This window comes from Lytechinus variegatus, chromosome 10 (genome assembly GCF_018143015.1).
Source record: "Lytechinus variegatus isolate NC3 chromosome 10, Lvar_3.0, whole genome shotgun sequence".
Lineage (NCBI taxonomy): Eukaryota > Metazoa > Echinodermata > Echinoidea > Temnopleuroida > Toxopneustidae > Lytechinus > Lytechinus variegatus.
Genome location: NC_054749.1, coordinates 4,454,673 through 4,571,456, shown reverse-complemented (window position 1 = coordinate 4,571,456; position 116,784 = coordinate 4,454,673). Strand labels below are relative to the sequence as shown.

At 37.7% G+C, this 116,784-nt stretch overlaps 1 protein-coding gene across 3 annotated transcripts; it reads right to left on the bottom strand.

Moving 5' to 3' along the window:
• Window positions 1-31,110: 31,110 nt before the first annotated feature.
• Window positions 31,111-110,203, bottom strand: LOC121422333 (ankyrin repeat and fibronectin type-III domain-containing protein 1-like). Of its 3 annotated transcripts, none has more exons than XM_041617309.1 (24): window positions 110,122-110,203; window positions 95,210-95,541; window positions 79,546-79,667; window positions 78,898-79,037; window positions 77,121-77,222; window positions 75,148-75,374; window positions 70,922-71,104; window positions 69,897-70,030; window positions 68,898-68,976; window positions 67,454-67,567; window positions 66,717-66,814; window positions 58,732-58,822; window positions 55,672-55,785; window positions 49,575-49,677; window positions 45,091-45,223; window positions 44,300-44,512; window positions 43,727-43,846; window positions 42,415-42,621; window positions 41,603-41,752; window positions 41,057-41,177; window positions 39,355-39,521; window positions 38,777-38,945; window positions 37,445-37,608; window positions 31,111-37,065 (listed from the first exon to the last, which is right to left on the bottom strand). In XM_041617309.1, the coding sequence occupies exons 2-24, from the start codon at window positions 95,376-95,378 to the stop codon at window positions 36,784-36,786; spliced, it is 3,402 nt and encodes a 1,133-aa protein (XP_041473243.1). In that variant the 5' UTR covers window positions 95,379-95,541; window positions 110,122-110,203; the 3' UTR covers window positions 31,111-36,783. The 3 variants fall into 3 exon arrangements, with proteins under 3 accessions (XP_041473243.1, XP_041473242.1, XP_041473244.1); XM_041617308.1 differs by lacking the exon at window positions 110,122-110,203 and adding an exon at window positions 104,137-104,626; XM_041617310.1 differs by lacking the exons at window positions 77,121-77,222; window positions 110,122-110,203 and adding an exon at window positions 104,137-104,628.
• Between the last annotated feature and the right edge of the window lie 6,581 nt (window positions 110,204-116,784).

Genomic DNA, 116,784 nt, shown 5'->3' with positions numbered 1-116,784 from the left:
CACCGGTCCAGGGCCAGTAGGTGGGGCCGTTAACTGCATGTGAGTTTCTGTACTAACCATGTACATCAGCAAGGGGCGGCGTAACATGATTAGGCTACGCGTTAACTTATTAAAACTTTCATTGAGCCATGTTAAACAATCAACCAGTGGTAAGTGATGATTCGATTGGTCTGTTTTTGCTTTGGTAGATTAGGGGGCTGACCATAGGGCGGTCTTTAGAAATTATACACCAATGGTAGGTCATTTACATAGATTTGTGAATAAATTCTTATCATCAAATCTACATGTACTCTCTGGTAAGTAGATCAATATCGTTCACTCCCTATTTGGCTTAAAATGAATTAGGCCTATGATTATTTTGAGAGAAAGGCGGCCAAACATGGATACTGATCAATAGCCAACAACTTCAAGGAAGCAAGTCGGATGGTATCACCAGCATACCCCGCCAACTCATAGTCTCAACTGGGAGGATTTCCAGAACCAATGGGTTCTGTCTGACTTCTTTAGGAAAGACAGTTCAGTATGGATTCCATGGCTCATCCACCAAAGAATCCTTCATGGCAGAGGAGGGCTACCATGCCAGAAAGTGATTTACGAGAGTGTGGCAACAGAAAACGCCACATTATACAAGGTAAAATGTGATCGGACACCACAAAAGCAACTGGGTGGTCTGACCTGGCGATGTAGGAAAAATAGCAACCATGAAACATCGGTCAGGATATCATCTTTTTTCAGTAAAATGCATCATACAATTCCAGATGTCTTGATGTTCATCATACATTTTCTTGATAGTCATCTGCTTAAAGTATGTGAACAGAAAGGTGGAATAGCGTATTCCACAGCATGCACTTGGGCGCAGTACTTGCGGGATTTATTTGTTCAATGGAGGAAGTGGTAATGGAAGGTTACCACTACTTTCTCTCATCGAGTCACAATGCACTTATTGGTCTTCAAAGGGGACGAAAGCTCTTCACTGGGCGACTACATAAACAAGCAAAGAATTTGATGGTAAGCAAAGCAATATCGTGTTGTTGTTTTTTCAGAAAATCCCAACCATGTTTACAGATTGGGAATTTATTTTCTTTTATTAATCTCTCTCTCTCTCTTTCACAGGAATGATATCAATTGCACATACAATAATAAAATAAGATCAATCCAACTTTTTTTTTTGTCGATTTTTTTTTAAACAGAATTATATTCACAACCCATGAGGGCACCCATTCAGATAGATTCTTAGAAGAGGTATCAAATGCTCAATTGACCGCCATCGTAGTAGATGAGGTTCATGCAGTTTCGATATAGTAATAGCAACCATGAGACATCAGTCAGGATATCATCTTTCTTCAGTAAAATGCATCATACAATTACAGATGTCTTGATGTTCATCGATAGGTCTTTGCCAATCCCCTACATCCACTGCATGTTGGTTTCGCCCTTTTCTTTTGTCATTATATTGATTTTCAATTGATTGATTGATTTTATCATTATTTATGTAATTATTGTATGTGTTGTACCTTTTAAATGGATGTGAATAAAGTGAATTTGAAATTCATAAATTTCCTTGATGTTCATCTGCTTAAAGCATGTGCCCAGAAAGCTGGAACAGTGTATTCAACAGCATCCACTCGGGCTCAGTACTTGCGCGATTTATTTGTTCAATGGATATGTGAGGAAGTGGTAATGGGAGGATACCAAGTTCCTGGTATCATAGAAATTGATGAAAGCATCTTTAGCTGAAAGATTAGGTATCATCGCCGTAACCCAAGAGGCCAAAAAAGAATTTGGGTTGTCGGACTGGTAGAGAGAAATTCTGGGAAATGCATATCCCGTACAGAACCGGTGCACTGAAACACTAATGATGATCATCTGGCGTAATGTTGCTCCAGGGAGCACGATACATACCGACAGATGGGTAGACTACAGGTTGCTAAATGAAGGATACAAACACTTCTCAGTTATACATACAGAAAGTTTTAAGAAGAAATACCGAAATGTCGAGACCAACGAAATAATTGAAGTGTATACCAACTTCATTGAGGGCAATTGGGCCCATGCCAAGGCCCATTTCCTTCATATTCATGGGACAACTACTGAGAACTTTGAGGCCCATCTACTGGAAGTAATGTGGAGAAACTTTCATAAAGGCCCCAGACTGTCCAACATAATTTACAGAGAGTTCTTCTCTCTGTTGGCCCAAATCTATTCAACTTATCATTTACAATTCGTTATCATTGGTATAAACTTAACTTTTTGTATTATCACCTGGTAATAATTACGATTATCATGTTTTATGTATTTATTCATGTATACTAAGATTGGATGCCTTTTACTTTGTGCATTTTATTAATGGCACGGCCCCAATGTAAATCAGACTCTGTATCTGTTTGGGTCATTTACCGTGTGAAAATAAAATTTATCTATTCAGGGATTGGCCTTCAGATGTTAACAGTACCAAGGTCTCTCTTTGACACTTTTAAACTGGGACCCCGAGTAGATGAAATAAGCATTCATACATGTAGGATTTATGATGTGCGTCACGCCCCTTCAGACGAAGACAAGGCGGTACAGACGATCAACAACGACCACAGTTATGCCCGAAAGGCTCCCACTGATGAACAATCCTCCATACTGTTCCCTTTCATGGATTCAGAGGGAAGACCAAGTACTAGTAGGACAAGGGATAGTGTACATTGACACGTTTGTATGCCAGACAGCTTTGAAGAAGTTCAATCAGAAGATGACTGTGGAGCACCTGCGCGAAAAACCCAAGGGCCAAATTAGCTATTGTGCCCAGGCGCCATTAAATCTGCCAAGCCGACCAAAAATTAATCGCCAAATGCATGCAAGCAAAAATTTACAGAGGCAGTCACGCTTGACAGCACATCCACAAAAGGTTGCTATTTGTGTGGAGACGTTTCGCAATCGATTCTCTCCGAGCTCAGCATGTTATGTGGATAAAAAGACTTCTTGGTGGAAATAAGGAAACGAAATGGAAACAATTTTTCCAACATGTATTCAGATCTATAAGAGGGAGTTTAATATTTCTTTGTAATTACAATCCCAAAGCTTCAATAATTTTGAGATTTTGAGCAGTCAACGATTTTCGCCTATCCGCCACTTTGGATTTCAAGACCACGATACCGTGCTGTTAAATCTTTGAATGTAGAGGGCGGCAGCAACACATGGCCATGTTTTTAAGTCAAACGATGTGTGCATGCGAATGTTTTCGATACGGCCGTCCCCACGGGCCGAGGGCAGGGGTACGATCCAGTGTGATGGAGTGAAGTGCAGTCACGATGTGAGGATTGTCATGATTGTAGCAAAGTGAGATCGTGTTTTGTGGCCATTTAATATTTTCATTTTGTTGAGATTTTGGAGTAATTTCTGTTGCTGTTCTGTGTATTTTGAGGAAAAATTTATTTTCAGTGATTTTCCATTTGAAATGCCACTTTCCATTTCAAAAGGCCGTTTCCATAAATTCCGTCTGTTTTCCGCGATCGCAAAAATCACTGTCCCTATGTCCCATAAGTGCTTACCTTTGTTGGTGATCTTTAGTGTAATCATTTAGTTCAGATCTCTCAATTTCACAAAAACATTTACAATGATAAGATAATCTACATATATTTTAAAGACATTCTAATGAAATCATTGTTTGTTGTAACTACTGGTACTAGGTTCAAAATATCCTAAGAAACTTCCACCCACCTCTGTTTATCCTGCTCTGTGTTGAAAGCTGTAATCATCGCATCCCCTTCATCACTAGACTGGAGTAGCAGCTGGCAGTTCTCATTCTGACCCCGTAGCTCCTGCACTCTGTCCTTCTTGGTCTCCTTATGTGAGGCTAAGGTGGAATGCATATATGCGATTTCTCCAATTTTAACTGCTCCGGGAACTGGACTACCTGAGCTTGCATCTCACTCACTGTATCTTCCCAATTCAGCTAGACAGCTTACGCTTGTCCTAGAGAAAAGAAGAAATCAGAAACTTATGTTCAAATATAATAAGAATTGCAAGAAAGTTGAGTCGTTTCCAGCATGAGCAACACTAGGAAATAGTCTGGTAGGGAGATTAAGGGTTCCCATGCACCCCTTTGATATATTTTTTTAACCTACATTTTTTTAATCCTTGTGATGTTCTAGTAAATGAATTTAGATGTTCCCAAAACCAAATATTGTCCCATGGGGTTCAAATCCAAGATGGCATCCAAAACGGCCGCCATATTCATGGAATTTGGATTTTCGTACATAGATTCCAACACAAACATTCATTTTCCACAAAATTTGTGTCATATGGAAGAAAATTTTCTACAAGTTAATATGATGAGTGATGAAAAAGTCATTTAGCTGAGAGTTTAAGTAGAAAAGTGCATTTTATGACATTTTTTCCCCAAAATTGAAAATTTGCGATATACATAATTTACCATAAATCCTAGGAAAATAAAGCAATCGCCCTGAAACGTTCTAGAAAACTTTCCTAATATACATTCATTAAGTGGACGAAATTGGATATCATCTCTTTGCACAAACTTACGACTCAAACTTGAAAACCCTAATTTTCAGAAATTTAGCTTTTTTACTGCATTTTGCACGCTAAATGTACTAATGTATATTGTCATTATCTTTACCACCCTTTACACCCAATTGATAAGTTTTTTCTGACCAACCTCTTTATAATCCTGGAGCTAAATACTGAATTAATTAATTTTGATGTTCTGAAAACTTATTCATTCTCCCATGGGGTTCCTTTGGCGTTCACCTTGGATTCTGACAAACATCTTTTAACAGAACTTTAAATGTGACAATCATAGGAAAACCAATTACACATTTTTATTTATTTATTTTTTTGGGGGGAGGAGGGGGTAATCTGAGAATGCGAAATTAATTGAGTGGGTTATCTTTACTATTTAAATCGAACAACTCTGGTTATCTCTACTATTTAAATCAAACAACTCTGATACATTAAATTGCCAAAAATTACAAAAACATCTTTCTGTTACCCATGTAAAGAAAGAGAAGGTCTTGTTGGTACATTGAGATGTGCATTGTTATGTTATCAATCTATTTTCTATTTTCACTTTTAGGTGCAAAATTGTAGATTTAGACTGGTGTTGGTGAACTAACAATTAGCATAAATTTAGTGTAGCAGGTAACCATTAACAATTATTGTAGCAGTTAACCATAACAATAACACTCCGTCCCTCGGATAGGACGTTAATGGAGGTCCCGTGTAGAGGAGAGTCACCACCTTTGCACGTTAAGAACCCATTGCACTAGTCGTATAAGAGTAGGGGGAAACCCCGGTGTAGTGGTTCACCTGCATTCCCCCCAATCAGTTATATCGGGAGGAGAGACCTGCGGGTCACAGTGATTCAGTTCGCTTTTCGCCTCCCAGGCACAGGTGACGCCAAAACAAATAATAATAATAATAATAATTCACAATGCCAAAACGCATAAGTAAAAAATGTGGTGATGAATCAGAAGTACCACAGAAAAGGCTTCAAGTTAATTGTATTTTGCATGCCAGTGGTATCGAACATTTAGATTTCATGCCTCTTAGTAAATTTCGGGGATCTGCCACTGACAAGCTGGCTCAGTTACATAGCATTCGAGGCAGAAGACTCAGAGAACCTCGTGATTCACGCTATCGCATGGAAGATGTATGTAATCATATTCCAGAGAGCCTTGATGGTGCTAATCTAGACACAGTAGGCTATCAAAGAGGTTGCTACCAACACCTTACCAAAAACCAAGATCGACTGGAAAGTTGTGAAGCAACTAATCAGGCCTCAACATCAGAATCCTCTCAGAAACCTACATCACAAACATCAACTTCCAAAGGGATGTTTCCTCCAGAGTGTATCTTTTGCGGAAAATCGGAAACCAAGGTCCATGGAAAGACTGAGAGACGCATCCAATCCCATGTACTCAAGGACAAACATGGAGCGTTGAAGAACCCTAGGTGGAAGCAGATTGAGCCTCGTGCACTAGAATTAGGGCTAGATCAACTTCATCGCATGGTACAAGGCGAGGACCTGTTTGCGAGAGACTTCTTTAGGAAAGACAGTTCAGTATGATTCCAAGGCTAATCCATCAAGGAATCCTTCATGGAAGAGGAGGGCTACCATGCCAGAATATGATTTCCGGGAGTGTGCCAGGCCAGCTGGAAATGCCACATTATGCAAGCAAAATGTGACATAGCTCCAGGGAGCACAATACATACCGACAGATGGGTAGGCTACAGGTTGCTAAATGAAGGATACAAACACTTCTCAGTTATACATACAGACATTTTCAAGAATACCGAAATGTCGAGACCAACGAAATAATTGAAGTAGATATCAACTTCATTGAGGGCAATTGGGCCCATGCCAAGGCCCACTTTCTTCATATAAACGGGACAACTACTGAGAACTGTGAGGCCCATCTATTGGAAGTAATGTGTGGAAACTTTCATTAACTCTTTAAGCGCCATTGGCAGCTATTTTTGCCCATAGGCCACTCGTGCCGGTGGCAGCTATTTATGCCCATGTAACTTTTTTTTGTTTAACCAATTTTACAGCCAGAAAATCAACACCATATTCTGTGTTTTTTATGTTGTTATACTGGCAAGGAATTCACAATTCATTTTATCATATAAAAAATAGTGGTTTACATAGACATTTTTTGAGTAAAATTGTATTTTTGCATCATTATTTTGAAGAGTTGATTTTGGATATTGCCGCGATCTGAATCAAGATTTCCCTCTAGAAACATGTGATATAACGGTTGTGTGTAGCAATACACGTACTTCTATGGGCAGAGCAAAGGCGAGTGTGCGAAGGCATTCAGCTCGGAATTGACCAATGACAGAGCGGTACGATGTTCCTCACCCAGCACTACTCGCCCATTCGCTATTGTTACATGAATATTCATGAGCTATCGATCGGGTCTTCTGCAGGCCGGTATGGTAGTATTCTTGTGTCAAGGCTTTTTTGTGCCTGCAAATGTGCACGGTTTGGGGGAGATTTTTATTTTTTTTATTATTTTTTTGGGGGGGAGGTTTTATACTTTGTTTTTTGCATTCTCACAAAATTGTTCTCGTTATGAATATATGAGTAAAGAAGGCTGTCATTTCCAACTCTCGTCGCACTGAAATCATCACACTCATTGTTTATTTATTCATTTATTATTGTTATTATTATCATTATTAGTATGACAATTATCATTATCATTATTATCATTATTGTTATTTAATTATTATTATCATTTTCGATATTTTTCTCCTTCACCTTATTCTTATTATCATTAAAGGGATGGTCCGGGCTGAAAGTATTTATAGTTTTATAAATAGGGCAGGATTCACTGAGCAAAATACCGAAAAATTCATCAAAACCGGATAACAAATAACAAAGTTATTGAATTTTAAAAGTCAAGGCGGCAAGGGCGAAATAAAAAGTATGATGTGTGTGACCTTTTATTTACAAAATTCTGTGAATGTCATGCATTTTCCGCAATGCGTTTTTTTTTTCATTCTTCCTCATTTGTTTTATTAGCGAGAAATAATTCATATTAATCAATGTATCATTTCTTCCGATGATCCGCTTTCTTTTGATTTTCCCTTTTTGCCAGCAAAAAGATGATGGGTAAATACCCCTACACGCTGAGCTCATATGTCAAATCTGATATCATATACTACTAAATGAAAAAAATGAATCAAGCAAATTTGATAACACCAAATTACGAACCAAGTTTGGTGGAAAAAATAAACATCAAATTTGCATCGGTTACGGAAAGAAACCTAAATATTATTTTGATCATCAACAAAATATATGTTGTCAATGTGGCAAGGGCGAAATAAAAAAAAGATGGGTGTAAGGAAGATAAAAAAACAAAAAAGATAAATGTGAGTGAGCGAATCAAACGAGTAAACGCACTTTTCATGACCTTTTATATACAAAATTCTGTGAATGTCATGTATTTTCCGTAATGCGTTTTTTATTCTTCCTCATTTGTTTTATTAGCAAGAAATAATTTATATCAATCAATGTATCATTTCTTCCGATGATACGCTTTCTTTTGTTTCTCCTTTTTGCCAGCAAAAAGATAATGGGTATATATCCCTACACGCTGAGCTCATATGGCAAATCTGGTAGCATAAACTGGATTACTACTAAATGAAAAAAAAATATATCAAGCAAATTTGATAATTGAAAATGTTAAATGTACTAACATATCGAGTATGTTTATTGTGCATAAGTCCTACCGCATGAATAAAATATTGACAATGCACGTTATAAAGAAGTTTAGTGGTGTCATTTATATATAATTTGAACAGCAAATGATGTCTATTTCATTTTTTTTTCAGGAAAGGGGAAGTAAAATTAATCCTTAGCAGATTAATATTTTCAATGATGGGGTAATTATCGATATCACAAATAAGAGGTGTAGTAAATACAATTTATGATATTGTCGAAAGCAATATCTTACTTTTCCGATAGATGATCCATTACAAACATATTATTTGAATAAACAAAGGTTCAACAAATTATAAAGATCAAAATTTCTACAAATTGTTAGTAATATCTACCTTCACACCCCATCGCTTCGTTATTTCTTTTTCCTCTTTTATCTTTCAATTTTCTGTATGTTTGATTTGTCAAGAATTATATAGCCTATACATTTCTTCAATCTTAAATTTCATCTTTATCCTTTATTTCTAAATATGCAAAGTAGGCTTCAGCTACAAGTTGATTTATTTATATTAAACTATTTGTTTTTCTTTATGCTTTTGATAAGTGGAAGTAACGATGCCAGTGTTTGTGCTGGTGGTCGTGGTGGTGGAGGTGTGCTGTTTCCCCCTTGATTTCTTGTTATCATTCTCGACATTATCCATGGCATCTTTACCATCATCCCTATCATCATCATCATCATCATTTAGATTACAGGAAATTTGACGCATATTGTTGATGCTAAATGTCTTAAAATCGAAACAAATATTTGAATAAAAATTATGTATTTTAATGGCAATAAGTCAATGGAAGGTGTTGGGGAAAGAGACAGAGGAATTTTAATCTTGATCTTAATGGAGAGAAAAGCTATTGTTCGTATCGGAACCTTTGAAAGTATTCAATTGTCAATTCAAATACGCGCGCGTGGCCCGATTTCTATAAACATCCTGTGCAAAATTGCTTTCCTCGATAATAGGTCAGGAGGGAGCGCGGATTAGACATTCCTCATGAAAGGGAGTCTGGGCATCTATTGCTTATGACTTGGTGGCATGAACAATAAGATGAAGTCGCTATCAGACAGGTGGCTACTTTGGTGGAACATTATTCTTCTTAATGCCGAAACAGATATAATGAATATTTCACCCCCATCATGAAATGTCCACAGAGTGAATTTTACCTGTTATATTTATCGTTCTTTCACTGTTCAGCTACGATTTTATATCAAATAGTGATCCCATTGGGCTTCCTGGCATGTCGACGAAGACCGTTGCCTTTTTTTCAAACCGCTTGCTATGTATGCTCGCTCGCTGAATGAAATGAAGCCTATAGTTTGATAATAATCAATTATTCAAAGGCAAAATATGCAATGAGGCCCTTTTCTTGTCTCAGATTGTCATTATATTTTCATATTTATATTGCATTATTTTTTCCACAAGAAAAAGAATATCCAGCATCTATTGTCCATTTCTTGGCATATACGAGATGCATAGTTGGCTCAGATTAATATCCTTTCATAGATGAGGCTACAAAGATCAGATATGATCATATTTAAAAATATTTTTTCTAAAGATCTTTATATCCTCAATACAAATCATCTTTATTTCATAACAAAATATACAATTTACCCAGGTCCTTTGCCGGAAATAGTGGGGCAAAGTCTGCTTCACTGGCAATATGCAGGATTATGGAGTGTATATATATATATATATATATATCTATATATATATATAAACATATAGGTATATTGATATAAAACAAACGCATAATGAGCTACGTGCAGTACATAAGAAATCGTAGTATGGGGAGATGTGTAACTATAAAAGGAATGAATTATGTGGACAGATGTCACGGGAAGAGAAAGTAAAATAAAAGTGAAAAAAAAAACACGAGATGAAAAAGAAAGGAGAGAGAGTCCAGAGATTACGAGAGATGGATGGATAGATAGATAGAGAGCGATGTGAGATCAGTTACGTAATAATGATAATGTATGAATATTATGCTAGAATTATGTTTTGTAATAAATACATTTAATTTTGTATTCAACCTGGGTCATCACAAAAAAGGGCTAAAAATCAACATAAACACTTCCACCTGACCTCACATTTTTTTTAGGCGGGGGGAGGGGTCAGACCAGAAATACAGAACAAATAGGCTTATTTTCATTTTGAAAATTTGTATTGATTTTTAGTTTGTAACTGATCTGCATTTCCTCTTCTTGATTCACAAAAAAAAATTCTAGTTCTGTGTACTTTGCCAAGAACGCTCACATTATTTTGTGGGATTTTACACCCCAAACCTGTTATACCCCTTTCATAAACCCAATTATGCGGCTAATAGCAGCATAATTTGGTCGTAAAATCGGAAGAGGACCAGAGTTATCCGCATTATTTTGATGCTGCAATTATCGGCATAATAGCAGCATCGGGACCAGATTTTGACTTTATGAACGCATTTCGAAAGTAATGCGGGTAATTGCCATGGAGCGGTCACAAGGTCACCCTTTTCAAACGCAACCGCATCGGAGGGGGTGTGTGCGGTTTCCATGACGATTATCCTCCTTTTTCAGGACGGGCGCTCGTAAAAATAATGCGGATTATTTTCGGAGTTTATGAACGCATTTTTTATTGAATTATCCGCATAGGTTTATGAAAGGGGTATTAGTATTGAATCTGTCCGATCCCTCTTTATCTTTATTTCAATACATCATCTTTAGTTTTCTATATTTTGTCTCCTTGTGACTGGCAATAACTTTGTTACAGTACGAAAGCCCGTATGTACGACGAATAGACCCTGACAAAATATGACCAAACTTTACACTGATTCATGATAGAACGATAGTTGACTGGGTCGCAAATGTTTGTTGCCGACACTGGATAGAAATCGCCTACATTATCCAAAACAGTATATAGTTGAGTGCATCGCACACCACAAATCGTATCCAGGTTACGATTTTTCCAAAGCATGTTTTGCATTACGACAATATTGACAAGAATTGAAATGACATAAAATTTACTCTGCACTAATAATTTTGTTGCGGAATACCGCGCATTCTAAAAAATTACAGGGTCTTGTTTTGAAGACTACACGAATGTAAGGGTACGGTTGGCTGCACTGTGAAGATACATGGCTCTAATATATTATTGTGTGTGTTTACGTGGGGATCGCAGCTGTGCTGTGATTGGTCACTTGATCGACGACAATGCCCTTTTTTGGAAAAGGACGGTTTCAATTGTGTGTGTATAAACCCTCTCGTATTTCAGAGGAAATAACTTGAAGAGCAAAATAGTATTTCATTCAAAAGAACATTATTTTTCACATTTTTGTTTGTTCAGTTACATCAATATGAAGGTGCATACGAGAATGTAGTTTATTCACCGTGAGCTGATATCAATTGGAAGGCTCGATTTGTCATTTTATTTTATCTTGTTTTTGGCGCCTCAAGTGAAAAATTAGACTAAATCGATAAACATAGGGACGGGAAAACAAATGTTTTATGTAATCAACTTCCTGATTGCTGCAATTCACTATATGAGTGAGTTTAGGGATACCTCATTGCTTTGTTTCCGGGAAATATCAACTGTGCCTATGGCGGTTTACTGGACCGTACCTTTATACATGTTTCTTGCTATCTCGGTGGCCATGTGACGTGACGGGGTGTTCCATTGTTATTAATCGGTGAATAAACTCATCACGTTGTCCATGCATTACCCGTTGCCAGGTCAGGGTAGTTTTTATAATCATTTGATCGTCCAGACATTTATTGACAAGTGAAATTTTCCCTTCCTTGCATCCACCAGCTTTTGCTGAATCAACCTGTATGCAGCAGCCATTATGTGTATAGGCCCTATGCAACCATGCATTATGTGACTATACCACGTATATCCATTGTGGCACCACCCTTTGGTTGTACATGACATTATGTGGTAATTTATCATCATTTTCACGAACTATCCTTCTTTCAGAGGTCATGAACCAATTTTGAGAAACTTGTGTTTAATTTCTAGCTTTTAGAATTTACTTTATTATTTTGAATACCAACACAAGTGATCGATCATGAAAAATAAAAGACTCTGAAATTTAACGAGATATTTAACAATTTGCATCTCATTAGAAATTAACAAATTAAAATTTTTCTTTGATTCTGGATTGACTCAGACCTCTGAGACACTTCGTGATGCCGATGACCAATTATATCAATATATATAAATGTATATTTTTTCGATAGGATCGAAACCTTTATTTTGTATCCTTATTATTACAGTGCCACTGATATTTCGTGTTTAAAAGGTTCCTTCATATACAAATCATGGCTGAGACACTCAGAAATAAGAGTGTTCGTTACATTTCGATTATGAATATTCATCAGATTCCGGTTGTAGGATTTGAATTCTCCAATCATCAACTCCATCATCATTGTCATCATTGTCATCATTTTCATCATCCTCATCATTATCACCATCATCATCATCATCATCACCAACAGCAAATTCTATTTCACATTCATTCATTTTTAGTTTTTTTAAACTTCATCCTCTCTTCATCTCATCACCATCTTGCTGTCACGACACAGAAAATTTACACACAAATCACATGTCATACCAATAATCTTAAGTTTTTGGTAATATTAAATATTCCTCCTGAGTAATGACATGGAAATTTTTTCTATTTTCAATACAAACAATATATCATCTGATAATAACTATTACTCAACTGAAGATTTTACTTCTAGATTTAGAGACATGGAACATAAATTCAGTTTGCTTCATATTAATACTCGAAGTTTGAACAAAAATTTTGAGTCATTGGAATCATTACTTTTCACTTTAAACAATTTCAAATTTTCCATTATTGGTGTCACGGAAACATGGCTTCACAATACTTCACCTAACATATTCAGTTTGCAAAACTATAATCTCATTAGGCGTGACCGGGAAGAACAAAGAGGAGGAGGTGTAGCATTTTACATCAGTGAACATTTACAATTCAAAGTAAGGAAAGAAATATCATTAAAACAGAGTGAAACTTTATTCATAGAAATCACGAAGCCAAAAAGCAAAAATATAATTATTGGATTGATTTATAGACCCCCTCATGATAAAGTAAATTTATTTTGTGAAGACCTTGAAACATGCCTTCATACTATTAGAAAAGAACAGAAACAAATATATTTAATGGGAGATTTTAACATCAACCTGTTATCCCAAAATAATGAACACGATTTATTCCTACACACAATGCATTCATTTGGCTATTATCCCCATATAAATAAACCGACCAGAATTGATAACCATTCATCAACACTTATCGACAACATTTTTTCAAATATATTAAACAGAGATATTACCAGCGGATTGTTAATATCTGATATATCGGATCATTTGCCGGTTTTTTCATTTTGCGATAATGTTATTCCAAAAGAAAATATACTCAAATCGACAATGTATAGAAATGAATCTCAAAATAACATTGAATCGTTTAAAAGGGATCTTGCAATTGAAGAATGGTTGGATGTATTTCATGAGTCTAATCCAAACATTGCTTACACAAATTTTAACAATAAATTGCAGACATTTTACGAGAAAAATTTTCCCCTGATATCACAGGTCAAAAGAAAGAAGGCAAAAATGCCATGGATTTCTAAAGCAATTTTAAGATCCATACGTACCCGAAATAAACTTTACAAGGCATTTTTAAAGAACCCTTCTATTCAAAACAAAAATAAATACAAAACTTATAGAAATAGACTAACCAATACAATTCGAGCTTCTCGCAAACTATATTATTCCGAGAAGCTTTACAAAGTCAAATCAAACATGAAAGCAACATGGGAGAGTATAAATGATTTGATTGGCAAGAAACCCAAAACATTACCCAAAGATAATTTCACAGCTCATAATCTTGCAATAAATTCAGAAGATGTAGCTGACACCTTTAATTCTTTTTTTGTTAACTTAGGACCCTCCTTGGCAAACAAACTTGACAGAACTGATGAAAATTTTGGAAAATTTCTTCCTACACCCATTAACTCTTCTTTATTCTTTAACCCAACAAATGTTCAGGAATTAATTGAAATAACAAAAAATCTAAAATCAAGCAAATCACAGGGAATTGATAGAATTAGTACTTCCCTTCTTAAGCAGATCATACACTATATTGCCTCTCCTTTGTGTCATATTTTCAATCTCTCAATTAGCACTGGAATATGTCCTGATTTCCTAAAAATTGCAAAGGTAAATCCTGTTTTTAAAAAAGACAATCCGCATGAAATAACAAATTACAGACCTATTTCTATTCTTCCCAGCATTTCCAAAATATTAGAGAAATATCTACAATAGACTTTATAAGTTTCTAGATACTTTTCATTTTCTAAATTCTAACCAATATGGATTCAGGAAAGGACATTCGACTGATCAGGCGTTAATACAAATATATGATAAAATTACAAATGCAATGGCAAATAAAGAACATATAATAGGTGTATTCATGGACTTAAGCAAAGCCTTTGACACTCTTGACCACCAGATATTACTTAAAAAACTTGAAAATTATGGAATTCGCGGAATTACACTATCTTGGTTTAAGAGTTATTTGTCCAATAGAAAACAATATGTAATTCACAATAATATTTGTTCTGATTTTCAGTTAATACAATGCGGAGTTCCACAAGGATCAATCCCAGGCCCCTTGCTCTTTTTAATATATATTAATGATTTGACTTCTGTAACACCTTTATTATCATATGTATTATTTGCAGATGACACCAACATTTTTTGTTCACATAATAGCTTAGAAACTTTAGTAGATATAATTAACCGTGAGTTACCAAAACTATCTTTGTGGTTTAAGTGTAATAAGCTTTCACTCAATATAGACAAAACAAACTTTATATATTTCAAGCATACACACTTACATGGTAACGAATTTCCTTATAATATAAACATAGACAATATTCCTCTCAAAAGGAAAAGAGAAACAAAGTTTTTAGGTGTCACAATAGATGAAAATTTAAATTGGAATGAACATGTACGTTGTATAACTACTAGTATTTCTAGAAACGTTGGTATACTTTACAAAATGAAGAATATAATTCCACATACAACTCTTGTCATACTATACAATTCATTAATATTGCCTTATATATCGTATTGCAACATAGTTTGGGCAACATGTGCAAAAACTAAAATTAATACAATATACTTATTACAGAAAAAAGCAATTCGAATCTGTACTGATTCCCAATATTTATCACACACAAATCCATTATTCCATTAACTAAAGACTCTAACAGTATTTGACATAAATACTCTTCAAAGCTTACTACTTATGTTTAAGTACGTAAATAACATGCTCCCACCTTCATTCCACAATTTTTATACTCTGAATACGTCTATTCATTCATACCCTACCCGTAACTCTTCAAATTTCCAGTTAATTAACCCCAAATTGCTTATTGCGCAGAGATCCATAAGACACCATGGTCCAGATTTATGGAACTCTCTACCAGAGCCTGTTAAACAATGTTCGTCTCTTCACTCATTTAAGGCAAACGTTAAATCTATGTTATTATCAGAATACTTGAAGTAAAATTTCTGTGTCGTATCCTTTTTATCGTGAATTTATTCCTCCTTCGTTTTAGTCATTACCAATATCTTCATCTTGACCATCATCATCTCCATGGCCTTCATCATCATCATCATCATCATCAACATCATCATCATATCACCATCACCCTCAGCTATTTGAAAGAATATGCCCATTCTGCTTTATCAATGTTAAAAATGTATTAATTCAATTAGTATAAGTTTGGGATTGTCATTTTTTTCAAGCAATCTGCTTATGATGACAATCCTTCTCCTGCAAATTGTGAACATCATATAGTTAATCATTTTTGTCTGGAATTAAATTTAGTAATCTTTATTTACAATTTATGCCAAATATGCTAACATATGTTTATTATGTTATGAAAAATGTATTATACAAATGTTATGGATGCAGAAGAAAACAATAAATCAAATCAAATATATACGTCATTTGAAAGGGTAAACATTGAACTTTCATTTCATCTTATTAATTTCTTGGTATCTGTATAATTCCTTGGGTTATTTACTCTTTGAAATGTTCATGAATCATAATTTTCTAGGTTTTACTTATTGAAAAAACGATGTAAAATATTTCATCTTTTCTCAATTTTTCCAAACGCAGATTTGAAAGGTCATAACATGATCATAAAGTCCATGAACCATGCATCATTTAATGTGTAGAAGTTTTCATTATACAACATACGGGTAGAGTTATTACCGTTTTAAAATCAGTCTTTGCTTACGTTTCAGTCAATTTAGGATTCCTCGAATATCCCTGGCACTAGAGGGGTATTGGAGCTGGCATAGTAAGAGTTAAGGCCCCAGACTGTCCAACATAATTTACAGAGAGTTCTTCTCTCTGTTGGCCAAAATCAATTCAGGGATTGACCTTACGAGATTAACAGTACCAAGACCGCTCTTTGACACCTTTAAACACCATAACAAAAATATTGCATAATCAAATGAACAAAGATCATTTTCTGGTGATAACAAATATAATCATGTCAAAATGCATTGTTTATCAATAGTTTTCCAAAATATCGTACAAATGTAATGCATTGGTGGCGATAAACCGTACCGATAGCGTGCTCAACAGAATGTAGTACCAACATGCAACCCATGGAGCTAGCTAGTACTACTTGTAGTAGCTCAAGCTCCATGCGCAACCTCAGAATAAGATGCATGTGCACATAATTTGAGGGAAAGACGTCTAGCCGAGGTCATCTGCCGACCATGAGAAATTATATTGGAATATCATCTAGGCCTTGGTACGTCAACATGCCTCATGTACCCTTTTTCTAGATTCTGCACAACATAATTAAGTTTTGATATTTTTCCATGGATAAATTTTGCCTACCTTTAGTTGGGAAATCATGATAGTCCGAACTCAACTGGTTACCAAAGAGCTATGTAAGTGCATCAGTTGATCGACGTGACTGACAGTCTTCGCTTTGTTCTGTGTGAGCTAGTTACCAGGCCGGGGCAATGGAACGATCATGTCCGGTGCAGCTTCGAATCTGCTGGCTGAATCAAAAATAAATTGATCAACTGATTAAGTATATCTCATGGCCTGGCCCCCGAACTAAAATGTAAAAACCCAATTCATAAGATAAACCAATAAGGAATGAGATGAGATGACAAAGATGTCTCGTGATTATGTAATAATGGAAGTAGAAACTAAGGAGTCAGGTGAGGGATGGAATGAGTGGAACACCTGAAGAGAGAATAGAGAAGGAACGAAGATGACAAAAGAAAATCAGAGGAAAGGCATTCAGAGTAGAATGGATGAATGACAACTGAATATCATTAAACTCAAATAACCTAAGTTCAGACTGCAAGGGCAGTACTGAAAAGAAATTCAAATGAACTCAAGTCTAGACAGAACAGAAATGTAAAGCAGCTGAAGAAAAGTCAAAAGAAATAAACAAAATCTGAAAATGACAAAATAAGCATCCTACATAAACTTTCTCCTTCCAAAAAAATTGTCCTGAATTTTTAAAAAGTAAATAACTAAAATAAATATAAGTTTCTGCAAAACCAGATTTTAACACTTTAAACATCTAACATTATTTACATAATATTCAAACAAAATTCAAGTAATGACATAATTCAATATTTACAATATATAAATGCAAAGACCAGAAGAGAATGGAAGAATTTGAAGAGAGAAAAAACAACAAAGTAGAGATGCAAATAAACAGAACTGGAACTGAAGAAGTCTGGTAGTGCACTTTTTTAATCTCTGGGCTACTTTGCCTCAGCTTAACTCAGAATCATAGTATTATTTACATAAAAATTTAAATCAAGTAGAGTCAACTAATCAAAATGAAAATAATGGAAGGATTGAACTAAAATGTAAGAACCCAATTCATAAGATAAACCAATAAGGAATGAGATGACAAAGATGTCTGGTGATTATGTAATAATGGAAGTAGAAACTAAGGAGTCAGGTGAGGGATGGAATGAGTGGAACACCTGAAGAGAGAATAGAGAAGGAATGAAGATGACAAAAGAAAATCAGAGGGAAAGGCATTCAGAGTAGATTGAATGAATGACAACTGAATATCATTAAACTCAAATAACCTAAGTTCAGACGGCAAGGGCAGTACTGAAAAGAAATGCAAATGCACTCAAGTCAAGACAGAACAGAATTATGCAAAGCAGCTGAAGAAAAGTCAAAAGAAATAAACAAAATCTGAAAATGACAAAATAAGCATCCTACATTTCTTTTCCATCTTTATTTCCTATCTTTCTTTCTCTCTCTTTCTTTCTCTTTATTTTTCTTTCTTTCCTTCTTTCTCTTACCTGCCTTCTTGATTAAATTTCCTTTTTTTATGTCCTTCATTCTTTCTTTCCTTTACCTTTTCTTTGCTTCCTTATCCCTTCCTCTCCTTTCTTTTTGCTCTTTCTCTCCTTCCATTATTTTTTCATCCTCCCCTCCCTTCATTCTTTCCTCCTTCAATTTATTTTTCCTTCTCTTTTCCCTCATTCTCTTTCCCTTCCTTCCCTCATTCTCTTTCCCTTCCTTCCCTCTTTCATCACTTCCTGTTTTTCTTCTTTAAAAAAAATGAAGGAAGCTGTGACATCTTGGTCCTTATCTCAAGTTAGGGAGTCCTGAATAACAACTTAGTTGCTGATCCGCTGATACCCTTTTCATAAACCTATTTCTAGTTCTTTCTATATTCAATTCAAAGAATGACAGAAACCTTTTTCTCTCTCTTAATATTCTTTCACCCTCCTATCAATATCATTCTGACTTTTTTCATTCTTTGATTTATCCATAATTTTTCTTTCCTCTCAATTCATCTCTTTTCTTCCGTCTTTTCTTTCTCTCCTCCATTTTTTCGTTCACCCTCGCCCTCCCTTCGAATTCTTCTCTTTTCACAAGTCTAACAGTGTCTGTGTAGCCTTCTTTGTTGATCTTTTTTTGTTAATCATGTTAATTGTCCCGTCTTTAACTTTTTTGGTTAAATCTGGTCACCCTGCCGTTAAGTCACTAATACACAGCCTACACAGCGAAGGGCGAGAGCTAGAGCTCCCTGGCGGCCTGGGTATCCTCCTCGCAATACGAGCTCGAGCTAGCTAGCCGAGCCCTAGGCTAGAGCATAGCCATAGTTAGACAGGAATAACCGTCGTTTCTGGGGATTTATTCAACAATTTCTGACATTTTACTGTAATCCCCATTTACCGACGGCAATGTGTCAGTACGAGCCTTCATTTGTAATCTGGTCCGACAATTCGGCGGACGGGTTTTGTCCAGATATTTTACTTAGAACTTTTAGATTCTAAATGACATTATATTATCTTGGACGGAGGTCCACTATTTTCTTTAGACTCTAATCTTTCTATTGATACTATATATGATGGGTTGTCCAAACTTCGCACACTTTTCAAAAATATTCATCAGGCTTAATTTTGTCCACAAATTATTGATAATTTATACAAAACCAATTCAAGAAATAGTTACCACATTGACGGCAAGATCGTAAAATATAAAATCATGGACGAAAATGTAAAGTAGGTCACCGGGTTTCGCCGGTATCGCGATCTCAAAATTCTATTCCGATCGGCGAATGCGGGCTGTGCTGGAAAACCGTTCAGAAAAAGTGTGACCTAACTTCGCGCACCAAAGCTTTTGTGGAGATTTAAACTAAGACTCAAGCTCAAAAAGTGAAATATTTATATCAGATTAATGGCAAAATGCTATGGAATCGGTTAGTACCACATTTAACTCACATTTTTTATGATTTCTGCTTGTAAAATGGTGATATCGTGATGCTTGTTGCTTTCTTCAAAACGGGCGCTAACGGTGAAAATTTTGCCGATCTTTTGCCAATATTTTCATGAATACTGGACTAATCCTAAAGAAACTTTCAGCGAAGGGTAATTTTAGGTCGCTTTTCACATTGATGATGTCAGATTTTAAGGATATTGGCTAGTTTTGGAGATAATGACCGTCCGCGAAGTTTGGACACGCGCGAAGTTTGGACTCACTGCCATACATTATTTATTATTTCAAAAATATACGTTACCGATGAGTTATTCCCCGGGTTATTCCTTATTTTTTGACTTTCTACCGGAGAGGAAAATTATGGCAGCCGTCAACGAGTTGTGCTTGTATCAAGGCTTTCCGATTAAATTTTCGATATCTTGGCCAATCAATGCGAGCGACAAGTTCCGAACGCACGCACATCAATATGTCCAAGCGCAAAGCAGCGGCACAAATCGCGATAGGTAGCGACTGGTAAATACGTCTGTAATGATGATGACGTCATCCAAGATGGCAACTTACGTTAACCAACGAAAGGATCGAAGATGACGATGTTTCGATCATCATTTCAAGAGAATTAGCGGTAACTGAGGTCTAAGGTACGATATTTCTGAATTTTAAACATTTTTTCGTAAATATGGACGTGATTTATTTTTCATAATATGACATTTTATGTACAAAAAAACGATCGGAAAATCGGGTTTCCGCTGTTAGATCTAACGTTACTGCTAAAATACGTTGTCTGTACGTACGGGCCTCCAAGCTTTTCAGTCTATGTATTGGTGAGTGAGCCAACGCAGCTCGCAGTTCAGCGGAACAACCAAAATACAGAGACTGAAGCTTTTGGTCTAAGCCATAGTGATACTATAGTCTTAGACTCGACAGTCAATACTTCCCCGCCCCCGGCACACTTCCCAACCCAATGCCAAGTTCCAAAACACACACAGGCAAATGAACAAATGAATGTGACATTACTGACATAACAGAAAAGTCATTTGGCTATACTCACCTGTAAATTACCCTCGTTAGAAGAAACACAATTTTTACAATACGGTAGCAACAGCCTTTATCCCTTGAATATGGCGCTTTGAGAAAAACGTATAATGTCGTCGAAACGTCAAATGGCAAATAGAAAAATGCTGATAGTGGTCGATATAAAAAAAGAGATGTATAGGCCCTACTAATAACGCCTAATTAGTATACATCTCTATGATATAAGCCCACTATATACCGCCGTTTTTCCATAGAATGAAAGGAGACAAAGGGGTCACTTTTCATAAAATACTGAAGTCATACATTCACAATGCAAGATGAGGGTCGTTATTCATATTAACCACAAGGGTCAGGTGATATACTAAAAGTAAAATCGATCTCTAGAATTCCTAGAAAATCAACATTTCAAAATCCCTTAAGTACTTCAACTAACTTCACTAACTAAACCACATAACTTAGCTAACTAAACTACTTAAGATAAATTAAACTACTGGTAGAATATACTGTATGTAACTTGCTCATATTCATTAAACCATTGCTAAACTTTTGAAGAGGAGTTTACAAACTATACCTAAACCTAGCTAAGCCTAGCAATTAAGTCCCAAACATGTCTACTTTCTCCCATCACTTCTATTCACTTCTTATATGGCTGCAAAAGAGGTTTCAGTCAGGCACTATGAGAATATGAATGACAGGTCATACATAAGTTCCTCTCAGCCAATCTAGATCAGAGATTTTTTTGATGACGGTTGAAATGTCAGTGATCAGTTACCCCTTACTTCGTCTGGTTGCTCCCGGTTTCAACAAAATTGGACTGAATTTTCTATCCTGATCCTTTTCCCAACTAAAACTTATCATCAAGCTGTATGTTTTAAAAAAAACTAAATCTACAAAAACTTACAGAATTCAAGGCAGGGCATAAAATAACTGACACTCTGATATTTCTTTAAGCAACTTGTGAGAGAAGTTTAGTATTTTACTTTGAGGATTATATCAGTATAGTCAGTGAAAATAATTGAATGTTTATGTTTCTGCAAAGTAATCTTACACTTAGGCAAATGTGATACAGGCCTATTACTCTAAATTCCAAGGATTTGAAATAAATCAAGATCGTCTGTGAATAGTGACCGGCCGAATATCAGCTTTAGATTTAAACCTTGTGTATTTAAATTCAAAGCTTAAAATATTTTAGTTTATGCATTGATTTTGTGATTCGAAGGTCAATCCCTAAGATTACAAATAGATACAATTTTTGTAGCCACAGTCGACCTGGATTTATTTTATATCTTTGAAATTTAGAGTAAAGGTAAATGATCTTAGTGACAATTAAGGCTCCATTTTCACAAGCACCTACGTACCTGCCCCCCCCCCCCCATCTCCCTTCTCACCCAACCGTTTCTCCTTACTTTAATAGTTCCCGATTGCTCTCCCTCTCTCACTCATTCTCTCTCTTAAATGTCTCATCAAATTTCTCTACCTGCCAGTTCTTATTCTTCCTCTCTCATCCTATCTTCCTCATTCTCACTCCTCTTTCATTTCTTCTCCATGCCTGTCTCCTAGCTCCTTCCTCTCTCTATCTTCTTATCATTTCTTCTTTCTGATATTCATTCTTCACCTTCCCCCTAGTTCTCCCACTCTCTCTTCCGCCATCTCCATCTCCTATCTTTCTCTCATTTTTACTTCCTCCTGTCTCCCCCACTCTCTCTTCCGCCATCTCCTATCTCTCTCTCATTTTTACTTCCTCCTGTCTCCCCCACTCTCTCTTCCGCCATCTCCATCTCCTATCTCTCTCTCATTTTTACTTCCTCCTGTCTCCCCCTCTCTCTCTCATTATTTTTCCTCACTCCTGTCCATTCATGGTACATTCCAAATTAGTCCACTCACCACATGGTCTACCTCCATCAAAGTTAGTCTAATACGTCCATCAACATTTTGATTAACAACCGATATTAGTCAAATAACCATTTGGTCCAATCATCACTTCATCTAATCACCAGTACATCTTTAACCATATGGTCTAATAACCAGTTTGTCTAATACCCATTTATTTTTTATTAATTTCTCCCAATTAACACTTTTCCAATTAGACCAAATGCTTTATGGACTGAATGGCTATTGGACCAACTGATTATTAGATGAAATGACAATTAGACCATGTGGATAGTGGACGAATTGGTGATAGACCAATTAAATGATAGTAAATGAGTTGGTAATCGGATGAATTGGCATTAGACTAAATAAAAATAACCCCCCTCTTTTGCTTCCCATCTTTGCAATCCTCATGCCCCCTCTGGGTGATTTCAAGTCCTGTGTTGGCCTTGGTGTTGAAATTTAGATTGCTTCTCTTAGGTCCAAAACTTATTCTGAATTTTTAATACTGATCCGATTCACATTATTGACATCTCAACCACTAGTGAGTGACTTTTCAGGACAATCTTCATTCTATTTTTGGCGTTATAAGCGTGTAAAGATTGACCCAACACCAAAGGGTCAACACTGAACTTTAAATCACCCTTTTTCTCCTCTTTAATTTCTTCCCCATGCCTGTCTCCTTCCTCTACCCCCTCTCTCTATCTTCTTATCATTTCTTCTTCCCGATATTCCTTCTTCACCTTCCCCCTATTTCTCCCACTCTCTCTTCCACCATCTCCTATCTCTCTCTCATTTTTAATTCTTCCTGTCTCCCCCTCTCTCTCCGTATTATTAATAGTAAATTGCCAATTCGTCCACTCACCACAATCTATCTTCATTTAGTCTAACAACCATTTGGTCCAATAATCACCAGTTCGTCTATGACCATTTTGTATCATAACCATTTCATCTAATATCTATTTCATTTTCTTTCATTTTGCCAAATAAACACCTATTCCAATTAGACCAAATGGTGTATGGACTAAATGGCTATTGGACCAACTGGTTATTAGATGAAAGGTGAGTAGACGAAATGGCAATTAGACCATGTCGATAGTGCACAAATTGATGATAGGCCACATGATAGTAGACAAGTTTGTAATTGGACGAAATGACATTAGACTAATTGGAAATAACCCCCGCCCCCTCTTTCTCTTCCCATCTTCCCCATCCTCATGCCACCTCTCTCTCCTCTTTTCATTTCTTCTCCATGCCTGTCTCCTAGCTCCTTCCTCTCTCTATCTTCTTATCATTTCTTCTTCCCGATATTCATTCTTCACCTTACCCCTATTTCTCCCTCTCTCTCTTCAGCCATCTCCATCTCCTATCTCTCTCTCATTTTTACTTCATCCTTCATCTTTACCCCTCCCCTCCTTTCTTACTGTCTCCCATTTGTCCCTCCTCCTGCAAATTTTTCACCCCTTACTATTTCACTCCTATGTTTATCTCTCCCTCCTACCCTTTCTCTCTCTCTATATATATTTATCTCCAGTCTCTATCTTTCCTCATCCTCTCTCTTATGTCCTTTCACTTTAAATTCTCACACATCTATCTATCTATCTATCTATCCATCTTGCCCTCTCAATCTCTCTCTTTCACTACTTTCATCTTTATTTCTCTCTCTTACCCCTCTCTCTTTTTCTCTTTCTATCTTTGTCTCTCTTCTCATCCTCTCTCTTATGTCCTATCACTTTAAATTCTCACACATACATTCTTCCATCTTCTCTTTTTCCCCCTTATCTATCTATCTATCTATCTATCTATCTTACCCTCTCCGTCTCTCTCTTTCACTACTCTCATCTTTATTTTTCTCTTTGTCTCTCTCCTCATCCTCTCTCTTATGTCCTATCACTTTAAATTCTCACACATACATTCTTCCATCTTCTCTTTCCCCCCTTATCTATCTATCTGTCTATCTATCTATCTATCTATCTATCTATCTTACCCTCTCCGTCTCTCTCTTTCACTACTCTCATCTTTATTTTTCTCTTTGTCTCTCTCCTCATCCTCTCTCTTATGTCCTATCACTTTAAATTCTCACACATACATTCTTCCATCTTCTCTTTCCCCCCTTATCTATCTATCTGTCTATCTATCTATCTATCTATCTATCTATCTTACCCTCTCCGTCTCTCTCTTTCACTACTCTCATCTTTATTTTTCTCTTTGTCTCTCTCCTCATCCTCTCTCTTATGTCCTATCACTTTAAATTCTCACACATACATTCTTCCATCTTCTCTTTCCCCCCTTATCTATCTATCTTACCCTCTCCGTCTCTCTCTTTCACTACTCTCATCTTTATTTTTCTCTTTGTCTCTCTCCTCATCCTCTCTCTTATGTCCTATCACTTTAAATTCTCACACATACATTCTTCCATCTTCTCTTTTTCCCCCTTATCTATCTATCTATCTTACCCTCTCCGTCTCTCTCTTTCACTACTCTCATCTTTATTTTTCTCTTTGTCTCTCTCCTCATCCTCTCTCTTATGTCCTATCACTTTAAATTCTCACACATACATTCTTCCATCTTCTCTTTTTCCCCCTTATCTATCTATCTGTCTATCTATCTATCTATCTATCTATCTATCTATCTATCTTACCCTCTCCGTCTCTCTCTTTCACTACTCTTATCTTTATTTTTCTCTTTGTCTCTCTCCTCATCCTCTCTCTTATGTCCTATCACTTTAAATTCTCACACATACATTCTTCCATCTTCTCTTTTTCCCCCCTTATCTATCTATCTTACCCTCTCCGTCTCTCTCTTTCACTACTCTCATCTTTATTTTTCTCTTTGTCTCTCTCCTCATCCTCTCTCTTATGTCCTATCACTTTAAATTCTCACACATACATTCTTCCATCTTCTCTTTTTCCCCCCTTATCTATCTATCTATCTATCTTACCCTCTCCGTCTCTCTCCTTCACTACTCTCATCTTTATTTTTCTCTTTGTCTCTCTCCTCATCCTCTCTCTTATGTCCTATCACTTTAAATTCTCACACATACATTCTTCCATCTTCTCTTTCCCCCCCCCCTTATCTATCTATCTATCTATCTATCTATCTTACCCTCTCCGTCTCTCTCTTTCACTACTCTTATCTTTATTTTTCTCTTTGTCTCTCTCCTCATCCTCTCTCTTATGTCCTATCACATTAAATTCTCACACATACATTCTTCCATCTTCTCTTTTTCCCCCTTATCTATCTATCTGTCTATCTATCTATCTATCTATCTATCTTACCCTCTCCGTCTCTCTCTTTCACTACTCTCATCTTTATTTTTCTCTTTGTCTCTCTCCTCATCCTCTCTCTTATGTCCTATCACTTTAAATTCTCACACATACATTCTTCCATCTTCTCTTTTTCCCCCCTTATCTATCTATCTGTCTATCTATCTATCTATCTATCTATCTTACCCTCTCCGTCTCTCTCTTTCACTACTCTCATCTTTATTTTTCTCTTTGTCTCTCTCCTCATCCTCTCTCTTATGTCCTATCACTTTAAATTCTCACACATACATTCTTCCATCTTCTCTTTTTCCCCCCTTATCTATCTATCTATCTGTCTATCTATCTATCTATCTATCTATCTATCTATCTATCTTACCCTCTCCGTCTCTCTCTTTCACTACTCTCATCTTTATTTTTCTCTTTGTCTCTCTCCTCATCCTCTCTCTTATGTCCTATCACTTTAAATTCTCACACATACATTCTTCCATCTTCTCTTTCCCCCCTTATCTATCTATCTATCTATCTATCTATCTTACCCTCTCCGTCTCTCTCTTTCACTACTCTCATCTTTATTTTTCTCTTTGTCTCTCTCCTCATCCTCTCTCTTATGTCCTATCACTTTAAATTCTCACACATACATTCTTCCATCTTCTCTTTCCCCCCCTTATCTATCTATCTGTCTATCTATCTATCTATCTATCTATCTTACCCTCTCCGTCTCTCTCTTTCACTACTCTCATCTTTATTTTTCTCTTTGTCTCTCTCCTCATCCTCTCTCTTATGTCCTATCACTTTAAATTCTCACACATACATTCTTCCATCTTCTCTTTCCCCCCCCCCTTATCTATCTATCTATCTATCTTACCCTCTCCGTCTCTCTCTTTCACTACTCTTATCTTTATTTTTCTCTTTGTCTCTCTCCTCATCCTCTCTCTTATGTCCTATCACATTAAATTCTCACACATACATTCTTCCATCTTCTCTTCCCCCCCCCTTATCTATCTATCTTACCCTCTCCGTCTCTCTCTTTCACTACTCTCATCTTTATTTTTCTCTTTGTCTCTCTCCTCATCCTCTCTCTTATGTCCTATCGGTTACAGCCCGATAGACCGCGGGTCCGATAGACCGCGGGTCCGATAGACCGCGGGCCCGATAGACCGCGGGTCCGATAGTCCTCGGTGTGTGTAAAATTATGATCAGGACAACATAGTGAAATCCATATCATCAAGAGGTCAAAAGGTCATTGATACGAGTCTATGGGGTTCTATAACGATGACCCACAGGACAAATCGCCCCCTGACATCTACTTCCAAGGAAAATATTATCTCCATATTTTATCGTCGGGGACCGCTACACCCCCCCCCGCCGGAAATATGCCCTCTAGACGCCATACGGAGCCTCTAAAATGCCATCGACTTGACGACATGGCGAGATACTTTATCTTGCCATGTCGACTAAATAATATTTTGAAAATAATAGTATATTTCATCTTAATCCCTTTCCTTTTCTCTCTATTTTTTTTAGCCTTGATTCTCTCTTTTTTGTTGGGGGGGGGGGCAAATGCCCATGTCCTAACAGTCATTTCCTAGATTTACTTTATAAGCAACATAAATGTGTTATAATCTCATAAGCCATATGCAAGCTAAAAATTAAATTTCATGTATATTGTCCTGAAAATTTAACATTCTGGGCAATGTCTGAGAACCTGAACAGGACGCGTATGTAACTAGATAATTACCATGAGCGCGAAGCGCGAGCAGAAATGTTAAATATTATGGACTGGTCGAAAAGTTAGTCATCAAGACGATACATATTCAACGATTAAAATGAAAATTTTTGATATTCCAACCTAAAAAGATGAGATTTCAAATCCCCCAATGGGACATTCGACATTCATTTCCATCTCTCCTTTTCTTATCTTTCTTCCCATCTTTCTCTCTATTTAAATATTCTTCTCTTCCTTCCTCTTTTTTTTCTTCTTCTTTTTCCTCCTTTTCCTTTCTCCTAGCTTTCTTTTCTTCTCTTCCTTTTCCCTCCTCTCTTTTTTCTCTTCTTCCCCCCTGTTCTTCTCCCTTTTTCTTTGTCTTTCCTTTCCCCCTCTTACTCTCTTTTCTATTATCTTCTTTTCCCATCTTCCTCTCTCTTTTTATTCTCTTCTTTTCCCCTCTCCCCCTCTTTTTTTTTGAGCGGGGGGGGGGGGGTGGGTGAGGCAGTTCGGACCCGCGGTCTATCGGACCCGCGGACTATCGGACCCGTGGTCTATCGGACCTGCGGTCTATCGGACCCGCGGTCTATCGGACCCGCGGACTATCGGACCCGCGGTCTATCGGACCCGCGGTCTATCGGGATGCCCCCGTCCTATCACTTTAAATTCTCACACATACATTCTTCCATCTTCTCTTTTTCCCCCCTTATCTATCTATCTGTCTATCTATCTATCTATCTATCTTACCCTCTCCGTCTCTCTCTTTCACTACTCTCATCTTTATTTTTCTCTTTGTCTCTCTCCTCATCCTCTCTCTTATGTCCTATCACTTTAAATTCTCACACATACATTCTTCCATCTTCTCTTTTCCCCCCTTATCTATCTATCTGTCTATCTATCTATCTATCTATCTATCTATCTATCTATCTATCTATCTTACCCTCTCCGTCTCTCTCTTTCACTACTCTCATCTTTATTTTTCTCTTTGTCTCTCTCCTCATCCTCTCTCTTATGTCCTATCACTTTAAATTCTCACACATACATTCTTCCATCTTCTCTTTCCCCCCTTATCTATCTATCTATCTATCTTACCCTCTCCGTCTCTCTCTTTCACTACTCTCATCTTTATTTTTCTCTTTGTCTCTCTCCTCATCCTCTCTCTTATGTCCTATCACTTTAAATTCTCACACATACATTCTTCCATCTTCTCTTTCCCCCCCTTATCTATCTATCTGTCTATCTATCTATCTATCTATCTTACCCTCTCCGTCTCTCTCTTTCACTACTCTCATCTTTATTTTTCTCTTTGTCTCTCTCCTCATCCTCTCTCTTATGTCCTATCACTTTAAATTCTCACACATACATTCTTCCATCTTCTCTTTTCCCCCCTTATCTATCTATCTATCTATCTTACCCTCTCCGTCTCTCTCCTTCACTACTCTCATCTTTATTTTTCTCTTTGTCTCTCTCCTCATCCTCTCTCTTATGTCCTATCACTTTAAATTCTCACACATACATTCTTCCATCTTCTCTTTTCCCCCCCCCTTATCTATCTATCTTACCCTCTCCGTCTCTCTCTTTCACTACTCTCATCTTTATTTTTCTCTTTGTCTCTCTCCTCATCCTCTCTCTTATGTCCTATCACTTTAAATTCTCACACATACATTCTTCCATCTTCTCTTTTCCCCCCTTATCTATCTATCTGTCTATCTATCTATCTATCTATCTTACCCTCTCCGTCTCTCTCTTTCACTACTCTTATCTTTATTTTTCTCTTTGTCTCTCTCCTCATCCTCTCTCTTATGTCCTATCACTTTAAATTCTCACACATACATTCTTCCATCTTCTCTTTCCCCCCCTTATCTATCTATCTATCTATCTATCTATCTATCTATCTATCTATCTATCTATCTTACCCTCTCCGTCTCTCTCCTTCACTACTCTCATCTTTATTTTTCTCTTTGTCTCTCTCCTCATCCTCTCTCTTATGTCCTATCACTTTAAATTCTCACACATACATTCTTCCATCTTCTCTTTTTCCCCCTTATCTATCTATCTTACCCTCTCCGTCTCTCTCTTTCACTACTCTCATCTTTATTTTTCTCTTTGTCTCTCTCCTCATCCTCTCTCTTATGTCCTATCACTTTAAATTCTCACACATACATTCTTCCATCTTCTCTTTTTCCCCCTTATCTATCTATCTTACCCTCTCCGTCTCTCTATTTCACTACTCTCATCTTTATTTTTCTCTTTGTCTCTCTCCTCATCCTCTCTCTTATGTCCTATCACTTTAAATTCTCACGCATACATTCTTCCATCTTCTCTTTTTCCCCCCTTATCTATCTATCTTACCCTCTCCGTCTCTCTATTTCACTACTCTCATCTTTATTTTTCTCTTTGTCTCTCTCCTCATCCTCTCTCTTATGTCCTATCACTTTAAAATCTCACATTCTTCCATCTTCCCCCTCTCTGGTTTCTCTCTCTTTCACTACTTTCATTGTTATCTCCTCTCTCTCTCTCATCTCCCCCTCCCTCTGTACATTCTCTCCCCCCCCCCTCTCTGTCTGCCTCTCTTAAAGGAGAATGAAACCATTGGAACAAGATAGCATGTGTAAAAACAGAAAAATCAAAGAAACAGATCAACAAAAGTTTGAGAAAAATCGGACAATAAATGAGAAAGTTATGAGCATTTAAATATTGCAATCACTAATGCTATGGAGATCCTCCCATTGGCAATGCGACAAGGATGTGTGATGTCACTGATGAACAACTCTCCCCATTACTTTAGTATATATTTCACTTGAATTGCCTCTTCTATCACATCTATCCAGAGATCATGTGTTCTTTCTACATGAGGGCATGTAATACATATTTTTTAAAAATACATCATGGATAAAAAGTTTGTATCATAAGAAAAAGCAAAAAGAGGCATTTTGAGGGTATTTTATAGTCCACCAAAAGGAAAGTTGTTCATCAGTGACATCACACATCCTTGTCGCATTGCCAATGGGAGGATCTCCATAGCATTAGTGATTGCAATATTTAAATGCTCATAACTTTCTCATTTATTGTCCGATTTTTCTCAAACTTTCTTTATTCTTATTCTTTGATTTTTCTTTTTCTACACAAGCCTATTTGTTCCAAAGGTTTCATTCCCCTTTAAGTAAACCCTCAAACAGCAATTGCTAACAAATCTTCCAACATGTACCTTTTATTAATGGTTTATCAGTGATTTATTCCAATGTAGTATTATAAATAGTAACTCTTCATTCCTTTATACAATGTAATCATATACACAAGATATACAAGATATTTACAACCAGTCAGACCAAAACTCATGTAAATAGCACAATTTACATAATTCCCTCAATATTCTAACATATAATGAATATGCACTCTTGGCAGTTCCTATATAGCTGGATTCATTTTTGCAGTAAAGTCTAAAATAATTTAAATATAAAACGTAATTTCATGATCTTATTCTCGACAAAACTAGAAGATAATTTATATATTGAACTCCGTGAAGCTGAACGTATAGTGATTTTCACACACTGAGGTACATAGAACAAAGACTCGTGTTTAGACTGTACACATATTTCAAGTTGGTCTCGTGTTTACTGACCTTAATGTGAACACACATATGCAGGTCGTGAGGTTGTGAAATAATAACCAAATTAAATACATACATCTTTATTTAAACATACTTTTCAGATTCATGTCTTTAAATTTCACAAAATAAAACCAGAGTCATCATCGCAATTATACCATAATTTGTATTTAAGACCACCTGAAAAATTGTGTGTACAGCACATCTATATAATTGTAAATTACTGTAATGGTTTCATTGAAGCTGGCCTCTATATTATTTTTTTAATGTTGATTCTATGTTTGATTTGAAAGTTTAAAGGAAAATTAGTATATAGAAATTGTCCAAAAGCTTGACTAATCCTTTTGTTTAAAAAACATATATTTTGAAGTAAAACTACTTATGAGAACAAAAGGATTAGTCAAGCTATTTGACAATTTCCCTGAACTAATTCTTCAACCATTCTTATCAGACACAGAACCAACACCAATAAATAATATAGAGGCCAGTTTCTAAAGAAACATACTGTAACAGTTTATTACATGTACTATACTATACACAACACTCTGGCGGTCTTTAACTTTTGCAAATGATCGTCTATTCTGAACAAACGTAGTTGTTTCTGGTCAGGAATGATTTATGTTGAAATCCTATTGAACACCCCCCATGAAAAGAAAAATGAATAAAAGACATGGGACCAAATTTTGCAAGTCCAGGTCCCGATGAATCATATTTTGTCAGCATGACCACCAAAGTTGAAAGATATGGTTTAAATATAAATATGACAAGAATCATAAATAGAAATAAATAGTATTGCAAATCTCAATCTAAGGTTTCAATGAATGCAGAGATTGCACATATGTCAAAGTAAATACCGTGTCACAACTTTGATCAGCCATACCTTTTCTGGGATATACCCGTCTAACTAAAAAAGTGATCAAAATATCTTTCGACTTAGAATGAGCAGTGGTGTCGAAATAAAATAAAATAAACACGAAATAAACTAATAAGAGGATAAATAGCTATCAACTATCAGCAAACAGGACAGATCCCAAATAAATTTTGTAGCAGTAAAATACATCCATTATGAGATCCAAGAGATCCAGTTCCGGCAGACTCATGCTGTCATGATTGTCTATTGGTAAATGAGTTTCATAATTCTAAAACATTTGAATTCTTGAGGTAGATTTTTTTCATTCAAAGTCGATTGCTATTAAACACACAACTGTGGTGCATTGTTCAAGACAGACACTTTGCCAGTGAGAAGCTTTCGTGAGACCGATCTTTGTCTATTTGCATCTAGGTAGAAATTAGGCCCCGCACTGCCATTTGTTGGTAATTTTGCATCCTGAAAAAAAAAACTTTGGAAACCTGAGCCAGAATGATTATTTCATTATTTAAACTGATCACTCGGCCGTACTAGTCATTTGAGTCTTCTAAATTTTATTTTTTGCAAAACAAGTTTCACAATCATTTTTGACGTAACTGGAGAAGGGAGGAAATATCATTTTAAAGGATAACATAAATGAAAGTAAAAAAAAGCATGAAAAAAAGCAAAATACCAGCCCCATTAACAATCATGAAGCTCTTTATGTTATGAAACCAGATCAGTGATAATAATAATATTCCGCATTTATATAGCGCTTAATACATCGGAACGACGTCACTAAGCGCTTTAAAGACATATTACCCCGGTCATCGGATCCTTGCATGCCCGCATACAATGTATGCACCTTCTCCACTCCCTGGGGAGCATTCCAACAAGAGTTCCAAGACTCAATTGCTAGGCATACTACATATAGGCTTTCACATCCTACCGGGTACCCATTTAACACCTGGGTGGAGAGTGGCAAAGTGTGGATTAACGCCTTGCCAAAGGACGCTAGGCCATGGTGGGATTCGAACACACGACCCTCTGATTACAAGGCGAGAGTCAGAACCGCTACACCACGACGCTTGATGAATTTGAAACCCAAATATAATTCTAAACTGAAATTATATGAAAGTAGGACACAAATAATTTTGTCATGTTTTGATTCAATCAACTAGTTTTACATTGTTTTCCTGTTATAAAATCATATCTAGCTCAAAATCAATGAAAATATCAAATGGCAACTAAGAATGATAATTGAATTTCTCTATCTTAACCGAAATCCCATCAGAACCAATAACCATCGGACAATATAGATTAATGAATCTCAACACCCTCTTGCAAAGAAAGTTTAGAAAATGAAATAAAGGGAAATAAGCCAACTGTTATTGTATACATCAATTTATGGCATAGAGTTTCCAAGTCCCCAAACATAAGATGCATGTATATGTGTACATGCATGTTAATGATCAGTGGCTTATTTAAAAAAAAAATACCAATGTAAAAGTATAAAGTTTATGGTTCTCAATTTGTTTTTATAATATCAACTGTGGAGACACTGACCATGGAAGTTGGGGGTCTACGGTTCTGCCAGTCGTTTCTATAAGTCTGTTTGCTTGCATAGCCGCACACACTGGTGAAATTAGGATCTTCCTCCTACACGTACCATATCTGATTATTCTATATACACTGTACACATAAGGGCACTTAACTAATCGAAGTCTCAAATTTGATCAACGTACAATACAAACTGTGGAAAACAAAGTGGAACGCTCGAGAAAAAAGACCAGAGTCTCCGTTCACATGGTACGGCATGGCACAGTGAGATCACACTGCACTATTTCACAATGTGAACACAGGCATTCCAAGAATCTTATGTATTTCAAACTGTTGCTATGACGGGTAGCCCTGCTGCAAGGCTACAACCACAGACTCATAACGCATCACCAGAGAAGACATAACTCCTACACCATGCACAGGTAATACTGACTCAAACGAGCGCATGATCATTGCGGATATACATACCAAATATTATTGCACGTAAAAAAATCACATATGTCAGGTGACATGTGTATTTCATGAAGTGAGCTCTCTTTGAACACAGCCTCTATGGTACGGACTGTCACCCACAGACGTTCATATCAGATAATTAATAAAAATAAACTCGAAACACAAAATATCATGTCCCAAGTAGGCACCCTAATATATATCCATCTCTCTGGACATTAATTGCAAGTGAAATATAAAATGTCCACTACGATCTGAATTTCAGAAACAATCTACTCTAAAAGACAATCAGAGGTACATTGCATCTAGGTGACCACTGTCAACATTTAGCTCTTAAAGTGCAACAACTTTCTCTGGGGCAATCAATGAAATAATCAACCTTTTTCTTATACCTAACCTAGTCTATTTTTCATCCATTTTTCATATGTCTTATGGACTAGAAAACAGAGATTCACTTGAAGGATGTCCCCCATAGCAGAGATGGGATTACATGATTTATGAAATTGCCCTTTATGAATAAAAGATATTCAAAGCAAAATAACCTGATGAAAATGGAATTTAAAAAACTGCATTGCCAGTTGCTTATTGCTCGTGCAAATGACAAATACAATATCGTGGTCAGAGCAATATAATATCATTCAAGACGCGTTTGCAAGGAAATTGTTGCATTTGATTTGTAATCGTCACCATAGAGCAAATATACAGACATGTATGCCGAACTTGGGTTCAAATATGGTCTAACTCTGTGCTAAAATTATGGGAAGCCAACCATGTCAAAATTTCTTCACATAATATGTTTATCATGTTTACTGCGCTCATTCCTAATTCGTTAATGGTGAAGACAATTATCTTATTTATCCTTTCAAGACAGCTAAGAATGATTTGCGAGTCTCATGAGCCGTTGCTATGATCCTCTACTGTAAGAGATTCATGTCACAATTGGCTATCCATAGTTAAACCACAGCTTGAGACCAGAGTTTAAATTAAACCCCACTTCAGGATACAGGCCATGTTGTTTAACCAGATTCCCACTTCTTGGCTACAGTACAAATGCCCTATAACTTGTCCAAATTGGCGATCATGGCATTCAAGGTGGCAGTCATGGCCTTCTTGTTGGCAGTCAATAATGTAAACTATGCACATGGAATGGATAGGGTGTGTTTTGCAGAGCTCCCAGTTATATAATTCTGATATACCAATTGGCATGATTTGAGCAAGGCAATAGTTTTTACTATTACCCTGCTAAAAAAATAATTGGTATATAAAACAAATAATTACTGCTCTTTTATTCGGTCGATAGCAAAAAAACAGTTACACCTCAATCAACCTTGAGGATATAGGCCTTTTTTCCTTGACCTCCAGTCTCAAGAAAAATTTAGGCCTGCAGTCCCAAGGTCAGTTCGGGGCGATAGTAAAACTATTTTCCTTAAGAGCAGCCAATATTTGTATACTTTGAAATTCTTTGGTGATGCACATATACAATAGCAATAACTACATAGTAGTGAAAAACTGTTCTCACTCAGATATTTTGGTGGCTCCCCTTGAGACTTTATCCATTCTTTCCTTAATTTATCGAGTCTGATTAAACAGACATATAATGTTCGATTAAAAACATAAATTTTCCATATATTTTTGGATTCAATGCCGTTACAGGATACCATACCACTCTCGTATCTTAGCACATAAGGAAGCTTCCCCATCTTCAAGGTCTAAGGCGAGTGACAAGAGGTATTACCATTACAAAACAGGAGATCTTGACCCATCACATATGAGAACACCTCATGCTTGCATTTCGATGTTGACCACAACAGGAGGAAATCACTAGTGGGTCCATTTCAACAGAATGTTGGCCAAGATTACATCTGAGTGGATAAATGGGGCCTAATGGCGTCTGATCTGTCCAAAAAGAACCCAGCAGAACTGTTCCAGCAACATGCAGACGTATCCGCAGAATGCCTCAGGCTGTACCAAGACCAGCATATATGATTATTGGTACCCATATATAACTGCAAGAGGAATCATAGAAGTCCTTTTCTTTCAGTGCACTCACAGATGTCTTCTCTAACATCCATGTATCCTCATGCGAAGGTCTTCTGCCTATGTGAGCAGTTGTGGATCTGTTGCAGCTCATATCTTTTCTCCAAACATTGAACTCACAAATGAAATCCACTTCCATCTTTGATATAGTCATATATATATATATTTTTTTTGTAAGAGAGAGCAAACAGTTTGACAGGAATCTTGCTTGGAGTTTTGGTTGAGGCTCTGCAGTAGCTTGGTCCGGTAGTGGAGGCAAATCACTTTCATTCTGAAGTCGGAAGTTTTCTAAATGACATAACTCTCAAATTATCCAATGGCATGAGAGCTATATCCTGGAAATGTCCTTCACTTTGGCAAAGATGGCACACGGATACAACAGAGCTGCCAACGCTATACATCCGTCGAGGGACCTACATTGAGGACGGCTCTCTCGGAGTCTTTAGGTCGGACAAACAACTGTCCTTTAGTCCACGGGTTCTGGAGCTGCAATGGACAGAAGTCCTCCTGCAGGGAGTACTCCTTGTTGGCAATGATGGCAACCAGACAGAACTGGGCACAGTCTTCAGGGGAGAAGGCAGGGGTCTCCATGCCGCTGCTCTCCATGGCCTTGTTAAGCTGCTGCACCACCAGACTCACGATGTCCTCGCAAGATGTCTTTGACGTCACATGGAGCTGTCAAGAGATGAAGAGCATAATGTAGGTAACGATGGTTAGGTGAACTCGAGATATTCTCCAAGATTACAAAAAGGAGATCAAAGATGATCTCTTAAACCTAGATGACGACAACCGAATGATTAATAACATAACACTTTTTTATTGAATCAGCATCTTTTTTGGAATTATCTACATGTAATAAATCCACTCTTTAGACAAGCAAATCTGGATAAAATTGTTTTAATCAAATTATGGGCACATGGCCCTGAATGCACAAAGTACCTTTAAGCAGCTAGATCTAAAGCTGGAGTAATATATATGTAGAGCGCTCCACTGCATAAGCAACTAGAAAATTGGCAAATTTCAAATGCTATATGAAATTACAATTTCTGCATACCTTGACACTTGTTCCTTTGGCAAGACCAGAGTTGTAGGCTGGGAAGACCCTAAGGATCCCCGACTTGAGGGTTTTGTCGGCAGCCTTCTCTACAGGTAGTAACATCGTCTGGCATCCGATGCTACTGCAGGGAGGGGGCGGTAGGAGGGTGTGGTTCTGGGGGTCTGGTGGAAGAAAAGAAAGAGAGAAGACAATGAATAGGGGAATCAAGAAATGCCACTATCGGCCACATCCTCCAATTCGGTGGATTCACAATATGGTGCCCCATCTATCGGTTACAGCGAACTTCAGGGTCGACATGTGCTAGTGTACTGTAATGTGACCGTGATGCTTCAAAAATTACAACCATATGGCAAGTATTCGCCAAAAACTGTCTTAATTCGCAAAGAAATATGCAGGCAAATTTCTCTCCCACCTCGTGGACCCTAGTGAACAGCGTATCTGGACGAACCGCGTCAGCCAGCACTGAATAATCGCATGCATGCATACACTTAAGTACTAGCACACATAGCAGATGTGTGGAGCGTTGTGGCCCAGTGGATTAGTCTTCGGACTTTGAAACAGAGGGTCGTGGGTTCGAATCCCAGCCATGGCGTAATTTCCTTCAGCGAGAAACTGATCCACAATGTGCTGCACTCAACCCAGGTGAGGTAAATGCGTACCGATAGGAATTAATTCCTTAAAAAGCTGTGTGCGCTATGAACGCCTAGCTTAGCCGGGTAATATAGGAGCGCCTTGAGCACCTAACAAGGTGGATATGTGCGCAATATAAATACCCTATATTTTGAATTTTTCCCGCATTGCGAATCTACTAAAAAATAAAAGATGACTCGGTAAATCTAAATGATACATTGACACATTCCTACATTCCACACCTCACTTTAGTATAGGTGTACCTTATCAGGACTAGGGAGGGGCATTGGGACAATCAAGCTTCGGGAATTAATGATTTGAAACAACAAGTCACGTCACAATAGCTATAAAAATTTGCTTATATACAAAATTTGACAATCATCAGAATTCAGAATTGGATCCTCTTTGGGCCTGAATTAGTCAAAATTTGGTTCTGATCACTGACTCACAAAGGAGATTCATGTACTCTGCAGATTTTCCAATCATTTAATGATATAAACTCCTTAACATTTTCACATTTTTTTTTTTTATTTTAGGGCCAAGAATATGGCACATATTTTGTAAAGCATTACTATGATAAAAATCATTTAGCTTTTACCTATTCAAACTATATACTGTATAAGTGAAATTGATAAATAGCTCTTGGTCTGTGTCCTGAACATAAGATAACCACCCCTGAAAATGAATGAAATGACCCACCTTTCATGCACTGCCCAATGGTAGCTAGAATGTCCTCGGACGCATCCACTGGCGACGGGGGTGGGGCATAGAGTACAGAGAGAGGGACGCCTCCTTTGATTTGTTTATCTCTCGCGTACTGAAGTATATCCATGATCCAACGCATCCCCCTCCACATCATATCAAGAGACTGCAAGAAAAAACAGGGCATTTACATTCAATTTTAAAAGAACAGGAAAATTATAAAGTGAAATGAATATAGATAGGTTGATAAATTAATAATAATACATTTCTTATCTAATTCCATATAGACTGAATTATTGTACTTTCTTTACGTAGCACCCAATTCACAGTTCAATGTTCGTATCTCAATAAAATGATGCAAGACAAAAAAAATATTGTATGACATTTCATTTAATGTCAGTCATGCAAATCACCTCATACATTTCATGCTGGCAATATTACTTTTATAAAATCAAAGCTTTTTCATCATCATTCATATTCAACTCACAAAAATATTCCTTTATCTTATTTATAGTTATATATTCAATTGTATGCTTTATTTACTCCACCCATCCAACTCTCTCCCCATCTCATACCTTTTGAAATTCGTCCACTTGCGTCTGTCTTCGCTTCGCTTCGTTCAGTTCATCATTTGAGAATGCCTCCCTCAGTTGCTGTTGCGTGATTAGTGACTCCGTCTCCAGTATCGACGAAAGCCTTGCATAGCGACGGATGAAGTCGCCATGGTAAGTGCTCATGTGAACTGAGTAATGACGATACATAAATGAAATCATATTAATCATTATTCATGAACTAACAAGCTGGGTAGCGCAAAATGAGTGATTTCAAGTTCAGTGTTGACCTTTTTGGTGTTGATTCAATTTTTACATGAGTATAATAACACCAAATATAAAAGGAAGATCGTCCTGAAAAGTCTCTCACTTGTTGTTGAGATGTCAATGTTAGCTGGATCAATTTTATAAACTTAACATAGGTTTGGAGCTAGGGGAAGCAATCCAAATTGTGCTTCTAACACCAACACCAATGCCGACATTGAAATCACCCACTGGGACGTTGCAAGAAACTTGCCATTGATTGCAAGTCAATTTTTAATAAAAAAATCAATCACAAGTCTTGAATTCAATTCAAAATTTGCAATTGATCGCTGGATTGTTTTTTTCTTCCTGCATCAACAAGAATGACTTTGATTTACTGTAATTAAAATTGATCAATCACTTAGAAATTTGCGACTGACATTTGCAAATATTTCCTTGCAACACCCCATAAGATACTTACTAATTTGCAAGTTACAGCAATCAAGCCAATCAATAGGGGCAATTCATCTGGGGTTGTTTTAATTACTGAAGAGGGAAATTAGACATTGAGTAATAACAACTTCCTGTACACATAATTGGAAGTGTTTCTATGGTTGCTGGTGTTGCATTTACTGTGATAATCCCTGATTATACATCAGCATGAGCAGTGGGGTTGTAACACTGGATGAATTCAAGTTTGGTGTTGACCTTTACATCAGCAATGAAACAAATTTGAAATGAAGTTGGTCCCAAGATTAATCTTACTAGCCTTGAAGCTATCCATAATGAGACTTGAATCAGTTTTATCAACTCAGATTAGGTGCTAGAGCCCGGGAAGGCATTCTAAATTGTGTTTCTAACACCAACACCAAACTTGAAAACGCCCACTGGCCCATATTCTGAAGTCAGGATTAACTTAAACTCAGGTTTAAAGTTGTGGTTTAAGTATGGGAAGCCAAAAGTATTAATTTTTTTTTAAAAGTTGTACGTTTCTTATGTTTACTGTGCTCTTTCCTGATTCATCGATGGGGAAGACAATAATCTATATATACTTCTTAGACAAGTATGAATGATTTGAGAGCCAAATGAGCTGAAATATGATATGTCTACTGTTAGTGATTTATGTAACAATTGGCTTCCCATACTTAAACTACAACTTTAAACCTGAGTTTAAGTTAAAAATGAGTTCAGAATAAGGGCCACTGAGTCAAGAGTGCTTGATCATGAAGCATCCCAGGAAGTAGTATAACAACTCTCACAGCAAAATCACTCATTGTATTTACGACTAAAAATAAAATGTGATAATTGATAGTGCCCTCTTTCTGCAAACCTACATGTATGCCAACACGACCCATCCGACAGGAAATTTCAAGAGCTCCTTGTAAGACTTCACACCCTTTAAATCTATATCCCCACCCCGTTCCCCCCTTACAGGTACATGCGCACTCACACACATCTAAAAGGAAGGGGTTACGAGACTTACTCATTTCAAAGACTGGCACCGAGATTGAGGTGAAATCCCTGCTGATGATCCAGTCATCGGATGGTGTCCCTGGTCCTATGCATACACTACCCAGAGGTGGGAGCAGCAAAATGAAGGACACCTGTGCAAGGAGGAAACAAACACGAAGAGGAATTTTTTTTAGTAAAGCTTTCAATATAATTTATTGTACCGGGGACACATTACAGAGGTGCTTGGGGCAATTTCGCTACCAGAATGCCCTGCTGATCAAACACGTGCTTTAAAGCCAACTCTAACAATTAAAAAAATATCTTTAAACCCCCAAATCACACTCAACAAGTAACTTTTGATATGGGTTCATGGTAGACCTGGGCCCTGTTGCACAAAAATCACTATTATAGTTATTGTGCCTACCCATTGTATCTTTAATGGAATCCTTGCTTTTGATTGGCTGTTGAGCAATGCTCCCATGGTAGTTACCATTGGATGGAAAAGTTACCATAGTGGTAACTCTAATGCAACAGGGCCCTAGGATAGAATTGGAAAAGTAAGAAAATATAAACTTACTTCACTGCTGAGTTCCACGACCTCCAGGTCGCAAAGTCTGTGGGTGATGGCTTCCTCCTCGGTGACCCCTACCCGTGTCAATAACTTCCGGGTCGCCGATGCAAGCTGGCGCTGGAAGTCTTCCTGCACTCTGGTGGCTTTTTTCTTCACCTGGGATAGTCACAAGGAAATAAACATAACATTAATCAATAAGATCAAATAAAATAATTATTCATTGTTTCTTTGTATAAAATTACATTTTTATAACTAGTTGGTTGCATAAAAACTTGTCATGTATTAACTTATCACTATACAGATAAAAACCAACCTCAAGTAAAAGCAAGTCAATATCAATACCTACTCCTGATACATATTCAGCAACTGCACATTGACAAATTGAAGAGATATGACAAAATATTTCTGATAAACGATACAATCCTTTACCTCGGTTTTATTAACTCGTTTGTTTTCTACTGTGGCTATATCGATTAATCAGTGCCGACTTCACATTCTTACATTCTTGGATAACGATGTATGATGGAAGGTCAAATGGGCAATAGACACAAATTTACCAGGCGAGTGTTTCATGTAGCATGATATATGATGTGCTTTTCACAGAGAAATTTGTTCTGACCAATCAGATGCAAGGATTTCAGTACCTTATGACAGTTTACAAGTGAAAATCACTGATTATATGTGTTGTGAAATTATCACCTGGTGGGCAATAGACATAGATATTAGACCAAACGGGCACCGAGTAGACAGAGATATTAGACCAAGTGGGCATTAGACAAAGACATTAGACCAAGTGGGTGTTGACCACTCTGCTTTACCTCGCATTTGTCCAGGCTGTGGAGCCAGTCCCACTCCTCCTGCGAGACGTTGTAGTTGTCCCTGACCTTGATGTGAGGTAGCATGCTGGGGTGACGCTCCGGTACCTGGATACGGATGTTGCCCAGCGAGCTACGGAGCTTGAGGTAGCCTACGTACAGACCGCGGGAGAGAGGTAGGCTGCTGACCTGGTGGTGAATGATCTTCTCCTGGAAGAGAGGGAAGAATGGATGGATGGTCAGTTACCATGACAACATTTAAGATTTTTAAAATATGTTTTTTATTATGTATGTGATTTGAATTTTGCAAAATAAACTTCTACTACTACTACTACTACTATATTACTACTATTACTACTACTACTACTACTACTACTACTACTACTACTACTACGACTACTACTACAAAACTATACATGTAATGTATGTTTTGGAAAACAAAGGATAAGATAAAATTGATAAAATCAGCTATACTTCATTTAAAGTAGCATATTCAGATTTGGACATTGAATTTATAATAGATTTAAGATAATAATAATAATAAAGAAATTACATTTACCATAACCCTGAACTAAAAGGAAATACAATCAATCTCAATTTGCAACTGTTTATAATTGAAGGGCTCAAGATAGGATTCAAATCAAAATACATGACTTCGGTCTTTTGAAATTAAATCATAATTTCTAAATTCAGTATTGAGGCTATCAGACATTCTCTTCTTTACTAGAGATATCCTAGAACTGAACAAGACAAGCACCATTTACCCTCCATGAATGGCTATCAAAATCTGACTCGATTTGATTATCTTACTTTTGTAAATTCAACTTAAAAAAAGAGCAATTTTTTTAGATGAGTTGAAGATAAACTCCTTGCAGCATCGGAATAATGAGACCAGCACTTGACATGCATCGCTTCAGAGGTCAAGAATGACCCTACCATGAATGGACTTAATCCTTGTCAAAAGTGCCATTATTTCCAGTATCAAACTGACTGCTCTTTCTCAATAGACCTACTGAAGGAATTAGACATGAAGAAGACTGGGATCTCTTCCAATTTTCACAAAGTCTTGCGGCTATGATGACATTGCCATCAATTGTAACTACCATAGAAAGCTTGATTATAATTGGCTGGCTGAATCATGTTGCCATGGTAACTGCTACAATGGCAAAGTTAATTACCATTATAAAGTGGGCCCCTGGTATTTTGATGCTCGCAAAAAAATAAGATCAAATCCTTATGGGTAATAACAATAAAGGAGTCTAGATCCTTCAAAAGTTCAGCAATTGTGACTGGATCTTGTATCGGTCCCACTTACTGGTAACGACGTGAGGAGAAGATCCGCTGCTACCGGACACTCCACACTCATCGACTTTCTCTTCTGTACTCTCGTCATACTGACCCACTTCAGAGCTGCGTTGTTTATTGTCCTCGGGTCCTAACCAAATAAACACAACACACACATACATTATGTATCATCCAATGTATTCCATCTTTGCATGTTTCTAGAACAGAAAATCATTCAGGTTCATGATAAAACTGATAAACTGATGAAATTATTGATCGATGACAACAAAATCATACGCTATCAACTTCACCTTACATTCGAGACATGCCTCGAGTAGCCATCAGCAGCTTAGGCCTACTTGGTGATAGAAAAAAGTACAAGGTGTTCAATTCCTATATCTGAACAACTATTCAAAGTCTTTACTTTGGGGTTACTTTTTACTTGGGGTAATAGAGCATGAGTTGTGAAATATATGAAATAGGACTACCAAGAAGAAATGATTTTAAACTTTTTTTTTCAACTATCCGTCCAAGTCCCAAGCCTTAAATCTGATAGAGGCCACCTTATCCGATAGGAAATGAAATAGGAGAGTGCATGGCTCACCTTGACAGAGTTGATAAGCGTGAAGATGACGATCCCTTGGCTGTCCTTCACCGGTTCATAGTACAGCTTGCCCAGGTCTTGCATACTCATGATGCTTTGCAGCTGGGCGGCGGCCTGTAGGAGGCGCCCTCGAAAGTGGACGACCGGTGAGGCTGCCGTCGATTGGTTCAGGTCTGTTCTTAGGAGGTCAACGTCCTCCCACGTTTGTGCGACCTACCACGGTGAAATAATAGAGCAAAAATGTTTGAAAACTCTTAAAACTTTAACAATGCAAATCGCATACTAAACACAGGTATTGCACAAAGGCCAGATGATTACTGATGTCCGGAAAATAGTTGCTTTGGCATGAATTCGGCTTTGGCCTTAAAAGTGGCACAAGATATACACAAGACAAATGAATTCAAATTATCATGTGATATGACCACGGCATAAGTGGTATACTATCGCTTTCACCATCAACAATATGGCTCAAATATTGTGATTTTGCCCTAAAAAGTAGACAATAGTCTTGCTTAATCACAGATAAAAAGCACCTATTAATTTCTATCGGGTTTAATAATAAAAAAAAAGATTTGGCATGAAGAGAAAAAAAATAGCTTCAAAACGCAACACATTACTTTTAACTGCTGGTAACACATTTACTGTATGTAGACATGTCTTGATTCCCCTTCTTATCCCCCTCAAAATTTCATGTGACCCTCGCCCTCCACATTGCCATCAAACAATTCCCTTCCTTGCAACCATGTCTTCCCAGTATTCACGTGACCTTTGACCCGAACTCTGAACTTTACCTTCATGAACCACAGGAAGTCTTGTTGGACATTACTAGGGAAGTTCTCATCCACCTCTATGATAGGCAGGTAGTCCTCCGTTGTCACAAGAACCTTGTCTTCGTTGTAGATCACTGAGGCCAAGTACACACCTCTGTAATGACACAAAGAACAGTCTTTCAGAATCAGAGATTCAACATTTAGGAGGGGACAGCCAAAGAAGGCAAGAAAGAGACAAGTGGAGAAGGAGTGTAGGAGGGTTGAGTTATACCATGGTCACATTTGCTCTACGGCGGCCGTACGGCGAGTCGAAAACAGCCGTTTTATTCATTTTTATTCAAACCACCTATATTTAGCTTGCACAAAAATGTTAAAACGGCCGTTTTGACTCGCCGTACGGCTGCCGTAGAACAAATGTGACCATGGTATTAAGGATGCACTGAATCATGTGGGATGCTGGGGTAAGGGCGATAGATTTGAATGTGAGGTAAATCCGACCATCCACACTCACGGGGACAAAATCAGACTTTAAACTTTGGATTGGTGATGATTTAAACAGTACTTATTTCGAAGTATTGAATACTGTTCCAAAGCTTTAACATGGCACCCCGGATCAGGGTGTTCAAGCATTCAAGGGATACCTTCCTACCAGATTTACTACACCTGGGTGGAGAGTGGCAAATGTAGATAAACACCTTGCCAAAGAACACGAGTGCTGGCGTGTGATTTGAACCCCAGACTTTGAAACACATGGCCCGGGGCCTCATTCACTGAACCACCTCTGCAATGATTAATACATGTTCATGATAGGACAAATAAAGCTGTTTGTAATGCTGTTTATAGTTCCTTCAGAACAGAGGCATGAATATTTGTAATAGGGGGTGTTGCAAGAAAATATTTGCAATCAATCAATTGCATATTTCAGTTGCAAATGCACAAGGGATAGATCAATTTTAACTACAACAAATTTGTACTTTTTGATGCAAAAACAGAACAGCAATCAAATTGCTATTGGAAATTATTAAAAGACCAACGGTTGATTTGGGGACCTATACAATTGACTTGCAAACGAGTACAAGTTTCTAACAGTATAAGTATAGAATCTCAGACAGACCACGATCTTTGAAGGATGTGTGATTCAATACAACAAGCTGGAGTTTAATTGAAATCAAAACCAGGGTGTTAACTTTTTTCCATATTTTTCTTATTTTTGAATGGAACAAAGAGGAAGGTTATGATTAAATGCATTAAGAATCCTCCAAAGGAAGCTTTACAGGAAACATTTTAATTGCATCGAGGCAGATCTACCTGAGCGTACAACTTGGGTGTGAAATCAACGTCTCCTCTTTGACAGGAAGCAAGGTTGACATTAAAATAATGGCTTTGATCAACAACTCAAGTCGTTTAAAGCTCAAAATAGTTTTCGTTCAAAATTACCTTAATACAGGATTTCCCATTTTGGAAATTAAGTTACACAGATTTCCTTTCTTTTTTTTTACATCTCAAAAACCTGTGGTGATATCAAAAGGTAATACTACAAAGATGCATGCAGAAAATTACAGCATAAGTCATTTTCCTTAGTTAATAACATTTTTTTTATATTCAAGTACCGGTATAAATCTTAATTTTTATCCTCATTTTTCTTTTATATTATTATTTTTTCTGTAATACAAAATCTACTTACACAATGCCTATCAAAAAGTTTACAATGCAAAATATCAAGTCATAAATTTGCGATGATTAATTTTAGAGACTGTTCATTTTATAATACATGTACAACTCATATGACTTCATAAAAAATGGGTTTGAATTATTTTGTTTCCATGCTTGACACATCACTTTTGTAACATGTGATCTCAACCAGTCATCGAAACTGCCACTGTCAAGGTCAGAGGGGATTAAAAGGGGATCTATGATACCCCCTACAACTCTTCTTCCATTCATCCCCTTGTCTTACCCATCAATATCCCCTCCGCATTATACAATGACACGCCTAGTTAAAGGAGGGGAAGCCTACAGATCAAAATGTTATGAGAAGGAAAAACAACAATCCCAGAAACCTAACGCTTAGTCATCACCACCGACTCACATGCGCACCCGTGATCATGGAGGAAGTTTGCGACCGACACTGAGAATGATGAGTAACTGACATTGTCCCTCATGAAATGATACTTTGTTTGGGTAATAAAATTAATATAGAAATGCTAAATGTACAAGGGCAGTTTAAGTGTCTGTTGGGGTGTAATTGAAATTTCTCTAAAGACAGTGGGTGATTTCAGGTTCAGTGTTGACCTTTTGGTGTTGGTGTTAGGTCAATGCTTACACAATTATAACACCACATATAAAATGAAGATGGTCCCTAAAAGTCACTCACTAGTTGTTGAGATGTCAATAATGTGATCTGGATCAGTTTTACAAACCCGGAATATGTTCTGGAGCTAGGGGAAGCAATCCAAATTCCAACACCAACACCGAGGCCAACACTAGACTTGAAATCACCCAATGGCCAAAGAGTGGCAATTGATCTATATTTGTGTAGTTAATAGATTAGAGTTTGAGATCAGTTGCAAAATTCACCACCCTTTGTGAAGAAGGGCCTTTATGACCTGAATTGGAAGTAGCAATTCACTCATCCATAATCATAAAAAACCTTCCTCATGAAAGTAAAAAACCCAAAAGTCGTTAAAAACAAAGGATCGGCCTCAAAACACTGCCCTGGTTTGAGCTCTCCTTTGACTCATCATTATCAGCTCTTATCCCTGCCCTGGGGATTATTTCAAGAAACAAATGTTCACTAACTGTTGTTATAAGCTACTGAAATCCTCGCATCTGATTGGCTCAGACCTAATAAGTCAGTGAAAATCATCGAGAAGATGCTTCATGAAACACTCACATGATGTTCATGTTCTTTCAACATTCTATGACTGAATGTTCGCTAAGACCCATGAATCTGCGGAGATAAGTCCGTTGTGATGTCATAAGCTCCATATGACAGATTGCTTGCTGCAACTGTTCAAACCCACAACACAGAGGATAGTGAACCTGATTCAACAAGTGGCCTGGGATAGCTATCCCTCCATGTACACTTTCTTTTAAAGGGAGAGTTCAATGTGCTGCGCCACCCACCATCCTATACGTCTAACTACATTTATGGAATCCATGCACTTTACTCTAACTTGGAATAATGGTGACAAGAACCTGTTTATATAGGACTACTTTTATATTTCTTTTTTGAGTGATGATAATAGTCAGAATGATCCTCTTTCACATACACACATGCATATATATAGGGTAATTAATCGCCAAGTTCTTTTTCGTCAGTTCTATTTTTTTTGGTCAAATCCCAACATGAATTAAATAAAACTGAATTAAATTGAATTGAATTCATAGCACAGAAAATGTTCACACACTTGCTATGCATCAAAAATTTCATGTGGTATGAATTCAAGCAAAGCCAAGTGACTGAAGTAAGCTTAACAAAATATATTGGGATACCATTACATTTTTTTATGACTGTCAATATTTCAAAACAACAAGTTTAAAATAGAGTGCATGCAAACACAATGATCCACAATTTTTGTGAAAGTATTGCTTAAATAACTGTGAAAACATTTCAACCCAGAATGAAGTTTAAATTTAATTAAAACAGTTGGTAAATAAAATCCAAGCTTGATCAAAGTTGGACAAACAAGAAAATTCATTAATTCCCCCCTGATTAAGTTTGAATTGAGTAATTAGAGTTTGGGATATGACTCCACTCTCCCACTCACTCTCTCTCTCTTTACCAATACAAAGGGCCGGGTTTGTCTAGACACCAAATTCTCACTCTCCCCAACACCCTTAACCAAACACTCGCATATCAATAATTGAGGGGTAATAAGAGTAATTAACACCACTATAATACCCCATGTCATTTCAAGAGGGTGCCGGTGGTTCACCTGTTCAAGCGGAGTCATGCCCCCCTTGGTGTTGGATTAGAGATCTTCATTAAGGTATTAGGGGTTAATTCAAAGAGCGCTGCATGTGTACAGGTCATTCACTCATACAACTCAGGCTAATGAAGCAAAGCATTACAATTAAAAGCATCTTGCTATATTTCTTGCCATCTACAGTCCTCTTTATCTCTCTATAGCGGCCACCATCCACCTGCCGATAGCGATCACTGAAACCATTTCACCAGCTCCCCACAAGAAAGGACTTAGGGGTAATTTTTACGATTATTCATTTATATTTCAAATATTGAGCACATTGAAGGCTATCAAATGATTTTGAAATTTCAAGTAAAACTCAAAATATGAGCAAAATTGAAAGGTCATAATAACATAAAATTGTTAAAAATTTCCCCTAACTCCGACAAATTGTTTTGATTTTTCCCAGTTGTACTGATCAGTACCATTTTCAGGGAGGTATTTCACAAAGACTTGAAGTCTTACTTAAATTTAAGTTGCATGCAGCACTGCATATAACGCATCACACCCCCTCCCCAGAATATTGTAGAGACTTACCTTCTTAAATGTTTCTGGAACTTTGGCGCAGATTGGAAGAGGTTCTTCAAGCTTTTCCTCACTGTTTTCCTCATCTGATTCGGTGATGCTCTCGGGGAAGTTGCTATAAAAACAAAAAAGAAAACAGCAACATTGAAAAAAAATGTGTGGATAATAGCAACTATTTTCCTCTTTGATGTGTACTAGTACAATTTTTATTTTTATAACCTTTTATATTAGACATCTCTTGTAATGTTTTTTTCCAGTTTTCTCTACAAAAAAAATTATGCAACTGTAATTTGGCACAATTATTGGCCCAAATTTTGCAAATAACACAGGGAAAATTATAGTAAATTTAATAAGTTCTCTCTGCTTAAAATTTTATGTATTTCTCATTGGTCTCAATTCCCAAAACAACTTTAATGAAATGCAAGGAACAGAATGCTCAGTAGTGAGCATATTATTTACTAACAAGCTATACTTACCTATACCATCTCATCAAATTGCTATTCGTTACCCTGACTCGAATAGCCACCGGTAAAAAACTCCCCGAAAGAGGCTAACTACAAACAGATAGCCTGGGAAACCCGTCACGGGACGAGACCCATAAAACCCCCTCGCCACATATAAGCCTCCTCTTTCGTTGCCAAGGAGGGGCGAGGTCTGCTGGGGAGGACGGGTGGGGAGCTATAGGTAAGTATAGCTTGTTAGTAAATAATATGCTCACTACTGAGCATTCTGATTTACTACACTGCGCTATACTTACCTATACCATCTCATCAAATTGCTAGAATAGCACGGAAAAAACTGGAGGAGGGGCAGAAACGAGACCCTTTCCAGACAAGTAGGCATAACCATGATAAAGAAACTGATTTACTATAAAATGGAGTAGTCTCCCAACTGGAGAAGCTACTCTTGTAATAAAGGGATAAGAATCATCAACCACGTTAATGAAATATATCAACTGGAAATAGCCTAGGAAAAATTAGGACAAGACAAGAACCGCCAAGGCAAAACCTGTGTCTTGGCTATTACATCAAATAAGTAATAAGATACAAAGGTATTGAATAGGTCCAATAGGATGCCTGGAGGATCTCCTCCAAAGAGGTACCCTGAAAAGCGCCCAAGATGCTGCTATGCCCCGTGAATCGTGGGCTCTAAAGGATCCTGATAAAATGGCATTTTCTCCATCTGACCTGATCCCCTGCACTAACCTTCGAGAAATTGTAATTGGATTAACAGGGCTGTGAGGTTCTATTGAACTAATGAACAGTTGGTGGGAAGTGCGAATGTACTTTAATCAATGTACCACTTTAAGGCACGTACAGGACAACATAACCTATCTTCGGAAACTGACGAGAGACTGTAAAAACACATTGTTCACCCCAGGACTTGAACCTGGGACTCCAAGGACGCTAGTCAAGTGCGTTATCCATTCAGCCATGATATCCCCCTAATGGTTGGAAGAACAACATCACAGGATTTAGGGGTTTCTTTTTCTTAGCTAGGAAATCAGGTCTAGGGATCAAGCGGACTCTGTCCTTCTCCCAACGAATATGACCCGGTCTCACCGTGGTGCATGAAGCAAACTACGTCTTAGACTTGAAGCTATAGTCAACAAGAAGGCTGTCTTAATGGAAAGATCAAGAAGGGAGCAATTATGTATGGGTTTAAAGGGGAATTTGGCTAGGGCACCGAAGGACTCTTGGCAGGTTCCAATTGGGGAAGAGTCTTCGGCTGGGAGGAATCTGTTAAGAAGGATCTTGTTAGTCTGGTAAGGACAGCTGAATTGAGGTAGTTTCCCTATTATAGAAGCCTGAATGAATGGCTGCTATGGTTGACCAGTAACCCCTTATAAAAGAGACTGATAAACCTTCATCAAATAATAAAGGAAATAAATCTGCTATCTGACTTAAAGAGGCAGAAATTGGATCAATTTGTAAACTGCCACACCATCTGAAGTATCTCTGGAGTCTAGAATCATGAGTGTTCTAATTATGATGTATATTCATGCATTCATTGTTATCTTAAAATTTCAGTGAGCTTCTCGTTTACAAATGACATTATGCAAATTTCCTGTAGAAAAAATTTTATGACACTGATGGATTTCAATATAGTTACGATTAATTGGACGATTGATTGGATCAATCGTAACTCTTTGTAAGACAGGGCCCTGGTTTGAGAACAAACCTGTCATATCATAAGATATAACCTTTCTGGTGGAATCCCTAACAAATCTAGAATTGTCTTTTCTATCCTTTTCAAACAGTTATTTTGGATGGAAACCTCTTTAAACAGCACTTGCTCAACCCTTTGATAGTTGTTGGATTGCTGCAAGGTCCATAGCGACTTTTTGATATCAGACAAGGGCTTCATGATCAAACCAATGACATTTGCATAGTAATGAATATCGTACAGATGATGTGGGGCTTTGTGGCCCTGTGGATTAGTCTTCCAACTTTGTAACAGAGGGTCGTGGGCTCGTATCCCAGTCATGGCATAATTACCTTCAGCAAATTTTTTTTTTTTTTTTAATCCACATTGCGCAGCACTCAATCCAAGAGAGATGAATGGGTACCTGGCAGGACTTTATTCCTCGAAAACCCAGGGTAATAATATCCAGGTCTTTGGAAATAATGTGATATGTGCTAAACAAGAACTGATTTAATATCATTAACCAATTCCTAATGAAAGTTGCAGGCAAAATATATGAGATACCATATTGGCCTTCAATTTGATGTAGGCAAAAAATTGACCACCCCTTGTACACTTTCAGAACCAGTTAGTTGGATCAGTTGGTAGAATGTACTTCTCACAAACAGGTGTGGGGGGGGGGGGGGTATTTGCTACCACCCTGTTCGGCGTTCAACATTTAGAGTATAGAGCCTCATCGGTCTGGAGCTGCACAGTGGCTGCTGGGCTCACAATAAATTGGGTAAAAAGAATTTTGGAATATTTCTAAACTCAGATTTCTATTACGAACATTAAAATATTATCTTAATCGCAATCCCTGATTGAGAACTCTGGGATTGTATGGGAATCTTTATCATTGGAACACACAGTAGATTTATGTCATAAATATTTCCAAGGAGAAGCTGATATCATTATGGCAAGTGTGGTAGAAACTGATGGACAATAGCAGCAATTCTTAAGGGTTCACCACCCTCAGGCCTTGGTTTGAGATCTCAAGACTGTCTGAGCATCCAAGGACCACTCCATAAACCACATCTACAACTTACTTCTGTCATTGCTTTATAAGCCAAAAATAGTGTAGATATATACCTCAGATGCCACAAAATTATCAAGAATATTACTAGGTCTACATTCTATACAAGTGAACGCAACTTTGTAAGTAACCCAAGTTTGGCAAGTTTTACCATTATGCCTGTATGATTTGCCTGGTATGATTTTGACAACCTCATCCATCACCACTATTTCCTCCTTTCTATGTTCTTCTGATATGAAAGGATTTTTTTTTTTTTTTTTTTTTTTTTTTTTGGGGGCACATGAACACCTCAATATTACATATTGCTGTGGGCTTGGAACAGATTTCAAATAATGAAAAGTAAAGGCAAAGAAATAGTCTTCTCCCTACTGCTTGTGGGGAAGGGTTAGTGTTAGATTGTCATAAGTCCCGGTTATGAGTGGGGGCCCTGAAATTGGTGCATTGAAAGAACGCCTGGCGGCCCCGTCCCCCACCATGAGGATTCCTATGACTTTCCCAGCAGCCCCTTTCATTCCTGGCGTCACTACCAGAGCGAGGGAAGAGGGGGATGACCCTTTAAGTTCATTATAGGTCTAGGGTATGGAGCTAGAGCTAGCGTATGGAGGTCTCTGGTCTGGCCCTGGACTAGGTCTACTCGAGGAGAGCTTATAAAATGTCTTGTCAGCTGTGGTGCTGGCTGAAAAAGATTTGTGCAATACTTCTTGAAAGTGTCCATGAAACAAGTCCTTACCTTTGCAAGGAAACTTATTGAGAATGAGAAGTCCAGCTCAGTAGCTGCCCCTTTCTCAATCATCTTGAGAGCATCTAGTCTTTAGCCCTCCTTGCCCTTGTGCATAGCAGTGTTGATTGCTGCTTGCTCATACTGGAGATCAGCGATTTTGTGACTCTAGCAATAAGTTCTTGTCATTGGTAGAGACTCAGTCCAAGCCGCTCAGCCTCACTACGAGCGGATATCAGATACCCCTAGTACATCGCGAAAACCATACCGCTCCGGGCGGCCACGGCCACGTCCAGCGCTGCAAACTGTAAGCTGATAGTCGGCTGAGTGGTAACCAGTGCCGCGGCGAGGGTTACGGCCCGATCTAGTCTACCTCGCTCCCGCATCCCCGACACGGAAAGCAACGTCCGGGGCCGAAGGGATGCACAAAAAATCCTCAAAGTCTTGAGCGGCAAACCGATAAAAGTTCGAGACTTCTTTACTGATGGGTATAAGCCGAGAGTGTTGCTTATCTGGGAGCGGACGTCCCGAAAGCAGGATCTATATACGGAGCGTCCATCTTGATCGCAGACGGACGAGTTCAGGCGGAAGATTGACTTCTCTCTCGCTCATTATTCGCTACGCTACTGGTATACTGTTTTCGGCCCGAAGATGAGGGCAGTATCTAAAATGCATGTTCCCACTAGTCGGAGTATCGCGTTTGAGTAAGCCAGAACTCTCTCGTACCCCTAATGGTGAATCTCTTCGATCGAATCCCATTTTCTGGGCAGCTTTCAGGGAATGCAAGGAGCTGCTATAAGAATTTGTTGGGGGGAAATCGCCCCCAATCTCTTCTAATGAATTGGGTCGGTGGTAATCGAATTCCGAATCAGATTCTCCCACGATAGAAAACTCCTATTATCTACGGCTAGTACGAGGCGAGTTATCATTAGCCCCAACTCCGCGATCTGTATGAGGCGATCTAGGCCTCTCTCTCTACGTCTAGAGCATTGAATTATGGTCTAGAATGAGTCGAGTTTTCATTAGCCCATTGTCTCGGGCGGCTCGGGATGGGTCGATTGCAGCACCCGATGGGGGAGGACCGCCTGCAAGGCTTCCAAGATCCAACTACTACAATTGTTAATACTTTCTCTTTATTATTATTATTATTTTAAACCGCATGTACGTAGAATAGATCTTAATTCCACAGCACTGTATGAACTCCTGCACAATTCTACAAGTACGATGATACACCAACCTGGTGGACTGTACTATAGATAACTGATGATGACCCGTCTCGGCGGGGTCTGGCAATGAATGGACTGACCGGTCACAATCCCGGGCCAGTCGAAGCTTCTTATAAGAAATATAGGGGTTGTAGTGGGTCGTTAACTCGAGCCTGATTGTCATTAGAACACGAGTGGTCATCGCGAGGCTTCTTCTTGCCCGCCCTAGTCTTTGATGAGGAGCTACCCCGATCGGAAGGAGTGTAAACAGGCTCTTCCGATTTATCCGTACCCTTGTCTACCTCCCGCCTAAGGGGCTGGGTGTCTGATTGTGTAGTGTCATTAGCCGGCGTTGTCTTGGCCGGGTTATAAGTGTTAGACTTCCTATTCTTCGGCTTTATCTTGGCCGCCTTATCATCGTGCTGTTATTATTTCTCGGCTTTGTCTTGACCGAGATAAAGGCCCTCGGCTTTATCTTGACCGAGTTGATCTCCCCTTTTTATTGAGATCTTTAGGGTTGGGAAATAATGTTTATTTCAGTTATTTCTTCAAACATCGTGATTCATAAAAAAAATTGCGCGGTGGCTAAACGTTTCGAGTGTACTCAACGACGTCGCGGTAACGAAAGAGGAAGCTTATATGTGGCGAGGGGGTTTTATGGGTCTCGTCCCGTGACGGGTTTCCCAGGCTATCTGTTTGCAGTTAGCCTCTTTCGGGGAGTTTTTTACCGGTGGCTATTCGAGTCAGGGTAACGAATAGCAATTTGATGAGATGGTATAGGTAAGTATAGCGCAGTGTAGTAAATAATAATGGTAAAAATAACAATTTTTTCTCTGCAAAAAGTGTTATGCAATCCATTTTTATCATTACCGTCTTATAAATTGAATTTATGAAATTTGAAAGTGGAGCATGGTATTTTCTCTTCAATAAGAAAATTAATTTCAAATGGGTTTTGCATTGAGAACTTACATTTGATTTCAGCCGAGTCCGCTGGCCTTCCATCTCGCACTTGTTGAAAGAGTTCATCGATCATACTTAGCCTCCCCCAAGACCTGGGCTTGCTGCCATCGACGTCCCTCCAACCTAAAGCAATCAGACACAAAAAGAAAAGAAATTGATTTCAATTCCACACTCGCACCAGTGAAATTGACTCCACAACACTGTCCTTAGAGTCAAATTTGAGTCAAAGCTTCTCCACGCAAAAAAAGAAATAAATAAAAAATAAACAAATATTCATCCGCAATGTGTTTACCTTTCTTTTTCCAAAAGGTAGGAGCCATTTATTTCACTCCTCAAACCAAGAAAGGGCACCAATATCCTCAAAAACAAATGGAAAAACTCCTCAAACTCCTAAAAAATCCTCGACAGCGCACCAACAATCCTCAAGAAAACACAATCCACATTTGCTGGCTCTCCAAAGTCAACTGCAGAAGTGTCAGAGATGACTATCCAACGAGTGTCACGAGGGGCGCTCGAGCCATCAAATGATCAGCACAGTTGCGGGACAGGAAACTTAAAATACTCGGCAAAGGCAGAGAGGCAAATGTACAGTAGTCTACAACCCAAAATACTTCAGACACAACCATTGCTGATGAGTGCAGGGGCCGGTTTCATAAAGCTGTTTGTAAGCTCTTTACATCATGGACCCCTGGCACATTGCTAACCAATCTTCCAATGCACTATCTTCCAATGTACAGAAAGTATCTTTGTTGATGAATGGAGTGTGAGGTGATGGGAAAAAAATAAAAAAGGCTTGATCATATGACAGGCAAAATATTAACAACTGTTTGATGTTCTCTTTTATAGTTCTCATCATACCCAAACTATACTTCTGGGACCCGTTCACAAAATTCTTTATCATAAAAAATTTGCATTAATAGTTAAAAGCTACTGATTGGCTGATTGTAAACTTGTTACAGAAGCTGTGCATTTGTTGTGATACGCAAATGTTTATGGAATGGGTCAATGATCTGAGAAATTATCTTGTTTGGAACTTCCGGATTATCTGTATTTGAGAGGCAATTTTCAGGACATTTTACTCATATCATGTTCATACTGCATTTCAAAGTTGACTTAGTAGGCCTACTATTTTCTTAAAGAGAAATGCCAGTAGTTGCAGTAAACACTGATTTCATGAGAAAGTCTGTAAAACCAGGCTTAATTGTCAGAATATCATCGAGGATCTAGATCTGGTACAGTTACATAAACTGAACTTTGTGAAATCTTGAAATCTACGCTGAAAAATTTTCACACTGAAGATCACCAACACAGATAGGCACACGTGGGACAGTGTATTATTATTGCTGGAATAAAGACCCGACGGAAGTGACCGAATCCGCGCTTATTTTTCAGCAATTACACAATTTCTTCCAGAATCCTTTGGCACATATTTTTTATTCATACAAACAGACACTTGGGTGGTCATTATATTAGATTCTGTAAAAAGTCATTTTGAGATCGTTACCAAAACTGGGATTTATATTTAATCATCCAATTCACAGACCTATGGAGATGCACTCAAATTCGGCTTGGGACAATCTACTCATGGTCTATACCATCGTATTTTATTCAAACAGAGAGGGAAATGTATGCTATTCACCCCAAGATCACAATCAGAGGGCAATTGGAATCCACTACTTGTATTCCTACTGGTGAAGATGGGGTTAAAGGCGGAGTTCACCCTGACATTAAATTGGTTTTGAATAAAGCAGAAAATTCACTGAAAAATATTGGTCAAAGTTTGAAGAATATCCATCAAAGAATAAGAAAGTTATGACGTTTCAAAGTTTTCGATTTGTAACATCATATGTTAGCAGACCCTCCATATATCTCAAAACAAACATAAACCTTAACTTGTCTTATGCAATCAACACCGCTTTGTATCCTCTGGAAAAAGCGCTATATAAATCCAATTATTATTATATATGTTTGTGTAATAAAAATCCTATAAATTCTGTTTCTAATGGAACATGATGAACGAAAATAAGTTAGATACAAAAGGGGGTATGAAATGATGTATTTGATGATATATATACACTCTCACATACATATATACAATTTTTTTTGAGAATGACATTAAAAAAAAAAGGCCACAATAACATAAGGAGGTGCTGCTCATGTCTGACGTCACAAAATAAAAATTTTAAACATTCATAACTTCGGTATTCCTTGACGGATTTTCATCAAACCTCCACAAATATTTTTCACTACGGGTATGATTTATACTTTTCTTTAAAACAAATATCATCAGGGTGAATGTCCCCTTTAAAACCCCATGATTAATTCTGAAAAGGGCTAATCCGAGGTATAATCTATAGATTGAGTGAATGAGGGCTGATAGAACACCAGCTATTTTTTTCTCCTTCCTTGTTTGCTTGTGCATCATTGGTATTAATGAGTCCCTTAGGAACCTATACCGTTGGACCACTCGTTGACACACGTGGGAAAAAGAGACACGCGACTCGGGGGAAACGTGCATGTGCCTCGTGCGACGAGGATAACATCACACACCACAGTTGATAATCAATCTTAGCCATGTTAGGATCGATATCCTTTCAGTACGAACAGAAAATAAAATGAATCTTAAATGTTTCAAAATTATTTTTAATCTTGTTGCTGAACACCAGGTTAGTTTCCTCTGCCTTTTGAATAATCATTTGTTTAAAAAAATTGTTTTTAAGTTACCTTCTCATTTCTTTTGACACATTTCCCTTTTTTTCTCTCTGTAAGCAGTCTACACCTTCATATTGAAATCGTTCCAATTTGTCACACTCTCTATGTCTTATATTTATCAACTTCTTCATCCTCATTCTCCTTCCTCTTCCTCCTTCTCCCCTCCTTCTTCTTCTTCTTTCTCTCCTTCTTCTTCTTCTTCTTTCTCTTCTTCTTCTTCTTCTTCTCCTTCCTCCCTCTTCCTCCTCTTCTCCTTACCATTCTCCTTTTCTTTTCTATTCTATCTCCTTGGTTCTGCCTTCAACTTTTCCCCACTCTATCATTCTCTCCTCCGACCCTTAATCTCGAAGTACTTACAAGAGGGGACAGCACATGGCGGGTTTGACGTCTGGGCGGGGCCAAAGCCCTTCATGTTGAAAGCAGATACACGCACATAATACTTAGCACCCTGCATCATAGAAAAAAGAAAACATCATTATTCAAAAATATGAAAGCAAAACAAAACCAACTCAAATTACACATTGATCATACTGTATATAATCTTTTCTAAAGATAGTCAAAAGAACATCAGCATAAGAAGAAATACATTTTTATTTCATATCTTGGACAGAAACGCATCTAACTTAAAAAATCAGATATGAATTATTTGATTTTCATGTATTATGGCATCTTATGTATCTTTACATTTTAGTACATTGTATTTGAGAAATATTGAATAATGTCATGATTTTGAAAAAAAAAGGGATATAAAAAAAACATGGCATATGTAAAGCTACTCCACAATATATCACAAAATTCAACAAATCCAGCTAACACATTAAAGATACAAATTGTGAAGAAAATACAAATGAGGCTTTTATCATTATCATATATATCAACATATCACATTGAAATAATATGATACCAATTATCAAAGCGCAGTAGAGTATATGCACATAGTAGCTGCGCTATATAAATGGACCTATTATTATTATTATTAAATATCTCTCCTTACTACATTAAGATCAACTTGCCTTGGGCCAGCTACGAGACTTTTGCATGACCAGCAGAGGATCAACTAATCCAAAATAGATTCATTCCCATCTCAAACCAAACCTCTCATCAAATTCAACCACGCAATTAGAGTGGACAACAACGAAAATCACAGAAATGTCTGACAAATTGTATTTTCCAGGAGATACAAGAATCATTATTTGCACAGAAAAGCAGCAAGGTATCCAGATATATGATCTATTCCAGATGTATACTAACAAGGTCGCAGGATCATCAATGAATAATTTCTTTGTACCAAACCTCACTCCAAGTAAATACGAAGATGAAAAACTGAATGAAGTTTTGCATTTGTCAAACTTGTCCACAAATACAACTCCTCTTCATTCAGATTTGCAGTTGCTTCAAATGAACAATCCAATGAGCTGAAAAGGCCGAGATGATGGCAAACTACAAATGTGCCCTGAAAAGTTTTGACAGCTCCAGGTATCGCACAACGATGACCCTCATAGGATGCTAAGTTGGAGTACAGCTCAAAATATGGGTAACACAGTCTTGTTTCGTTGGATAATTTAAATTATTCAAACTTTATTGTATACTTTCTTTCACTAGTGGATATCCCGTTCCAAGTCGGCCATGTTTGTTAACAACGCTGCTTTAATCAAACAAAGATCTTGCTGACTTTACAGAACAGGTACTCAAACATCCAGTAGCGCCCTTTCACTCTCTGAGAAGAAGAACCGCACAGGTTGTGCAAAGAAACTGCTTCTCCAGCAAAACAGATCTGGCCTATTATGTTAGAGAGCTTTCAAAGGAGTAGCTTCTGTACTAACCTGTGTGATTGCTGGCGGTGTCTTTTGTATTCATTGATGCTCGTCAATTGTCCCTGACGATCAATGGATTGGGGTTGGTCTGGTTCCAACTGAAGGAATTGGAAGAAGACTATCAACTGCTTGATTTTTATGAGTTTACTCTGTTTTTGAGCTTGTTTTCTTCACTGCACAAGCCATTTAATCCCCAGACCAGGTATTTGATACTGAGGTTTTTTTTTTACCTGACTGCTAAGAAAGCAGGAATGCCTGTGAGCAAGCAACCAGCGGACCAACGGCTTATGGTCCTCTCCAAGGGACCTGGTAATGAGGATAAATGCCTTACCAAAGGGCACTAGCGCACCACCTGGGAATCTAACCTGGGTCACCGGAATCCGAAACCCTCGCTCTACCGACTAAGCTAGAAACATATCAAATTAAAACTCAGTTTGCACCACTCATAAGACAAAAATATATTATCACTCATAAGTATGTATATACTCTTTTCATATTTCTTCAGTTTTTTAATTATTTTAAAATGTTAATGTGTAATGCATATGTTATGAATTTAAAGGTTACTACTTGAACCAAAAATGATTTTTTAACATACAGGCCAATATTTGCCAGGAGTTTGTTGAATATCTCAACAGAAAATAGCTCAATTCATCAATACAAAGATAGTGGTAGGACACCAAACTCTTAGATTATATTTTTCAATTTTTCTATGAAAATGCCTGTTATTTCTGGGACTTTTATCCTCCCCTCTAGCATACCATCTTTCCTCTGACCCCCCCTCCCTACCTCTCCCCCCCCCTCCATCCCTCTCGCCCCTCTCCTACCAATCCACCTGTGACTCACCACCCCATGGGTCTCCCATTAACCCCAAAGCCGCTGAACAATTCCCTAACAACAATGGGAGACATGTAACTCCCCTCAAGCCTATATCCTTTGTTTCCTTTTAACCCCACCTCATCCAAATGCACCCTCCCAGAATCCCAGTTTTAAAATCCTTTCATCATGCTACAATAAACTATTGATTTTCCCCTCCCTTCCTTGACAGAAAAGCATGTTAACACCACCTAGCATTCCTATTACCCCCACCACTACCACCATCACCTATACCCCTTTTCATAAACCTATCCTCCAATTAGCCGCCTAAGAGTAATGCGGATAATTCAATAAAAATTGCGTTCATAAACTCCAAAATAAGCCGCATTATTTTTACGAGCACCCGTCCTGAAAAAGGCGGATAATCGCCATGACAACTGGACATGCCCCCTCCGATGCGGTTGTGTTGGAAAAGGGTGACCTTGTGACCGCACCATGGCAATTATCCGCATTATTTGGAAATGCGTTCATAAACTCAAAATCTTATCCCGATGCCGCTATTATGCGGATAATAGCAGCATCAGAGTAATGCGGATAACTCTTGCCCTCCTCCAATTTTACGACCAAATTATGCTGCTATTAGCTGCCTAATTCATTTTAATTGGGTTTATGAAAGGGGTACTAGAAAACAAAAATGCCTGAATGCTTTATATCAGGAGCAACCATTTAAATGTGTAATAAGGTCGAATCTAATATCTATCATCCCTAAATAAAGTGTTACGCAAATTTGCAAATACATGATAGTTTTTGTTGATTATTCTGCATTTTCCCAGGTGTAATTTTTTGGTACCTGGAAGGGACAGGTTTTCTTTATTATTCTCCAGGGGGGGGAAGGCCACTTCCATTGACGAGTGGATATCATGCGCGACCATGGGGTCTCGAAAGGCACCCTAAACACGTATTTTCCATATTCTGAGAATGCACCCCTTAACAAGTATTGGCGTCTGAAACCCTACCCTTAACAAGTATTGGAAACAAAACGATACTCTTGGCAAGTATTCCTTGAAATGAACCCCTAAACAAGTACAGCGATATTTACTGTTATGTCATGGGTCCGTCGGTCGTCGGTTTTACCTTCACATGCCATTTGGTTTAATTAGTATGGCCCCATCTTCAAGACCACGCGCAAATCGGATTCTAAACTCTGTAGTGTTGGGGCAAAATGGACATCCTTTATAAAACATTTGAACCTTGTTTTATCGTCCCCACAAATTTGACCCTAAACACGTACAGCTTTCCTAGCGAAATAGATACCCTTTTTTTAAATTATTTTTGTATTTTGACACCCTTATCACATTACGTACGTAACGTGCCCTATCGTGAAAACGACATCCTTTTTACGTGTTTTGGGGGTTGCCCATGGTATCCACTCATCAATGTAAGTGGCCCCCCAGGATTGTTCTTAAGAACACCTTTGTTAAGCTAGGACAATAATATTATTTTCAAAAAAAGTTGTCAGAAATCTTTCGAATGAATACTTCGTATGATGGGTACTCGGGTAAAACAGAATAAACACATCTTTTGCTCTGGGTTTTTCCATCACAAATAATACAGATCATTGTGCAGGTAGTGACTGTAATTGTAATGTGTTAGAAATTACTACAAAACTTTTTAAAATCTTGCTTGCAAAGTGTTTAAAATGCTGTCTTGTACAGACAAGAAAACACCAAGAGATAAAATAACGGGTATACTATGGAAATACATGCTCGTAGCAGTTCCACTGAATAGTCACATTTCGAAGCTGTGCACAGCAATTGGCACAATGACAGATTCAAAACCACAATTCGATCAGTGGGAACAAGCCGTTGACAATAGGCCCCCATCAATCAATAAACACTTATTGAAACTTCAATCCAAGCCTACCCTAATCCATTTTCTCTCATAAAATTAGACATGAATACAAAACACATTTTCCTTTCTTTCAAACCGATTTCCCTCACATTAGTTCACAATAAAAGCGACGCAGGGGAACAAGAGTCACAACTTGGCAGGGGTATCAAATTCAACACTTAAAAAACCCCACCACCTCAAAGTTTGAGTAATTCATTTACTGACAAGAGGACAGTTCTCAAAACATTTTCCCTCACATTTCCTCTCTGTGAAAACAATGGAACTTCGACTCTGACTTGGCTTGATGGTCGATTGTGACGCTTCAAACCACTTGATTCTGAACTAGAGTCTGATTTAAAGGTCAAGTCCACCTCAGAAAAATGTTGATTTAAATCAATAGAGAAAAATCAGACAAGCATAATGCTGAAAATTTCATCAAAATCGGATGCAAAATAAGAAAGTTATGACATTTCAAAGTTTCGTTATTTTTAACAAAAAAGTTATATGAACGAGCCAGTTACATCCAAATGAGAGATGATGTCACTCACTCACAATTTCTTTTGTTTTTTATTGTTTAAATTATAAAATATTTCAATTTTTACGAATTTGAGGATTAGGACCTCCTTACCTGAAGCACAAAATGTTAAAATAATTGAATTTCACGTGTTCAGGGAGGAATAAAACCATTAGTCACATGACAATGACGAGAAAATAAAAATATTTCATATTTCATATAATTAAATAGAAAAGAAATAGTGAGTAAGTGATGTCATCATTTCCCTCATTTGCATACCGACCGAGATGTGCATATAACTGTTTTGTGAAATGAAGCGAAACTTTAAAATGTCATAACTTTCTTTTTTTACATCCGATTTTGATGAAATTTTCAGTGTTATGCTTGATGGATTTTTCTCTCTTTATTCAAATCAAATTTTTGTTGGGGTGGACTTGTCCTTTAAACTCTGGTCTAAAGTTGGGGTTTAACTATGGATATCCATTTGCGACACCAATCTCTCACGCTACAGGTTCAATCAACTCATCGGTTTAACTCAGATCATTCATAACTGTCTGGGAATAATAACTTAATTAGTTCTCTTCACCATAATAGCCTGATTAAAGAGCACATTGAACATACAATGTTAACAAGATTTTAACTTTTTTTTTGCTTCCTATAATTTTGGCACAGGGTAAGACCTTGGCCTCACTTAAACTGGACATGGCTTTAAACACTCTCATATGCTTTTCACACTGCATTTCCTTAACCCCATACTATCTTTTTTTGGTTTCACACTGTCTTTCTTAACCCCATACTATTTGCTTGGGCGGGGTTAGCGCCTTAACCCCGGACTATCGCACAGCTCATAAATATTGATGATTTTGCCATACAGAGCACAATCAACGTGCAATTTCGACTTCTGTGATTGGCTAATGCTCAGCCCCACTTTCGTTTCACATGGCATCTCTTAGCACCGCAATTGTGGTGCTAACACCACAATAAGCCAGCTATCCCTGCTTTTTTGCAGGGCCAGATATTTACGTACTATTTACAGTGCTAGCCCACTTTGCTTAAAACGTAGTGTGAAAACAAAGTGGGTTAAGTGCAGTGTGAAAAGCATATCACTCTCCAACTTTCATGACATTCTCACTAGGAGCTGAATACAAGACACATTGACATTTCTAAATATTTTCCCTCTCATGGTCTTGCTGATTTTATAAGGAACTGCATTTGTGACTTGGCACACAGATTCTTCTTTTGACACCTACATGTAGCAAACACTCCCTGTTGAACTTGGGTGTAATTCATCCACAATGACGGGTAGTTTTTGACACTTAACTACACCCTTGCCCAATTTGCCTTCAAACGTTGGGTAATTCGAGGGAAGAGGCAATATTCAGGGGTTTTAGACCTCAGTTTGAGGACACAGAGGAAGCATCGATCAATCGGTGCAAGACTGCCAAGAATACATACATGTACCTCAAACCAAAACAATCAAATCTACAATTCTTGAAGACAGAATTCTCATCGGACCTCTGACTAGAAAACAAAAATGATCATTTGCTACTTTGTTCTTTAGAAATGAATAACCAGAATCTGCTTTTTCTTTCTTGAACAATCCATGAACAGTATGATTGACATATTTTATAGGACTCTGTAAACTGCATTAAATCAGAAGACAATATACATATCATGTATTGTGCTTTTTTAACAGATAAGGAATAAATTCAAATTAAAAAAAAGAAACTTTTAAATTTGAATTCCCACATCTTGTAAGGCTAAGTAAAGTGCAATATCCAAGTAACTACATAAGCCAATCCTGCGGTAGAATGATCATCAACTCATCATATCAGTGTGGGGTCACTTTCAATCAAAGCCAATATTTTTTCGCAACAATTAAATGGAGGTAAAGCTTGTTTGCAAAAGTATTCAATTTCATATACGACATAAATATGTTACCTTGCAAAATTTTTTAATGTATTTTTTAAAAAGAGATAAAAGGAGCTGACAATGAATTTTGCCCAATAACCTGAATGCCCTACAGGGTTTAGAAGATATATCAAACAATGCCAGTCTTGGGAGGATGTAAAAATTCAATTTAATATTCATATGACTATGTTCAACCCAGGTTTTCAAAACCCTTCTTTAATTCACAAACAGTCATTGGATAATGAAAAAAATACTTTTTCAATAACCATGACATTGATTTATAACACTTATATCATAAATAATGCAAGACTTTTGAACAAAAAAGTTGCAATAGTTATTCTCCTTTAAAAATAAAAGGGCATAAGCGAGGTATTGGGTTATTGACTTGATTCAAATATATATCTGTAATACTGAGCTCACCGAGTATATCTTAATTCCATGGATTAAAACGGATTTGGGTAAGAACCAAGGGGATTAAAATAGGACCCAAATGCGGACGTAGTCCTCAATCTGTTGATTTAGAACCCTCATCAAGGATAAAAAGTTTCTTTCTTTGGAAGTAAGAAAAACAAAGCATTCATATTTAGACTGACTTATAATTGCATGGAACATATATCTCAGTCATCTACAAGACATTATTAAAGTATAGTACCACTTCCACAGCTCTCAACAATACAAAGAAATTCAATATGCAACAGGGTTTGTCTAAGATTTAGTTTCTAAAAAATGGGAATTTAAATCAACATGTCTGAGATCCACAATGAAGAGTGTGATGTACATATGTAATTATACATAAAACAAAACATTTCATACTAAATGACGATATCACAACTAATATGGAATCATAACAAATTTATGAATTATATCAAATAGATTTGTCAAGAGACCACGACAGTGTCAAACTTGCTCTTTCGCTACAAACACGATATAAGGTAGTATAGTAGTTCACACTTTTTGCACGAAAATGGCTGAACATCAATGTCGAATTCTGTTGTGGCATTATTGCAGTCAACTCAGTTTTATCACATTTCACAGTTTATAACATATTTCTTAAACATGCCAAGCAACTCTTCAACTAATTTGAAATGATTGGATATTTCACTGTACAATAAGCAGAAAGAAAGAAAAAGACAATAGTCACAGTTTCACAACTCCTAGTCTGATACCGGGCATAGTGGCTCAGCCGTAGAGTGACCACCTCATGAACAGGAAGGTCTAGGGTTCAATCCATGGCCGGCCGAATCACACCAAAAACTCATCATAATGGTACATTCTGCCCTTGAGCTAAAGCACTCGGCATCAAATTGCGTAAAGCAAGGCACATTGAAAGAGCATGTTTAAACCTCAAGTGGCTACCCCGGATAAATAGAATATGATAATTTAATCTGGTGATTTCTTACCTGTGTTAGCCCTTGTATAGTATATTTGAGGTTGCTGAAGTGGTACAGTATATGTTCACCAGCTAAAGGACAGAAGTCTTCGTTTTGGCTCCATTCAACTGCACAAAGGAAGGCATACAGAAGAAAAATAAGTTATTCTATTCAATGCCATATTCTGTCACAATGATGATTCAGATATACCGGTGTAATACATATACATTTCTCTCTTTTTGAGAATTTATTCTCACAAGGCCTCTATTTCGTTTAAGTTTTCTTCCATTCAGTGATAATAATCAATCAGGGCAAATGTTTTATTCATTAATAATATTACATTATCTTTTAAAATTATTTTATGCACTTTTTACTTGTTTGCATTGTATATATGCAGGCACATATGTCATTTTTAATCTACATGCATTTGAATTTGATGGAATAAATGAATTAAATTGAAAAGAAGTCACATAGTGTCATAAATATATGCGCTATATAAATGCAGTTATTTTTATTACTATTATTAATATATTTTTATTATAAGAAAGTGTAGTAGGTTTCAAGGTACACCACGTATCTTTAGCAATTGTTGGTCCCATATTTCGAAAAGTGCGTTCTTGCCATCTTCAAACGTTGAGTTTGGGTGGTCCTTTTCAGGACCAACAATTGCCCAAGAAAGATACATGGTGTACCGGGAAACCTACTTCACAATTATTCTTCAATATGGAAACCGTCAGAAGTTATGTCATGAGGAACATTATACTTACTTTTGAACCGGGTAGCCGCGGCACCATTCATGTTCAACGGCTCCTCAAACGTGACAAGGAGGGACGAGCTACTGGCTGTGTATAACCGCACCATAGCTGGTATGTCAGGTACTCCTTGAGAAAGTGAAGACAAAAATCGAACAAAGTTTGTTACAATGTAAACATGGCAATTACGCTCATCAGGAAATAGAGATATAATCATGTGGATTATTTTGGATCTCAGTATTAGTAATCTCCTTTATTTTTTTTCTTTCTTCAATGTGACCACACCACATAATGTCGCATTGTTCATCACCATAAACATAATGAAAAGGGAGAAACAATGATTTCCCTATTTCCCAAAATAATACGATTTTGATATAAACAAACAAATGCATCACTGATAAAGGTATTAAATCATCATCATTACAGAAAAAATATATACAGCTTGAAAAGTTGATCCTTTGTGATTTTTTTAAATTCAAGATATTGAATAAAAACAAACTGAGAATTGCCTTCAAAACTTAAGAAATATATTTTAAAAATCAAATAAACAATAAATTTAATAAAAAACACACTTGATTGTCAAAATCAGAGATAATACCACAACAATGAAATGAACAACTGGTTATCTACCTGGGAGCATGGTGATCATTGCCACCCATCTAGCGCAGGGAAGGTATTAATTACCCCACTTTCCTCTCAAAATGGGCCACAGTTATCACAACTAATGAGGGTGGATATACACCATTACTCATGCACCAACTTCATCCTTGTCTGTATCTGAAATTGCATTTGTCTATCGAGGCTTCTGATTGGTCTAAATCCATCATCATAAACAGCAAAGGTGATGACATCACTCCGCACACCTGAGAGGATGGCTATCTTTGCTACTGATCTCCGACCTCTCACTTATCTAGCATCAGTGACATCAGACTAATTTCATTTGAAAGTATGATTTGGTCCGAAGCTTTGTTTTGCTGGCCTCGTTTTGCGTAATAGTTTGGTGCCTTGTCTAGATAATAATGAATCCTTTCCACCTTTTTGTATGATGAAAGATCTATATTATCAGACCTTTTTGTTATCTCAACCTTTTTCATCAAATTTAGCATTTGTGACCATAACAGGAAGAGACAAAAACAAATAGAATCTGTTCTGCACTTGCGATGTATTAATAAGAAAAATAACTTTCTCAGGTGTTTTGACCAATGTGAACTAATTGCAAATTTGTGGGGCTAAAATACACAATAATGAATAATGTAACTCCCTTGATCACAAAAAAGAAAAGGAATATGAAGAATAGAAAGGGGAAAAGGACAAAGAAAAATAAAGAAAATGAGAAACAAAAAAAAAATTAAGAAATACAAAAGAAAAAGTGGAGAAAACAAGAGCAAGAAATAAAGACAGAAGAAAGAAAAGAGTCAAAGCTTGACTTTCCAGAAATGTTAAATAGAGGGCGACATACTTGCTTGTTCAAAGCCTGTCTTCATTCGTTTGAGTAACCTGTAACGCCATTCCCAATCCACAAGTTGCCTATCGGCATCCTAAGAAGGGAAAAAATAGAGCGAAATACATTGAACTTCCCCCAGATCTCTGTTCTATTGCGACAATTTGAAATCTTTATAAACATCTCACATTACAAGATTACAGACTGTCAATACCTGGCTATTTTATTTTCAGTGAAAGAATCTTCACACATTTATTATGCAACCAAAATTTTTATAAATTGTTGATTGGTATTCAACATTCCCTTTGTTCTCATCCCATATGGTCCAATCTTGGTTCATATACAACCAGTTGGTCCACTAACTACTAGTAGTTGGTCTTATTGTATACTTTCAGTGTATATTTTATATTGGTGGCCCGTTTATATAAGCTCTGCTTTCTCAGGGGTAACCAAACCATCATTCTTTTTTCTTTTTTTGCTTTATATTCTGTTTGTACCTATATATAATTATCTATATTGGTATTTATTTGTCCAATTGTTTGTACCTGATGATGGTTGAATAAATGAAAAATTGAATTGAATTGATTTGCAATTTAACCTAATTACCATTTTGTTTCATTTCAATTTATGCAATATCCTCAAATGTCATCTTGGTCAACACCAAATAGAACTATCTAAACAATTCAATATTGACAAAGTACAAAAGAATAATCAGACAAAATGGAAATTAGACCATATAGGTACAATTTATGAGACTGAATGATGTATAGACCATGTTATGGTTGGACCAAATAATAATTAGACCAAATTGACAAGTAGACCAAGTGGGTGCAGCCATGATGGTGTTTTAACGATCTGAATATAAGACAGTCTTCTATTAAACCAACTGGATGTAAACCAAATTTCTAAAGCTCCATGAAGAGCAATATGCTAGCAATATGGCATGTATGCGGTCTTTACAGACAGGTCACAAATGGTAGCTTATTTTGAAAATGGGAAGGAATTAAAGAAATTTACCTTGATGGAGCTGGAAGAAGAAGCGTTATTATTGCCAGAGCCGTTGACGACTCGAGTCGTTAGATCCTGGATGACTTGTTCTGCTTCGTTGATCAGAGTATTGAGCTTGTTCAGCCGGACATCTTTCAAAAGAACTGGAAGGAAAGGGGGAAATATATATATTTTCATTAAATGAACTTTTTATTTGCACATCCCTTATCTCCCTCTTTCTTTCCTTTGCCACTTTACCCTCCCTATTATAATTTTGTAAGTACTTTTTTGCCTTCTTTACAAGCTTTTGCTTTTCTTGGCCCTCCGTTCATTTCTTGTTTCTTTTCATTGATAAAATTACTGCAACAAATTGTAGTTTTGATTAATTTATATTCAACATTTGTTATGAAATGTCATTGATTTGTCTGTAATATCTATTATATTGAATATGTATTGTTACTTTGATTGTATTTTGAAAAAATTGTTGAACGGAAATAAATAAATCTAAATCTAAAATCTATATCTAAATAAGTTTATCTTACTCATGATAACTTGAAATGGGTGAGGAAATATCATTTCTCATTGGCATCATCAATTAACGATATGAAATTAACACCATCGTCATCACCAACATCACCACCACCACCACCATCATCATCATCATCATCATTATCATCACCACTATCATCATCATCATCATCACCGTCGTCATCATCATCATCTTCACCATCATCATAAGAACCATCACATTTATCATTACTATCATCCCAACCTTAATTTCCATCACCATTGACATCTCCATTTCAGTCATCATCATCATCATTACCATCATCATCATCATCATCATCATCATCAACAACCACCAAGACCAAAACCACAACATCATTCAAGTTCCTCTACCAAAATCAACATAATCATTATATCTCAATCATCACAAGCATCTCTACCATCTCTGTCCTCTGACAACCATCACCACCACTTCCCATCAAATTAATTCTCAAACAGTTTTAAAGCACATATTTAATTTTTTTTATTGAATGAGTTCTTGGACTTACATCTGGGATTTTCCCTTGCTCCATGTGATAGGAGCAACCTTGACATGGGCATGTTATTGGTCATGACTGCAATGTCCAGGACCGTGAACTCATCTGGGTTGGGTTGGTTCAGGTCCAGCCCATTGGCTTCCAGGCAATATTTCGCTGCATCCAGATCCTGATGCTCCACTGCCTCAAACAGAGCTGGAGGTTGAAAAAATGGATGGGAGCAGCAAAAACTTTGTCATTTACACTTTCACTTCTGGTTTAGACTTCTGCTCAGTAACCTGACCATGTAACATTATTTCCTTTCCTACAATATTCATCATTGGGAACACATTGGCAAGTAGAATAGGCATATGCCATGTAACCTGTCTTTAGTGACCACAAATAGAAAACCCAAAGTGTGGCTGTTATAGACAGGTTACTGCTATAAACAGGCTCTAATACAGGGACATAACTAACCTTTAATAATAATAATAATAATACCCAATTTTTATAAAGCGCTTTTCCCAGAATGGCCCAAAGCGCGTTACAGCATATTATTACCCCGGTCATTGGATTCATTTCAATCCCGCACGAAAAGTGCACAATATCCACTCCCTGGGGAGCATTCCTTGCATTCATCGCAGCCTCATTATGGCGCTGGCAAAATCAAACATACAATATCTTTCGCATCCTACCGGGTACAAAATAAGAGACATGCGTTAAATTATGGATGAAAACCGTTTTCTCTTTGCAAAATATGGACTATCCTATTAAATTGGAACAGTTGGCTAGCATTGGATAATATTATGAGGGTGAGAATTTTCTACTAGATGGAAGGAGTATGAGCAATACCAGTCATGCATTTCGTGCCAAAGAGATCCATTGATTTCAACAAACTCCGGGGGGGGGGGGCAGTCAAATATATTGCTGTACACACGTGACCAGAAAAAAAAACGCATTTACAGGGGGTGTTTTTTCAGTTTTGGACAGGCCATGTGTGCTCTCATTAAGGGTATCAAAAACACAGATTTGAGAAAACAAGGGTAGTTTTCAAACAGTGGTCAATGGTCAACTGCAGGGTCAAACGTATTTAGGGGATATGTTTTTTTTCCCAACCTTTTTCCCCGGGGTCATATTCTGGCGACAACTTGTTTAGGGGCTAAAATGTGTAAATAAAGCCTGCGGAAAACTTGTTTAGGGATGTTTGGAAATAATTTGGCTACGCATGTGTACAGCAATACATTTTACTGTCCCCCCCCCCCTCCCCCCCGGAACAAACTGCCTGTACTTTCTGGATAATAATGCAATTTCAAGAGTACCATCGCTTTTGTAATAATGCAGACATCACTCGACTGACATTGACCTTCCCGTTAATGAAACTGGAATTCTATGCCCCCTCACTCAACTCGAATCCACCCATCCAATCTACATAATTACAAATTCATAATTTCATTAGGATGATTATAGCGGGATGCACGAGGTTCAACAAATGCCCCATTTCATTCTATTATATACACCTCTGTAATATACATGCAAGGGTTACCAAGCAAGACGAGACTTGGTAATACTTTCTAATTAGGTGGTCTGTCTATGACAGATCACCTATTGATTTCGTCAGAATTTTCTTTATTTCTTTCTTCCTATCTTTATTCATTGTACCTATTTTTTGTCGCCAACTTTTCTCGAAATTGGCTGAATCAATTTTGCTGATTTTTTTGTCATATATAGAATCTATCATAGAGACGGCAAAATAAGCTTTTCAAGGTCATATGGTCATGATGACGTCATCTACGCGCCATTTTGTAAAATTCTTCATTTGATCATATCTTCATTATCAATTATCAAAAATTAACAATATTTACATGACATTAACTTCATGTCAGGGGTCAAATGCCAATGTCATCAAAGGTCATGTAGAGGTCATGACGCGCGCGTACGCGCGCGTCAAAGGTAAAAAAATCGTCCAAATGACCTATAAAATTTTTTGGGTACGTTTCAGGTCATTTTAAGCATTTCAAAAATTTGCGCGCGCGCACATATGCGCGCGCGTTTCCGCGCGTTACACCTTAACGCAACGCAGAAAAACCGTTTCTTTTAATATCATTGCATTGCTAATGAAATTCTGAGCAATTTGATACCTTGATCAACCTTCTACAACCATTAATAACGAAATTAACACCCGTTAAACTTTGCAGCACGTGTGCGCGCGAGCTCTCACTATAGGCCATATATGGGCAAAAACATGCCTATTGCAAATTCACTGTAGCTCTTTAAATAGTCCGTTGACCCCCAATTTTTTTTTCATATATCGATAGATTATGAGTTGTAAATTTGATTTCATGTCACCATTGTCCCTAAATTATCTCGTGACGTCATCAAATAGGCGCCCAAACTAAAAATTTCATTTATTCAAAAATGACGTCATCAAATTTATGCAAATTTGGCTGTAACTTCTCGAATATAAATCATTTTTCGCCCAGATTTCGATATGTTGTAGTTTAGAAGGTACTCTTTCTCCTTAGTAAACATGAATATTCGTTTTGAGAAACGCATCATTGCGTAAAACAGCGATGAAAAGAGGCATGTCATTTTTCCTCATTTTGCGTGTAATCTCTATGGGACATGACTTTTTCCCAAAACTAGATTCGACATTCCTCTATTTCGTGAGCCATATCTCCATTTTTTCTTGTCAGCTTTCCTTGAGCCTTTGATATGTTGTAGCTGAGATTCTGGGCTATCGGAAGTGTGCCCTTCATTTTTGGATCAGATGCCGGGATCATGCCCGTATTTCACTTGCAAAATTGGAATTGTAATTTTCAAAATTGCTTACGTGTAATCTCTATGGGGAATATCGTGGCTCAATGGATAACGCATTTGACTTGCTTTCTCGAGGGCGGAGGTTCGATTCCTGGGGTAGAAAAGATGATTTTTTTTTTCATTTTTTTTTTCTTTTTGCCACCTCTTACATGATCCTTTATGATAATTAAAAGGTATGAAAGTTACAATTTAGCAAGATAAAACAGATTATAATTGTTTTTTTCATATCACATGTATTTTGTGTGTAATCTCTATGGGACATGACTTTTTCTCAAAACTAGATTCGACATTCCTCTATTTCGTGAGCCATATCTCCATTTCTTCTTGTCAGTTTTGCCGGAGCTTTTAATATGTTATAGCTGAGATTCTGGGCTTTCGGTAATGTGCCCTTCACTTTTTGATCAGATGCCGGGATCATGCCCGTTTTTCACTTGCAATATTGGAATTGTAATTCTCAAAATTGCTTACGTGTAAAGTCTATGGGAAACATTAATAATCACATTGAGCAATGGTCAAAATTTATTCTTAGGATGTCTAGAATCAAGATTATCAATCATATCTAAATTATTCATTTTATACACTAGCCGACTCTGAATGAAAAATCATGACAGACCACCTAATTCGTCCGCATGACGAATTAAATTCTAGTTATATTTGAATTACGAAAAAAAAAGCTTTTAGTTCACAACTGACTGCATGTGATATAAAACGATAGCGATCTTTAATTTACTCAATTTTGGTGATAAAATACAGCATGCTGACTTTTACTTTTCAATAATTTGCTCCCTGCTCTTGATTGCTTGCTTTACAAGTTAAATAAAGACATTTTATATATAGATATATATATATATATATCAATTAGACAGTTTTTCAGAACAGTTTCTCATAGAAATGCTAGACTAAACAAAAGTATGAACAAATTGCCTGGTTGGCAGAGGGGTGTTAACTCATGTGTGCCCTATACATTTCACATCTCATGTGCTTGAGCTAAAGCTCTTTTTGCCAGCAAGGCTGTGATATAACTGCAGACCTGCTAACCTCTGGGATCAAAAAATTTATTCTGTGATTAAAAAAGTGTATTTTCCCCCAAAAGTGTATTTCATAATAAAATGTGTGGCAAACTGGCTCATTGCTGCGCTCAGGCTGCATGCAAGCTAAAATACGCACTGCTCTTGCAGATAAAAAAAACACATTTAAACATGTGTATATCTCACCCTGGTTTTAACAAAATGATTGAAAAAAAAAACAAGTTACCTGAAATTACACTGATCTAATAACAATATTTGTGTAAGTTTTGAGAAATAGATTTTTCTCAATAAATTACAATTTTGTAAAAAAAAAAATACAAATTTACTGCCGTATTTTGGTTGCAAAAACGTATTCAATACGTCAAAAAACGTACTGGTTGGCAGGTCTGTAACTGTATTCATAAACTAGTTTACCCTGTAGGTCGGAAATGTATTTGGAGTTTCTCCTGCCCTTGTCCTTGACGGAACTGCCCCCGAGGCCGGTGGAGTCCACCTCATTGGTGCTTGCCCCCCTCTTCTTGCCGGAGAGACTCCTCTGGAGCTTGTTTGGGGCGAGGGGAGATGGAGGGATGGAAGAAGATTTGCTTTTGTCGTCTCCGGGTACCAGGCTCTCCATGCTGTGTGCTTTCCGGACATCACCACTATCAAAATGAGATTTTCAAAAAAATAAAATGACTCAATAATGTTTTATTACAAAATAGCTCCCCTACCCCCTACTATATAATATCTCATAAAGAGGAGGTTTTAACTTTGTTGTACATCATCACTATCAAAATAAAATGTATCTAGTGTCACCAAGATGCCACAAAAACTAAATTGGGACACACTGAAAGTCCCCAGAAGGCTAGACTGACAACAATTTATACATTCTATGATACCCCCCCACACACCTCCCATGGAAAACTTGCATGAATATCTTTTGAGAAGCAATGAATTTCACACAGCACCACTTTAAAAATGACTTTGTTCAAAAGTTTCCAAAACCAAACAATCTCCAAGCAAAATGATGGATGATAATCCTTTGAAAAGTAAGCAATGCATTTCATAGAATCGACAATAAGGATTTGCAATGCAGATGTTTGCTTGCCTAGGAATAGTACACACTTAATAATCCACACAGAAAACAAGAATATTTGATTGATTCTAAGATTAAAAACCCCTTAAAATATCCACAATCCAAGAACATTCAATCATGTTAGTTCTTAATCAATAAGAGGGAAAATGGAAAGAAAGAGGGAAGGACAGCTGGAAGGAGAGATAATACAAAGAAGGTATAGATAATGGCAGATTGAGAGGTACACGTGAAGGGGGGGGGGTAGCGAGAGAAAAAGGGGAATCGATATTCCAGAATCCATTAGATTACACATGAATTCCCAAAGCTAATACATCAAGGATTCCCCGTGGCCCTATCTTTCACTCAGGGGCAAACCCCATTTTAAACACACAAAAAAAAATTCCTGTCATCAATTTGTCATCAAAAGTTTGTAGACCTCTGACTACGAAGATCATTTTTTTGCAAATATCAATAAAGATAAAATAAATCTGTTTATTTTGATATATTACAGTAAAAACCTATCTATAAAACCTATCTTGGTGAGAAGGTGGTCGTTAGGAACACGTTTCTGTAAAGCATTGTAAATTGAGAAAAAAATGGCAGCTTTATACATTGTTTTTTATTTGATTTGTGAGCCATCAATTGGTCTCTTCTCTGGGAAATAAACAAATTGGTAGTTAACAAGTTAACCTATTGTCTACTGGAACCAGATGGTCCCTGTACAAAAGTCTATGGGAATTACAGAATTCAGTAGTTAACAGGTTAAAACTTGTCAACTTGGAACAGAGGGTTTCTATGCTTAGTCTAGATGAATGGCAGAAATCAACAGTCAATAAATTAATATTTTTTTACTGGCATTGTATAGAATGCTAAGTCAACATAAGTACATGAAAACAACATATTGATTCACATGTCATAATGGATTAGTACACTCGATACTGACCAATCACCCAAATCATGAAAACCACAGGAGGCGGAATCGCGGAAAATGTTATTTTTCACATTTATCATGCATTTTATATGATATCAAAAAGAGAAAATATGACGTTGGAGGCATTATCAATTAAGATGTGTATTAATATCATCCTGTTGGGGGAAACGAACCTCAATATGGAGAAAAAAATGGAAGAAAGCTCTACATGATGAGAAATAAAAATAGAGTTAAATCAATCACTCATGCACTAGTATGGTATCCTCAAACAAATAAAGAATGTTGAAATATAAATGAACACAAGACGAATGGATTAATATCAAATAGAGTTGTCAGTGAAAGGTGGACCAAAACTTCACAACAATGAAACACAAGAGCGGTCGAAGGACAGGAGAGCCTTACGTTGATGGTTTACGAGGCACGGTCCCATGGTCGTCGACCAGGAGCATACTCCAAAGCCTGTCAGGGATACCGTTGGCGCTGGCGACGTCGGACTCGTAATCACTGCATGCGGGGGATGTGGTGACAACGATAACGGACATCATGCTCAAACAGAAATTTCATTCCCAACTTAAGAAAATTCACTGGAGTAAACTCATAGAATGCAAGCCAAATCATAATAGTGTACAAGTATTTTAGCATGCAAGGGCAGCCATATGTGAACAGCTACAAGCAGGATTTGAAAAAAAAGGTTTGTTCACATTAATATTCACCAAAATAGAGTTTCAATCTGTACATATGCACAATACAAAATCAAATTAATTCCGGTATCCACTAAATGATGCATGAGACTCGTAAAAGTCGGTATGAAAGTTTTCAGAATTCAGGAAGAGTAATTTCAATTTCTGCTACGGTATCTCTTGAGGTCATCGGTATAAGTACAGTAGAGTGTTGTCTAATAATTTGTCACAACACAAGTAACATCTGGAGACATTCACAAATTTAATGTCCCTGAATCCTTGCTATTATGGTGAGTTGAAATAGCCTGTATCCAAATTTTGAATGATTCTTAAAATCCACATTAGCGAGGATACATGACTTATTTTGTGTGCTTTGGGATAGTCCAAAAGTATCTCTCATTTATTGGTCTGACGATCATGATGCCTCGATCTAGAATACTCTCTCTCACAAACAGCATGTTCATGAGCTGATAGATCGACTATAACTATCTCACTAAATCAGCTTATGTCGCCTGTACATAAATGATTACAATCATCTCATCACATATTCTAACTGATATAAAAAATACTGGTAGGATGAAGCATTAATCTAACATTACCATACGCCCTTCGTTCGTTTGATCTAACCTACTTGAATAAGCTATTTCCTGTGGGAGGTGAGATGAGACAATTTTCAATGAGTTTTATCAATATTCTGATCAGTTGGAATTCAGCGGCTACTACAAAAGACCTCAGGCACTGAGATTTGAGTGAAGATATGGCGAAATTGTGAACTAGACATCGCAAATCTACTGCTTAATTAACACTTGGTAGCAAGCCGATTGAATATGATGTCATCTTTAAAAATAAGTATCCTTGAGCAAAAATGTTTCAAACAGAATTAGATTTGGGTGTGTTTATCTGTAGATAAAATCTAGATAAATTTCCATTCTGCTAATTCATAAAATAAGATAATTCTATTTCGGTAAAGCCAAGAGATATTTTTAGAAACTATATTGATAAATGGTATGAGATAATAACAATGATTAAGGGTGATACAAAATAATCACTCCATGCAACAAATGATCACAAACTAATGCACCAAACAAAAATGGAATTGAGGTAATTGTAATAACCTTATTAGAAATATTTGCATTACATAATGGATGAAAAATAACATATTGTTCACATAAGTCCATTTCGTATTGCATAAAAGGGTCTGGATTTCTTAGTATAGGTCTTCATAATAGCTCCTTGAGTGTGTAAAGGTGTGTGATTGGCTGAAAGTTTTATAACCAGAACACCAACAGACATGCAGTATATTGATGCAGTGTGTGTTCCACACACAAGTGGACTGATACATTTGCAAAAAGGGGTGTCCATGAATTCATTGTGCATGAGGGATATATAGTGTTTATTATATGGTGTATTATTGCAAACAAAATGTGCTTTGCTACAAAATTCACCTCAAAGAAGGTACAGGGAATGGTTCATTTTACACCAAAGGGGTGTTCACTGACCTGTCGACACTAACGGAGCGTTGCCTGCATGGAAGCTTCTCCCCTCGCTCTCTCCTTTCCCCCCTCTGGCTAAGTCGACGAGCCAACTTGGCCAAACCTCCATTGCTGTTGCTTGTCCTGACTCTGTCTGTCTCTGGGGTCTGATAAATAAGGCAAAATATTGGAAGAGGGCGGGGTATGATACAATATACTTGTTTACACATGTGGTCATATTTATCAAATAACAAATAAAAAAATAAATTTTACTAAAAGTATTTCAAATATTTTCAGATATTGAAAAAAAAGAGATAAAGATTATGTAATAATTCAGGGGGGTGTGTCACAAAGATTCAAGTACGACTTATTTCGAGTCGCATCTAAATGCCGCCGTGTACATGATATGCAACGTGCAATCTTATTGATTGATACGCAGTAGTGCGCATCCTCTTGGCATGATCTGACCAATGCAGTCATGCCTTATATACCGCATGCAACAAGGCATTTAAGTGCGAATCCATTCTTTGTGAAACACCCCCCAGATAAATAAACGGAGGTGTTGGCATGATACCAATTGCCTTTGACAATGCATTGGGTGTCCTAGAATGAGTGCATATAATCTTACTAATGCCCTTGATGTTGTGCATCATTTTTACAATATTGTCCGCTTACCGTAGGTCTTGGTGGTACTGGGTAGTATAGCTGTGATGAGGTTTGAGAGAAGGGGGTGTCCTCTAAGCTTGGTGTCGGGGGTAGGTACCCCTCCTCATCATCTTCTAACCTCCAAGCAGCACCTAAAAATGATATTAATAAAAAACCTTGATTTAGACATTTTTTAGATGAGCTATAATTCAGAGCTGAATTTAGATAAAGTTTATGAGCATTTGAAGTCTGTAGTCACCCATTATATAAATGGTGGCGATGTGACAGGTTATTCTTGTGATATTCAATTGTTTATTTGCTTCAAAAATATTTTAAAGGAAATTCTTTCAGAGACAACTTTTATGTCAATGTTTTCATTCATTCAATCACTGGATTAGTAAATTTATATCTAGATTACTGGTATGTTATCAGAACATATACTATCAACTATACAATCATCACCAAAATCATACTCACTGTCAGGCACCACCATCATCATCATCATCATCATCACCACCACCGTCATCATCACCACCATCATCAATATCATCATCATCATCATCCTCATCATCATCACCACCACCATCAGCACCACCACCATCACCATCATCATCATCATCATCATCATCATCATCACCATCATCATCATCATCATCACCATCATCATCATCACCACTATCATCATCATCATCATCACCATCATTACCATCACCATCATCATCACCACCACCATCATCATCACCACCATCATCAATATCATTATCATCATCATCCTCATCATCATCATCATCACCACCACCATCAGCACCACCACCATCACCATCGTCATCATCATTATCATCACCATCACCATCACCATCATCATCATCATCATCATCATCATCATCATCACCATCATCACCACCATCACCATCACCATGATCATCATCACCATCACCACCACCACCACCACCACCACCATCATCATCACTGCCACTACAATAAGCAGTTTCACAAAGAACAGCGAAGTCATCATCATCAGTTACTGAAATGATATCTTTCATTGAGGCAATAGCATGGTTGCATTTATTCACCATTCTAGCGACTACAACAACCTGTAACTATATCTTCTCAAGAATTATTCATCACTAGAAGTGGTTCCACAAGATACAAATTTTATCACAGAAAGATGACGGATGCCTCAGTGATTCTTACATGATATTCAAATCACCCCCACTTTGGCACCTATCAAGGACAAAGATTTTGAATAACAAGTACAATCTACGTATCTGATGACAGAGATAGTAGTTCAAGCTTCTCAGTTTCGCGTTGCGATACAGAGTGAACACAGCAGGTGCTCTCACACCGACTCGATCTCCCAAAATACTGGGAAATTCATGAACACTTATTCAGGACTCAATACCTGATAATTATTTCCCACATCCTGACTCTCAGATTTTGGGTTAAGTCTGGAAAGTCATTAGCATGCACATTAGTTCCCAAGTAGCAGACGAGGGACACACTTAAAAATCGCTAACTTCCGCGAGCTAGTGACCCAAGCGCCATGCGGGGCCCGCCCAGCTCATTGGCCCGGATGGGAAAATTCTCATACTTTCTCTTATCACACTGCAAGAATATCCGCAACCTCAGAAAAATTCCTGATAAATTTCTTGTACATTTGACAAATACCTCTTTTTTCACAGGTATTTTCTTTTAGGAACATTTCAAGTAATTTGTTTTCGCACTGCCAAAAATACCTGATATTTTCTGATCGCGTTGGTATGAAAGCAACTTCTTAGTTCTTGTCATGATGATAAGCCCTAGCCTTGATTATGACGTATGATCGGGTGAAGCATTCGTAAACAGAAAACAACACCACCATCAGGCGTATTTATTGTGTTTTTAATTAGGAATTGTTTATTTGAATAATTCATGAATAATCCTCTTGAGTTCCCAAGCAGGAATATACAGGTATCACATTCCTATATACTTGGAAATCTTTAGGCAAGCTATGCATGAACAAAAAACAAGAATCTATTCTTACAAATGATGCACAGAATTGCCATTCTTAATTACCCCCTTACTGTTGGTGGATTATCATGAAGTAAAATGAAAAAATACCAGTGGCATAATGAGCCAAAATTTGGAGGGGGCCTGTTATGGTCTATTGGGGAAAAAGTTATTAAAAAACTTGTGAGTCAAGCGAGCCTGCAAAAATTTCAAAAAATTTATTACAAACATCCAACTTCAAGATAGATTTTGACATAATATGCAGAAAATATTTCATCCTTTTTCACTTTCCTTTTCTTTTCTTTACTTATCTCTTTTTTTCCCTTGGCCATGAAACTTTTTTTTTTTTGGGGGGGGGAATATACATAGAGAGCAAAGACAAACCAGTTTATTATTGTTTATTCAGTCACAACTTGATTAGAATTTTCTTGTTTATAATTGGAAGGTAATAAGATATTCTCTAAAAACTTTGAATCATTGTCTCTGTGTCAGCTTAAAGATAGACTTCCCTATCAAAGATGCATGGAACATGTAGCAAAAGAAATATTAATTTATCTGCAAGAAAGCAAGATAATGAACTCCTCTTATATGCTCATAATCTCAAAGGGCACGCTTTCTTCATGAAATGTCCAAATTTAAGCCCAAAAGAGCTAAAAATGAATGTGTAGTGTACCATATGGATGATGTCATAGATGTAAAAAAAAAAGAAGGCATTTGTCAAAAGCAGCTCCATTTCCCTGGTGATTCGTTACCTTCTTTACAACTTCTTTCCACTTCAACCATCAGTGGTTTAAGAGATCAAGTGCTTACGGACAATTAGTGATGCTATAGTTAGGCGTAAAATCCTCCCAGGAGCAGCTAAATAAAGAGCATTCATTGGTAATCATGTTAGCCTACATTACACTCCAATCAACACATTTAATTTAGAATTGTATTTTCCCAACTGGATTCATCTTGAATGGGAAGGAAGCGGGAGCGGACGTTCATAAATATAGATAAGAAACTGATGAAATAATTCATTCATAAAGCGAAACGAGAATAGACATACTTAACCACTTCCCCCGTGCACATGGACATCCCCCGAATCGAGTCTGCCGGAATTTAACAACTTTCACGATTACAACGGATTACTAGGGGGTAACAGCCAGACACGTCACAGCGTGACCGACATGAAATATTCATTTTTTTTTAACGATGGCTTGTGACGGAAGATCAGGGTATAAATAAAACAAAATACAAACTGTTGAAAAAAAATCAATTCCCAGCAGATTTGAGGCTGAAGCTCTTTTCTAATTGGGTCATTGCCCAGTATAAGAGAATTATTTATGAGGTCGAGGATGAAATATTATGTCTGATGAAGTTTGGAGGGTTGTACTTGTGCTGAAATATCAACAGATTATGATAATCAATTGCTAGTGATCTGCGATGCCAATTTTCATGGTGGGCATGCATTTTTTACGATGCAATCAGTAATACGTCAGAACTGCTCAGTAAAAAGTTTTTCCTCTTTACTTTGCAAATAAATCATCATCATAATCATCATTTCAACAATATCTTTGTCAATGTCGATCTTCATCAGTACCATTATCATCATAAACATTGTCACATCGTCATTACAAGTAGTATCGATGCTTTTATTATGATCATCATCAGTCATGACTGTCAACATGATCCGCATGATGATCATCATAAATCTAATCACCATCATCTTCATTGTGATCATCACAGTCATCACCACAAAAGCCTTTATCATCGTCACCACCACCAACACCACCATCATCATCATCGTCACCATTGTCATCATCATCACCATCAATACCATTATCATTGTCATCATCATCATTATCACAATCATCATCATCATCACCATCATCATCACCATCATTAATATCATCATCATCATCAATAACATTATCATCATCATCATCATCATCAACATCATCATCATCATCACCACTATCATCATCCCCTTCCCCACCATCACTGTCATCACCAACCTTATCTAGGTCAACACGATCACAATCCTCTTCATCGTAATCATCATCATCACCACCACCACCATCACCATCATCATCATCATCATACTAATTATCAACATCATCATCATCATCATACTAATTATCAACATCATCATCAACTCTCGCACCATCATTGTCATCACCATCCTTATCAAGGTCAACACGATCAAAATCCTCTTCATCATCATCATTACCATCATCATCATCATCACCATCATCATCCTCTTTGGCATAAGTAGGGCTCACTGCAGTCATTCTACTTCATGCTTATCTTACAATTGGTTGCTTCACAGCTCATGCATACAACTAATCAGGAATTATCTACAATTACCATTCCATATATCTTGTTCTTTCTCGCTGTCACAGATCAAGGCACACCATATACACCTTTCAGAAATATAGTGCAGAAATGCCAAATGAAAAAGTCTCATTAAACCATTCAATAGCCCTGCCTGGCTTTACCCCTTCAGCAGTGACTATTGGAAAACAATATGAAATACATACTAAGGCCACTTTTTCTCCTTTTTACTTTCTACTCTTATATTTTTGAAGTCGAGATACCATACATGGCATGATACATTAAGTTGTGTTTTCTGTGATGCATATGAATTGCTTTCGCAGCCTTTACCCTCATCTAAAAAATGTATTTGATTTTTTTTACAAGTTATGTACTTGGGCACTCTTTTTTCTGTCTACCCTTCAATTTTGTAGTTAAGATACCATACATGTACATGGTAGGATATGTGTTTCCCCCCCCCCTCCTTCAATGAAGTCATTAATTACACAGTTTTGAACAAGCGAAGTCTTCTAGTGCCCCGCTGACATTTGATTTATCACAGGTCATCGTAACTATTTAACACATTAAGTGTTCATTTTGTGAATCATTGATGAGCAGGAGAACTGGGTTACGGATCATATGGGGCATCGGGAAGGGTTAGACCGCAAATGGAGCATCAATGGTTGCTATCAGCGTCATTCTGAAGGCCAAATACACACAGGATTCCAACTATAGAACACACAGCACACATAGAATTCCGACTTGATCCAATGAATGTCAAAGTTGTGTAAAAGTTGCTCAGCATGTTAGAAACTCTATTACACTATTAATGACCTGCCAATGTGAATTTGAAGAGAAAAAAGGGAAAAAAGAAGCCTTTGCTCACAATCGCATCTATTCCCAACCAACTTCCACACAGTAAAAAAAATTATACAACGCTGTTTACTATATGAACCTTACAGTAACTGTTTAAACAGTTTAAACAAGTGTTGAAATCTTAAGCAACAAAGTTTAATTTTCAATATCTTATCTTCAATATGATTGTTTAAACGGTTAAACAAATACTGTAAGGTTCATATAGTAAACAGCATTGTGTCAATCTTAAACAGCGTTTTTACTGTGCATAACAACTATATTAAAACAAAATGAAATGAGGGTAACCAATTTAAAATGGGAATATTTGGTGAAAATGGGGTTAAGCGACCACAAGGGGGAAACCTGGCAAATGACAGCATATGACGAATCATATCATTAACTTACTATAATAATCCTCATTATACCCATAATGGCATAGACGTCTGGGGTAATCTCCAAAAATGGACCCCCAAATTAATCACAGTTAGTCTCAGGAATAGACGTCATTCGCCAAAGAAGGAATTAGGTTAATGAAGCAAATTTATGTGAGAATTATGGATGGATAATCTTGATAAAGATGGAAAATTCTCAAATACTTTACCTTTCCCCTCTTAAACATACTCTTCTAACTTTTCTCATATCATTATTATTGTTATTGTCATCATCATCATCATTGATATTATCATTATCATTAATTTTATCATTATTATTACTTTTATAATTATTATTCATTATACAAAAAGGGAAGATAGAAAGGGATTAATCATCCCTAAAAAAGGTCAAGGAGTGAAAACTTCTTTGAAAAGGATTGAAAATGTTGTCCCTTCTATGTCCTTTTCCACCCTTTTCAGCTCTCCATCCTTTGTGATTTAAAGTATACTTTGATAAGTTTTTACCTTTTGTCAGTTCCTTGATTTTCTACAAGCTTTACCAATTTTAGGACCAAGGAAATATTATTGTAACTAATCTTCACAATGATCTTTATTGGAATTTCTCATCAAAACGAAAGAGCCCCCCCCCCCTTCCGGTAATTTTTAATGATCATAGTTGGACTTTAAACATGAAGTCCAGTGTTCCAAATCCCAGTACCTGTGAAGACGATATACAGAGTGCACGTTTGATACATTTTCTTTTCAAATTAGTTGAGCTACATTCCAATGTCAAGACTGTCCTGGAATGATCGATGCTATAGTAAAATGATCATATAGAATTTGATAGAGGGGAATCTTCATTTCATGATGTTCTAACAAGTGTGAATTTGAAGTCCATTACACTCCCAAGTTCAAAATGGATGCCAAGGCTCCCCGTCCTGTCTACTCTCGTATTGACTTTTTAATTTCACACAAGGCTGGCCATGTGGCTGCCGGCGACAGAGTGGGGGGAGCATGTAGCGTTTGAACACAGTCAACCGGCTCCTTCATCAACTCTGAAAGAAATTTTTGGCTAAGATATGTGGAGGAAATATCCTTTAAGAGGGAGTCCACTCCAAGAAATAGTCGATTTGCTTGGTTTAAAAAAAAAAGCTGAATGCTGCAAATTTCCTAAAAATCAGATGATGTGACATGAGAAAGTTATGTAATTCTAAAGTTTTTTTCTAATTTCACAAAATAGTAACATGCACCTTCCTGTCAGTTTGCAAAGAAACTAAATGATGTCACCCATTATTTCATTTGTATTTCATTATATGAAATGTTTTTATTTTCTCCTCACGATAATGGCAAACAAAGTTTGAGTCCTTCCTCAATAAGTGGGATTGCCATCATTGTAACCTATTGGGATTTGATTAGGAGTCCCCCTTTAAATCAAATGTGCAAAAATTAGTAAAATACAAAGGAAATAGTGAATGAATGATATCTTAAAATTTCCTATTTATAACTTTTTTATTTATTTTAGATCAGATTTTGATGAAATGTTTAGTATGGGACTTTTTCTCTCTCTCTCTCTCTTCCCACTCAAAATATTTTTGCCTGTAAGCCTTGTCGTATAATACTAAATTTCTTCACTAATCCAATAAAACAAAACAGTGAGAAGTGCATCATCTTGGATATATGATTTTCACTTCAACATAATGCTACACACCACTTCCACCATTGGCCTTTCCTATATGCTACAAGAATATTATGACATGAGAAAATTCACAATGATTCAAAATATATTCAATGAAGCAGCTGAAACTGTTTTTCTTACAAATCAGTTGAAACTCACATGGTGCTATCATGATGGCAGGAGGGATGAGTTTCTTAGGTTTCTTCTTGTGAAAGCTCATCTCTTCATGCCTTGATGCTTGCCAGCCACCATTGAAGAATACCGGATGCAAGTTGTGCTCTGGCATTGAAAGTTTGGAGAGTCAACAGGTTCATCCGAAAGCAGAAGAATTGTCAACAGGCAGAGGCCGTTCCAGCATGAGAAACGAGAACTGAAATGCATCAAAGCTGTAGAATAATTTGACCATCACCATAGCACCAAAATATCTCTTCATCACAGGATTAGACAAGAACTTGCTCAAGTGACCTTGACTTACAATATAGCCATTCTGCTTTTCCACGCACCTATGATCGTGATATCTACAAATTCCTAAAGAAAATTTGCATCCTCCTTTAGTCGTTTCTATTCTTTCCTGTCAAGATTCATTGCAATAAAAGAAAAGATAAGTAATGAAGAAATACATATTCTGCAGTTATCAATATTTGTCATACTTTAGTCAGCAAGTTTAACTTCTTGTTGTATTGGGCTAGCTGAAAATATTTGTCGGTAGTCTGCTTGAAAGTACCAATGACAACAGGACTCTAACTAACAAGTTGCAGTCGCTGAATCATGCCACATCCAGAGTAGAGCAAGAATAGATAATTGAAAATGATTGATAACACCTAGGAGATGCTGTCCGTGTCCCACTCCTGCTGAAGAAATACTTCATTACCAATATAATCAACTTTAAAATGGTTCCATTGAATGCATCCATTATAAACGGAGACAAGAGTCAAATGATGCTTTTGCATATCTCATCATCACCGTCGCCATGCTATGTTCACACTAGTTACTTTTGTCCTCTGCATAAAGATCCAATATCCCACTCTTCATATGAAGACATGGAGTTTCATAAAAAGGGTAGTGGTTATTGATGGTATTGATAACCATGGCAACATCAATGCAAATCGGTACACAAAAGTGTGACAAGTTGCCTGTTTTTGACATCACCGCAAAAGACATCGGAAAGCAACATTATTTAAGTTCCAATATAGCTACTACAAAGATATCACGGTTCCAGCGAATGATTCCAACTCTGATCCCAATTAATGTTTGCCTCGTGCATGGAGATTCATATAGCCAACAACATCCAACTGCAGATGGCAAAATTCAAAAAGGATTTGGAAAGGAGACCAAAACAAATCTCGTGTCCCAAGCCAGCGATCTACTCAGAGTACACACTGTTGAAGAAGCAGGCACTCCAATTCTATGGATTCTTGAATACTTAAAGGCCTGGAAAGAGAATCTGAGGAACTTGGCACAAGGCATCCAAATAGTAAGAGGGGGGGGGGTTGTTGGTGAAAACCAAGGGAGACAGAGGACGAGAGAAGATGGAGCGCGCGACCCAAGAGTGTTGCTCTACTGTGCTTCTGGCTTTCAACGTGAGGCGCCTCTTTCCCCCCAATTCATCACCCAAAACAAACCATTTCCACTCAAGTGGTAGAGAGCGTTGTCCTGTAGCGTCATCTATCGCTCGTTACCCGACTTGTCTGACCGATTTCATTGATCCAGCGCCGGGTTTGATATGGAGAGGTTATTTTTAAAAATCCTCTTCACGGTCTTTTTACGTCTTTTGGTTTTTAATATGGAGATGGCCTGAACAAGTCAAGCGTGCCCCCATTTTCATTGGATGGAATTATGTCTGTGTCATTTATCCTATCTCAGATGGATAGAAAAGGAGGACGAGGAAAAGGAAGAGGAAGATGAAAAGAGACAGAGGAGGGGTTGCCAACGAGAGTGGTGGTGTTCAGTGGGCCATCACTGTGATCAGTGGCTTAAATCAAGCATAAAACCAATGAAGAGTCATCCTTTTTACAGTAAGAGCAAGCCACAAGCAATGATATCTTTATTCAGACTCTTAGATGAAAGCAAACACTACAACTTCATCTGAAGAAATAGCAAGTTATATGAAGATTATGTGCAAAATGTTGTCAGATAGACATGGCCATAGTCCAAAGGGAAATGTAAAATGAAGGATCGCTGTATAAACCCTTCACTCCAGGTCAGTGGTCTAAAAATGCAGCCTAATGTCCCCCCCATGACTTGTGTGCAGAAGGTTCCTCTCACACCAAGTTCTATTTATGCTAGTCTTGTGTAAAGACACACTTGTTGTCTTGATGAAAGGCTCAAACGGGATCTGTGCCCTCAGACTAGCAAAACAAGTATGAAGAACTCCATCATAGCACAACAAAAAAAATGGTGAAAGTGATACAACATGGCAACCAATGTGGAAGAAGTATAAAAATCAACATAACAAATTAAGAGTTTGAGAAAAAGATGAATAAAAAGTGGTCCCAATATAATATTATTATCGATACCATCCATGGTACCATTAAGGTTTGAAATAATTTGGAAAACCAGCCATCCATATAAAATAGAATAGTGACAAGTTGGATGCTTTATACCATGGACCTGTGTAGTAGGTCCATGTTTATACAGACCATTCACCAGCCACTCCATGCTGAAAATTGCTGTCAAGAAAGAGCGCCACCTAGTGTTTGGAAAGTTACAGTTCATAAAAACTCTGCCACAAAGTTACAGTTTATCAAAACCCTTTTCTTTTCCTTTGAAATATGCAAACATCCTTGCTATTCACAACTTATTGGACTTATCATTTACACAGAAACGAGTACCTTTCTTTTTAAAGCAAAGTAAACAATGAAAGATTCACCTAAAACCCAATTTGAGCTGGTATATAAACTTCATTAAGAAGAAACAGCCAGGATGGCAAGTGTACATGTTCAATTATCAAACACTGAAATATAGGGGAACATAAATCATTTACCCCCCCCCCAGAAAAATCCTGAAATACAGAACAGACAAAAATTTGGACCCAATGAGTGCAAAATATCACAAAATCATAATAATTCTTATCATACTGCTTCTTTGCCTTGGGTATCTTAGCTGTCATATGACGTAAATCCCTCTTCAGATAGTCATCCATTTTTGGACGACTGCATGGCAATGAACCTTGAATCAAAGCCAATAGTCTGCCCCCCATCACCAATACGAGATCAAAATAGTTTCAAGTAACACCTGATAATCTGTCCGGCATCCTAGCTTCCCTAATAAAGATGAACACTTGAAAAAATTGCCTCTACATGCCTCGAGTGTGTCCTCACACAAGTTTTCCAGCGGAGAAGATTTCTGTCCCATAAACATTCCGTCATTGACGATAGTAAACAAACAGGTAACGGTGACGCAGATGCAAGCATCCTGCTCTCTGTTTTGCAGCATCTATTGCTTTGAAGCTGTTTCTGCATCTCGATCAACTCATCCTGTCTTTTTCCTTCTTTATTTCTCTTTTAAAGGCACTCTCAAAATGAAGACCATATTTTTTGTTAGCATCCTCAGTCCATGCCATTCTCTGTATCTGTTCATACATAATCATACATGTTATCTCTTGTTTCTCTCTCATCTTCTGTGTAACATTATCCTCCTTCAATACCCTTCATTATCTTACTCATACTATCTCTCTTTCTATCTCTTTATCTATTTCTCCATTATCTATCCCTCTGTTCGTCTAAGTGTCTTTGCTACTAGATCTGTGTGATACACGATGCATCTTCCTTGGCAACAGTAACAGTACGGATGCTTTCAGACCAATGCGATCACTGAAATTGGATTCATGAGAATTTGTTTTGGCCTCAAAATACTAGTCAGAACTTTATTTTCTACATTCATACCAACCCGAATCAGACCTATACAATGCAATTTCATGAAGTTATGAGCATGCGCAGTGTGATCTGACTAGTAGACGAGGCACGCGATTCAAAATCACTAGCTCAGCAAGCTAACAACTTAGTCTGCTGTGCAAACCTTTCATTCGATGTGAGGGTCTGAATGTGCAGGCTATGATGCCTTGCGTACTGAAGGCCCTCTCCCTAAGGCCAGCAAGTTTTATATATGTGCTAGTCTTTGCGTGGAGACAGATTTATTGATCAATCAGGGTCTGTGCCTGCGGACTACTAACAACCCAGTGGGGTGTTTCATAAAGCTGTTCGTTCAGTTAAGAGCGACTAGTGAACCTTTCTTACGCGTTAAACAATCGCAAATGAACATTGTCCTGGATATCATTGAGAAAAGGATCACCAGTCATTCTTAAAGTCAATCTGAACTTGCAAACAGCTTCATGAAATGGCCCCCAGGTGCCGTACAGCAGGCAAATTTACTTTTGTACTGTGAGAATACCCACAAGACCTTAGAGATTTCCTGCACAAAGTTTTGGCAATTTTGAAAAGTGCCAACTAATTAATGCATATTTTCTTTCTGCAATATATCACAAGTAATAAGCATTCACAATGGCAACAAATACATGGTACTATCTGATCAGGGAAGATTTTCATATTGGGTTGGTGTTTCTAACGCTGTTCGACAGAGCGACTTTAAAAGAATGACTGGTGATCCTTTCTTGTGGTAAATGGTATATTGATTACAATGACTACAATTGAATTGGCAATGGTTAAGCGCGGAAGAAGGGTTCACCAGTCGTTTTTAAAGCCGCTCTCAAGTTTCGAGCAGCTTTATGAAATGGTCCAAGGAAGAATTTTCTCAGTTTTCAAGCCGGTCTGAATGAACCTTATATGGAAGGGAAATATAAACCTCACAATAATCAGAGCTCCGATGATCAACGCGCTCATCCCGGATTACAGCACCCAACGACCGACCGCAATCTACCTGGGACAGCGGTATAAATATTGCCTCTCGGTTACCAGGTTGATCAAGTCAATGACTGATTGGGGAGTATTTTGGGGGTTCGTTTGGGTCTATTTTAGGGGGAAGGATTAAGGGAGTCTATTTCGGTTGTGTCATTGTTTTGTTGGCTGTTGATGGATGTATCCCTCTGGCTGTCGTGAATGTGCAACTTGGTGTGTGGGAATCATCTTGCGGGGTTCCTGGTCGTGTTGCGGTCCACAGGGACGCTCTTGCTGTCCTCAGAATCACCTTTTCAACCCCCATGTCCTGCTTCCTGATCAAAATATAGCACCCATCCAACACCATTGTCTACCGTATAATTGTTCCAATATTTCTCCCCATATCATGACAAGATGTGAGCTAAATATGTTGATGAAACGTTTCAGAAAATGAGTTCAGCTTTCACTTGTAGTTGTATCATTCAATGAAGTAAACAAGCAATGTTTGTTTGATGATACTTTAAACCCCTCTCCACAGCAAAGAAACCCCTTGAATCATTCCCCAAATGGAAATAGAAATGCAACATACATAATAAACAGATTAAAATGGATAACCCCCACACCCATAATGAAAAATATATTTCAAAATAATAAAAACAAGATAGTAGAAAATAACAAGAAAATGAAATAACAAATCAATACTTAATGAAATAGAAAGAAGTAAAAAGTATGTATGATAAAAAGAAAATATGAATTATACTATCAAAATGGATTGAGGCACAAATCATTTTGTTTTTAATGTGGAGCTGGCAATTTAATATCGATTGCTCTCCTAACTAGATTTTGTTTTTCTCCTCCGAACCTATAATTTTTTTTCGCCCACATAATAATCCCTTAATATTGCACCAGAAACGATCCCACATCAAATAAAATGATCGAAAACAAAGTTTATTACTAATCCATCATCAACAACTTACAGAAAGCCTTTTTCTGTACTGATAAAGGGATTCATCAAAATCATGCATTGATCGATTCATAAAGTTCTAGTTTTTAGAAGCAGTTTCTTCATGAGAGGGCGGGGAAGGGGTGTGATTAAGTGAAGCGCTGGCTTCACGTCATAAACCTCTCCAAAATCATTGATTTCACTCCCATCGCGGCTCAGAATCATTCCCCAAAACAAATATTATGGTCACTGACATATATCTACCATCGTCTACTCCAAATTACCCACTCGGTAAAGAAACTGTTATTTTTCTTGTATTTATCTTTATGCCTTAAAAATATATTGATTATTCCCCAGGCGTGTGACGTATGAGTGCTAAATGAGTTTTGTTGTTGCGGTTGTTTGTCACATGTTTTAGCAGGTGTATGTATCTTTTATATTACAACTTTAATAATGCAGAAACAATTATTGTGCAGCAAGAAAGTGGAATTTGTTATGATTTTATGGCTGTATTGTTTTTTTTTTTTTTTTTTCATGCTACTGCCCTCCTTTTCCACGGTTCACAAGGAAAAACTTTGTTGAGTTTACCTCAAGCATTACAAATGTAAGGACAAGTTGATCTTTTTTGGTGTGATTCACAGGGGCGTCGTGGTCTATAGTGGTTGCAAATCTTTTGTTTCAATCAGAGGGACGTGGGTTCGAATCCCAGCCATGGCATGTTTTCCTTCAGCAAGAAATTTATCAACATTGTGCTGCACTCAACCCAGGTGAGGTGAATGGGTACCCGGCCGGATAAATTCCTTGAATACACCTTTAGCAGCTGGAGCTGAAGCCGGATAATACATAGTGCGCCACTGAATAAGCAACTTTATATAATCGGTGCCTCATTAATGCTATATTATTATTATTTAAAATTTTATATCAGCAATACAATTCAAAGCTTTGAAATATATGTTTGAAAATAAAAAAAAAAACTTTGAATTCTATTGTAATTGAGATGTATTGATTTAATTGCACATGAAGATATAAATGCACCAGGTCCCCCATTATTCTGTTAAACTCATCATCAAGCATGCATGCTGGCAGGCCCTAATTTCATCAATCAACTCATTAATCATGACATTGGTCATATTATCAAACAAATTATTAATTGATAACTTAATCATTCAGTTGATACAACATCCATGCTTTCTGTCATACTCTTCATCCATTCATCAAGCCATCCCAACATCATTTCATTGCTGAACCATTCTTGTCTTCAATCATTTTTCTATCCATCCATCCATCTATCCATTAATCCACCCATCCATCCATCCGTCTACCCATTAATCCAGTCATCCATACATCCACCCAATCATCTATCGGTCCGTTTATCCATCCATCCATCAATCAATCCATCCCTCAATCCGGTCATTGATGCAACATTTTTGTCTTCAATCATTTTTTTATCCATCCATATATCCACCCTATCATCCATCGGTCCATTTATCCATCCATCCATCCATCTATCCATCAATCAATCAAACCACCCCTCAATCCAGTCATTTATGCACCATTTCTGTCTGCTATCATTTTTCTATCCATACATCCATCCATCCATTTATTCATTACTCTATCCATCAATTCGTCCATCCAGTAACTGATGTAACATTTTTGTCACCTACCTATCACTTTCTATCCATCTATCTACCTATCTCTATCTAACCATTCCTCCATCCTTCTATCCATCCATTAATTTCCTCTCATCGATCATGTTCTCCAAAATCCATTCTTCCATCAATTTTTTTTTCCATCAGATCCATGCAAACATCCACAAATCTATTTCACCCATATATCAATTCAAGCAACACATAAAATCATCAAAATACATGTAAAAAAACAAATGACAAATAAATGATCTAGAAATATCCGCTGAATTGTCCAATTACGTAATTAAGATAAGAGAAGGATTCACAACAAATTAACTTGTTTGTTCGTGATTACATATAATCTAAACTTGTTTTTCCTTCTAAATAAAGTCAAATTCGCTTCAATGATATTACTACCTCTCACATACTGAGCGAGGAAATAGGAAATGAGAATATATACCAAGTCAGTCATGTGAAAGTGTATTTGTTATTGTCTCCATGGTAACTAGTTAATGCAATTTCACTGAGCTAGAAATAAGAGCAATCACAGGAAATACATGGGAAGTTTCTTGTGATGAAATTTTTAAAGAGTATTGGCATGTGCTTAAAGATCCAAGCATGAATGATTTTTTTTTAATGAAAGTGAAAGTTAACTTCGAATCTGGTTACCACGAGGTGAGATTAAAAGATTGACATGACATCTCAAAGTCATATCTGCAATTTAAAACACAGAAAAGGTACATGGTTTGAAAGTAAAATCTGTATATTCATGTTTGTCAGTTAGGGGATTCTCCATCCTTCACAAGTTTGTTGTTTGGCAATCAATTCAGATGAAATTATGAAGTATTGCAAAGTGTGACATGAACATTTTACAGTCCTATGGCTAAAATTTCAGATCCAAACCTACTTATGAAAACCACCACCTGCATTTTGACAAACAAGGGATGATCTTTATAAACAGGCTCAAGGGTAGTATTTCATGAAGCAACTTATCAGTGATTTTTACTGACAAATTTGTTCTAAGCCAATCAGAGGCAAGGATTTCAGTAGCTTATAACAGTGAAAGGCTACCTGCTTCATGAAATGCATCCCTGTACTAAACTAACCTGTGGTCACTGTGAGGTTGGTGTCGCTGACTTCTTGGAGCAGCCTGCGGTTCTTCCCCAGGACCTTCTTTAGCGCGATCAGCCATCGCTCGTGGGCGCCACGCAACCGCGGCGACCGGCTACCTCGGTTGGAGGTGGGCTCCCCCTTGTTGTTGTTCCCACTCCTCATCCCGTTTCGGATCCCCAGCTTTGATGAGTGGTGGCGGCGGTCGAGTCCGATGAAACCAGTCGAAGAGCTCCCTCTATCGGTGGCTTGGCTGCCAGTTCAAGCTTTCTCAACGCTATCACATAGGATTTCTTGGTATAGCACGCCACGAGTCACTGCCAGGAACCTATTAAGATTGAATGAGATGTAGATGAGAACTGAGAATTCACTGCAAGTTGCAATAATTTTTTTTTTAAATCAGCAATGCACTGAAATACATTTACTCTATCCATACTACCCTACTAGGACAAAAGGAAGCAAATTACAATAGTGTAAATTTCCTACAGAAAAGAGCAAAATCTTTCAGAGATGCCAACATATTATTAGCAAGGAGGTTTATAAGCAGCCATAAATCATGACAGGATCAGTGCTTTTTTTTAAGATGTGGTCTGGGATTTGAAATCATGACCTCCTTGTAAAGTGTATAGACATGAAAAGCTCAATTCTTACAACGTCATTTACTTCCTTTTGTCGGAGAAAGGAAGGATATGTACAACTAACATAAATAATCAACAAAAAGGGGGAAGAAACATCATAATATTGCCTACCATATAAATAATCATATCAAGCATTATTAGGTGCAAGACTGCAAATTCAGCAGCAAAATTCGCCAGGTGGTTTCTCATATTTTTTTGGCGGAAAAAAACCTGGCACTGCTTCCCTGCTCAAACAATAACAACATAAACAGGCAGCTTGCTCCCAGGCAAGTCGATCGGGGCTAATTAATTGTCTTGACAGCCCTCGAACGTTTCGAGACAAATCGATCGGCAGGGCAATTCAGTATTGACAGGACGCTGCAAGAATCGCTCTACCCATATTCTAGCTATGCGAGTGACGTTTGTGCTATCTAAAAAAAACAAATTCTCTCCGTCTTATACTTTCATGCTGTGAATAGCAGTGTAATAATAATAATGAATTAATTACAATAATGATACTAATAGTGAAAGCTACAATGAAACTGCAAGATACATTTGGAATGAATTCATCATCTAGATATGTTCTTAGATGTTACAATGCCCTCATTCAATTGCCATGAACTGTCGTGAATTTTCAGAAATCCTTAATCTTGCATGAAAGAATTTATCAATGCTATTAAGCATTTCATGGAAAGTTGAATTCAGTTTCAAAGGTTTTTTTTTGAAGGAGCTGACATTACTGGCACAAAGAAAGGAAGAATAAGCAAGAATGTCAAGTTTGAAATGTGCATTTTGAAAGGATCAATTCCAGGAAAGCAACAGACGCATGCAATCATTAATAATTATCATTTGGCACAATTTTCCAGTCTCTTGATGGATGTTCAAAGAGTCTCCTCTAATCAAGGGTGACATCATTTTCTTTTGTTTGCTCTCATTGCATCACATTAGTGCTGACTGAAGAGAAGTTTTTGCACCGACGTCTTCCATTTCCGCAATAACCTTCTTGAGTAGAATTAGTGATGACAATGATACTTGAGCTGTTCAATCTTCTAGGAGTTACTTTCACACAACAACAAAAATGTTTTTGAGTGAAATGATTCTCTATTACAGTCCAAAAAAAGATGGTGATGCACAAGGGATAACTACTCACACAGAATTGGAGTAGTTAACTTTTACATTCATGATAAAAATCTGTTCGTCAACATGTCAATAAGCTTGGAGTTGTCTAATTGTATTCAAGGTATATTTGATCTCTCCTACACACTAGCTAATGTAATTTGTAAACTAGCAGGCCAGATAACAGTGTAATCACAGTGTGTTCACAGTGTGTTCATGAAATGGAATACATGAAGGTGTGATGATACACACCATTATAAATACTAAAATTAGAACAGTGTGGAGATGATGTCACACTGTGGACATGTGTCTACAGTGTTCACAATGTGTTCTCACAGTGGACAAGAAGATGATGAGAAACACACTCTTACAATGCAGTGTGGAGATGATTCAGGACTGTGGATACCTCTCAAGTGTGAGTGCTTAGTGTGTGTTTACATAGCGGAGTGTGAAAAGAAGTGATACACACTGTGAAAATGATCAAATTTAACGGTGTGAGCATACTGATCTATGTGAAAATGTGATACACACTCTTACAATGGTCAAATTTAACAGTGTGAAGATGATTTGATCCCTCTATAGTGTGAATGTTCACAGCGTGTTCACATATTGGCTTATATCAAGATGTGACGCAGACTATTTATAATGCTCATATTTAATAGTGTGAACATAATTCAACACTGAATGTTCACCTCAGTGGAGATGTGATACACTTTATTAAAATGCGCAAATTTAACTGTGTGAAGATTGTGATCCACACTGCGGAAGGAAAGTACTGAGTTTATTCCAGGACGAATAGTTCAAGCCTTGATTCCCTTGTATAAACGGGGCCTGCATAGTTGATAACTTCCTCAGTGTCACTAGAATTCTACACTCCATTCTTTTATTGGTTAGTTTTAAGCAAGGCTACGTGGGAGAAGACGAGGATGGGAGAGGGATTCTGGGAAAGAAAATCAATGACGACCGACCGAAGAATGGAAGAAAAGGAAATTGGGTAGCAGTGAAAATTATGAGGAAGAATAACATTTCTAAAAAGTCAAGAAATAAAAGAGAGACTGACGAGGTAGTGGATTAGAAAGGGGAAAACATGAGGTGAATAGGTGGAGGAGGTGATGATGATGATGATGGTGATGATGACGATGATGACGACGATGATGACGATGATGGTGACGATGATGGTGATGATGATGGTGATGATGATGGTAATGATGATGATGATGTTAATGATAATGGTAATAATGATGGTGATGATGTTGATGATGGTGATGATGATTATGATGATGATGATAATGATAATGGTGAAGATGATGATGATGGTGAGGGTGATGATGATGATGTTGATGATGGTGATGATGATAATGATGATGATGGTGATGATGACGATGATGATGGTGATGATGGTGATGATGGTGAGGGTGATGATGATGACGATGATGATGACGATGGTGATGATGATGGTGAGGGTGAAGATGATGATGATGGTGATGATGATGGTGATGATGATAGTGATGATGGTGATGATGTTGATGGTGATGATGTTGATGGTGATGATGTTGATGATGATAATGATGTTGATGATGATAATGATGGTGATGATGACGTTAATGATGATAATGACACAAAAAAATACTCTATTGGCAATGATTGTGATGGTGATGACAATGGTAATGTTGTAAGTGATCATGATGGTAGTGATAATCAAGTACGAAGAAATTAGATAAAAAAGGGGCTAATTAGAAACAAAACATTTATTAATTTCATTTTCATTTTTCCATTTTCATTCATTAACCGTCAGGTTATTTCACAACAGCAACAAAATTTGAAAGGGGGAAATACTGAGATTGGAAGAATTACAATTATTATCACTTCTTCCTACAAGACGTGATGAAAAGATAATGTTGGCCCATCAATCTTTTAGCAGCTTCAGGTTTATCAGATGCAGCCTTTTGACTATTTAACAACAGCACAGCTACTCAACGATATGGAGACGTTTATCGCCATCAGGGTAGATTCCAAGTAGAGTTCATTGGACGTAGGAGAGTTTAACATCTCCATTGTGGACGTAGGTAGGGGAACCTTTTTTATGTCATTTTCTTCAAAGGGGCTGCACTTTATCACCTGATTAGCTAGAAACTAGTTCACTCAAGAGGGGTCATACATCCTATTGCAGTCAAGGAAGAAAGACTCCATTTTTACAGCTGCCATTTACCTGAAATCACCCGTGATGAACTCATGAAGCAATTTCATATTTATTAGAGCAGTGCTATCTATTAAGAATTAAGAACTTCTCATTTACCATTTATACTTTCAGCATAATGCCTTCCTGTAATAGGAATTGTAGGTTTCAAAACAACAAAGCTGTTAGTGTTACGTATACCTTTTCATTTTGTTTTATTGGAAACGTGTCACAGGAGTAGCTTTTCATAATCCTCACAATATAAAAATATTCATTAGTCATATCTCGATGCAACAAATGAAAGCATATATTTCTTAAGTTGAATTATACAGTATAATTGTGATACATGAACATAAGTATACCCCGGTCAGTCACTTTCAAATTAATACTTGAAGACTGATTCAAAGTGAGGGATAATGGATAATGTTCAATTCTGAAAATCATTCCTCTGTATGAAGGATCCTAGCAGCCATTATAAAGGAAATCAAAGAAAGGCATTAGAAGAGATTTTGAGCCCTTGAAGGAGTCGGGTCCGGAGGCAGAAATGGTCTCCTCCCAAGCTTCATCCTCGTTATTCCACGATAATTATCACAACAGCGGCGATCTCATCGTCTCTTGGGGATGTTTTCCATTCATATCCCAAACTTCCTGGGTATGACGGAGACAAACAGACGCGGCCGGGCGGTCCACGGCCCGCAGGGAGCATGTTCTCGTCATATGGAAGAAGATGGTATGGCCTCGTAGAAGATAGATACCAAAGACGAGATACGGGAGGAAGATTGGTAGCAGACAGATGTTCCACTGATTTTTCTTACAGAATGTGTCCCTTGATATTTCGCATCTCCTCTTTCAACAAATCTCTCAGCAGTCGTCGTGATGTAGTTTTGTCTCTTTTTTGTGTTTAGTGGCTAACCACACAACAATACCACCAAACACACTGCCATGTTTCCATTGGACTCTGCCCATTAAGTATTTGGTGGCAGGCTCTGATCAGTTCATTAAATTCACCATTGTTTTCTATATTTCACACCCGTCAAGATTGGAAAGCTTATTCTAATCTAAAACAATGTATTAGAAGTAACCTAGGTACAAAATAGAGAAAAGGAATACAGTACAGGGACGACTGCATCCTTGGAATTCAGAGTGAATATTTTCAAGATGTCAATATCAAATACAAAGGAAGTCCCCTTGAGCACCATTGTAAATTATCCGGAGGGGGAGGGGGGGCAATCAAATATATTGCTGTACACACACGTGACCAAAAAAACACATTTAAAGGGGTGTTTTTTTTTCAGTTTTGGACGCGGTCCGCGCGTGGCCTCGTTAAGGGTATCAAAGACACAGGTTTTCAAGAAAAAGGGTGGTTTTGAAAGACTGGTCAATGGTCAATCGTGGGGTCAAACATGTTAAGGGTATGTTTTTTCCCCAAAGCTTTTTTTAAAACTAGCCAAACATGTTTAGGGCATTTTGTTTTCCCAAGCTTTTTCACCGAGGTCATATTTTGGGGACAACTTGTTTAGGGGCCAAAATGTGTAAATAAAGCCTGTGAAAAACTATTTCAGGGGGTTATTTTGCACACAAAGAGAAACACGTTTAGGGGGTGTTTGGAAATTCCTTGGTCACGCGTAAGTACAGCAATATATTTGACTGTCCCCCCCCCCCCCCGGGTAAATTATCAACGTGTGTGTGATACACGTGTATAATGAGAGTGGGTGAGAGATGCCGAGGTTATAACTATTATTTCACGATTGTTGAACTTGCATGACTTCATGGTTGAACTTGAATGACTTCATGTTAAGATTTATGCATTTATATATGTAGCTCTCTGCAATAAAAAAGGCAGCCCTACTAAACAAGTGTCTCGTTAGTAGCAAAAGTAAATTGCCATCGCCTATTTGGGGGAGAAATGAATGGCTTCTATTTGTCCATCATGATATTAAATAACTAGAAATAAATGAAGGTGACAAAATGATAAGGAACTTTACAAAAATTTGTACATTATCATTACAGAAATATATTCATCTAGAAGAAGCATTAGTGTAAAGTGTTAACTTTATTCATGCATAAGTGCCATCTTTTTACCACCACTATGTACTAATAGTCTAATGAAAACATTTCAATAGCACATGAATAGAATCATAAAACTTATCCTCCCTTACTGGTGAAATCAAGCATTCATTTGTGAATGATTGGATCGTGATCAATAGCATTTCTCAACCAACTCCCTTTTTTTTCAAAGTACGGAATGGCATCCCTTGGTCAGTATTGAAATTAAAAACAATCCAACAAACGATCGATAGGAATTATATATCCATCTAAAGATAAGTTTGTGAGATTAGCAGCTATATACATGTATATCATGTTCACATCTACATAGTGATGATTAGTGTTGCCAATTTGACGTTGATTTGGAGAAGGGATGTCGCCAGATTTTGCTCTAAAAGAAAAGAAAGATTAGGAAAGACAACTTGCTTCCTTTCTAGGATTCACCATTAGATAAGACTGGCAGATTGAAAATCACTTTTGCCGCCATCAGGAAGCAATCTTTGCTGAAGATATGATCACGATTTTCACCCCCATGTGTAAGATATTTGAAGAGAATTAGTCAGTTTGATAGGAAATCACAGCTTAACCCCTCCCCCTCCCTCCCGCCCCCATCGGAAGATTAACCACTAGAATCATCTCCATATCTTGCACTGATTCAGGTATGACAGAAAGCAAATGGAAAATTAATTTCCTTTTTTATATCTAATGAATGATTGTGGTTATTATTGCAAATGTTAAATTATCATTCATACATTGTACACGCTATGGTAGTTTTTGTTTTTAGTGCCTCTAAATATCCATTATTATTATTGTTAAATGCATATACTGTTGAAATTATCACCATTATTGGTATCAATATGATTAACATGAATCATTCAATATACATCAAGTAGTAATAATTACAATCATCAATTACAATGGCCATCGCAATCATCTTGTGAATTAACACTGCATAGCATGATACCTCATGATACTACATGTACCATTGCACTGCAGCACATTTCGCTGTCCCCCCCCCCCCTTATTGCATTGTCAGATGAGCCAAAATGAGACGGGGGGGGGGGGGGGGGCATTTACAGGATTCCTCCTAAAATACATGGCACAACTTCATGAAAGTCACTAATTATGTTAAATTTGCCATCCAATGGTAACCTGCATTGAATCCATGATTTTGATTGGCTGTTGAGCACTCCCCTACAGAAATTTCCAAGCTTGCGGGAAGCGTGCGACTAGCTTGCGGCATGCTAGTAACTAGCATGCGGCTAGCTTAATAAGCGTGTAATATGCGTGCAGAGTAATAGTTAAGCGATCTTTTAGCGAGCAGGGACTGTTCGCTAGCATGCACTTGCTTATTAAGCGAGCGCCCTGCTAGTCGCATGCTAGTTACAAGCAAGCGGCACGCTTAAATTTCTGTAGGAGCTGTTTACCTTGGTAGTCACCCTTGGATCGTTACCATAATAGTAACCTTGATGTTGATCCTAAAATCATCTCTAATAACAATCAAATTAAAACAAGGGCACAAAAGAGTTAATTTCTCAATATGAATTAAGCCCCCTTCCCAAGCACTAAAATATGCTGTGACTCACTGATAGAGACAATACACATTAATAAAAATCAGTTCACACAGTGGCCTGTAGGGATTACAGCCATTATGAATGCAGTGGCTAAAAAAGAGCACGTGCATAAGAGATTTGTAATGAGGAATAAACGAGGGGCTTAGAAGATACGTCAGATGCAGGATGAAGGATTAGACGATTAGAGGGGGAGAGAACGTGAGACAGAAGGCAAGATTAACGATACTACAGAAGTAGAGAGTTGGATATGAACGTATGTAGAAGATACATGTTGAAAGAAAGAAAGAAAAACTAAATAAATGAGGAAAAAAATCAATGAATAAATAAATGAATAAATAAATCAATCAATAAATAGATACATCAATTAATAAAGATGGAAAGAAAGATAAAAAAAAGAGGGGGAGGAAAAGGTTAATAGAGAAGATGAATAGTGTGAGAGCAAAAGAGAGTGGGTGTGGCTGAGCCAGACTAGACAGAGTTTGAAAGAATTATGGTTTAAATAGTATTATTTCATTTGAAATGATGTCAAATGAATGTCATAAATGTCTAATACGATCACTTTGAAACTCATAGAAAACAAAGCTACAAAAGAAATTAAGACAGAAAGTGAAGGGCCTATGGGTCTTGCGAGGGAGTAGGGGGCAATAGATAAACAGAGAGGACAAGTAATTTACTAGTTATAAAGGGCAACAAGTCAATGTGGATTGACAGAATAAAATATATGTTGGCAGAGCAGCATTTTGGCAACAACATCTGAAATAACTCCCAGGAAAATGAAAGGACATAGCGATAAATCAGATCAACATTTTCTATTTCTCCGCAGAGAAGGATGTGCCAATTTGAAGAATGATTCATTACGTATGTCCTGGATTATTTTTAACAAGTTGAGGGGGATAGGTCTTACTCAATTTTTCCAAAGGTTACTAAACTGAAATTGCTGCCACATGAGAGCAATTATGGAGTATTCTTAGCATTGAAAGTGAAATGCTAGAAATAGACATTTCAATTGATCATGTTTCCCTAAGCGTCACGAACAGCATTTCATCAGGTAAAAAAAACTTTTAGAAAAAGAGAGTCATGAAAGTGATTGTGAATTCTAAATTGCCACTGAGGAAAAATACAAATTACCATGAATAGGGCCAATGATTATCATTTCTGTTTGAGTTGTTACTGGTAACACTATCAGAAGAAAAACTTCGAAAGTGTAAGTAGTAGGAGAAGTCAGCAGTTCCCTGCATAAGAAGAAAATAGCACAGAACAATGTGCAAAAGCATAAATGGCTGATGATCTAGCAAGAAGATGTTAAAGGGCACAATGGAAGTGCCCCCCCCCCAGGATGGCACTACAAATATCCAAATCTAAAGTGAAAGCAATTATTAATTTTTTAGACTCACCTTCTCAATTATTTCCAAAAAGTTACTGTATTATTATTCCATGATTTAAAATTCCAACACAAGAAGACATACGGCTGTCAAACGGCATCGAACTCTCATTATATCTCCTCTTGAACAACTTCTCCAAAATCCAGAAAGGCACTTCATGCAAGCTGACAGTTAAATCAGATTTTTTCTATAAAGGTCCATATCAAAGTCTACTGTAATCAAGTTACAACGGTCATAGCCATCCCATCGGATCAATAAATTCACAGGCTACCAACCGCAATGCAGCGTGGGAATGACTGAAAAACAAAGAAGAACAATTGAATCATGTGAAGGTCGGGGTATTCCTGATATTGTGGGGTGGAACAATAGCCAGAAGAGAGTTTCCTGTGAGCTAACGGTAACTCTAGCTGAGGCAGATGACAACAGTTACCCTAGACGTGGATATCATTGTGGCTTCGGAGGAAACGTTCCTGAGCTATGCACACACACCAGAAAAAAAAATCACCTGGATGTCATAAGCCAGTAGAGAAGACATTACAAACCCCATGAAATCAAGAGGTATGGTGTCTGAGAAATGACAACTAGAGCAGAGAAAGTCCGATCGCTTTGTGAGACTTCGGCAAAGTTTTGCGATGGAGGGAAAGTGCATCCATCCAAGAGCGACGAAGTCAAGTTACTATCTGACTGCACTGATGCGGGCAGGCACTCTGCCGAGACCGCTTGGTGATTGGTTGAATTGCTTGGTTGGTGGTGCTTGGAGGGAGAGGGAGAGAGAGGGAGCGAGTGAACGTACGTATGTGTAGGTGGGGATTGGAATAAGGAATTGAATTAGCACTCATACACGTGTGACTCCCCTACTTGAATCTCAGTCTCTGTCTCTCTCCATCTCTCTCTCCTTCACACACCTTCTAATTCTTTGTTTTCTGTTACTTACTTTTGTTTTTTGTAAATCTTTGCAAGCCGAGACGCTCTCTCTCCCTCTCTCTCTGTCTCTTTCTCTCTAATGCTGTCTTATAAAATAATTTGTAAATGTAAAAATGTGTTTCATTTTACACATATTTCATTTATCATATTGGATGGCCTACCTATCCCCCTCACTAATCCTGCTTAAAGAATATGTAAAATTGTCTTTATACACATTTCTATTCATCTATTTGGCAGCAATTCCCCCCAACTCTGTCAAAGTTGCTTGAAAAATATAGAATTATCGTCTTTACTTTTATACATATATTATCCATTTCATATCACCCCCTTTCTCTATCATATACACATGCACACCCCCCCCCCACACACACACACACATACTCTAAATCTGTCACTCTCGTTTTCTTTTTTTCATTCCTTCACACCTGAGCATGCCTAAAAAAAAAATATCGAGAATGACGAATTGTGATAAATAGGCCTGGAAAGCAACATAACTGTCTTTTCTGATGACAAGTCTGCATGTGATGATCGGTTGGCAACCAACCACTCAAAACCGCAGATGTACTTCTTGCTCACTTTGAGCTTTTACACAGATCTTTTTTTTTCAACATGCAGCTAATTTCTTATATTTTTCCATCACAGATATTTATAATTTCTAATATCGTATGAAAGACATAACTGAAATTGATGATCTACTTTGTTACTGCTTTGTTATATATATCAAGGAAAAGCAAAGCCAGAATGAAGCAAGTGGTATAGTCGTGCCCCCGTTGAATATCTGATGCCCCAGGGATAGTGTTGAAATTGCCCATCCTTCCAAGTTTTGATGCCTTTGCTTTTTCTTTCTCTCTTTTTCCTTCTATTGCCAGTGGCATTAAAGGTATTGTTTAACTTTGTGAGCAGCCGATTTAAAAAAAATTCTAACCAAGATGAAACATGTGTACAAGTGCATGTATTAGAACTAATAGACCCTGAAAACAACCATTATTGAGAATGAAAAGCTAAAACTACAAGGCAAACCCCGATTTTGTAAATAAGCGTCTTATAGACGCCTAAATAGTACACATAACTGTATGGGATGAAATTAAGATGGTGTTTCTGGTCGCTTTATATTTCAATTTTTAATGCACTAAATAATGATTTTCGAACGCAATTTTTTCAGGGCTTCATTTTTGTAACATATCACAGACACAGGTGACAAGTGTGACCTTCTGGCTCAGATTTTTTAAAAGTCAAACCAATGTTAACCAATCACTTTAATGGTAGTTTATCTGGAGATTTACAATTTTTATCTATTTATTCATTCAATAATTCACTTATATATTCATTGATTTATTCAGTTATTTAATCACTTATTTATCATTATTGTTTCTGGGGTGGTTATTCTCTATTTTTTGGGGGGGACCTCCGGGCATATTGCCCATTAGCTACCCCCCCCCCCCATCAAACCACTTTTACTCTTTATTAATCTTTTAAGACAACATTACATCTATTCTTAAAAAAAACCTTTTTCTTCATGCGGATTCATGTTTCTGAAGTAGTCATGAAAACTTTTCCGGTGTGAAGGGGCTCTCTTCCTCGCCCGATGAGATCAGAAGCTGAGACATGAGGCAACCACTCATGTTTACGACACCATTCGTAACAATACAAGCATCGGAGAGCACCAAACTACTTTTCTGAAAGCTCCCACCACTAAATAAGAAAATGACAGGTAGAAGAGCAAGGGGTGGTGGAAAATAGTTGGATGAACTCTTGTTCAAGATGGAATGGATAGTCTTTTTACAAGAAGAAAATTACACTGGGACTCAGGGCAATTTTGCCTCCAAAATGTAAAAAGAAACTTGGAGAGAAAAAAGAGCCCTGGGAATCTCCATTCACTGCAACATTAAAGCTTATTCAATGTTACACATGTAGTAGGCGGCCGATTGTGTTCAGAATAGCCCCAAATATGAAAAAAAAATAATTCACTGCCTGCAACAAGCCATTTCATGAATAATATACATGCAGATTTAGAAAAATCTGGAAAAAATTATTCTCCTCAGTCTATAAAGAGTTTTGAGCTTTTACTGCATATAATTGACATCAGCATTAGATAGTATAAGTAAAAAGATGACACGCATTGGCTATCAACACCTGCTTAATCAATAGTTCGTCAGAACATATTTGAATTACCGTATTGCTCAGAGAAAAAAATCTGAAAATGTATGGGACCAAATGATCACGAAGGGTGAATGCATATTTTAGACTTTCTGATTAATACTTCTAAAATATTCTATAAATATGAATACAGCCATCTAGTTTTACACAGATAAGCTCAGGTGACGGGCTGAAAATGTCATTTTGACATTCTGATACCCAGATGGTAATCTGTACTTCCATAGTGATCAGAATAAGAGATGTAAATGATTCTGGTGACATTTAAGGAAAGCAGACAAGATTTCATATTCTGCAGAGATGTAGTGAATATACTGACAAGGCTTATCATCAATAACCAATTCTACAGATATAACCAGTCTGTCAGATCATGAGAAACTTCACCATGGCAGCCTTTCATACAGTGTCTTAAATTATAAATCCTTAGTTTTTTTCACATCATATGCTTAGTAAAAGTAATCTTTAAGACCTGATTAACTACATCAACATATATTTTTGACATTGTAAATCATTGTTAATTATTGAGATTACATATCCAGAAATTAATGTTTTTTTCACCATGACCTGACCATTCTCCATGAAACACACCAGTCAACGTAAACATGATGGTTACTGTTACTATGGCAACTACATACACACATACATCGAAGCTGCAGATTGATATTCCCAAGGATAATGTACTAGGTCCTTAGTCCACATACTGTAATTAAAGGAATTCATGTAAATTTCAAGAATGTATTGAAAATCAGCCCTTTCTGTGCAAAAAATCATCAGATTTTCATGAAGAGATCCATGATGATATAAGACACTAAGATCCTCTTTTCACTTGATATCACTAATCCAGAATAAAGCCTCAACCAAATTTTGCTGAAGTGCAAATACACATGCAGGTTAAAACAGGATAGTACACTGTCCTGCCGATTTCATTAATAAAAGCAATTAATCAAGTAATCATGTTTGATACTGATGCACACATTCTCCTCTGTGCTGTTAGTCGAGTGGAAGAAAAGCAGGAAGGGGGGAAAGTAGAAGAATTAGACGAGAAGTAAGAAGAAATGATGGGGTGAGGGATTGAAAAGGAGGCCAATGCAAGATGGAGGAGGTAACTTGGAGATGGGGGGGGGGTTGAGGTGAGAGGAGTAGGGAGAGGGATGGGGCAGGAGGACAGGATAGGAGATGACAAGAAAATAGATATGGGGCAGGGTGGTACGGGGCAGTATGGGAAAAGGATGGGGAAGAGAAGGGTGCTTTGGGGAGGGGGCAGGGTGCAGGGGACTGAAGGGAGAAAACAAGAAAACAAATATCGGGCGGGGTGGTACGGGTAGTAGGGGAGAAAGATGGGGCAGGAGAAGGGTGCTATGGGGAGGGGGCAGGAGATAGAAGGGGTGGGGCGCAGTGGACTGAAGGGAGAAAACAAGAAAACAGATATGGGGCAGGGTGGCACAGGATAGTAGGGGAGAAAGATGGGGCAGGAGAAGGGTGCTATGGGGAGGGGGAGGGGTGCAGGGGACTGAAGGGAGAAAACAACAAAATATGAAGCAGGGTGAAACAGGGTAGCAGCTAGGGGTGGAGGGATTGGGGCAGGAGGAGAAGAGTGCTATGGGGAGGGGGCAGGAGGTAGAGGAGGCGGGGTGCAGGGGACTGAAGGGAGAAAACAAGAAAATATGAAGCAGGGTGAAACAGGGTAGCAGCTAGGGGTGGAGGGATTGGGGCAGGAGGAGAAGAGTGCTATGGGGAGGGGGCAGGAGATAGAGGAGGCGGGGTGCAGGGGACTGAAGGGAGAAAACAACAAAATATGAAGCAGGGTGAAACAGGGTAGCAGCTAGGGGTGGAGGGATTGGGGCAGGAGGAGAAGAGTGCTATGGGGAGGGGGCAGGAGGTAGAGGAGGCGGGGTGCAGGGGACTGAAGGGAGAAAACAAGAAAATATGAAGCAGGGTGAAACAGGGTAGCAGCTAGGGGTGGAGGGATGGGGCAGGGGGAGAAGGGTGTGGAGGGGGGGGGGGGCTCGTGGAAGGAGAGGATGTGGGGTAGGCTATCCGAATGATGAGAAAACAGATAAGGTGGGTGGTACAGGGCAGTACGGGTGGAGGGGTGGGGCAGGAGGAGAAGGGTGCTTTGGGGCTGGGGGAATAGTGGAGGGAGGGAGGGGGGTATGCTATCTGATTCATAAGAGAAATTAGGTGGGAGGAGTAGGGGTGGATCAATGGGATAGAAAGACAGAGGGGGGGGGGGGCTATAGGAGAGAAATCGAATATGGGATGGTGAAGGATAGCAGGGCAAGGGAGAGGACGACGAAGTCGATAGTGCGTGGAGAAAGGAGAGATAGCTGGTGCATGATCGGGAGAATAAGGATGATAAGATGAAAGAATAGGGGAACTGGACATTGGAGTAAGGCTACCGACAAAGTAAGGCTACCGACAAAGAAAGACAGATAGAGAAAGAGAGAGGGAAAGGGATGAGAGAGAGGGGAAACAGATAAAAAAAGGGAGGTAAGAAGAGATGTGAAAGATGAAAAAATGTAATGCCCCTTAGCAGTGAAATAAAAATGATGCAAAACAAAAACCGAAGGAAAGAAAATACAAGAATAGGAAAGAAACACAAGAAAACAAAGGAAAACTAATTTAAGGTACCAGAAATATATCAGGAAAGAACATGTAAACTACAGAGTGGAAGAAAAAAAAAGAAAAAATATAACAAATGTAAGGTGGTGGGTGACATACCAAGCGAGAGCAAGAAAACGAGGTGACGAGGAAAGGGGGAAGATAAATGGGCCAAAGGTAGCGAGACAGAAAGACGAAATGACGCATAGAAAGCATGAATTATCGCTAACCGCTTGATTACAAGGGAAGGCGTGCCAGAAGCATAATCACCATTAGCACTCGACAGTTTATCTTAGTTAGTGTCTAATGACATATTACCTTAGGCAGGTACGCAGTCGGCAGTGACATGATAGATGGTTATCCAACTTGTAGCGTGGCTGGCGAAGCGTGGTGGTATATCTTGGAAGATCAGGGCATAAAATAGAAGAAAAAAAATCTCTCCTGTCAAAGTTCTGCCCTGGCACCTTTTTGGCTGTTCATTCGGGTTACCTTACAAATATGGTCTGGTTTAAAAAAATCATGAACATTGATGTATGAGGTGTTTAATATTACTCATATGGATACAAATAAAAAGGACCTGGGACAAAATGAATAAATTCATGCAGGCACTTGAAAGGTTTCTTTAGCTGAATAAAAATCATTTAATTTTGATGCAGTAACACATGAGGTAGAGAAAATTTAATTCGGAGGTTCCAGAAATTTTATTCTTTCATGATTTTAAATCACTAATTTTCAGGTGGATTATTTTCAGAGCTCCTTTTTTAAAACACCTCAAAAACACAGGAAACAATTGAGACCCTTGAGCTAAGATTTTTTTGAAGTCAAATCAATGTTAACTTATGCCTTTTGAAAAGATTAGAATATGTAAGAAACCACCACAAAATATAAATACAAAAAGTGATTGGAAAGTTTCTGTCGCTAATGGTATAAAATACCATGGTAACATTGCGTAGCAACCAACAGAAAAAAGGAAAATCACAAAGAAAGTTTCACTACAAGTTACCAGTAATGCAATTGGGATCTTATCCTGCTAATCTTTGAAATCCGATAATTTAATAATGATGAAAAGTATACGTGCATGAATAGAGAACCCGGTATTACGAAAGATTGACAAGAAAAGAGTTTTATAAGAAGAATCTACCCGTCCAGGGCAGGGACATTATGAATCTTTCATGTCTGCTGCCCTCGTACAATGTACAAATGAGGTCGACTAAAAGGTTCAAGTGAAAGACAGTGCACGTTGTTGGTGAGCACTCCATATCGATTCCTTGGTTTTTGAAAGTCGAGGAAAGGGACAAGCGAATCTAGCCACTCTCACACCATTTTTAAGCATTAGTTGTGCAAGAAAATTCAATATTACGATTGATGCAAATAAGCTGGATCATTCATCAGCATGCCACTGTTAGTGCTATAGTAATTACAGTAGTATACCAGTGATTGCCATATAGCAATAATTAGAAATATGTCCCTTGGTCCTCTGAAATATGTAGAAAATATGTGCGTAGAATGAAATGAAATAAAATAATTGTATCAATGGAACCAATCAATATCATAACCACACAAGATTTTTGAATTATTGTTAATACCGGTAATTACAGTGCATAACAAAAGTGTAATAATAAAGAACATAATCAAAAAGTGTAATAATAAAGAACATAAAAGGCCATATTAAGGGTTATATAAATGATGATGATGATGAAGATGAAAATATGTGACGAATGTAGTTCAATGCAATTTCGAATGAATGCAGTTGGTGTGAGCAAACCTGACCAGAGCTTTAAAGATATGGTAATTAAAATTAATATTTGTATAAAAAGAGTTGAGTACAGGATTAAATGGCAACTGAGACATTGAGGACTTTCCACACTCTAAACAGAATGTTTTAATGTGAACAGTATACATCCAATCTGAAGAACATGAGCTCATCAGTAATGATCACAGTGTATTTGCTATCTCATCAATTTGGGTTTAATTATCAACTTTCCAGTACAACGCTCGCTATCACAGTGGTTCTCCGTAAGGAACATAGCAATGCAACACTGACAGAGTGCCTGAATAAAGCCCCCTTTCACAGTTGGTGGTGCGTCTGCTTACAGCCCTTGCGATTCTGTGCAACATATCTTGTGACCACGTGATCACAAACGATCGCACAAGCAATTTGTGAAAGCCCCTCAAGGCTTTTGTCCACATTTAACATGTAATTTTCAGATATCAGGGCCCGTTTCATGAAGATTTGCAACTATGTTACCTCTGCCATGGAAACCTTAATTTGCTGCTGAGGCCTGTAACCAGGGTTTTACCAAAATGGCAAAGTATTTTAAGCATTTATGCAACTACCCCCTGGTGACAATGTTTTATTGAAGTTTAATGAAAAAAAAATGCTATATTAAGCAAGCTTTTCTACAATCTTCACACATTAAGTGGTTCTTCACCGCTCTGTAAATTTTACAGGATTTCTTGCGATTTCCAATCAATTGCAGGTTAATTTTCAACCCATCTTAAACAGCTATTCATTGTCTCAACTGCATTGTGAACACAAACGGATGATGATTAGAAAGCCTATATACAAGCAAAGAAACTTTGAAGATATATTTATATATGCAAACTGTTAACCAATCAAATTTATGCAAACTGTTAACCAATTGAATTTACAAATGTATTTCATTTCCAACTTGTTACAATCATCACAACATTCTGTGGATGCCAGCATCAGATTGGCCAATATGTAAATGGCAAGGGGTGCGAAAGCCAAAACGTGGAACAGATGAAAAATGTTTCTTCCATCACGCCACGATTGGAAAAATGTTCCCTTAATCCTACTTTAAATAAATCGAATGAAGCGATCCCCCTTCTGGCTACAATCCAATTATTTATTTTCATCTGCTCCGTCTGTTGGAAGTTTATTTGTCGCTCCGATCTGCAGAAGGACGTTCACTTATTTCGGGAATCGTTTTTTTTTTTCATCTTTACGGCAATGTGATACGAGTTTGTTTCCAATGAAGTAGGAATGGTTCTGTCATCCAATTCTATTTAGGGTTTCCATCTTTTATCCTTTTCACCTTGGTGTATATCATCGACTAATTTCATGTTTTCTAATTTCTAGCAGTACTCCCTTCCTCTTAACACTCCTGTGTTTCTCCCCTTCTGCCCCCCCCCCCCTCATCAAATCTATTTTCTCTCTTTTTAGCCCCTCCCCCTCTCCACTCTCTTTCCGAGACCTATTTTACTATTTGTTTCTCTCTTCTCTTCGTTTCTCTCACATTCTCTCAATTTTCCTCTTTCTTTTCCTCTCTTTTCCTCTTTATCTTTCCAAATTCTCTTCCCCTCTCTTGTTCTCTCACTATTACGCACACACTTACATTAAAAACATACACTATTGTATCCTCTCTCCCTCTCTCTCTTTCTAGATCTCTCACCTACGTTTTTACTGCTACCACCACCACCACTAGAACCACCACCACCACCACTAGAACCACCACCACATAGTCTGCCAGCACAGACCCTGATTGAAACTTTGATCACCAAGTGTGTCTCCACGCAAAGACTAGCACATACAAAACTCGCTGTGGGCCTTCAGTACACAAGGCATGAGTAGGCTGCACATTCAGACCCTTGAGTGAAGGGTTTACCCAGCAGACTAACCACCACCAACAACAACAACAACAACCACAAACTAGCATCCTGTGTGTGCTTTACCAACACTAGCAATATCCCTCTCTCATTCGCTTCCAATTTTCTACCAACCCAATTTACAGCAGAGCCATCCCAGTAAGAAGATACCTTCACGACCTTGTTCAAAGCTCCACTCTTTCCTTTACTCTCCCCTATCTCCGGGGAGATGAGACGGTGAGAGATGAAGGTGACAAGAGAATAAAAGAGGGGAGACACAGCCGAAGGCATTCTTAGGGTGTGTTATGCTTCCATTGCGAGGACAGAATCAGCGTTTTCAAACGTCGATTCAAAACGGCGATCGTAAATGTGGTTCTGGGAGTGCTGTTTATCATGATCTCCAGCTGGCTTCGCAGGAAAGCGAGGTCAAATTGGGCACGCCTTTTTTTGAAAGTTCTTTTATTACGTGGAGATAACATGGGGCGCGGATTTTCATCTCATCGGAAGCATGAACCAAATGACGTCATTTAAACACGTTTACAATCATGGTTCTGTTTATACTTCCCCAGAAAGCCTGATTCTGGTCAACCAACGTTTACAAACGCACATTTTTGGGAGTTTACGATCGGCGTTTTGAAACAGCGTTTAAATGAAAGTAAGCATGGACGCAACCGTGTTTCGGACTAATCACGTTTGGAAACGCTGATTCTAGCCTGAAAAGTGGAAGCATAAACACGGCCTTAGTAAGACGAACCTTCACAATCTTGTCTCAAGCTTTCCTCTTCTCATCTCCAGGGAGAGGGGATGGTGACGGATGACAGTGGCAAGGTGGGAAAAGGCGAAGGAGACATGAGGCAGAAGATTGTTAGAAAGAGAGGCTGGTGATTAAATATTCTTAAATGAGTAAATAGGATTTTGAGAAAAAAGGAAGGGGAGACATGACTGAAGATCGGTAGAAAGTAATGCTTGGTGAAATTTGGAATAATAAATAAACCACTATGATTAGTATAATACATAGAAGACATGAGAAAGAGAAAAGGGGCAAAGTGCAGGCATTCATTTTTTAAAGTTCATTTTAAAGCTCTTAACTATTGGTGAAAACATATGAAATGAATTCTGATTTCTTGGTTGTAACCTAATGTATTGAAAACTGAAATTCTGTGATTCCAATAGGCAAGTTACTGGGACTACCCCATTTCAGAAAGTAATGGGTTAACCGAGGTGATAGGTTGGTTGAACATAATTCTGAGCGTCTGAAGCAAATCTCAGGAAGATATGAATGTAGGCATTCAATCGGGGTCCACCCGCCAGTCATAAGGACCACTGGTCATAATACCCGCTAGTTATAAGGACCGCTAGTCATAATAGTCATAAGGGTCGCTATTCATAAGGGGCTTTGTTCATAGAGGTCGCAAGTCATAATCAACGATGGGGTTCGCCATTCATAATCAAACAAGAGGGTCGCTAGTCATAATAAAGGAAGAGGGTCGCCAGTCATAAGGAGGAAAAGGGTTCGTTGATCATAAGGGTCGCCATTCATAATAGTGGATGAGGGTCGCCAGTCATAATAGTAGAAGGGGTTCGCCAGTCATAATGGTAGATGAGGGTCGCTATTCATAACAGTAGAAAGGGTTCGCCAATCATAATAATGGATGAGGGTCGCCAGTCATAATAGTAGAAGGGGTTCGCCAGTCATAATGGTAGATGAGGGTCGTTAGTCATAATAGTAGATGGGGTTCGCCAGTCATAATAATGGATGAGGGTCGCCAGTCATAATATTAGAAGGGGTTCGCCAGTCATAATGGCAGATGAGGGTCGCTAGTTATAATAGTAGATGGGGTTCGCCAGTCATAATAATAGATGAGGGTCGCCAGTCATAATAGTAGAAGGGGTTCGCCAGTCATAATGGCAGATGAGGGTCGCTAGTCATAACAGTAGATGGGGTTCGCCAGTCATAATAATAGATGAGGGTCGCCAGTCATAATATTAGAAGGGGTTCGCCAGTCATAATGGCAGATGAGGGTCGCTAGTCATAATAGTAGATGGGGTTCGCCAGTCATAATGGTAGATGAGGGTCGCTTTTCATAATAGTAGAAAGGGTTCGCCAGTCATAATAATGGATGAGGGTCGCCAGTCATAATATTAGAAGGGGTTCGCCAGTCATAATGGCAGATGAAGGTCGCTAGTCATAACAGTAGATGGGGTTCGCCAGTCATAATAATGGATGAGGGTCGCCAGTCATAATATTAGAAGGGGTTCGCCAGTCATAATGGTAGATGAGGGTCGCTAGTCATAATAGTAGATGGGATTCGCCAGTCATAATAGATGAGGGTCGCCAGTCATAATATTAGAAGGGGTTCGCCAGTCATAATGGCAGATGAGGGTCGCTAGTCATAACAGTAGATGGGGTTCGCCAGTCATAATAATAGATGAGGGTCGCCAGTCATAATATTAGAAGGGGTTCGCCAGTCATAATGGCAGATGAGGGTCGCTAGTCATAATAGTAGATGGGGTTCGCCAGTCATAATAGTGGATGAGGGTCGCTATTCATAATAGTAGAAAGGGTTCGCCAGTGATAATAATGGATGAGGGTCGCCAGTCATAATATTAAAAGGGGTTCGCCAGTCATAATGGTAGAAGAGGGTCGCTAGTCATAATAGTAGATGGGGTTCGCCAGTCATAATGGTAGATAAGGGTCGCTATTCATAATAGTAGAAAGGGTTCGCTAGTCATAATAATAGATGAGGGTCGCCAGTCATAATAGTTGAAGGGGTACGCCAGTCATAATGGTAGATGAGGGTCGCTATTCATAATAGAAGAAAGGGTTCGCCAGTCATAATAATGGATGAGGGTCGCCATTCATAATCAAACAAGAGGGTCGCTAGTCATAATAAAGGAAGAGGGTCGCCAGTCATAAGGAGGAAAAGGGTTCGTTGATCATAAGGGTCGCCATTCATAATAGTGGATGAGGGTCGCCAGTCATAATAGTAGAAGGGGTTCGCCAGTCATAATGGTAGATGAGGGTCGCTATTCATAATAGTAGAAAGGGTTCGCCAGTCATAATAATGGATGAGGGTCGCCAGTCATAATAGTAGAAGGGGTTCGCCAGTCATAATGGTAGATGAGGGTCGTTAGTCATAATAGTAGAAGGGGGTCGCCATTCATAATAGTGGATGAGGGTCGCCAGTCATAATAGTAGAAGGGGTTCGCCAGTCATAATGGTAGATGAGGGTCGCTATTCATAATAGTAGAAAGGGTTCGCCAGTCATAATAATGGATGAGGGTCGCCAGTCATAATAGTAGAAGGGGTTCGCCAGTCATAATGGTAGATGAGGGTCGTTAGTCATAATGGCAGATGAGGGTCGCTAGTCA

Excerpts from the sequence above, each read along its gene's own strand:
- LOC121422333 (XM_041617309.1), bottom strand. The coding sequence starts at position 95,378 with ATGAGGAGTGGGAACAACAACAAGGGGGAGCCCACCTCCAACCGAGGT. Across the intron at positions 55,786-58,731 it reads GCCATGTGCTGTCCCCTCTT|GTTGGAGGGACGTCGATGGC; the intron begins GTAAGTACTTCG and ends TGATTGCTTTAG. Across the intron at positions 41,753-42,414 it reads ACAGCCTGGACAAATGCGAG|GTGAAGAAAAAAGCCACCAG; the intron begins GTAAAGCAGAGT and ends TGACTATCCCAG.